General features: G+C 37.7%; 2 protein-coding genes across 2 annotated transcripts; both read right to left on the bottom strand.

Annotated features, from left to right (window-relative positions):
* Positions 1-588: 588 nt before the first annotated feature.
* LOC134658667 (uncharacterized) lies at positions 589-48,727 on the bottom strand. Its single transcript, XM_063514320.1, has 15 exons — positions 48,584-48,727; positions 21,493-21,605; positions 20,072-20,158; positions 19,264-19,278; positions 18,528-18,681; positions 17,100-17,293; positions 14,455-14,646; positions 13,712-13,864; positions 11,073-11,265; positions 10,808-10,977; positions 10,105-10,363; positions 9,539-9,690; positions 4,430-4,598; positions 2,740-2,843; positions 589-704 (listed from the first exon to the last, which is right to left on the bottom strand). The coding sequence occupies exons 1-15, from the start codon at positions 48,725-48,727 to the stop codon at positions 632-634; spliced, it is 2,172 nt and encodes a 723-aa protein (XP_063370390.1). The 3' UTR covers positions 589-631.
* Positions 30,476-101,586, bottom strand: LOC134658800 (uncharacterized). Its single transcript, XM_063514457.1, has 2 exons — positions 98,978-101,586; positions 30,476-30,489 (listed from the first exon to the last, which is right to left on the bottom strand). The coding sequence occupies exon 1, from the start codon at positions 101,520-101,522 to the stop codon at positions 99,201-99,203; it is 2,322 nt and encodes a 773-aa protein (XP_063370527.1). The 5' UTR covers positions 101,523-101,586; the 3' UTR covers positions 30,476-30,489; positions 98,978-99,200.
* Positions 101,587-121,896: the final 20,310 nt, after the last annotated feature.

Raw genomic sequence — 121,896 nt, 5'->3', positions numbered from 1 at the left:
TACGTCAAACCTTGCCAAGCAAAATGAGATTTTATTTTGTCAACACAAAGTTCAAATTAGAATGGAGACCTTTTTATAGGTCCCTGGGCTTATACTTACGAGTATATTACCTATAGCATACGAGTAGTTTGCAGATATTTCTGCTTGATACAAAATTTAAAAAAATATCTAAATAATGAAAAACTGTAAACTGGGACATAATAAAATGTAAGGAATAGGGGAAACCCGCGTCTTAATACATATTCTTGGTCAAGTAAATCTTGTCAGTAGAAAAAGGCGGCAAATTTGAAAAATCGTGGGTTAGCAACACTACGTTCGAATTGATCGAAAATCGAGCTCATCTGTGGAACTGTTTTGTTTACAATTCATCGTTGTTCGATGTACATTGCTGCTTTTTAGGGTTCCGTACCTCAACACGAAAAAACGGAACCCTTATAGGATCACTCGTGCGTCTATCTATCTGTCTGTCTATCTGTCACAGCCCATTATCTCCAAAAGTACTGGACTAATTATTTTTCGTTTCCTAGGGATGCCATACTTTAGTTTGCTTTACATTGCTACTGACATATCCGGCTTGACAGACTATATTTAGAGGCACAACTTTGCTTATAACATTACTTCAGTCCGTGTGTCAGCCTTTGCAGTAGCAGTACGGAGCGAGGTGTGGGTGAGAGTCGAGGATGCAATCCGATTCACCCCGGTAACTGTAAGACAAGATAATACGTTAATAAGGCCAATAGGTCGACCTGTGGGCGGGAGCTGCTGATTGGGAGAGGGTCTTTCGCCTACAAAAACGGGCAGTAAGAGCTATAGTGCGAATCCCTCAAACCGAAACTGCCAAGCCACACTTTAAGTCACTTGGCATTTTGACGATGCCATCTCTCTCTATTTTTCACATGGCAGTGGTTACACAAGAAGAAGTAGACGCAACGCCTAACCACAGATTATATAATAGTTCTTACGAACAGATACTTATCTCTCAAAGAAAACGCAAATACCTACCGTTTTCATACCTACACTAAAATACAATGGAATGACCTTCAACGCGCCGCCGCGCACCGGCGCAACGCTAGGGTTGCCGACGCTTAGAAATGATTTACTAATATAAGATACCTACCTACTTAGGTAGGTACAAATATAAGTTTTAATTGTCAAACTAACATTAGAACTGGTTATATAAAAGTATAGCGTAAAATAACCATGAGCAAGATAAGTTGCAATAAGTAATTACAATATTCCGTTTATGCGTTTGATTCCCACGAGTGACTGCGAGACATTTTAAAAGGTCATATCTCCCTGCAGTAAACGCAGTGTTTACGCCGTTTTATAAACCGCGCAATGAATCAATAATTCAATACCACCTAAGTAGCTTGTAGCTTGCAACCACAATTGAAACTATCGTAAAAATAAAACCAAAAGTACTTGTATTGAGAATGTCTACCTACTTTTCCTATCTATCGGAAGAGCAAAAACGGTATTTTTTATTAGTTTTGTTGTTTCTGCATTCATCCACACTACAAGTAGTGTTATTTGTTCATTGGTTCAAGACATTTCTTTCGCATACATTTTAGCATATTCGAGCGCGCGGCAACGCGACGTGCGTGCGTGAGCGCGAGTGGCAACCAACTGGCTTGCTTTTCTACCGTGAACGGGAACGGATTCGTAGGTATAAAACCGAGCTCGCGCGGAGAGTTCCATAGGCCTGGCCTAACTGTAACGTAGCCCCGCGCAGGTATGAGACACGCAGCGCGCGCGCTGGAAAGCTACCTTGCGTGTCACACCGACTCGCCAAGTCAGGAAAACTCATACACGTCATGGGTCGCAAGATCTATAACCACCTCCCGGGTGAAATTATCGCTACACATAGTTTAGCAACATTTAAAACAAAACTTAAGAAATGGCTTATAGAGCAGGCGTTCTATGATCATAAAGAATTATTCTTTAGCAATAAGAGTTAGTTCCTAGTCTTAAACTAGTAAATAACTAAATTTACAATTGTACTTGATTGACATGTAATTTATTTATTACCAATAAAATGATTATGATTATTATTATGATTATGATTATGGGTAAGTGTGGCAAGCGGGTTAAGGATGACTCATGACAGACCGGGCCGGGGCCTCGTTTTCTATGGCACCACGTGATCACCGATCAGCCGTCATAGAAAATTACATGTCGTATGCCTCGGCCCGGGCCCGGCCCGTCTAGCATGAGTCATCCTTTAGTCTTCACATGGGGCCTGTAAAGTACAAAAATTCCATGAAATGTTTTCAGTATTTTTCTACACAGCCTAGGATCGGGAAGACTGGAAAAAGTGGGGGAAGGCCTTTGCCCAGCAGTGGGACATTATAGGCTCCTAATCATCATCTTCCGCGCGTTGTCCCGGCATTTTGCTACGGCTCATGGGAGCCTGGGGTCTGCTTGGCAACTAATCCCAGTAATTGGCGTGGGCACTAGTTTTTACGAAAGCGACTGCCATCTGACCTTCCAACCCAGAGGGTAAACTAGGTCCGTATTGGGATTAGTCCGATTTCCTCACGATGTTTTCCTTCACCGAAAAGCGACTTGTAAATATCAAATGATATTTCGTACATAAGTTTCGAAAAACTCATTGGTACGAGCCGGGGTTCGAACCCGCGACCTCCGGATTGCAAGTCGCACGCTCTTACTGCTAGGTTACCAGCGCTTTTTTACATTATAGGCTCCTAATAATAAAATAAAATTATAATTCCCACTTACGCATTCACCCTTGAGATGTCTCTGGACTGTACTATGAACTTGTCATCTTTAACGCTGTAGGTCAGGGAGGCTTCGTACACCGCGCCTCCTGGGTTTGACTCGATCTGTAACCGCAATACTGGTCTTAATAATAATTTTAGGCCCTCACGGGACCCGATGTAGACCTGCCCGTGTCGGTGAACTGGCTACGATTCGGGGACCTATTCGGAAAAACCGAGGGTTTTGCCTGTGCAATTGCGGATGAGGTTATCATGACGAATAACTACCGTAGATATATCATGAACGGTAAGGTCAACATTTGTTCGGCCATGCCGCCGTCCCGGAGAATCGCTCAGGCATATTATCTCCGATTCTTTCTCATCTTGCTAGCGGCGACTACTTGCATAGACATAATCTCGTAGATAGAACTATTCACCAGCAGCTTGCTCTCCTATACGGCCTTATGGACCGCGAAGTGCCGTACTACAAGTACTCACCTGCGCTAGTTCTCGAAAATGGTCGTGCCACGCTCTATTGGGATCGATCTATCACCACTGACAGGACTATTGTAGCCAATAAGCCTGACATCGCTCTGATAGATCGATCGCAGCGCCGGGACGTGCTCGTCGACGTGACCATCTCTCATGATGAGAATCTCGTGAAGGCCGAGAAGGACAAGTCCAGCAAGTACCTAGACTTAGTTCACGAGATAACCGCCATGTGGGATGTTGACTCAACGATCATTGTCCCTATAGTCGTGTCAGCGTACGGTCTCATAGCCCAGAATCTCGACCAACATCTAGAGAGACACTCGCTGGGTGGTTGGATCAAGGGTCAGATGCAGAAGGCGGTAATTTTGCACACGGCGCGTATAGTACGTCTTCATGTATTATTTGTGTTTCCATGTACATTTATTCTGAGGTTGTGCAATAAAGAGGATTTGTATTGTATTGTGTACGTCGGTTCCGCACTCTGCGGCCCTGACACGGCGGCACTCTAGGTTAGGTTTTTTATAATGTGTGTATTTTTTTTGGTTTTGTATATTTTTGTAATGTTTTGTAAGTGTTTTGGTAATGTATTTTTATACTCAAATGGTAAAACCCTAACCTAAGACCCAAATGAAATAAAGGTAATTATTGTAGTATTAATGTAATAAGTGCCAATTCAGATGTTTTGCCATTTATCAGGTTTTTCAGTGGTTCAAGGGAATGTAAAACTACATTCAAGGAGCTAAAATGGTTCCTAAATGGTAAATTTCTAAGGGGCGACTACGCTTTTACCGGTAATGGTTATAAGCGTAATGTCGGCTCCAAACGTGTATATAAACTGCACTCGACACAGTTCTAGAAGTCCTGTAGGGCTAAGATGGCCGGCTCTTTATCATTTGTCACCATGACTGTCACGTTCTATCAAATATGTAAGTGTGAAAATGACGCCTGGTATGACAAGTGATAAAAATGCGACCATGATAGCTGATGGCCTGAGAACGTAATTTCAAATTCAATTTTCCAACGATTGTAATCTATTATGCGCGTAACTTGTAAGATAAAGATGGGATGTTGATAATAAATTGAAACATAATGTAACAGGAATAGGGTTTGCACGACAGATCCGAAATGTATGGGAAGATCCGCGGATCCCGATCCAGATCCGGATAATTTCCTACATTCCGGATCCGAATTGCAAACCCTAAACAGGAATAAATACTTACTCCAATCTGAAAATTCTCTATAGTGACATTAGTGACATTTGTTTTGGCGTTGAACCGTCCCAAGTAAGTGTCGTAATCTATAGCGGTATTGAAGGCCAGAAGTCGGTTGTTGACTCGCTGTCGGAGCACCCAATTTATAGACGCTACGGTGCGAGGGATGCACTTGGATCTGATGACAAAAAAACTTTATTTGAAGCTGAAAAAATATGGACGGTGTAATAGCATAAGACTTTGCACATAAGAAATATCAAGCCAGTTAAAAAAAAGTTAGCCAGTAAAAATTGATCCTTTGTATCCATAGACCAGTGTTTTTCAAACTTTATGGTGTCACGGCCCTTTATGACCACCACCTGCAACCTCAACAGACTTCGCACTGGCCATGGTCGCTGTGCTTACTACAAACACCGCTGTGGATGGGTGGAATCCCCGGCTTGCATTTGTGGCGAGACTGCACAAACAATTCAGCACATTATAGAGGATTGCCCCATAACGCGCTATGCCAACGGACCTCCGGAAGACCTGATCGTCCTTAACGACGAGGCCACCAAGTGGCTGATTGGACTTAATTTGAATTTATAACTGTTTGTTTTCTGTTTACTATACTACGCCATACGATTAAATAAATAAATGACCACTAATTTTTTTCGCGACCCCCAAACCCCGTTTCTACGTTTTTCTATCTATATAGAGTCTGTGCGGAAAGAGAACAGTCGTGAAATGTATGGGATCCCATACATTCTACGGCTCTTCTCTTTCCGCACAGTCCATCAATGGTCGATATCAAAACAAAAAACACCGGCCAAGTGCGAGTCGGACTGGCAAAAAAATCACGTTTGTTGTATGGGAGCCCCACTTAAATAATTATTAAGTATTTTCTGTTTTAGTATTTGTTGTTATAGCGGCAACAGAAATACATCATCTGTGAAAATTTCAACTGTTTAGCTATCACGGTTCATGAGATCCAAAAAAGCGTTTTGAGAAATTAATTCCCAGCATGCTGGAAATCATTTTAATACCTTCATTTGGTCCTAAATGCGAATAATCTGAGTTTGCTCCATCCCAGGAGGTGTGGATAAATATTGGAAGCAAGGCTTACAGAGATACATTTTACCTTGGATTGACAAAACCACTCGAAATAGAAGGAACCCACCGTCAAAATTAATGTCACTACCAGCAAGGTTGTTGTGGATCAGACACTGGTAAAAATAATTCGGATTTTAACACGACTTTACCAAAAAAAAAACAAAGCGGCGGCCATTTTTTACAATGTTTGACTAGGTACTAATTCATATTAAGGTGCTTTTCGGATCCTCAGAATAGATATCAATTTTTATCATGATTAGAGAAAATTTTCCGTTTTTGTTCTACAAGCAAAAAACTGAAAAAGAGCAGCAATTTTTCCACAACTCCTGGAATGGAGCAAACTCGGATTATACTAATTTATAACTTATAACCAAATGAAGGTATTAAGACGATTTCCAGCTTGCTGGGAATTAATTCCTGGAAAAAATCTAATTTGACTGGCCTAATAGATCTTAATTTATTTAACTATTTAATGTTAAATACCGATTACCTATCTAATAATGTTTTGTTTTATTGATATGTAACGTACATACGTAACGACCATTAAATTTTAAAGGATTGGATTATTTATAAGTTAAAAAAAATTAAATCTGCTTTCCATAAGTGTCTTTCAAAGCTGAGCTTCGCTACCCCCTTGGACAAGTGCCCCACGGGGGTCGCGACCCACACTTTGAAAAACACTGCCATAGACAAACTACTTATGCATTTGTCTGTTATGTCTTTGTACTTGTCTACCGTTCTTCTTCAATTATCATCTACTCAAAGGTTAACTGGAAGAAATCCCTTAAAGGGATAAGTTCGCCTTTGTACTGCCTATCCTGTGCCATATATTTGTGTTCTGTGTTTTGTACAATAAAGAGTTTATATATACATATACATAGAGTAAGACCAAAGAAAGTCTGCAGCGCAATAATTTGACAGCGAATTAAAAAACTATATATGGCAATGTTTTTTAGCAGTCAGTAAACGTCATTCACTATGGTATGCGTTTGTCAAAATCGTTTAAATATTCGTTGTGTTTTGTGGTGAACGAGAGAAACATGGTGAAACCTTACAAAACCAGCGTGCGGGAGTTACTTTTCCGCAGGACGAATATTTTTACACTTGTAAAAATCAGCACGAGGCGATTCAAGCTCAAAAACGACAATGTTTACAAAATTTGGAGTTGATGACGGGTTAGTCGAATGAAACATCTTAATACTTGCACCATATACAGTAGATAATATAATATTGGTTAAGTTAGACCAAGGTTTCACAGCAAATTGAACACACCTAATAGGTATGTATAGGCATACTTACCTTATGAACTTCCTCTAACATTTCGAGAAACTCATTGGTACTAGCCGGGTTTCGAGCTCGAACTATTCTATATATTATACTACTCTTTGGCTCGAACCCACAACCTCCATGCTTATGCTAACGGCATGGGTATACTGGGTCAACCAAATCTTGTAAATAGGAACAAAATAAACTATACTCATCCTTTTCTTATGGGTGCTAGTACTAGTGTTAGACAAAGATAGTATGATTCTCTCTGTCTATGTTTGAAATCAAACAGACCTTTGACACACTATACCTACTAGGTAAAGCTAAAATTTATTTTTAATATATTTTTATTGTATTATTGGTTTAATTTCATTTTTAAAAACCGAAGTTCGCAAATTGCGGGAATTTCTCTGTCAATCTAATTACGCCTTAATGGGAGTAAAAGAGAAAGATGCCCGCAATTTGCGAACTTCGGTGTTCGCGGTAGGCCCTCTGTCTGTACCTATTTACCACTAGGCCGTCGCGTCGCGCAAAAGCTCAATCATTTTGATGAAGCCAAATGTCACATTCTCCCAATATTATTTATCAATATTAGTATATGTATACGTATTACGAGGGGCGTTCAATATATAATGAGAATGAGATGCAAACTCTTTAAATATTAGGAAAGTAAATACTGGCCGGTAAAGCTAATCTACCTAGCTGATTGCCATGAAAAAAAAAACTAACTGTTTTTTTGTTTTAAAAAAATACGGCGTTATCAAATACTTGTGTTTGAAAAATTTTTCTACGGACCAAGTCAATTTAGATTTACGGGACACTTTAAGGTCTAATGCTCCTCCGTATTCGACAGTCACACGTTGGTGCGCCGAATTTAGACGTGGAAGAACATCGACCATGGATGACCCCCGCTCCGGACGCCCTACTACAGCAGTAACTGAAGAAATCGTGAAAAAAGACGAAAACTTAGTTTTGGCGGATCGTCGTGTCACGGTTCGTTTTATTGCTGAAAATGTAAAGATTTTAACGGGGAGCGTTCATAATATTTTACATGAACGCTTGGGTATGAAAAAGGTATCAGCGCGTTGGGTACCCAGAATGCTTACTGACACGCAAAAATAAACTAGAGTCGAGATTTGTCAAGAAGGTTTGGACCTGATACAGCAAGACCGGGAACTTTTTTTTGGCGCGATTAATAACAATGGACGAAACATGGCTCCATCATTACGACCCTGAAACGAAACTGCAGTCTATGACATGGAAAAGGCCATCATCTCCAACTCCGAAGAAATTCAAGGTGGGCCCATCTGCCGGTAAGGTCATGGGCTCTGTTTTTTGGGATGGTAAAGGGGTCGTAATGATTGAGTATCTCGAGCATAGAGCCACTATTACGGGCACTTTATATGCCAAACAAATAGCAACATTGCGCAATGAGATCCGTGAAAAACGGCGAGGTAAACTCTCGAAAATTGTGTTGTTCCATCAGGACAATGCACCGGCACACAAGTCCGCCGTTGCAATGGCTGCAATACGTGATGCTGGGTTCGATATACTTAAGCATCCTCCGTATTCACCAGACCTCGCCCCTAGTGATTTCTACCTATTTCAGAGATTGAAGGAATGCCTAAGAGGCAAGAAATTTGAAGACGACGACGCGGTAGTCGCTGCAGTACAAGATTTTTTAAGTACTCAAGATAAAACCTTTTTTAGAAATGGAATTTTAAGTTTAGAAAAAAGATATACTAAGTGTATTATGCTAAAAGGTGACTATGTCGAAAAATAAAATAATATTTTATAAAAGTTGTATATAACATACTCATTCTCACTTTTTATTGAACGCCCCTCGTATTAGTGACATCTATTGTTGGAATTAAATTTATTATACGTACCATAATGCACAGCTTAATTTTTTCATAGACGGTAAATACGGTAGAAATTTCACAAGTATCAAGACTATTTAATCCATTTTCTGTGGTGTTGTCACATACTGATTTATAAAAACTACTTTTAATCTAGCGCTGCAGACTTTCTTTGGTCTAACTCTACATGTATTTAATAACCCAGCATTTATTTGTGACAATTGTTGAAAATTTTGCAGGGACATCAGAATTAGAAACGTTATGTAGTATACGGACAGATCTCCAGCAGACACATCCGTGCCTAATTAGGCAAGGGAACTCCCTTGATATTACAGTCACCATTTAGGTGTATCGGAGCGCCAAGCACCTTGGTAGATCCCTTATTTATAAGGATATTATATATCTGAATATCTGTACCTACAATTGAATCTGAAGCTGTATCTGAGGCGCTGGTGGCCTAGCAGTAAGAGCGTGCGACTTGTAATCAGGACGTCGCGGTTTCAAACCCCGGCTTATACCAATGAGTTTATCGGAACTTATGTACGAATATTATTTGATATTTACCAGTCGCTGTTCGGTGAAGGAAAACATCGTGAGGAAACCGGACTAATCCCAGTAAGGCCTAGTTGACCCTCTGGGTTGAAAGGTCAGATGGCAATCGCTTAAAAACTAGTACCTATGCCAATTCCTGGGATTAGTTGCCAAGCGGACCCCATGCTCCCATGAGCCGTGGCAAAATGCAGGGACAACGCGAGGAAGATGATGAGCTGAGGGCCTACCGCGAATCACGTTCGACGTGTTGCCTCTCTGTCGCACTTGTAAATTCGTACGTAAGTGTGACAGGGAGACAACACGTCGAACATGGTTCGCGGTAGGCCCTCTGTACCTACAATAAACTTACCCAGCATCGTTTGTAAACTTATTGATGTAGTCTATCAGCGCATTAGCAGTCCTGATGTACATGGGATCGGAGACAGAAACGTTCTGCCAGACCAGGCAGGTGCACCAGTGCGTCTCAATGCCGGCCTCGCTGCAGGACCGGGTGCTGGGGATCTGAAAGATTACATAAAGTTGATGTGGAGAAACAGTCTATCAGGTAAGACCGTCTAAGGAAGGTACCCCCGCCAAAGAAGGCCCATCGTTGATAGGAAACGGCAATCGAAACGTCAATAATTTACGGAAATAGTCACGTGACATTTCCTAGCATCAGTCATCCCCATATATTTTTACTTTTCTTTCGGCACTTGTCGATGAGCAATTTTCATCTAAGCTAGGCCCCCTGATTATGAAAACCCAAGAAAGTCCATAGGAACTCTTTGATAAATAAAACAATGCAACCTCATTGTGTTTGGTTTTGTTAGAGTTGTCTCGATGAGTATTTAGTTGAATGTTGAACGAAAAGTACAGTCAGCGATAAATGCAATAAATGAAAATTTTTACTCAAAAAATGTAGCTAAACAAATTTACCGGCTCTAGCCAAGTCAGACCCCTCTTCAAATCCGCCCCCTCCACCTTATACGGGTTCCAGTGCTTCCGCAAACCCACCGCATCCAATATAGTCGCGTGTAAATCATGTGCAGTGGTCAATACGCGCGCGTTAGCTTGAAGCGCGCTTAACGCGTCGGGGCGTGCGCGCGTGAGGCGGTCCGGGAGGCGTATAGCCAGGAGTGGGAGGCGCTCGTCGAGTTTGCCGCGGAGGGAATGCTTCTTGCGGACCGCTGCGTATCTGTGGGAAGTTTTGTCTTAGAACACAGGTCGTGACTTGTAAAACAACTAGTTTTTAGTTAAAGTTATCTCTAGTTACAACTGGTTTTTCGCAGTAAACGCGTTTTTACTAGGTAAAACTAGTTTTCCGCAAGGCCTCGGTGAAAACTAGTTTTAACTGGAAGTTTTCAGCCAAAACTAGTTTTCGCAATGTGATATAATAGTGAAAACTAGTTTTTACTAATAGTTTAAAAATGAATTTCAGTGAAAACTATTTTTCACTAGACCATGCACATATTCTAAGTTGACAATGTTGACATTATAAAATATTTAAAGTCTGTTCTGGTGGTGATTGGTCACGGTTTCCCTGACACACTCCTCCTCGCTTCGCTCGTCGTCGCACATATTTTTCGACTTTGTCATAAAACCGTGATAACTAGTGAAAACGTGTTTTCCCATTCCATACCTGGGCCCGTGGTCTCCCATGACTATAATAAGCGTGTCCTCTGTCCGTTTGATCATATGCCTCAAAAAATCTGCCAAGTCTCCGTCAGCGTACTGTATGTAGTTTAAATTGTCGTGAGAAATGTCCCCGATGAATGTGAAGATGAATCGCTTCCCTCCGAGCTCCAGAAACTGTGGATGAACAGGTTTTCTTAAACTTATTATTATCAAGCAGTAACATCTACGCGCGATACTATTTCATTTATATTAAAGGTTTGCTAACTAACCTGCTCCGTCAAATTCATCATCATCTTAAACTGCGGAGTATCTCCGTAGCAAAAGTTCCAACCTTTGAAAAGTCTCTTGTTCGCGTTTCGGAACGCGCGATAGTAATGGTCGGCCGGTTGCTTCGTGAAGCCGTTGAAACGGAACGTGAATGTGTTGTCGAGGGGCATGTCCTCGATATATGCTGTGGCATACCTGAAAGATATATTGAAAAGTGAAAATAGAGCCTAAGATGAGCTCACCGGTTCAGTAATAGCCTATTCACTCTTGCTTTAAAGATACCGAGGTCATATTTCTCAGATCTCTCAGAATACAGATGATGGGAGCGCATTTATTCCATTCTAATGAATGAAGGCATTAGCCTTCCTTACCAAAAAAAAGCGGCCAAGTGCGAGTCGGACTCGCCCATGAAGGGTTCCGTATTTAGGCGATTTATGACGTATAAAAAAAAAACTACTTACTAGATCTCGTTCAAACCAATTTTCGGTGGAAGTTTACATGGTAATGTACATCATATATTTTTTTTAGTTTTATCATTCTCTTATTTTAGAAGTTACAGGGGGGGGGACACACATTTTACCACTTTGGAAGTGTCTCTCGCGCAAACTATTCAGTTTAGAAAAAAATGATATTAGAAACCTCAATATCATTTTTGAAGACCTATCCATAGATACCCCACACGTATGGGTTTGATGAAAAAAAAATTTTTGAGTTTCAGTTCGAAGTATGGGGAACCCCAAAAATTTATTGTTTTTTTTCTATTTTTGTGTGAAAATCTTAATGCGGTTCACAGAATACATCTACTTACCAAGTTTCAACAGTATAGTTCTTATAGTTTCGGAGAAAAGTGGCTGTGACATACGGACGGACAGACAGACGGACAGACGGACAGACGGACAGACAGACAGACAGACATGACGAATCTATAAGGGTTCCGTTTTTTACCCTTTGGGTACGGAACCCTAAAAAGACGAGGCAAATCGTTTTGTGCATTCGCTCTTCGCGCCTGGACGTCCGATGATGGAAAGGGGAAGGTGGGATCAGGTCATGCAGTTCTTGTACAGTCGACGTCAAAGATATATTTACAATTGAAAGTTACAAAAAAATCTTTACATTAAAATAAGTTGCCATGTAATGTGACAAGTACTTGTTTACGTGATATATTACAGTTTTATATTTTCACACAATGTGCCCAAAATATGTTTACACTATTTAATCCGTGTAGTTTGCCCCTTTTTATGACGTATGTTCGTTTACATGACAAGTTACAGAATAATATTTACTCTTAATGTACCAAATTAAATTGCATGTAAAGATCTAATGTAATATTTACAATCAACCATACATAAAAAGTTTTATACCTCCTGCTAAATAAATATCTTTACAAACATTTGAAAGCTGCATTCTAATTTCAAATAATGACGATCGTCGAAAAGAGTACCATACTGTCAAATGGTCTGTTTGTCTCGTTCGTTTAGATGACGTCAATGCTATGTCGAGTATGTAATTCCGATGTTTACATTTAAACCATTTTCAGTATTTTTGATTTTCGGGTTTCGTACCCAAAGGTTAAAACCGACCCAATTACTAAACCTCTACTGTCCGTTCGTCTGTCTGTCTGTCACCAGACTGCATCTATCTCACAAATAGTTAAAACTTCAGACGATGTATTTCTGTGCCGTTAAGTTTAATAACAAATACTAAAATCAGAATAAAATAAATATTTAAGTGGAGCTCCCATACAACAAACGTGATTTTTTGCCAATTGTACAGAACCCTTAATGGACGAATCCGACTCGCCCTTGGCCGGTTATTTTGTAAATGCATAGATACTGAAGAATTATAAGTTAACCCTTTTCGGCGCCATGTCAAACGCAAAAGCTAATATGAATATTCTTAATATGAATTAATAAAAATAAGTAAGAAGGTAAAGAAAATTATAGCAAGGAGGTTTCATAAATAAAAAGTAGGCCAGAATGAAATAGGTGAATTATAATGAAATTAGTAAATAAACAGGTGAATTGTGTAAATATGTTTTTGTAGCAGAATGCGTAAAATTTTTTATGCATCATGATTATCATGAAACGTAAAAACAGAAATGTTGCTCTTGACGTGTATCATGTTTGACACATTGGGTGTAAATATTATTCTGTAACTTGTCATGTAAATGAACATACGTCAGAAAAAGGGGCAAACTACATGGATTAAATAGTGTGAACATATTTTGGGCACATTGTGTGAAAATATAAAACTGTAATATATCACGTAAACAAGTACTTGTCACATTACATGGCAACTTATTTTAATGTAAAGATTTTTTGTAACTTTCAATTGTAAATATATCTTTGACGTCGACTGTACACACTCTTCAGAATGTATCCTATAGAACATCGATAGACATGCGAAGTATTACCTGTATTAGCGTAAGTAGACCCTAAATTTGATCCTCAAAACAAACCTGCAGGCGTATTATGGATGGATTTATCCACGTGACAAAATAACCGTCACTTTTTAACACCGCGCGAATGACAGTGACGGACGCCGTTTTATCACGCTGTCACGTGGACAAGAACGACCATCATATCCATGCTGATTAACTGTTATTAATAAAAACTTGTCATCTACCCTATAAATAACTCACCCTTCTTTCTTTACATGCTTGAATATGAAAGGGAAGTCATCCAACGTCCTGTTGTTCGTTTTAGTTCTCCTCACATCCGGATGTTCCAGCTCTGTCTTGCCAGTAAGAAACGGAAAGAGACAGGCAGGTGTTCCGTCACCTAATATATTGTACCTGAAAAGTGATAAAATATTTAGTCAGTGTGTGTTCTACCGCTTGATTGCGCTCCGCGATTGATGAGCCACATAGGGTCCTAGTTAAATTAATTGTTCAATACTTACGCTATTATGTCTAATTTAGAAAGAACCCTAAATGGCATAACAATCACGGAGCGTGACTGTACAATGGGCTATGCCCTGAAGAATTTTGTGGCATGATGCCAACTGTCGCTTTCTATCATACCTATCATCACACCGGTGTTCAAAAAAAGATGGTGTTCACCCAGGACACCCTCGAACCTAAATGATTAAGCACTGTGCGGCTTAAGAGGTATTTCCTCCCGCGGACGCTGCTGCTGTGAACTGAGGTCTCTTCCAGTTTTTCCCGAGGGGCTACAGAATGGGTTCTTCAAAAAAGGAGGAAAAGGTTTTAAATAGTATAGTGTTGTACTACTCTACATCGTTCTGTGGGACAAGAGCTGGGTGTATTGGGGATGGGGTGGGAAGAGGCTACCCAAGCTGCCGGACCGGAGTAAGCGGAAAAAATTCGAACCCTAGACAGGTAACAAAATGGAAAGAAGAGAAGAGATAGTGTTGTTCCGTTACCCTTCCATGACCGTAGCCTTCAACTCCTCGTTAATGACCTTCCAGCTCTCGGGCATGAGTCTGACGAAGCCGCTCCGGGGAGTGGAGTCGAACGCGAGGATCATCACGTTGATCTGGTCGTCCAGGGGTTTCGCCGGAGGGGAGAGTGGACGGAAACCGATCATGTTGCCTGACCATTTTTCAGTCTTACCCCTGGAACACAAAGCATGTTTTAGAGATCACTTTAAAACTCGTTGAAATTATTAGGAGGCGTCCATTAGTACACGAGGGTACGCGAGCCGAATCTCACAAAATCTCACGTGAGAAAGAGGGGCTTGGGAAAATATCACGTAATTTTGTTCGGGAAAAAATTGTGTAAAAATTTGGGTGTATCCGATTAATTTAATGTTTTGCTTAAAATTAATCGGATTTATATAGAGCACATCACATGGAGATTGAAACATAATATTACAGAAACATCTGATCTTCTTGATATGAAACAGACATGTGTAATTTTACAAATTAATGTTACAGTCATTTTAGATAACATTTTAAAATGCAGTCCAGAGTGTGTTTAGTTGTGATTCAACATCGCATATGGCCTCGTTAAATACGATATAAATAGGTACGATATCTAAATAGTACTATTTTACATTACGATACAAGTAGGGTTTGCACGAAAGATCCGAAATGTATGGGGAGATCCGCGGATCCGGATCCAGATCCGGATAATTGCATACATTTCGGATCCGGGTTGCAAACCCTAGATACAAGTGTGAAAAACAGGAAATTCGCACACGTATCGTACAACGTTTTATATATTAAATTTTCGTCATAGTTACGTAATGTGCTAATTATCGCACATGTGCAAATCTACTTCGTTTTTTTAGTAATAATAATAAGAAAAATGTAAACAAACTTGACGCGTCTTTTTATTGAAATGAAATAGTCATTTTACGAATAACACTCACATTTCATTATTTCGTATTGTACTCGAAGATAGGCACAGAAAGTTACAGATAATTATGTACTTACCACAACCTAAAACAAAATATAAATGATATTGTTTAATGTTCAATATCCGCTTATATTGTTTAAATTTTAATATCCTCGGACTTAATTTTTCATATAGGTATACCAAGCCTATTTTAAGTATTTAGTTCCAATAGGAACCATCTCTAACATAAATGGTAACATAAATGGGAATTTTAATTTTGTATGCACAAAGTAATAAATAACACTAGAAAAAAAAATAAAATAAAAATAAACGACAACTAACATACAAACAAAATAAACAACGAACGGACGAACGAATAGACAAACAAATAAGCGCATAAAACATAGGAACGGAGGTCGTTACGATGGGGGTAAAAATTAGTTCTTGTAATAAAATTGATTTTTTTATTTGTTGGGTATTAAAAAAATTCAAAATCGCTCTATTTCGTTACTTAAAATCTTTGTTGAAATTTTTAATTTAAAAATCACAAACTTTATATTTTACTAAAGAAAATAAATAAAGTAAGTTAGTGTAGTGTAGTAGATTTAGAAAGTTTTATTATGTTGTGTTTTTAGTTTTGTGTGTTAATAAAGATAGGCATAATTACACATAGTGATTGAACTTACCACGCCAACCTAAAAACAAATTAAAAAAATTGATTTGCAAGACCCATACAGTTAATATTTCTTGTGTTCAATTTTGTAATTGTAGAATATTTTCATATAGAACTAATAAACTACATTATTGTAAAAATATATATATATCTTTATGATGAGTTTAAATATTGCTGTTTTTTAACTAAAAAAATTTTGTACGAACCAGAGAAAATGAAAAAAGATCTGACTAGACAAGAACTTATCCATTGGGCTATTATACTTACACAAACACACAATCAAAAAAAAACACACAATCAAACCAAATCAAATCAAACACCCCAACAAACGAAATAAATTAACAAACAAACAAAGTGCATATACCGCCACCATTCCATGTCGTGGATTAAATTTAATTAGGGCCCAAAACCATTTTATTTGCAATTGAGGACCGGTGAAGTTATTTGAGTATTAAAAAAGTAACTGACACTATTTCGTTAGTACAGTAGTGAGAGTGACGTCATACGGAACTTAACAATTTTAACAAATGAAAACTGACACAAACGTTACAGATAATTCTACTCACCAGAAAAACCTAAAAACAAAATAGATTTTGTTTAATATATTGCATTCTATCTATATTCCTATATTTAATATACCTACTTTGGATCATGCGTAATTATAATTATTTATTATAGTTTTTCGACTCGAGGTATTACGACGAATATTCCAATTCGAATTTTCGATCGATCGATTCGGTCTGTTTCCGATATGATACAAATTTCTCAGTGTCAAGAGTGATGTTTTTGGTTGAAGAAATGTCACTTTTGACATTGACAGATTAGTATCATATTCGAATAACTAAAACTCGAATTAGCCTACAAGTATGTAGATGTACATTTCGTTTAAACCTCTTACTATATTTCTTTGTAACATGGCAACCAGACTCGGCCCTAATCTACTATGAAGCATCTTATAACGTAGAATGTTCAAGCGCGATGTAGAAAACTTCGTCAACAGAACACCGCCATCTACCGTCAAATGTTAAACTAAAACCATACATGATCACCACTTACATACTTGGCACAACTCCTGTACATTGTACGCTGACGTGATCACTGGCTGACAGATGGTATACGCCGCCATCTTTGACTACAGTAGGTTTCCCGAAGTCGTGGTGGAAATCATCTTTGTAGATAATGTCTTTGTACTCGCACTCGATGTTTGTGTGTGTGTCTCTTATTGAGTCTACGACGCGACATTCGGAATACTGAAAAGACAAGTAAACATATAGAGAGGCGCTCACAAATATCTAAACACGCCTCTTTTGTCACGGCGTTAGAGTGCGTGTTCAGATATTGTGAGCGCCATAGCCGCTCCGATATATCTGATGGCGACTATACACTAGGAACGCCTAGTGAACGCATAAGGAAATAAACTAATAAATAAGTAATTGTTAAGAACTTCCGATAAAAACATCATTTTGATGTCAACGTGTACGTTTGAATTGGTTTTTATTAGCAGTCGGCGGTAGCCGCGGTAGGTGAGCAAACTAAAGGTTCAGTCACACAGGCGCGTTTTCCGGTCGGGGCGTGAGCAGGGCGCGCCGCTTTAACATATAAAACGGTCACGTTCCGCCCGGAAAACGCACCTGTGTGACGGAACCTTAAAGAGATTCGACACACTTACGCAATGACATGTCCAAAGTATGGCGTAACAAGTAGAGTCCTTGCCAATTAGAGTCGGTGTGTGCAACGAAATTATTTATATTCAAGGTAGTTTACTGTTATGTAAATATTCTTTCAGTGTCTACGTGTCAAATTGAACGTGCACGACATTGCATCATATTGGAAGGGGTCCCTTTGTTTCCCATAAAGTTTTAAGTCATAATGTATTGTTCGTCATATTATCATTAGTCATAAAACTGAATCCGTTAACTTTTGAGGAATTTTGTAAGGTTTATCCTATAGATAGGTTAGGTTAGGTTAGGTTTGTTTTATCGCAATTCTGAAAAGTGACGCGTTACTGAACAAAATAAATTATGACTAACGAAAATGCGGGCAAAAAATACATTATGACTTAAAAAAATTTGGGAAACAATGGAGACCCAATTGGAATCATACTCGTATCGTATCGTAGCGGTAAGAGCGTGCGACTTGCAATCCGGTGGTCGCTGGTTCAAACCCCGGCTCGTACCAATGAGTTTTTTGGAACTTATGTCACAGGGCGGACACGCCATACATCAAAAATGATTTGGGTTTATATGTGTGCGCGGCACGTCTGTACACGCGTCATTGTGTATGTGTGCGTAAGTCGCTCTACTGAGAGCATGCCAGAAGTCCGTCAGATTCATGTCGCGGCCAGTCGCGGGGCGAGGTAATCCGAGTCGGGGCGGGGCGGTGCGTGGCCGTTCTGTATGATAATACTATTACTTATTCTGTGCTTATGTACGAACTTCGACTGTCACGTAATAAATGTGTGTGATCCACTAGTTTTATACTTACATAGCACTTCACCCAATCTTGTCCCTTGCATGTCAGGGGTCCCAGTTTCCGGTAAGACCAGGCCATATCGTTTGAGTAAGGGTCCAGCTTTGGGATCTTGCAGCCTGTCCCTTTGTCGTATTTTAGGGCTTTCTGTAACTTCTTTTCTAAGAATCTATCACAGAACAAAGCAAAGTTATAGAAAAAAAGGATTTATGTCAATTTAATACGGAAAGACGGTCTAAAACTTGGAGGATATAACCAAATAGAGACGCCTTGTTTGCAATTTTCTGTACAATAAAGTCTGCCGATTTTTGCGGGGGAGGGGCACGTAAAATGTATACGTAACGTAAAAATAGCCATGTCAGATAAACGACAGTGCATACATTGTATATGACCATTGGCCTCCTATTTTCGACAGAGGGGAACGCCTGTCAATGGCTACTCCATTTGGAAACTTAAAATCCCATACAAAATGACACTTAACGCAAATGCAAACGTTACGTCACGCTATCGAATGAAACTAGGGCTTAGGGCTAGGGCTTAGAGCATTTAATAACCAGAGTCACCTTTAAGGGCTTACCCCTCTGCCGACAACCTTGCACAATTGTGCAAACTTTTGTATGGACTGACGTTTATCTGACATGGCTATTTTTAAGTTAGGCTAGGGGTGCTGAGTCTAAGATGGAGCTCACCGGTTCAGTACTTAATAAATTATTCTTTCTTGATAATTGAATAAAATATATTTAATACTCACTCGATAATAGCAGTTCTGAAAAATAAAAAATAATAAATTAGGTAAATTATACTTAGTATTTGTCTAAGCTAATCCTATTTTTCATGTAAGTCCACACACTGGCTGCGTATGCGTAGACATGCGCTAAAATATTGGAGCCGTGTACGCACACGTCACGCAAGCGGTGTGCCATCTCGCATAAGGATCTGTATATTACAACGCGCACGTGAATGTCTACGCACACGTGTCCGGTGTGCCCTGAATGATATCTCACCGGTAGAAATTAACGGATTCAAAAAGCTTCGTAATGAGAATGATAGGTTATCTTTTTATTACAAACTTTTATTTAACTTGTTGCAATGTTTGTACGTATGTTCGAGTCAAATCTTTCAAGCTAAATTAGACCCATTTCCCATTATTCGATTGAGCTGAAACAGCTGTAATGTAAGGCGCCAGTGCATTATGGTACCATCGAGCCGTGATCGAGCATCTGTTATAGACCAGTACGGTTACCATCAGTTTGTCACTGACATAAACGCCGTCGAGAACGTAATTTACTTTCTATACATCTCGCTCGCACTCGCATATTAGCGCAAACGGGATGTATAGAAAGTAAATTACGTTCTCGACGGCGTTTATGTCAGTGACAAACTGATGGTAACCGTACAGGATAGAGGAGTCGACTATAAAAACTCTGTAAAACAACGCAACCTAATTGTGTTTGGGTTTGAGTATTGTCTCGAGTATAAGTTGCCTGTTGAAAGAAAAGTACAGTCAACGATAAAAGCTTGTATCAAAAATGACGCAAACAACTTATTAATACTATTACCTGTTCTTTATATCAGTACCCAATAGTTTATCGTCATCTTCTATAACATTGGAGAGTTGTACATTCGGGGCACCCGGGACGTCCGATCTATAAAAAAATACTATAAATGAAACCTGACCCCACAAGGTCTCGAATATTGTCCGGTCTACGACTGGAACTAAGAGATAAAAAGAGTGAGTAAAAGGAGAGCTATCCGAAAACTATTGCAAACTTTTATTGTCAATAAAGATATTGTTATTTTTATTAATTAATAGACGCGGGAAAATAATTGGACACTTAATACGACACGGCCACTTCTTGGAAACTATCTTGGAGGGGCGGATAGGACGCAAGCGGGGTAGAGGAAAACCCAGACGCAGCTTTTAGAGTAAATGAAAGAAAAAGTGGGGGCCGTGTCGTATCAAAAAGTCAAAGAGCTGGCGCAGGATAGGGAAAGCTGGAAGATACTAGACATGCGCAAAACCGTTCACTGAGTTGAAAAGAGTGATTCATATCTTTCGTTCGCGGTGATATATATCACTCATTTCGCTCAGTGGATCTGTAGACTATATTGTTCCCGAGTGAGTAGAGAGAGAAGTCAATCAATCAGATACATACAGCCATAAGTGCGACCAAGATGGCGAATCACGCGATACGATCCCGCCATGTTTTTCCGAAACCCTCCGAATTCTTCTGAACCGCTCCGAAACCTATTCGCAGTCTCACTCGCTCACTCGCTCCTCGCGCTCGGCCGACTCATTCGATTCATGAGTGGGAAAGAGCGCGCAAGGAGCTCTGAGCGACTGAGTTACTGAGCGAGTTAAATCATCAGTGAGTTGAAGAGTGAGCGAGTTGAATCAAATGATATAGCTCATTTAAATCACTCACTCGTGAACGACATGTCTAGAAGATACTCCACCGACAAGAGAATAACTCTTAAGTTGATGATGATGACGACTGGGACTGGAATAGCGACTGGGTTGGACTTCGACGAGGTCTGGAGCTGGTGTCTGGGAATGGGAGTAGGAATTAGAGTGGGAGTGGGTATAGGATCAAGAATGGGAATCGAAATGCGAACGCAAACGGGAATGGGCGATTCGAACTTTATGATCTTGTTATGAAACGGTTATGGATATGATCTGTCAGCTGTCAACAGCTATATTTCTTGACAGCTAAGTTCGAATCGCCCGGTCGGTTTTCTAATAGTCTGTAGGTATTAAGTGACCCTGCCTGGGACCCTGGCGGTCCTGGGTGCGGATCCCTGTTTCTAAACTATTGCAGTCAGCAGTGCAACGCGGCATTACTGCCGACAAATTGCTGTCGCAAATGGCAGAACCGATGTTGCCCAGATTTTTGACATTTGCGGCAGCAACAGACAATCGGCCAATACGCGCCGCATTGCTGTTAGTTGAACCCGAACGTCTCTATTTCCTCGTATTTACCTCCGATACCCCACGAACCGAGGCAGCGAGTTGTCCAACGAACAATAGAAATAGAGCGCACAGAGACCGGCGGCCACCAACGCGCACCACCGCTTTCTGAACATCTGTGTGCCCTGTAAAAAAAAAACACATGAAATTGCGTCAAATTATTACCCGCACGAGTTAACAAATTATATATAAACTTTCCTCTTGAATCACTCTATTTAAAAAAACCGCATCAAAATCCGTTGCGTAGGTTAAAGATCTAATACATAGGGACAGACAGCAGGAAGCGTCTTTGTTTTATACTATCTAGTGAAAGAACAAAAAAGCTAGCGCAGCGCCATAAAATGACCTTGAAACGAATACATATTATGTATTATTGGGATCAACTGTCTCGAGGCCTGTTTGGGTTTTAGAATCTCACCTAGATTCGGTACTAATATGATACGTATCAAACCCTGTCACAATGTTGCAATTCATTGAAAATTTGTGTTAACAAAACTTTCTATTGTAGGGAACACTAACTTCATCGTAGGTACCCAACTTCGCCCAAGTAAAATTAATTATGATCAATTAGAAAAAAACAAAATTATAAATAATAATTTTAACTTTTCAGTGAAATTTTAAATAGGTAATTATTTTACACAGTAATTAACTTATGTTACGGGACGAGTTTAGAACTTGCGAAGAAGTTTTTGGCTCTCCCATAGAAAACTTCGACATCTCAAAATGTGGCTAAGAGTTGATACCTAACTATTAAATAAAAAAAATCTACATTAATCAAACGATTTAAAACCACTTTATAATCCTGAAAAGTTATTTTAGTTTTAGGACAAATGATAATAATTATGACAAACAATACATTATGACCTAAAACTTTATGAGAAACAAAAGGGACACCTTAAAAAAGACTTCGAATTGGTGCGCCTGAACAATGCGAGTCTTAGTATGTTCGTATGTTGTCAATAACAAATCAAAACAGCTTTTAAATTTCGAATTGGCCCGGCAACGGAGCGATTCTTACTACTCAAAGGAATTTGAAGCTTATTAACATCAATTACAGTCCATATTCAAATGGCAACCGTCGCCGCCAAACCTTGAACTCTTTTTGTCTGCCAAAAACACGCATGGCCGTTTTTTCACAAACACTGGTGCTGTATCTCTTTCGCACATACTAATGTGACGCAACCATGTATCTGGTGTCTCTTTCTGGCGCAACCATAACATACGATCGGATTTGTTTCTCAATTTCTGTTAAGCAGTATAGTAAATAGGTAACCTATTTTGATGTGTTTATTTACTCGTACTAACTAACGTGATGTGAAATACTAGCAGAATAATTACTAACGAACTAGAATAACTATAGAAGTCTGACTAGAGCTGAAAAGCCGGCCAAGGGAGAGTCGGACTCGCGCACGAAGGGTTCCGTACCATTACCCAAAAAACTGCAAAAAAAACGTTTGTTGTATAGCACCACTTAAATGTCTATTTTAATCTGCTTTTAGTATTTGTTGTTATAGCGGCAACAGAAATACATCATCTGTGAAAATTTCAACTGTCTAACTGTCCGTCTATCACGGTTTATGAGATACAGCCTACCAGCGGTGACAGACAGACGGACGGACAGACGGACAGTGGAGTCTTAGTAATAGGGTCCTATTTTTATCCTTGGGGCACGGAACCCTAAAAATGACCCCACGGGAATTGTGTCGCGAGCGACTACTCAACTGCACAGTCACCATCAGATATATCGGAGCGGCCATGGTGTTCACAATATCTGAACGCGCACTACATCGCCTTGACAATAGAGGCTGTAATAATAGTAAATTGTTAACCAAGGGGTGAAAGGCACTCATTTCTGCCGAGGTAGTTTGGTGCTCGAACGCAGTGAGAGCGCCAAATAGTCTGAGGCTGAAATAATGCCTTTCATCCGAGTTAAATACTTAAATTTTCATTTCGAATACGAGGAAAGTAAAATGCATGTGATTTTAAAAAACATGACTGAGTAAGTATACATTTTTATCTCGAGGGTAATTTCAATTAACAATTTAGGTAAAAGAATCGTTATTTATTGAATGGAGAGTTAAAAATCAGAATGGAAATTGTATAACAAATCCATTTCCCAAACTTCAATTGCTTATCGTAAAAATTATTTATCTTAAAAAAATTAAAAAAATCGTACTTGGAAAGTTAAATGCGCTAGTGCAGAAACGTATCACTTTCTGAACGCCTTTTAGAACAACAGTGACTCTTTTTCAGAGCATGAGAAATCATAAAACTTCTCATATTAATAAAATATAAATTACCTTTCAGCATTAATGCACTAGAAACTGTTAGACAGTAAGCGTGACTACTTACTTAAAAACACAATTAAAAATAATATTTGTTCCCTAGTTGTATAAATGCACTAATTAAATATTTATCACTATCACTATTTTTATCACTTAACCACAAAGACATTTAAACCGATAAATAAAACATTTTACGAACTGCGCTTAGCAAGCGCCGCCGGCCGCGAAGGCGCGTCAAATACAAAAGTCGGTCATTTCATTGGTGGTTTCAGTGCTAACAAAAAATTTACCTTTCATGAACCTTACGCGGTTGCAATAAGGCTTATTGTCAGTTAATATTGTGGATCTAGACACACGGTAGCGTGTCAAGCCAAGTTCTAAATAAGAGATCTGTCGACGCAGCCGGCCGTTTGTAATAGGACCATTTGGAGCCACTTTTCATCCTTACGTTACTTAAAATCTACTAAACATGAACTAATGAAAATTGGTTTATTTATTAAGGCTCTTTAGACTAATAAGCTCAAATTTTATGAATAGATTTCTAGATTTTTTTAGATTTCTTTTAATTTAAGCTGCATGCCAATGTTGAATAATTTTGTAATCACCATGTATGTTGTGGAAATGAATAAAGTGTTTATCTATATATCTATCTATCTGTCTATCTATCTTTCTATCTAATATAACTTAAGCGGTTATTAAGATACAAACATCTAAAAACCGGGAATTTTCTCACTGTCGGACTGACCTAACATCAAAAACTTAACCCACTTCTAGATGACCTAGCAACATACAATTTGGCATCCAGCTGGGAAATTGTATGGTTACGAACCTAAGATAAAGAAACAGTGATATTTCAGGATAATCAATTTGTAATATTTCCCAAAAAACAATTTTTATTCACACACCAAGAACTTTATTTACATCCCAAGTTGACCAGAACTTGGCACACATATATAGTTGCTCAAACCAATTTGTCAGTAAATAAGAAACAAATAAACTATACTCCTTTTCTTTTGGGTGCTAGTACTAGTGAGGGACAAATATAGATAGTATAATATGATTCTCTCTGTCTATGTTTGAAATGAGACGGTCCTTTGACAAACTATTATATAGATCTCAGTTTGTTTGTCGGTGAAGTCAACAACGACGCATATTCCTAACATTGAACTTGGCTCTCATTTAACATTTATGTTTTTGCTGGGATAGTATTTACACTTACGTCATAGATGCCTATGTTATCAATTTCAGAAGTCTGGAATATACGCGTGGGCATAAGTACGTATTTTTGGCAAGAGCGCGATTTTTTGCGTACCTAGTTTAATTTTCACACTTGACGATTCTATTTTTAGTTCGATTATATTTTTGATTGGTTGTTATGGTGACAATTGGCTCTGTGAGCTATACATAGACCTAGCTTAAAACTGAATGAATGTATGGGGCTGTTCATAAATTACGTCATCTATTTTTGACGATTTTTGACCACCCCCCCTAAAATCATCCAAAAATCATGCTTCGAATGACCCCGTTTCCTCCTACGTCATGCTACCATTATCCGATGTCCAGCCCCCCCCCCCATTTGAAAATACGAGAATCGGTTGAAAATTGCAACCAAAACCCCGAGTGTAAAATAGCGATTTTGAACAGCGCACCAAGCGGGACATTTTGGAAACTCAATCTCCCATGCTCGTACAAAATGAGATTTAACGCCGACGTGTACGTCACGTCATGCTATCGAATGAAATTTACACGAGGCTACCATCAGTTTGGCACTGACATACCTAAACGCTATCGAGAACGTAATTTACTTTTCACCTCAGCAGCTCGAACAAGGGTACATTGCTACATAAAAACAGTGAGCAAAATCGCATTTTGCTCACTGAGTGAGACAAAATGAGCAAAATTCGATTTTGTTCACTGTTTTTAAGTAGCAAAGTACCCTTTCACCTTTTCACCAGCATCTCGAACTGGTGAAAAGGTGAAAATTTAATTGTTGATATATCTTAAGAAAACATGAGTGAATAGAGGTAAGTGATGAAGAAGGAATACATTTTTCGGGTTCTCTAATATGTTCTCACTGCTGAGGTGAAAAGTTTTGTGAACTACACGAGATCAAAGTTATTTACATCTCGTGCGCTTTTGAGTGCGTTACTACGCTCAAGATTCTAAATTAGATTCACGAGCGTAGCGAGTATTATAGAATCTTTCGCTTGCACGGGACTCAAAATAAGCACTCGAAGAAATATCAAACTTTGATCTCTTGTTGTACAAATAACTATTCTAACATCTCGTTCGTACTGGCATATTAGTGCGAGCGAGATGTATAGAAAGTAAATTACGTTCTCGATAGCGTATATGTCAGTTTTGACACTGTCAGTGACTCATGGTACGGGCTCAGGGATACTGGGGGGCGATCTTTGAATGTTGAGCACTTGATTTACATGTGGGTCCCTTCAATACTATCTACACTACTAGGCATTTAAATTCTAATTCTAGAAGTACTAGATAGACTTGCAAAAATAAGTACAGTCAGCAATAAAAATGTGTCAAAAAAAAAGTGACCTATTAAAGTTTATAGATATCGCTTGACAACAAACAGTACCAGAGGAGACTGTAGCTCCATCAGATATATCGGAGGGGCCGAGGTGCTCAAAAATATCTGAACACGCTCTAACGCGTTGGCAATAGAGGCGTGTTCGGATCTTTGTGAGTACCTAGGCCGTTCCGATTACTGGTACACAGTTCCGCGTTTGCTTCAAACATAAGAACTCAATAAGAAGAACGTCTGATTTAATTAATGTCAATTGACCAAATACATAAGTAGTAAAAGGTCGCAATAGATTTTTGGTGTAGTGATGTAAGTACCTAATCAGCTCAATCGGTTATATCAGGGGTTCTCAAAGTTTACTTTGCGACTACGAATTAACAAATTATTCTTGCCACTCCCTTCCCTTATAAAACATAGTTTAAATAGGAATATTTCCCAGAAAACCGACTCCCGTGCCAGCAAAATCCAATTGCCATGGACAGAAGAATTCCCGTGACCTGACCAAATTTTGAAATTGAAATATCTTTAAAAGTTTCATGAATATGTATACCTTGACTTTATTTTATATTTCTACGAATTATCACATTACATTATATTATATTAAATCAATATTTCAAAATTCCATGGGAATTTGACAAAAATGCTCGATTGTTGAAATCTACTTACGAATAATTTGAGAACCACTGGGGGATATGGTCCCGCAAAGAGATAACATGAAAACATTTTTATAACATTATCCTTCTGTTTTTAATTATTTATCCTGTTCATTATGTTTTACTGCGTACTTTATTTAGTTGAACAGGAGACTTAAATAGGTACCTAACTAATTAAATATTTCAGCTTCACTGTAAGAATTAAGGGTATTCATAGATATCCTAGTGATATGCTGTCATCGTCAATTACGGCCCAATTCGAACAAAGCTTATAAGATTACACCGATACGATGCTGATTGAAAAATATGTCACCTTTGACACTTGTCAGTGACATCTTTTTCAACCAAAAAACTACCCGATAATCAAGGTTTTGCCGTACCATATGTTCATTGTGAATGAACTATTTCATTCTTTCATTCATTCATCATATCCGCACTGTACTCACCTTTAGAAACATAACTCTATGTAGTAAGTAAGGACCAGTGCTTTGAATGTTATACTCTTTTATAGGGTACTTCCTATAGTCTTTTGTAGGGTACTTCCTATAGTCTTTGTAGGGTACTTCCTGTAGTCTTTTGTAGGGTATTTCCTCACGTGGGCAGATCCGAACGAGATGGCATTCCGCTGTAAAGAAAGAAAGAATTAAGATTTTATTGTAATAATTTATCAGGGGACATCTTACACAGATCAACCTACCCCCAAACTAAGCAAAGCTTGTACTATGGGTCCTAGGCGACGATATACATAGTTACATACTCGTACTTATATCGATAAATACAATGCTTATCCATATCCATACTATTATAAATGCGAAAGTGTGTCTATCTGTCTGTCTGTCTGTTACCTCTTCACGCTTAAACCGCTGAACAGATTTAGTAGAAAATTGGTATGGAGATAGTTTGAGTCCCGGGGAAGGACAAAGGGTAGTTTTTATCCCAAAAATCAGCCAAAGGGGGTGTACTAAAGGGGGGATGGAAGTTTGTATGGGGAATCGTTAAAAAGCAGATTACGTAAAAATAAGCTTCCCAAATTACTAACTCCACGCAGACGAAGTCGCGGGCAAAAGTAGTATATATATATTTCACCGCTAAACCCACACAGACATATGATTAGTATGCCTGTCATATAACTTTCTTTCTCTTTTTTTAACAAAGATGTAATTTAATGTAATACTGAATTAAGTCGGGTCGGTATTCATGTCTCGTCGCAGAAAAAGGTATTCTTGCAACCCGAATAGGTACCTATAGTGCGCGTCTAGATAATAAATTGACTGGAAGCGTCCTTTTTCCAGGATGTATCCTTTCTTCCTTTATTATAGTTACTTTCTTCCTTTATTAACTAAAAAAGTTCTTGGTTGAAAACCCATTGCACAATATAAAGGAGTATCTTAATTATAAGTCTTAATATTGTTAATTAAGTCCTAGTTTTTAAGTCCTAGAATAAGTCTTCATGTAGAACTCGTATTACTGTGCCCCAACGGGGTTTATGCTGGAACATACTTAAAAATCTTGTAAAACCCATAAAAGCAATAAATAAATTATGAATTATAGGTCATGTTGTCGAGAAACTTATATGGAATTTGACGTTCCCTGCAGTAATGCCGTCGACTGCAGCAATATTGCAGCGTGACAAATACTGCCCACTGCATATTCTTCCTCGCATTGTCCCGGCATTTTGCCACGGCTCATGGGAGCCTGGGGTCCGCTTGGCAACTAATCCCAGGAATTCGCGTGGGCACTAGTTACGAAAGCGACTGCCATCTGACCTTCCAACCCAGAGGGTAAACTAAGCCCTTATTGGGATTAGTCCGGTTTCCTCACGATGTTTTCCTTCACCGAAAAGCGACTGGTAAACATCAAATGACATTTCGTACCTACATAAGTTCCGAAAAATTCATTGGTACGAGCCGGGGTTTGAACCCGCGACCTCCGGATTGCAAGTCGCACGCTCTTACCGTTAGGCCACCAGACCTATGCCCACTGCATCACTGCCACAAATGTAAAAAACCTGGGCGGCGACATTTATTCTAATATTTGCAGCAGAAGTAGTGGTGCAGTCGAACGTCACCATTATACAGTGCTTAGTAACAAAGGAGGTATAAAAAAATAGCAGACGCCACTGGTGATCGTAGAGCTGGCAGCTTCCTCGCACAAAGATTAAGTATTGCGATACAGCGAGGAAATGCTGCCAGCATTTACGGCACCATGCTGCAGGGGTATATGTATTTAGTTTCTTTAGTTATTTATTTTAAGATTGGTTTTACTTATATTTAGATTTAGTTTTTAAGTTTTATTGGTTAATGTTTTTCTATGTTTACTTACAATAAGAGCATTAGTAATAAATTGCGAAATTCCCACATGTGATTATTTCGGAAAATTCACATACTTTTGCATATAGAACGATATTTCCCATTTACAAAATGTTAACTTACTTTATATATTGTTAAAAAATTCAAATTTTTGGAATTCAAGAATAAACTTTAAAGTTTATAAATAAAACGCCGCGGCACATTAAAAACGAAATAGAAAAACAACAGCTAACGAAATATATAAATAAGTATATAAAATTACTTCTCACGAAACATTATTACCTATTTTAATTACATATTTACTAACCATTAATACCTACAGATTGGATTTCATTTATTGCAAATTAGAAAATTCGCGCGGCGTCACGTCTTTTGCCAAAATGGTGTTTAGTTTTAAGTTTATAAACTTTATTATGTACCTATAAGTACAAAGTTTAACAAAAATAGTGGGGATCCTTTTAAGGAATTTAAGGGCATATTCGGAACCCCTGGTGTAAATTTCATTCGATAGCGTGACGAGCGTTCGCGTTTGTGTTATGTCTGTTTTTGTATGGGATTTTGAACATCGCGCCAAGCGGGACGTTATGGAAACTCAATATCCCATACAAAATGACACTTAACGCACGTCACGTGACGCTATCGAATGAAATTGTCAGGGGTACAGCCGGCCCGGCCAAGCTGACAATCGCTATCTCTTCGACAACGAAACGCTTTGTGTATCTCTATCACTCTTCCATATTAGTGCGACAGTGACAGTTGCGTTTCGATCGCTACGGAGCGTAAGCGATTGGCATGTTGGTTTCGCGGCCAGTAATAGGTACTTAGCTCCTGGGAATAGGCACACTGCCTTGGCACTAGACTATTAAACCTAACCTATATTAAAACGCACGTTAACTAATTAGTCAGAACAAAACATGATAATAGACCAAGAGCTAGCACCGGAAAATGGTGTTAATGTAAGTATACTAACATTAAAATAATTATTACGGTTTAGACTCACGTGTTTTATTAAAGTCGGGTAGGTATACTTATGATCATCAGTGAAACGGAACTATTACAGTCAGTTTGCTATATATACAGTCACCTGCACTAATATGTTACTCTTCGAAGGGCGCAAAAATTTGTGACACGCTCTTCCGGCTCTACAAATAAGATCGTGTCAGATATTTTTGCGGCCTTCGTTGAGTAACATTTACTGCAGGTGACTGTACTAGCTACTATATTCTGGCGTCTGACAACTGGTCATCGGTGGAGGTCAAAGGACAGGCCAGTAAAACTTTTTAGTTGGACAAAAGGAATGCCAAAAAACCATCCCGTTTGTCATTAGCATAAACAAAATTGCGGAAAACAAAAACTGTCCTCAAATATTCGCCCGTATTGGATTTACACACTGTATAGAATTTTTTGGGCCTAGCTCCTGGCCTATAACAGTGATATAAACGTAAATTAGCTTGATTAACGCTATCGCCATATGGTGGAGGCGGAACACGCGTTCTCTAATTAAATGGGTATTCGATGTTTGCGAAACTTGTAGCTAACTAAAACCGGCCAAGTGCGAGTCGTACTCGCGCACGGAGGGTTCCGTACCATCAACAAAAAATAGAGCAAAACAAGAAAAAAAAAACAAGCAAAAAAACGGTCACCCATCCAAGTACTGACTCCGCCCGACGTTGCTTAACTTCGGTCAAAAATCACGTTTGTTGTATGGGAGCCCCCCTTAAATCTTTATTTTATTCTGTTTTTAGTATTTGTTGTTATAGCAACAAAAATTTCAACTGTCTAGCTATCACGGTCCGTGAGATACAGCCTGGTGACAGACGGACGGACGGACCACGGAGTCTTAGTAATAGGGTCCCGTTTTTACCCTTTGGGTACGGAACCCTAAAAATCAGATGTATTATTATCGGAGCGGCCAAGGTGTTTACAAATATCTGAGCACGCCTTTATTGTCAAGGCGTTAGAGTCCGTGTTCACATGTTGTGAACACCTTGGCTGCTTCGATATACCTGATGGCGTCTGTACACGTACAGTCAAGTGTAAAAATATTGGTGCATATAACTTACTCAAAAATATGTCCCATATAATAGTTCTTAGTTCGCTGACATAAGAGCTATGCGACATATTTTCGAGTATGAAGTGTGCACCCATATTTTTACACTTGACTTACCTTCAAAAAGAGCGCTCTTTACGAATGAAGGAATAGGTGCCCCCAAGGTGCTCACAAATATATGAACACGCCTGATATTTTTGAGCACATCGGCCGCTCCGATATATCTGATGGCGACTGTAATGAGAGCTTCGTCTATTACAAAAATTCACTCATCTTCAAATGGGTATAATAAACTATTTGGAATATATTTGGATTCTTTTTGGATACGTTGCGCTTCAAAACAAGTATAGGCGATGTTGTGGTCAAAACCGCCAGGCTAAAGTGGGACTGGTTAGACCATGTACGACTTAGCCCACATAGGTGGGCTAACCTACCCACGGAGTGTGTGCCGCAACGTAAACGCCAGAGGGGTTACCGCAGGCATTTTTCTCTATCACTCTAATTACGCCTTCATTGGAGTAAAAGAGAAAGATACCCGCCATTTGCGGAATTCGGTTTTCGAGATGTCGGGGCGACGAAGGAGACCAAGACGGTTGCTCAAGACAGAATGGCGCGGAAGGATCTTGTGGAGGCCCTATGCCTCCGGGGTGCCCTAGGACAAACAATAACTAGTGGCTCTGTGAGCTGTAGACCTCGCGAGCATAGCTTATTGGAACCGTGCATGATGACAGCGCCACACAGCGGTTTGATCAATCAACAATAAAAAGATTTTAATCTATTAAAAAAAAAATAAGACGTTTAAGTGAAAAAAATAAATACAAAAAGTTATGTCTTACTGGGGATCGAACCCAGACTTTCTGTGTGCAAACAAAAAAGGCGATTGTTTACAAAATGCGCCATGATAGTTCTTAGCTAAGCTGACGAAATTCGGCTACTCATTCTCGAGTACAAACTAAATATCTGAATACCGCCTAAACCAGTAATACAATTTTTCTGCAACTTTTGCCATTTACTATGTAAATATGTCTCGAAAAGAAAATACTCTTATGATATCGATACGACTATTTGTTTAAGCGCGAGGTATCACAACTCCTCCATTTTTGAAAATTTCCAAAAACGGGATCGACAAAAAATTTTTTATTTACTCATAGAATCTGGTCACAAAATTTCACAAGAATCGGTTGAGAATTGTGACCTGTAGAGGAGAACATCCGGACATACAAAAGCAAAATGCCCGAGTCAAAACGTAGACCTTCGCTACGCTTCGGTCAATAAAATGGCACTTCCAGGGCACTTAGGGCAGAAGCACTCACACAAAAAGGTGTCTGTGTCAGGTGAACGTCGCCTGCAGCGTCTACGACTCACGTTCTAGAAGCTTGCCGACTATAGTATACTCTTCATGAATAAGGTTTGTGATTATCCAGATATGACTATAAGTAGTTCGTTTTTAGGGTTCCGTAGCCAAATGGCAAAAACGGAACTATAAGAACTATACTGTTGAAACTTGGTAAGTAGATGTATTCTGTAAACCGCATTAAGATTTTCACACAAAAAAAAAAAAAAAAAACAGTAAATTTTGGGGGTTCCCCATACTTAGAACTGAAACTCAAAAATTTTTTTTTCATCAAAACCATACGTGTGGGGTATCTATGGATAGGTCTTCAAAAATGATATTGTGGTTTCTAATATCATTTTTTTCTAAACTAAAATGTGTCCCCCCCCCCCTGTAACTTCTAAAATAAGAGAATAATAAAACTAAAAAAGATATACGACGTACATACCATGCAAACTTCCAAGTAGTTTTTTTTAATACGTCGTAAATCCCCTAAATACGGAACCCTTCTTGGGCGAGTCCGACTCGCACTTGGCCGCTTTTTTAGTATTAGAAAAAAGGTAAACAATCTTGACGTGTCTTTTTATTGAAAAACACTTTTGAAAAATAAGTCACGGCAAATATGTAACAATTATGAATCATATACTTACGATTATTTACAATATTTTGCTTTCATAAGTTACAATGCAATTGCGACGTAGGTACTAAAGATTTTTTTTTTAAATTGCAACGTTCTCATGAATTGTTCTGGGTATTTTGTTCATTGATTGCCAAACCTTACAGTTACGCCATATTCGAACTTTAAGATATGTATGTATATTAATTTTGTATTAAGCAGAAACGTCTGCGAACGATGCTATTAAGCTTCGAAATAAATTAAAAGTGGAAAAATTCACTGTCTTGGGTGGGACTTGAACCCACGACCATGTCAAAAACCGGCCAAGTGCGAGTCGGACTCGCGCACGGAGGGTTCCGCACCATCAACAAAAAATAGAGCAAAACAAGCAAAAAAACGGTCACCCATCCAAGTACTGACCCCGCCCGACGTTGCTTAACTTCGGTCAAAAATCACGTTTGTTGTATGGGAACCCTACTTAAATCTTTATTTTATTCTGTTTTTAGTATTTGTTGTTATAGCGGCAACAGAAATACATCATCTGTGAAAATTTCAACTATCTAGCTATCACGGTTCGTGAGATACAGCCTAGTGACAGACGGACGGACAGCGGAGTCTTAGTAATAGGGTCCCGTTTTTACCCTTTGGGTACGGAACCCTAAAAATGACGTCTCTTCAAAAAAAAAACGTGACTTTTGACACTTGTTTGACACTGACATATCCGATCCATATCGTTTCAATATGTAATGTTTGACGTATCTTAAAGTTCGAATATGGCTGTTGGTTTCGATTACTATGACATACCTATAGGTAATAGACGCCAACGAGTGACGCAAATATTGTCAACAGTTAATAACACTACATTTTCCCCTATTTTAATTTTACGGTGTTTCTAAAAGTACCTAAAAGCGCAAATAAAATGACTAAAGCAAAAAAAGCTTGTAAAAAAAAACAGGTATGGTATGCCGCGAAAACTAATACGTTTTTAGGGTTCCGTACCCAAAGGGTAAAAACGGGACCCTATTACTAAGACTCCGCTGTCCGTCCATCCGTCCGTCCGTCCGTCTGTCACCAGGCTGTATCTCACGAACCGTGATAGCTAGACAGTTGAAATTTTCACAGATGATGTATTTCTGTTGCCGCTATAACAACAAATACATACTAAAAACAGAATAAAATAAAGATTTAAGTGGGGCTCCCGTACAACAAACGTGATTTTTGACCGAAGTTAAGCAACGTCGGGCGGGGTCAATACTTGGATGGGTGACCGTTTTTTTCTTGTTTTGCTCTATTTTTTGTTGATGGTGCGGAACCCTCCGTGCGCGAGTCCGACTCACACTTGGCCGGTTTTTAAATCATATCTAGCACTTCATCTTTTAAAAACACAGCAAAAACCTTTTTTTTTGCCGACACTACTAACTTGTGTCGACGGTACCTGATAATTCGCGCCAGGCAGAGCGGTACTTTTAATCTCAATATTGAGATGAGGACAAAATGCTAGGGGTGTGACAGACGAAACGAGGATGAGTATGAGTAAGGGCTCATTTAGACGGTGCGAGAACTCGCATGCGAGTTCATTACATTGCTTCATTTGATCGGTCGGCTGAATTGCTGTAACCTCAATGGTCCGCAATGTTACTAAAATCATACATACGAGTCGCGCGCCGCCGTATGAGGGCCGTAAGCGTATCAACCGCGCTTTTTAAGATCTCACTAATATATTCCAAAATTATAATTGGTCAAACCAAATTTGTTAGTAAACAAGAACAAATAAACTATACTCATCTTTTTCTTTTGGGTGCTAGTAAATAGTATGATTCTCTCTGTCTAAGTTTAAAATGAGACAGTCCATTGACAAACTATAGAAAGATTAATATGTTTCGAAACAGGCATTTTTTCATAAAAAATATTAGGCATACCTACTGATCCTAAGGCCCACAGGCCTACTCATATTACGAGCTAATATTAAGTAATTTAAGTAAGTAAAATAAGTATGTAACTCTACTTCAATGTATATAATTTACCTATAACCATTTTTAATTGGAACATTAGTACCTAGTTACCTACCCCTAGTAGCAAATGGGTTAATAAATTTTTCTTGTCCCACGTTGCTATGGTTACGGTCTCCTGAGTCACTCTTAAAACTCTAGGTTTTTCTTATTTAAATGAACCAAACTTGCATTTTATGGTAGTTATAAGACCTTTCCATAATGGGACATCTACTGAGCATGTTAGTAGAACATGGTACAGCAGTTCTTCTAACCATCTATGCTACTATTGTCTCCTCGCTGATGGGACAGAATAACAACAAGAAATAGTTGATTGACCCAAATTTTATTTGATAGCGTGTCGTGACATAGGTAATTACGGGTTTGCGATAAGTCTCATTTTGTATGGGGTTTTGAACAGCGCGCCAAGCGGGACGTTTTAGAAACTCAAAATTCCATACGAAATGAGACTTAACGCAAACGCGTACGCGGCGTACGTCACGTCACGCTATCGAATGAAATTTACACTAGGGGTATTTACAGTAGGTACCTACTGAAAGTAAAAATAACCCAAGAAAATCTACAAACTCGTACAACTGTGGACAACCCTACTCTGTCTTCTCCCTCACTCCACATAGAACAAAGCAGCTATCTCTATCGCACTAAAGCCCTTTATGTCAGTTAGGAATTCGAAATATCCGAGTCATGTTGAAATCAGAGGACTTCGTATTGCATTCTGAATTTAGAGACAAACGGGACATTATTACTTGTAATAATAATTAAATACAACAATTTAGATTAATGCAAATTTATGTCTCAGAATTTATATAAATTTGATTTAGTTAAAATACAATATTAGACTTGATTTCTTTCGAAATTAATTTTAATGTCTTATATCATAACAAAAACCTAATAATACTTGACTATAAGAACAAAATGATGTAGTAGTATACGGATGTATTATTACCTATTTGATGGGTTTTTACACCAATTATATAAAAAAAACCATTTGCTTTTGACTGCTGAAACTAAAAGCAATCACTGCTATGTCGATGGATTTATCAATTTTGTTCGTTGTTCGAGAAAAACGCTAATGGACGGAATAGACCCTATGACGGCATTAGCCACATTGACCTTCCAAATATTGAAAGTTAAATATAAGAGGCCGTGAGTTCAAGTCTCACCCAAGATAGTATTTTGTCCACTTTTAAATTTATTCTAAGCTTAATAGCATCGTTCGCACTTAGCAGACGTTTCTGCTTGTTAAAAATAAAATAAAATAGAAGAGCTTGTAAAGAATAAAATATATCAATATGTTGATAATATATGTAAATTCCTAGGATTGAACCTGCAACCCTCGATCAGTACCTCTGTAATAGGGGTCGTGAGATGAAACCGACAGTCGAGAGGTCCCGCAGGGCACAGTCACACCTTTATATTGTGCTCATTGACGGCCAAACGGGTAGGCCGAGAGCTCGGCACCTAAAACACTAGCTTTTTTGGAGTTCATTCCTTTCATTTGGTTCATTAATTTTTTGGATTTAAGAATCGATTTTCATATAATAAGTCCGGGGTACGAAAATGTATGTAGAGTAATATCAAACGTAACGATATACAAGCCCTCATTTTCCTCTCTGGATATTGACACTATTGAAAATATTTTGACAACATTATTGAAAGCAATTTGTTTTACGAGTATAAGTATCAACAACAGCTATAATTACTATTAGTAAGTTAAGAGAAATAAAAAATTTGTATGAAATCTATTGTTCGCGCCTAGTTTTAACAATAATCAGAAAATCGAAAAAAGTCAAAACTAGGGGCATAGCTATGGTTAATATACATCATATTATGTGAAAATATTTTCAATAATATCAATATCCATAGAGGAAAATGGGGACTACGTTTGTATGGAGAATCAGCCGTCCCCTTTCCTCTTAAGTAGGAATTTTTGTTACCTATTGTTTAATTTGTGGTAAAATAACTAATATTGACTTTATTACGTAACAAAATCGTCTCAGTAAACAATACTATCTATTTTATCAGCATTATTATTTAATGTAAATATCTCAAGGTTTTTGCCCCAACGGTTATTTTACTATATGTGGCTTTCCATCAGAGAAGGGTCCTTATGCACATGAAACATAAGGACCCTTTAGAAATGGAACGCCACGTATTTATTTTATTATGTTTTTATGAACATACCTGTGAATTGCAGCTTGAACTAAATACTTTACTCGTGTGAGTAATAAAAATATTTGAATAAATAGGTTTAACATAAAATCGATAATAAACAGAAATACACAGTTAAAATGCGTGGAAAAAAGGCTATTGTTATATATAATTAATTTGTTAAACTTAATGCCTAAACTGTTCATAATGAGCTAGGTAATCATTTGACGTTAATGTTGGGTACTTTTCGGTACTTAAATATTACTGAATTTTACTGATTCTGAGTAAAAACTACAAAAAAAAAGTTAGACAAATTTTGGTGTCGCTGTGAATTTTTTTATACTACGTCGGTGGCAAACAAGCATACGGCCCGCCTGATGCTAAGCAGTCTCCGTAGCCTGTGAACGCCGGCAACTCCAGAGGTGTTACATGCGCGTTGCCGACCCTAACACTCCGCACCCTCGTTGAGCTCCGGGGGGCTATCGCAAAAACCGAAATTCGAAAATTTCGGAGATCTTTCTCTTTTACTCCAAAGAAGGCGTAATTAGAGAGACAGAGAGAGATGCCCGCCATTTGCGAACTTCGATTTTCGCGGTTGTAGCCCCTGGCAACCTTACTCACCAGTAGGAACAAACACAACACTAAAATGAATTGACCCTAAACGCTAAAATTTTAACGTATGTAATTTATTTTTCCTACTAGCGACCCGCCCCGGGTTAACAAATTATACATAAACCTTCCTCTTGAATCACTCTATCTATTAAAAAAACCCGCATCAAAATCCGTTGCGTAGTTTTAAAGATTTAAGCATATATACAGACAGACAGACAGCGAGAAGCGACTTTGTTTTATACTTTTTTTTTGTTTTATACTATGTAGTGATTTTCGAAGCCAGCTCATGTCCTATAAAGGTCTCGTATGATGCGTTCGCATTTTACCGAGTTATAAAAGAAGGGGTGCGTCGACAAAATCGTCAAATTGCCAGCCCTGGGACACGCTATGAAAATTTGATGACAACCCTAGCGATAATACTTGACCGTTTAGAATGCTTGCAAATTTCAAGGCTTACGTATTATAAGGTATGATTAAGATATTTCGATACAGTTCTTTAAAGACCTGGGTGCGTAACCAACGTGCCAATCGTAAATGCTCCGTAGCGTATCGTAGTCATCCCTCTCTGTCACTCTTCCCCACTAGTGCGACAGTTGCGTTTCGTTCGCTACGAAGCGTTAACGATTGCACCTTGGCTACGCACCCAGCAGGTATCTTTAATATAAGTGGCGTTAATTAAATAAAGCTAGGTAGACCGGCTCCAACCCTACACCTCTGCCCCGAGAAGATTTAAGTCCCCCCCTCAATTGGAGGAGGGTATCCCAATATGGCACCGGCAACAAAACTCGGCGGGACACATCTTTTCAAAAAAAAATTACATCTTATAATTAACATGCATTACGAGAAAATAAGTAAAAAAAAATACAAATTAAATTACTATAGAATTCATGTAACATAAGTACACATAAGGTGTAATACAATTTGTATGGAATCATACAAATACGTAGCTCTTTCAGAAAACATATCAAATTCTTACAAAAGGAAAAGAAAATAAAGATATTAAAATAAATGGGAAAACAATAAATCTGATTGATTGTTATGAATTACCAACATAACATGTTTGATGTGCTTTCTTAAGTGAGCTGTGTCACCTATAACTCTATACATAATACAATGTTTTTAATTGCTTTTAGTTTTTATTTGTTTCTGGTTTGGGCCATGCATGTTTGTCTGTCAGGTAGTTTAGTTCGAATGCAATGTGCCTGCCACGAGCAAGCTATACACAGCAACTAAAACGAAACCGGACAAGTGCGAGTCGGACTCACCCACTGTGGGTTCCGTACTTTTTAGTATTTGTTATTATAGCGGCAACAGAAATACATCATCTGTGGAAATGCTGCCTGCCTGGTGACAGACGGACGGACGGACGGACGGACAGACGGACAGACGGACAGACGGACAAACGGACAGATGGACAGTGGGACAGAAGAGTCTTAGAAATAGGGTCCGTCCCTTTGGGTACGGAACCCTAAAAACATAAATAATTATGTTTTTATACATTTGATTTAATATTTTTATATTGTATGTATGTATTTTATAATTTTTCGTAACGAGTAAACTCCAGTCGTGCGTCGGAGCTAACACACACACACACATACAAACACACACACGCACACACATACACACACACACACTTTGTTTCGTGTTAACGAGGAGTTCGCCTTATCGAGATTCGAGTTATCGAGGTTCCATTGTATATATTATTGTTAACTTATCATTATTGCCAGCTGTGATTCATAAATTTCATAATGCAAGGCCAAGGCCACTGTTATCAGTTGCTCTAATCTGTGGGGAATTAGAGGTTCAACGAACTGAATCACAGTGTTAACAGATAAATGCCTAAAAAAGTAAAAAATGCCTTATCATGTCTGTAAGCTAGACATTTTTAGGCATTTTTAGACGGGACACTGACAGATTTAGCTGAAACCCTTAGTATAAATTTCATTCGATAGCGTGACGGACGTACGCGTTTGCGTTAAGAGCCCATCAACGTGCTCACTAGCGCCACTGCTAAATAATCGTGATTATTTAAATTTAACGAAAGATATTTAAAAAGGGGCTCGCTACGTAGGTACTGTATTTTATATTTAAGTATCTTTTGAATACATCAAACTAGTTTTTATGTTGCTGGATTCGTGGATCTGTGAACTCAAAACAAAAACGACCGTTTTAACTTTGGACGCATAGATTGACGAATCCAGCAACATACAAACTAGTAAAACTAGTTTTATGTATTCAAAACGTACTTAAATACAAATACAGTAGGTACGTAGCGGCTCCCTTATTTAAACACCTGTCGTTAAAGTTAAATAATCACGATTATTTAGCAGTGGCGCTAGTGTGCACGTTGATGGGCTCTTAAGTCTAATTTTATATGGGAATTTGAACGGTGCGCCAAGCGGGACGTTTTGGAAACTCATAATCCCATACAAAATGACACAACGCAAACGCGTAGGTCACGCAAGCTATCAAATCAATTTTTTGGCCTTATTAGTTGCTTCCGTTAATATAGTGCGTCAAGCAAATCTTGTCAGTAGCAATGTACTGCAAATTAAAGTAGGGTAACACCAAACACTCAAAGAGCAGAATTGCGCTAAGAAAAGCAGCAATGTACATCGAACCAAAACGTGTTTATTTTTCCACCCTTTATACGTCAGTTCGAGTGAATTATCATAACCTCAAATATTAGTAAAGTTTACCGTCAACGAGCATGATTGTACATTGTAGGCACCTTAGCTTTGCTTGAGGTCATGCATAATCTTAGTATTTAATGGTGACAGCAGAAATTTCTCTTGAAATAGAAACGATTCAGAATGTAAACAATAAGATGATGGCTGTCATTCACGATCCACATTCCACAGAAAACACATAGATGACACGCGATTTTGGAATTATTCGAACACAGTGTTGCTAACCCGCGATTTTTCAAATTTGCCGCCTTTTACTACTGACAAGATTTGGTTGATCCAGTATAATAACATTAATAACAACTATTCATACGTTTATCAACTTAGGACATCCTGTAGTGAAGTAACACTTAACTCTGATAATGGACCTTTTTTATTTGCATTTAGGTTCATACACGGAACGGGCACGGACTTCGACGGGTTCGGACGGTTAGCACCGCCGGGGCTAAGAACACGGACGCACGGGTTGGCGGGTAGCACGGGTTGGCGGGTAGCACGGGTTGGCGGTAGCACGGATATCGGGAGCCCTAGTATAGACGAAGCTATTAAGTACCTACATTTTTTACTACAAGACTTACTTTTGAGTACCTACTAGTTCTGTGCGATATATTGTTACGGATGGAGAAGTTTCAGAACGATTTCAACAATATTAGGGTGTTTGACTGTATTTAATAGTAGTTTATGCAACAGTGATATAATAAGGGTTCTTAGTAAGAACCAATTATGAGCTGTTGCATACATTACTTTTTCTATGACAGCTGCAGCAAAAAAAAAAAAAGAGTTATTATTAAAAAAAAAAGAGTTATTATTTAAAAAAAAAAAGTTATTATTGTAAATGAAAACATACCTCTTTCAATCAAGATGATCGGAACTTGTATCTTTAAAAAAAATAAAGCAGTTGTATTATACTCATAAGATGACTGCTAGCAGTCATCTTATGAGCCTATAGACAAATCATTCAAATGACATTGCTTTAGATATCACTGTCAGTCATTTAATTGACACATTTAAGTGCTGGAGTAGAAAAAATATATTATTTTACACCATGCATGAAATAAAGCACCAGACGATTAATAGAGAAACTTAGACAGCAGTTATTTTTAGGCATAAGGTAAAACCCGTATAAAACTATAAAGAGCAGGTTATTTGATCGTGACGTCACATGCTAGTGTTTCAAATAAATTCCATAGAAGCAAAATCGTTTTGACAGCTCGAAAAAATAAACTGATTTGACTAGTAGTCAAATACCCTATTCAGCAATCTTAAATCAGAACTACTAACATTTTAACACACATCATTAGAATAATGTTAATGTTTGCTGTTGTTGTTTTAACTGTATTACGAATTGCAGATTTTTCCTGTTTTTTTTTGCGGTGGGAAAACCATCACTGTGTCGGAATGGGCTATTATTATCCTCATTTAGTTAATTAAAAACTGCATTATTATATTAGCTGTGGGTAATTCCAGCTATGAGATAACACTGAGCATTACCAATTTAATTTAAAATACATAATTATTGTCTTCGATTACCGCGATAGTTACAACTCATGAAATAAAACTATTACTTAAAATTAAAAAGAATTATATCGCGTATATATCTATCTATCCATCTAATCTAATACATTTAAACGAGCAATTCCTGTTTATTTATTTATATGTATATATTATTTTGGGGATCTCGGAAGCGGCTCTAATGATTTCGATGAAATTTGCTATTCGGGAGTTTTCGGGGGCGAAAAATCGATCTAGCTAAGTCTTATCTCTGGGAAAACGCTAATTTTTGAGTTTTTGTATGTTTTCCGAGCAAAGCTCGGTCTCCCAGATATTTCAGTTTATACTACATCCCGACGCGCGACGTTTCGAACCCTTTACAGCGTTCGTGGTCGACGGGTGACTGAGAAAAAAAGGGTTAATAGTTTTATTTCATTAAAATACATAGTTAAAAAAAAACTCACTTTCCTCGCCCGGGAATCGAACCGACTAAAAATAAAATATTGGATTTTATGGATATTTTGTACGACAGACGAGATTAAGACCTAATTAGTTTCTTGGAGAAATTTTGAGAACGTAACTTAGATAACGAGTTAGAAGCGACGAAAGAGCATGCAGACGGTCTTACCTGATAGCCGGTCTTTTTCACATTAATATTAAACGTACCTACTTACCTTTATTTGTATCGTTAAAGTTCAAACAATCCAACACTATGCATCAAAATTGTAAACACTAGGTATCACTAAATCTATGTGCAAATAAATATATTTAATATATACACCCGTCAGATATGAATGCACCCGACTAACTAAAATATTAACCATTTCAATATTTTATCATTAAAAACATATAGCAAAAATAACAGATCATTTCTACACTTTATCCTGTTGTATTACGGTTCACAATTGCTCAAAACTATAACAATCGTACGAACTTACCACGCGTAGCAAAAAAAAACTAACTATTATTGTAATTTAATAGCATAGCAATAAGACTCACTAATGCTCAAAATTAATAGTAGGGTACAGCGAGGTTAAAGTGGTATTAAGTGTATATCAAAATGAATGGGACATAGGACTTTTTACCTCTAAGTTGTACTTAGTGCATTTTATCCTGCTGTTTGAATTTCCTTATGACTTGTAATAAATCAACAGTAAGTAGGTAATTATTTTAGTTATGTATATGCTTTAAATTACATACATGGTTCACATATAACGAAATAGAATATCTACTTATAGAAGTCTGACTAGTACTTAGGTACTCAAAAACCGGCCAGGTGCGAGACGGACTCGCGCACGAAGGGTTCCTAGACTCTATCTAGACTCCTTCACTAAGAATTCTGATGTCCATAACTTTAACACTAGAAATAAAAATAAGCTTGCTATCAGAAAGTTTCGTGTCCGTAAAGTACAAAAGTCATTCGTTGGGCAATGCATTCATTTTTATAACAAGTTACCTGAGGATGCTTTAAGATTACCCTTTCCAGCTCTTAAGAATTACTTAATTAAAAAGTCATTGATGTTGAAAGCTTATTACAGAGTCGAGGACTACTTGACAGACAAACATGCATGGCCCAAACCAGAAACAAATAAAAACTAAAAGCAATTAAAAACATTGTATTATGTATAGAGTTATAGGTGACACAGCTCACTTAAGAAATCACATCAAACATGTTATGTTGGTAATTCATAAAAATCAATCAGATTTATTGTTTTCCCATTTATTTTAATAACTTTATTTTCTTTTCCTTTTGTAAGAATTTGATATGTTATCTGAAAGAGCTACGTATTTGTATGATTCCATACAAATTGTATTACACCTTATGTGTATAATTACATGAATTCTATAGTAATTTAATTTGTATTTTTTTTCTCGTAATGCATGTTAATTATAAGATGTAATTTTTTTTTTAAAAGATGTGTCCCGCCGAGTTTTGTTGCCGGTCCCATATTGGGATACCCTCCTCCAATTGAGGGGGGACTTAAATCTTCTCGGGGCAGAGGTGTAGGGTTGGAGCCGGTCTACCTAGCTTTATTTGACGTTCATATTAAGCGCATTGTAATTATGCCTACTTGAATAAACTATCTTTTATCTTATCTTATCTTATCTTCCGTACCATTACGCAAAAAACTGCATTAAATCACGTTTGTTGTATGAGAGCCCCACTTAAATATTTATTTTATTCTGTTTTTAGGGTTCCGTACCCAAAGGGTAAAAACGGGACCCTATTACTAAGACTCCGCTGTCCGTCCGTCCGTCCGTCCGTCCGTCCGTCCGTCCGTCCGTCTGTCACCAGGCTGTATCTCACGAACCGTAATAGCTAAACAGTTGAAATTTTCACAGATGATGTATTTCTGTTGCCGCTATAACAACAAATACTAAAAACAGAATAAAATAAAGATTTAAGTGGGGCTCCCATACAACAAACGTGATTTATGACCGAAGTTAAGCAACGTCGGGCGGGGTCAGTAGGTACTTGGATGGGTGACCGTGTTTTTGCTTGTTTTGCTCTATTTTTTGTTGATGGTACCGAACCCTCCGTGCGCGAGTCCGACTCGCACTTGGCCGGTTTTAGTGTTTGTTGTTATAGCAGGAACAGAAATACGTTACATCATGTATGAAAATTCAACTGTCTAGCTATCACGGTTCTGGTGACAGACAGACAGACGGACGGACGGACGGACAGCGGAGTCTTACTTAGTAATAGGGTCCCGTTTTTACCCTTTGGGTACGGAACCCTAAAAAGCGGCCAAGTGCGAGTCGGACTCGCCCATGAAGGGTTCCGTATTTAGGCGATTTATGACGTATAAAAAAAAAACTACTTACTAGATCTCGTTCAAACCAATTTTCGGTGGAAGTTTACATGGTAATGTACATCATATATTTTTTTTAGTTTTATCATTCTCTTATTTTAGAAGTTACAGGGGGGGGGACACACATTTTACCACTTTGGAAGTGTCTCTCGCGCAAACTATTCAGTTTAGAAAAAAATGATATTAGAAACCTCAATATCATTTTTGAAGACCTATCCATAGATACCCCACACGTATGGGTTTGATGAAAAAAATTTTTTTGAGATTCAGTTCGAAGTATGGGGAACCCCAAAAATTTATTGTTTTTTTTTCTATTTTTGTGTGAAAATCTTAATGCGGTTCACAGAATACATCTACTTACCAAGTTTCAACAGTATAGTTCTTATAGTTTCGGAGAAAAGTGGCTGTGACATACGGACGGACAGACAGACGGACAGACGGACAGACGGACAGACGGACAGACGGACAGACAGACAGACAGACAGACAGACATGACGAATCTATAAGGGTTCCGTTTTTTGCCATTTGGCTACGGAACCCTAAAAATGACACCATGGGTAATAGTGCCCCGAGCAAATCTACTGTGCGAGCGAGATGAATAGAAAGTAAATTACGTTCACAATAGCTTTTATGTCAGTGCTAAACTGGTGGTAGCCATACTCGACCCACTTTTAATTCAATGGTCAAATCTTGAGCCACACTTCAATAAAATTGTTTTCTGGTCACGTGTATAAAAATGTTTGCTCGCGTATTTTTATCAGGCGTTTTAAACACCTTGACTGCCGTGTGGATTTTAGTGGACATTTTTTATATGATGGTTGGAAACACAAGTATGTACCAGCTGACCATGTTTCGGAAGTCTGACTTCTATAGTTGTTCTAATGAATGAATGAAAAATAATTAATTAAAAATTAAAAAACACGACTGCAGTTTAAAAGCGAACTGAAAAGCTAAAAATAAATTTAGTTATGTTAGTTACTCAACTTAATGAATGTAAATTAGAATATATGTGTTCAGTCAGGGTCATAAACAGCAAATGCAAAAGTTTAGGCTCATTTAGGATCGTGACTGTACCTGTATATTTTATTTCAATTGCAGTCGGGGACCTTGATGAATTAAAATTTTTCCATTTAAAAGGTCCCCGACTGCAATCAAAATAAAATATACAGGTACAGTCACGATCCTAAATGAGCCTAAACTTTTGCACTTGCTGGTTATGACCCTGACTGAACACCTATATTCTAATTTACATTCATTAAGTTGAGTAACTAACATAACTAAATTTATTTTTAGCTTTTCAGTTCGCTTTTAAACTGCAGTCGTGTTTTTTAATTTTTAATTAATTATTTTTATTTTATACATTTTAGTGATCATACAAACTAACTATATTTTTATGATTTAAGGCAATGTAGTTCCTTCAAGGAGATTTCATCATGCTGATTTTTGATATGTTACCATGAAACGTGCTTGAAAACCTAAATAGGTCGAACCCAAAAACCAGACCTATTGAAAAGTGCTAGAGCTTACTATCTCTGCAACTACATTCCTATAATATCTTTAATACCGCTTAATTATAATACCGATATCTAATACCTTTAAACGAGCAATTCTTGTTTATTTATATATTTATTTATTTATATATATATATATATATTTCGGGGATCTCGGAAACGGCTCTAACGATTTCGATGAAATTTACTATATAGGGGTTTTCGGGGGCGAGAAATCGATCTAGCTAGGTCTTATCTCTGGGAAAACGCGCATTTTCGAGTTTTTATATGTTTTCCGAGCGAAGCTCGGTCACTCAGATATTGTAGATAATAATATATGTACATGGTAGCCATTACTCAGAATTGCATGTAGGTACCTAAATGCTGATACAGATGACGCTGATTTATTCGGATCTAAAGTAACACTCGTGGAGGTTTATTTACGTGATTACCTCCTCATCAGTTAATCAACGGATTTGAGCGAAAAATGTGGCATCTGATAGATATTACTGCGATTTAGGTTAATAGTACCAGCATAAAATATGTGGGCTTATAGCGAGCTGTAAAAGTTCCTTCGACCCTTTGTGGAGCTCCGTCTTCGACCTTTATCATTTAGATACTTGTAATATTTTTCTGTGTTTGAAGAACTAGTAAGCATGGACGCGAGCTTGCGTGGAAACGATCCTCTCTCGGTCGCTTCGAGCCGTCGGCCCCTAATTGGAGCTTTGGCCTTCGCTATTAAGAAACTTGGGGAAGTTCTAAAAAGCACGCACCTGCTTTACGCTCCGGGCCTTCGGCTCTACGCGGAACTCGGCCTTTGTAATTAAGATGCCTGGGAAAGTTGGAAGCACGCACCGAGCCTGGCTTCGGGCCTTCAGCCCGACTCGGAGCTCGGCCTTCGGCCTTTGCAATTAAGAAACTTGGGGTAGTTCCAAAGAGCACGCACCTGGCTCACGCTCCGGGCCTTACGGCCCTACGCGGAGCTCGTCCTTCGAAATTAAGATGCTTGGGGAAGTTGGAAGCGCGCACCGAGCCTGGCTAAGGGCCTTCGGCCCTACGCACGGTGGGCTGAAAATCGGCCTCCATAGAAATAGAAACCGAAGTCTTAAATTTGAACTTTTTTTTATTGGAATAGCTTTTGTTAGGTTTTATTATGTCCCAAAATAAGTCTTAGCTAATTTGGTTGGAAAAATAATTAATTATAATTTTTTTTTCAAAATCTTTGTATGGCGCGTATCAGAAAAAACGAGTTTTCTCCGAAAATAAAGAGGTAACCGTAATATCCTGACAGATGATTTTAAAACCAATTATTCTTGATTTTTCCACATAATTAGAATTTTCCTACGGGGTGCACTTTTTTTTTAAAAAATCGATATATATTTTTTATTTTTATTATTTTATTTTTTTATTTTTATACGGTTATACTCGTTATTTTGACTATAAAAAATGAATTTGAGTTTGATCGAACCAATAACTTACGCGTAGTGAATTTTTGTTCTAAGCAAATGTATGGAGCGTACGAGTAAAACGGATTTTTTTTCAAAAATTAAAGGTATACCGTAATGTTCTTGCAGATGATTTAAGTACCAATTATTAATGATATTTTGACATAACGCGAACTTTTCTACCGTATGCACTTATTTAACAAAAAATAAAAAACTTATTTTTTCATGCTGAAATAACTTTTTCTCATTGTTTTAATCAAATAAATAATAAACATACAACAGTTACAAGTAGAAAATTGAAAATAAAACCATTACATCCTTGACATTATTACCTTTGTATCCTCTTTATTACATTATCTTTGTACTTAATGAAACAATATTTAACAAATTTGACATATTGACAACTGATGAGTCTAAAATTAATGATCGTTAATAAGGTCCGGTTACAATCATTAGTAGATACTACGAATTTACTTAATTAAATAAATATCAGTAACATTATCAATAATTGGTTTACATAAAAACAGAAATAAGTATATGTAATGCTATCCTAATTAAAAGTATTCTAATGCTAATATTGGAATCCTGAAAGTTTAGTTTTCCTGGTCGCTTACTTCCGAATCCGTGTCCATTTCAGAATCAGGGTACACATTTGAGGTATCTGTCACTTCTTCTTCTTGAGGTTCCAGACAAATGAATAATTCTAAAGTTTCAGGGAAGAAAGCCTGTTTCTTTTTTCCACTTATTGTTGGCCTCATTGAAGAAAGGACAGGATCGGAAGACAAAAGTAACATATCAAAAACATCCCTGTTCGAATCTTGTCTCGTTTTTTTTTGTGAGTGATGCTCTCTGAACATTCTGAAGTCTTTGTTGCGTGCCTCGGATGCTTCTTCAGAGAGATGACCAATCGGTACAATATCATTTTGTGCAATGATATCTGTGCCATGGATCAGCAATTTATGCACTGTTGGGGGCATCTTATACCAACTGTAAAATTTAATATAGTCGTCCGCTGTATCTTTACAATAGGCTTTAAACTTTTCAGTGTCAATTACTTCACCTGATGTGACAGCTTGCAGAATTACAGCAAATACCGAATCAGTTGTTTGTCCAGTCCAGTGATATTAGCTGTTTTTTCGTGCTGTGTTTCCATCATTCGTTGTTCCAGAACCTTGTTTTACTACATCGACTAAAAGATTTAGTTCGTCTTTGAAGCGATCTTGAATAATCTTCTTCCGTAGTTCCATCTTCTGTTTAAGGCCCCTCTTTTCAGTTGCATAAAATTCTTTAAAGTCCAATCGATATGCTATATGAAGAAGGCATTCCATGGTATTGATCCGGGCATGTAAAGATGATAGTCCAAATTCATATAAGGTAGTATCAGGCACTATTTTTTTCAAAACTTTGTCTATATTGTTCATTTCATTAGGCTTAGCTAAACATAAAACGCATGTTGCACTTGACTTAGCCTGTGAAAGATATGTGCAGATTTTGCCATCTACCATCGTCATCTTCAGCTTATGTGTCACTTTGTTGTTCCTATGTTCTGTGGGCACTAGGTCTTTGATTTCATCGTCCATTTTTTTCTTTTGAGCTAGAACAAAGTTTTTGTTCTCTTTAGGAAATGTAAATTGCTTTGGACGACAATATGAAGCAGAACATGGTTTTGGATTTGTCCAAATTGTCTTGTCGCCAGAGATAAGCTTTAGTGGCACTAAAGTCGTCATAAAAATGCTTGAGTCATCTTGTTCACTGCCACCAATTTTCTGCTTGTACCGGCTTTGACTGGAAGCACCGTCAAATCCCCATTTAGAAATTAAACTTAACTGCATGTCTTCTACTTGTTCCTGTAAACTATTCAAAATTCGTGTAACTGTTAAATCCAGCAAAGCTTGCAATGTTATCTCACACGAAAAATCCGTTACAGTAACAGATTGCGTTGGTGGATAACAATCTAATTTAGCCTTCTGCACCTTATAATATGATGGGTATAAATTTGAAGCACCCTCTCTGATGGCTGTCTCTCGTAAAGTTATGTATTGCCATTTACTTAACTTCAAAGAAATCAGTAGACCTAATGCCTTCTCTGCTGTAAGTGACGCGGTAGAACCAGGCTTCTTGATGATTGCAGTGAATTTCTGGACTGCTTCTGGGTTCTTTAACATATACTCTATCAATGATGCAATTTCACCCCGACCATCTTCTATTAAAAGCTTTACAGCTGAAAACACCACTTCGTCTGTGTTTTCAACGCTTAGATCGCTGCATCTGTTTTTTTTCTGCTTCGTTCCGAGGTCTTCGAATGGTTTACGTTTCAATCGCGTCATGGTTCCAGTTGATCATGTGCTTAGTGTATGAGGAATGAGATCACTGCTGGTTGATGCGTGGGCTAACTGAAGATCCAACTGAAGATAAAAGCAACTTGGCCAGTCAATATTTGCTTCTAACCAAGATCCATACATTGTTCTAAATTTTTCTGTGTTCCGTTGGCTTTTCTTCCATCTGTCAGTAGCAGCTCTTGTAAATCTTCGGCAAAATTCTTTCAAGGTGTCACGATCTTCTTCTGATAGGTTAAGGTTTGATTTAGTTAGCACTATTTCAAACAAAGCTTCGTGATTTAAACTAGATCCTTGAGATTTTAGGATAACAAACAAGTCAAGTTCGTAATAAGACTGTCCATGGTTTATGGTCGTGTAAGTTAGCGGTTAAGAAGCTCAAGATGAACTAAAATATAAAATGTACCCCTTACCTATTTATTGCTAGTACTAATGAACACCACCATTCTACGAGTATATCATTGCTATTATAATTAGTTTTACGTCTAATTATAAGCATAATGATTAAAACCTTAATGATTAAACTGCATTCATAATATCTACTAACGATTGTAACCGGACCTCATTAATGATCATGAATTTTAGACTCAAGTTGTCAATGTGTCATTTGTTAAATACTGTTTCATTAAGTACAAAGATAATGTAATAAAGAGGATACAATGGTAATAATGTAAAGGATGTAATGGTTTTATTTTCAATTTTCTACTTGTAACTGTTGTATGTTTATTATTTATTTGATTAAAACAATGAGAAAAAGCTATTTCAGCATGAAAAAAAAAGTTTTTTATTTTTTATTAAATAAGTGCACACGGTAGAAAAGTTCGCGTTATGTCAAAATATCATTAATAATTGGTACTTAAATCATCTGCAAGGATATTACGGTATACCTTTAATTTTTGAAAAAAAAAATCCGTTTTACTCGTACGCTCCATACATTTGCTTAGAACAAAAATTCACTACGCGTAAGTTATTGGTTCGATGAAACTCAAATTCATTTTTTGTAGTCAAAATAACGAGTATAACCGTATTAAAATAAAAAAATAAGATAATAAAAAAAATATATATATCTATTTAAAAAAAAAAGTGCACCCCGTAGGAAAATTCTAATTATGTGGAAAAATCAAGAATAATTGGTTTTAAAATCATCTGTCAGGATATTACGGTTAACTTTTTATTTTCGGAGAAAACTCGTTTTTTCTGATACGCGCCATACAAAGATTTTGAAAAAAAAATTATAATTAATTATTTTTCCAACCAAATTAGCTAAGATTAATTTTGGGACATAATAAAACCTAACAAAAGCTATTCCAATAAAAAAAAGTTCAAATTTAAGACTTCGGTTTCTATTTCTATGGAGGCCGATTTTCAGCCCACCGTGCTACGCGGAGCTCGGCCTTCGGCCTTCGCAATTAAGAAACTTGGAGAAGATACAAAAAGCTCGCACCTGACTTACGCTCCGGGCCTTACGGCCCTACGCGGAGCTCGGCCTTCGGCCTTCGCAATAAGAAACTTGGGGATCTTACAAAAAGCACGCACCTGGCTTACGCTCCGGGCCTTACGTTACGGCCCTACACGGAGCTCGGCCTTCGGTTTTAAGATGCTTGGGGAAGTTAGAAGCGCGTACCGAGCCTGGCTCCGGGCCTTCGGCCCTACGCGGAGCTCGGCCTTCGGCCTTCGCAATTAAGAAACTTGGGGAACTTACAAAAAGCACGCACCTGGCTTACGCTCCGGGCCTTACGGCCCTACGCGGAGCTCGGCCTTCGGGATTGAGATGCTTGGGGAAGTTGGAAGCGCGCACTGAGCCTGGATAAGGGCCTTAGGCCCTACGCGGAGCTCGGCCTTCGGCCTTCGCAATTAAGAAACTTGGGGAAGATACAAAAAGCACGCACCTGCCTTATTACGCTCCAGTCCTTCGGCCCTGCGAGGAGCTTCGGCCTTTGCAATTAGAATACTTGGGGATGTTGTATAAAGCGCGCTCCGGGTCTGTCTTACGCCCCGGGCCTCGTGTAGGGTATGCATGTCGGCCTTTGGCCTTTGAACGCTGAAAAACAATACACTCTTTTTGTTTGGGCAGTCGTGTAAAAACTTTATTTTCAGGCATCTATTGGCCCTTGGCCCATATATAAAAACTCAAAGATGAGCGTTTTCCCAGAGATAAGACATAGCTAGATCAATTTTTCGCCCCCGAAAACCCCTAAATACCAAATTTCATCGAAATCGTTAGAGCCGATTCCGAGATCCCCGAAATATATATATAAATAAATAAATAAACAAGAATTGCTCGTTAAAGGTATTAGATAGATAAATTAGATAGAACCGAACCGCCGGAACTTGACACTCTTCGGCCAAAACTTCTCGGTGAAGGTCGCTAGTTGGTTCTAATGCGTCGGAAATACGTAAGTGCATTAGTAACCCCCCTTTTACGGTATCTGGTTGATTATAGTATAATACTCGGCAAATGGACCGCGTATAATACCTGGCGGTTTGCGTAATCGCCTGAAGCGTCTGTCGTCAAGTTGCGAGAGACAGCGATTTCTTCTTGAATAAAAAAGACAGTGATAAACTTTAAATAATTTATTTTCTAAACTGAAATAAATATGTCATGTTTCAAGAAAAAGTGACCAAAGCCTTGAACTTTGGGCACTGAAGGCATCATGAGATGCCAGTACTCGCACAACTCGCTCGCGAGACATAATTGTTACCAGAGGGGCTACCGCGAAAACCGAATTTCGCAAATTGCGGGGATCTTTCTCTTTTATTCCAATGAAGGCGTAATTAGAGTGACGGAGAAAAATGCCCGCATTCGCAATTCGGTTTTAGCGGTAGCCCCTCTGGCAGGAGCCACGGGCTTGATAAGCAAATTCGTATATTGGCGCCATACACATTAGGCCTGGCCCGAATGTATAATTAACAAAATCCATTTTAACCAAACATTTCATGTGCCAGGAAAGCCAATTTTCAGATTATCGCTGTTCACTTATACGCCGCGTAGGTACTAACGTAGGCCAACAACCACGCGAACGCGAAGCGAAGCGATGCGGCGCGGGATGAATCAATCCTTTGATACCTATAGAAGTGTCCCTAATACGTGGGCGATCTCGTTGCGAACGCGAACGCCGTGGGCCCGCCGCGCCGCTTCGCGTTCGCGAGTTGTTCGCTTATGCCAGGATCGCACGTACCTACCGAGTAGAGTGGCGAGACAGTAAAACGAAGTATGAAATTGTTACTCGGCCGAGTAAAAATTCCATACTTCGTTTTACTGTCTCGCCACTCTACTCGGTACGTACGACCCTGGCATTAGGGTCTCTATTGTTTCCCAAAAAGTTATAAGTCATAATGTATTGTTTGCCCGCATTTTCGTTAGTCATAATTCATTTGGTTCAGAAACGCGTCACTTTTCAGGATTGCCATAAAACAAACCTAACCTAACCTATAGCATAACCTTACGAGAATCCTGAAAAGTGAACGGTTTCAGTTTTATGACTAATGATAATATGACAAACAATACATTATGACTTAAAAGTTTATGGGAACCCTTTGTTTCCCATAATTATGACGCAGCGTTAATCTTATACCTTGCACCACACCCTAATGAGTATTTGAGTACAGAGGCTGTAACGCTCACAATACTAAGTGCTGCCTAATGAATATCTACATGTATTGTGTGCTCTTCTTTACTAGCCCTTACATCTGACTTTTATCTCCTAAGAGTGTGGATAAAAATATACGTACAGTTGTAATAACTGTTCTCCATCGTATTTTCTCGGAGACGTTCGTATTTGTCATGCTACTTCAGTCAACCTCAGTACTTTGTACCGAGACTGACTGAAATAGCAAGACACGTTTGTTCGTACGTTTCCGTGAAAATACGATGGAAAATAATTATGCACTGCAACTTTTCTGGTGTTATGTAGGAAATGTTTAGGCGCTATATTTGAAGATGATTTCTTGCGTTATTTATTACCCGACTGCGTTAGGAGAGTAATGTTTTTCGAGCGTATGTATGTATGTCCATTTCTTTGGCACGCCCTACAGCCCTAACGGCTGGGCGGTTTTTGACATACATATGCGGTGTCGTTGAATTCATCGGAATTGTGGTAGTCACAAAGGCTATATATATATAAATTTTGAAAATCCCTTTTCTGTTCAGTTTTACTAAGCAGTCGGGTGTTTTATTTTTACAGGTACTTAATCAAATTTTGATGCTTAATGCTCATGATTAAAATCCGTGAAATGGCTCGATATAATATTAAAATTTTCAATAAAATAGAGCCGACAGATATTAGAAATGCTAAAAACCTTCAAACCTTCAGAGCGTTCTCAGATCTTAAAGGCCGGCAACGCACTTACCGGTGTTGCGGGTGTCCATGGGCGATGGAAATTGCTTACCATGAGGCGATTCGTCTGCTCATTTGCCTTCTATAAAAAAGTCAATCTATTTTCAACCTAAATGAAAGTACTCAAAACATTATTTCTTATTCAGAATTGAGTGCTAAATTGAGTAACTTTAGCGTTCCAAAGCGATCCTTTTATTCCTGAACAAGTCGTGGGTTTTTTTAATTCGATTCTGGCGAGGATCCCATGGCGCTGTAATGGATAGGAATCTAATAAATCAGAGGGTAATGGCGCAGTGGCCATAATACAGCAGACTATGCCTGTCGCGTCGAATGGTGATCTGTATAATAATTCAAAATCATTATGGAATAATACTCGTATTAACATCAATAAGTACTAGAGATTCCAGTTTTTAACTTTATAACTTGGCTTCTCAGTGTTGCCACAAGAAGAAGGAATATGTCTAAAAGTATAATAAAATTACTCTTTCTTACGCAGCGTACTACGTAGGCGAACAGCACGCGAACGCGAAGCGAAGCGATGCGGCGCGGGGTGAATCAATCCTTTGATACCTATAGAAGTGTCCTACATGGGCGATCTCGTTGCGAACGCGAACGCCGTGGGCCCGCCGCGCCGCGCCGCGCCGCTTCGCTTCGCGTTCGCGAGTTGTTCGCTTACGTAAGACGCAGCGTTAGAGCAACCTGGGCCACAAAATCAAAGTGGTAACAGAAAACATTCACGTCCCTTCTGCCCCCTCAATCCCTTCTCACCGCATTTTACGGTACCGGATCGGACAATGTAAAAACGCTCATAGGCGTCAGACAGCTCTACTGTTATTGTGTCAACTGTAGCACAGAAGAGAGGTCCCTGTAATGGTGTTATACTGAGAACATTAAGGCCGCGCTCCACCGCTTTGGATCCCGGCTTTGGCTGAGGCGAATTTTATAGCTTTTAGATCCCATTTCTATCTGGATTCACTCTTAATCGAGCATTTATCTGTCTAATTAATTTACTAATCTTATTTTACTCGTATTTAAATGATGTTAAGATGTTACTTACTCTTTCTCCCAATAATTATTAAATCAATTTAACCTATCGAGTATCGATTAATCATTCACTATTATAATGAATAATATTAATATTAAGAGTATTATGCGGTTACCGATAATAACAGGGTAAAAATAAACAGCTTTAAATTCACATACTTTAAATAACAACTTACTTAAATTATTAATTATTATAATGAATAATATTAATATTAAGAGTATTATGCGGTTACCGATAATAACAGGGTAAAAATAATCAGCTCAAAATTTAAAAATAACAACTTACCAAAAATACTTTTAACAATTGAAATGTCTGTGAACGATGCATGATATTAAGCTTAGAATAAATTAAAAGTCGAAAAATTAGTGGAAAAGCGTTGGTCCGCTATTATCGCCTTAAGCTGTCTTATAAGCTAATGCTACAAATGTAACTTTTTACTCTTAAGATTCAAAATCCAAATCTAAAATTAGTCAAAGAGCTAGGCCAGTTAGTGGACGGTTGGCCTTAACCGAACGGAAGTGCGTGGTTTTAGTGAAATCTGGGGTAATTCCGGACCAGGACAGATTTAAAAGCGAAAAGCTGCCTAAGCTCTGGGTCACTTAGCCGAAAAATAGGGCTTGTTTAGATGCGCCGAAAACTTACGAGTATGACTAGAGTTGGGCCGAATGGATCTCTATTGTTTCCCAAATACTTTTAAGCCATAATGTATTGTTTGCCCGCATTTTCGTTAATCATAATTCATTTGGTTCAGAAACGCGTCACTTTACAGGATTGCCATAAAACAAACCTAACCTAACCTATCTATAGGATAACCTAACGAAAATCCTGAAATGTTAACGGTTTCAGTTTTATGACTAATGATAACAATAAACTATGACTTAAAACTTTATGGGAAACAACGGGAACCCCGGGCCGTATGGAGTTAGCAGAATATGAATATACGGCTGAATGTTCGGCTCAGATCTTACCGAACCAAATATCCGGCCGAATTATTAGGTTCATCGGTATCATTCTAAGAAACCATTTAAATATGCATGAATAACATTTAGCAGCTAAGGATAAATTGCTCCCTAGGTAATTCCCTAGAATCATAAGCGTATTGTAATATGCTTACTTGAATAAACTATCTTTTATCTTATCTTATCTTATCAAACTGATCAAAAGGCAAGGAATATGTAAAAAAAGTTTTAACACCCTCCAAATAACCAAAACATTCTATGATTCATCTTTTGGATATAGCGTTCATACTAACTTGTGTGTCGCTACTGTCGCTCTACAGACAGTTGCAGTTTATTTGCAGTCGGTAAGTAACCGGTGAGACGATGCAGCCGTTTTATTGCCGTTCCGGACGTGACTGTCCGAACAGCGTCAACTGTGGAGTCGATAGCGGTTATAAAATTGTTAGTGTTACTAGAAAACGAATGACTCACCACAACTCACAACAGCTCGTAGAGGCTCTCTTTCATCATTATCATCATCATCATATCAGCCTTTTATCGCCCACTGCTGAGCATAGGCCTCTCTTCTAGTACGCCACTTGTCCCGGTCCTGAGCTAATCTCATTCATTCATCTTCCGGATGTCGTCAACCCAACGAGCCAACGGACGCCAGGCGCTTCTTTCATACGAAAGCGGCCACCATTCCGTTAACATTTTAGTCCACCTGCATCACATCACTCTGCCTAGCAACATGGCTCTCTTTATTCCTCAAAGACTAATAAGAAATTTTCGTTTTATTTACAAGAGTGGCAAAGGAATGTGAGGCAAAATTGGAGTCGTTGCTCATGTCAGCTGGTAGAATTGACTTTGAGTAATAATCGCGATTAACAGGCCATGGCCATGTCTGTTTTTTGTGTGTCGTAGGCGTGTGTGTCGCCACTAACTCATAGTTTTAAGTCAGGTCCCCACTGAAAAGCAGCGCCACGGATTGCCGCGGCATTCTGGCGAGTGGTTCTATTTTAGCATCCAATGTTTTTTTATGCCTGTATGTATGGTCTTCTTTTCCATAATTATGTAACATATTGTGGCGTTAAATAAATGTATTTTTCTTTATGTCTTTCAAATGAAACATACACTGACATCAAAATTACCTCTAAATGTTTCGGTTCGAGCGCTATCTTGATGGTTAGCCTCGTGATTAATTCCTTTGTTTTTAATATCGATAGCTAGCTTATTATACAGTAAACTAATGTGGTGGTGTGCAGTGAATGAAGAATTAATCTTGAAGCGCGTTTTGAACCACCATGTTGGAGTCAACGGCCGGTAGTCCACGTGCTTCTTGTAAAGTCCAGTTATCGCTTTACAAGAGCTAATAAAATCACTGTACACTGTCTTGTACTAACCGTACAATTTTAGTCGTATTACCTTGCTCCCAATACCATGATACTGGCAAAATAGGGACTACTCCTATTGGGACAATGGACTGAAGACATAATTTTAAAAGAATGAAATAATGTGGTAATTTTGATGTCAGTAGACATTCGAATTGGCCTGTAAGTCCCGTGGTTGTAGATGATAATCGTGAAAGTTAAAATCATATTTTAAGCGCAATGTCTACTCCACAACTCTGTGCCAGCCCCTCGGCTTCTAGTGTAACTTATTGTCAATAACGTACGTCAACAGACCGGCTTACTGCCAGGTGCGTATCTTCCAGTTAACTATAGCGTTGTGTGGATAGGGTTAGGCCAAGATATGTATTTGAATAATGAGGGATCCCGACAATACATACACAAAATTTAGGTACTTATCACTACGTAGTATAAAACAAAGTCTGTACTCCCTATATGCTTATATTTAATACTACGCAACGGATTTTGATACGTTTTAAATAGATAGAGTAATTCAAGAGGAAGGTTTATGTACATATAATTTGCTAACCCGTGCGAAGCCGGGGCGGGTCGCTAAGTACTTAAAATTTGTGCCTAACTCGTTTTGATAGAAATTAATTTTGAATAACAAATTAGGTATATTTATGCTCAAAAATTTTACCGTCTAAAAACTCCGCTTAAACAAGCGAAAAAAAAATGGCGGCCATTTTACTTTCCGAGCATTAGTTACGCTCAAAATGCAGGTGTAAGAAGAATACTTATAATATCAAACTCCACTTAGAAATTCAGAGCTGTGGAAAGTTCTTAACAATATTCTTTGCATTACAGATTTTTTATACACCCGCGGGTTTTAACTTCTAACGCATGTATAATTTTGTACTCATTTTGGTTACATTTTTGGGTTCCGTACCTCAAAAGGAAAAACGGAAACATTATAGGATCACTTTGTTGTCCGTCCGTCCGTTCGTCCGTCCGTCTGTCTGTCTAACACTTTATCTCGGGAACGCGTGGAGGCATAGAGTTGAAATTTAAACCATATTACCAGGTTTACAGTCCCTTGAAGCTGTGAAAAATTCAAACTTCTAAGTTAACGTAAAAAAAAGATACGGCCGTTTATGCCGCAAAAAAACGTATATTTTGACACTCAAGGAAGTCAAAATTTATAGGGTAGGTACTTATCTTCCCGTTGACCTAGAACTATGAAATTTGGCAAGGATTGTCGTCTTATCTTACATACGTATAATACGTAGGTATAATACAGGGAAAAATCGGGAAACTGGAAATTTAACGCCTGCGTCCATAGGCTACGGTGACTGCTTACCATCAGGCGAGTCGTATGCTCGTTTGCCACAACGTGTGGTATAAATAACTGTAAAAAAATAATATTACAAAATAGTTAAATTGGTACGGAACCCTCGGTGGGCGAGTCCGACTCACACTTGTCCAGTTTTTTTAACTAACAAGAGGGCGCAAGTTGAAGCCTTTGCGTTGTTTCTTTTTTTTTTAAGTTCGTTAAGCTTGAGCCAATCAACTACAGCCTGGCTTGATTGTAAGTCTTTGCAAGTATTTTTCCTTTTTGTTTGTTTCACGGAGAGGCAAAGAGAATTAAGAAGACATAGAGTGCTCACTCCATATGTACATCAGTTTTGTTACCAATACGACTAAACTAAATCTAAAAATAAGTAAAACTAACTAATCTTAAAATAAATAACTAAAAACTACATATGTATACCCCTGCGGTATGGTACCGTAAATGCTGGCAGCATTTCCTCGCTGTATCGCAATACTTATTATTTGTGCGAGGAAGCTGCCAGCTTTGATTACCAGTAGCGTCTGCTATTTTTTTTATAACTCCTTAAATAGCGTAGACGCGCTCGGTCCCCACGGGCCATTAGACGACTATTATTTTCGTAGTGGACATCTAGCGTCAAGTAGCGGAATTATCAGTACTGCTACTCGAAAATAGATTTCGCGGCGAACGGAAAGTGTAATGCTCAACGATTTTCAGCTAATATTAAAACCGGATTAACCGGAACTCTATTTTCAACTCTTTCTGCTTATAATATTAGTTATAAATAGGTTTAATAAATTGTTTAGCAATAGGTACACTTTTCGTCAGTCGCGACACATGTGACATCTAGTGTCGAGTAGCAGTACTGATAGTTCCGCTACTTGACGCTAGATGTAGACTACGAAAATAATAGTCGTTTTGGTAACAAAACTGATGTATGGAGTGAGCACTCTATGTCTTCCTAATTCTCTTTGGCGGAGGTAGGAAATAGTAAAGTTTGGAAAGGATGCTCATCATTATTTCACCTCCGTAAAGTTTGGGAAGTTCAGTAATGAGATGTGAGTTTGAGTGTTTAGTTTGCAAATTATTTCGAGGGGTTAAACGGTACAGTTAAATATATAAATAAATAAATATAATAGGACTTTTTTACAGAAATTGACTAAGCCACACTCAAGGTAAACTCAAGAAAGCTTGTGTTGTAAGTACTTACTCAGACAACGATAGGTATAATATATTATCTTATACCTTTAACCCCTCATTTCCCAGGACCTCTCAAATCCATACAATTCCGACTCCTATTGGAGCCACTGGGATCTGAGAGGTTAAACGAGCAATTCTTGTATATTTATTTATTTATATGTATATATTTTGAGGATCTCGGAAACGGCTCTAACGATATCGATGAAAATTGCTATACTTATGGGGGTTTTCGGGGGCGAAAAGACGAGATCGTAGCTAGATAGCTAGGTCTTAGCTCTGGGAAAACGCGGACTTTTGAGTTTTTGTATGTTTTCCGAGCAAAGCTCGGTCTCCCAGATATTATTATTTATATAATTAAAACATAGAAAACCACCATGACTCAGGAACAAAATATCTGTGTCATCACACAAATCGGGATTCGAACCCGGGAACATCGGCTTCATAGGCAGGGTCACTTACCTACCCACTAGGCCAGACTGGTAGACAAGGCAAGGTACGCTTTTGCGTTAAGTGTCATTTTGACAATTTTGTATGAGATTTTGAGGTTCCAAAACGTCCTGGTTGCTGGCGCGCTGTTCAAAATCCCTTATAAAAATAGACATTACGCGAACGCTCATCATTCTATTGAATGAAATTTACACTAGGGGTTCTGATATCATTCCAATATCATTTTAATATCAGTTTGTGTAGTGCACGTTCGAATTAGCCTGTGAGTGTATTACAATTTACAAAGCACACCTAATTGTTACCTACATGTTTGTTTCAAACTTTAGATTACAAGCAGGAAGCTTGCTGCTAACTTGTACAGTGCTTCACTTTAAAGTAATTTATAATATTAACGCTGTTAAAGCATAGGTACTTAGCCTTTAGTTTCCCCATTACTAGACCTAGATCTTTTTCTAGTACTTATACTTCTGTCTTACGTTACCTAGTTTTTACTTAACCTTAGCATTTAGTAGGTAACTGGCTGGAGACGCCTTGTAAGTTGTAAGTACCTATGTCATATTCTGTACAAAAAAGTCTGCCGATTTTCGCGGGGGAGGGGCACGTCAAATGTATGGCTATTTGTACTTAACGTAGGTACGGACATTGTTTTTAATAAATAAATTCTTATTCTTATTCTCTTCTTAAAACAAGATTGACATAATGAAATATCGACATAACTCTTATCGTCACGTAGGTATATAACTACTTCAACTCTATAGGCCTCCAGTGCCCAGGGCTGGAAACGAACCAGCGTCCTCTGTGTACGCGACAGATGCCTCGACCGCTCGGCCACCTGGCCGCGGTGGCAGGAGGTGCCCTAGGACCCTCAAGAAATTGCATACCTATAGGTACCTCGACTCACGCCACCATGCCGAGCGGTCTAGGCATCTGTGGGGTCGTTCAGAAATAATGTGATAGTTTAGGGAGAAGGGGGGGGGGGGGGGTAAGAAAAATATCGCGTAAGATCACGAGAAAGGGGGGGGGGGTCAGAGAAGATATCAGGTTAAAATCACCAAGGGCGGTGGCGGGAGTTGAAGCAAAAATAGGCCAAATATGATCACATGATTTCTGGACGCTGGTTTGCATCCAGCCCTGGGTAATGGGGGCCTAGAATAAGGAAGGAATATAATAATATTCCTTCGTATATTAATTTATTTCGGTTTAGCATAAGACAAAAGTAGATACCTATTCTTCTTCTTTCTTTACAGAAGCTCAAACTTTCATCCGGCGTTCGTTAAATTTCCCTTCCAGCGAAACACTCCAAACGAAGTAAACTCGTGTTCTAAATTTGAATGGCGGAATTCAAATGGCGCCAAACTTTCTGGTTTTGTTGGGAACTTTTTAAACAGATGTTTCGGCATCAACTCTTTACAAGTTCCCGTGACCTTTGGAGTCTTTGTTATTTTTCACTCGGGTTGTTAAAAAGCGGTGTTTATCTTTTGTAAAACATTTTGTAAATTATATTTTCATCATCGGAGGGGATCAAAGAGATTCAATATTAATTTGTGCAACAGGTACAGTCATAGGGTTCTTAAAATAGGGCTGAAGTTACAAAACGGAACGAGAATCTATGTCACCATAGATACGAGAAACGGGGTGGGAACAATTGTACACGTATCGTCATGTGGCAACGTTTCCAATGTTCACCGTCATTTAAGATATTATGTGTTTTGATACCTACAGTTGGACACGATTATAGATATAGTACATAATTATTTTCCATCGTATTTTCACGGAAACGTACGAACGTGTCTTGCTATTTCGGCCAGTCTCGGTACAAAAACTACTGAGGTAAATAGAGGTAATAAAATAAATTTCGCGATAGACCCGTCTATAAATGTGAGTTAGTAGTGTTCAAAACGCGAAAGTTTATCATACATCGCATTTGAAATGTAGGTAATAGTACAGAATAAGTAATAAAAGGTAAACCGTTCGTATTTTTACTGCAGCAGTATTGCAGCACGACGTTACTGCCGACTACATTGCTAAAGCAAATGTCAAAAACCCGATTAGAAACATCGATTTTGACATTTTCGGCAGTACGAGTAAATAACGTCGTAAATTACGGGGTCAAAGAAATTCTGGCCAAGATGGGACACTCTGACAACACCGATTGTCGTATGTGTGGCGAAGAGGAAGAGACAGTGAAACACTTAATGTGTGAATGTCACGCCCTCGCCAGACAAAGAATGAAGGACTTTGGAGCAGGATATCTGGAACCAAAGGACTTTAAAACGCTACCCATGAGCTCCATCATCCGACACATGGTTAAGGTGGGGAAAGCTCTTGAGTAGTTGACGGATCTTCTCTAGGGGGTAATTGCACAAAAGATCCCTATGGGTCGAAGTGTATCCGCAAGGGCCCCCGAAAACAATAAGATAAGATAAGATAAATAACGTCGCAATACTGCTGCAGTAATGAAGCTGACTGCATTGCTGCAGGAACTGTTGATAAGGTCATTTAGTTGACCCATTTATACACAAATTGATGTTTCCTGCAGTAAAGAAATATCAGTAGGTACCTAAATAAAATATCGCGTGAACAATGGAAACGCACGCTTGCCACAACCTCGACTTAGGTTTCTATTAACGACCCGATATGTCGCCTGAGTGTAGATATGACGAACAACACGCTAAACTGCCATAACAGCGATTGAACACGTTTGAAAATTGAATCTATTGCATGAGGATACGGTAGATATTTGAATGAGTTTAGCAATGGCTGTTACGCTATTGTGTGTAGTGGGGCATCATTTTCACACTGGCCAGTTTGTAGTTGATTATGTTTTGAGCTTGTATGATTCTGCCATGTTGTTAGACAAGCTATCATCATTTCATCATCATCATGCGAATCAAGCGAATGATTTCGTATATTAGTAACTTTGTTTATTGTAAAATATCAAACTATAAATTAAGAATAGGTATCCTGAAGAAAGGCCAGGCCAAGAACACCCTAAATGAAACTGAAGGAAGCAAAAGAGGTACCTATATCAGGATCGTACCAAGTGGAAATCCGTGGTCTCTGCCCATAGACTAGGAATACTCTAGACGGAGTTTAGAGCAATTATTTCATGAAACCGATGCTGCCAAAAATACTGGGGTGCGGGGACGAGGTGAGCGAGTCCCGTGCCGTGATTAGTCCGTTCAAAGACACGGACGTCACACAAAGACACTTTGACTCGAAGATGGAGTAAAACTACCGTATATTTGTGGCAGAGGGGGTAGCGCTACTAATATGCTCAGTCTAGAGGATGTCTTGTCTGTGTCTCTGTCTACCCCTCCGGGAAATAGGCGTGATTATGGGGGGTATGTATGTAGAGTTAAGTGTCTTGAGAGAACGGAGGTCTTCTTATAAAACACCGATGAGGAGGTATTTACTTTATTTTGATTTTACAATTACGAGTTTAATTCAATATAGTTTAGAAGCGCGAGGGTGTACCGGTACACCGAGCGATTCGGAGCTCACGTGTAGCCTGGTCGCTGGATGCGAACTAGATGAGGACTCGATGAGAACTCGGTGAGAACTGTCTTCCGCTGGTCGAGATGGCCGCTTATATTCATCCCGAAACCGTGGGGATGCGTTGTCTGGAGTCACGTAGGCCATGAGAAGTTTCTGGAGCGTTTATGCTGTCGCTGCCATTAAGATAATGAAGAGTCGATCCCGTGGGAGCGGCATTAATTGACAACCGCCATAAAATAGGTGATGCATTACATACGCCTGTACTTGTATCAAAGGGTGCGTTTGTTTATCCCATTAGGTGCGTCTGCATTCCTTCTATCGACGTTGAAGATAATCTTTAATGTCTTGCCGTCGGTGTGTTGCTGGAGGTCGGGGATACGTGGGAAGCGTTCCTTAACTCCTCCCCCCTTAAGAGAGAACTAAGGGTGTAGCTTGTTACGCCCGTGTTCTCGATGCTGCTGCGGCGTTGGGTGCACTTGAGGTATATGGCGCACCCGATGAGGCACATAAATATGCTTATGCTCCACACGCTGGGTATCCAAATATGTTGATGTATGTTTGATTTGATTGTTGATTCTAATGGCTTCAGGTGTATTTGTAAATCTTCATCCGTATATTGGATCTTATCTGTTTTTTGTTCTAAGTGCATCTGTATCTGCTGGACTTCTTCTTTGAATAGATTGTTGGTTTTCGAGATCACTTTAGTATATAGGTTTGCCATCTGTAGTTCACAGCCGGGATTAAGGTGTAGTTTATATGGCCCTTGGATGACTTCGTAAAACGTTTCATTACAATTGATGGTTACTCGTTGTGGTCCTCTTGAGTATAACAGGAAATTGCCGTCGTTTATTGTTGTGATAGCTTCCTCTTCTTCTAGTTTCGTCGTAAGGCACGTGTGGTTGTTTTTGAGAAGCAGAGCTTGATGGATGCAGTCAGGTGTTTTATTGGAGTCCTTCCACCAAACGTGTTTGCAGACCATCATGGTTTTCTTAGCTTTGCATTGTTCAGCACTTGGGTAGGCGTACCATGAGTTTTTAATGAGGATTGAAGGTTTTTGGATTTCGAGGATTAGACCATCATGAGTCGGGAAAGGGATGAGGTTGTATGCATTACCACTTTTAGCTTTAATTTCCGCTATTTTTGCAACAAAGTGTATGACATTACTAACAGTGTAAACCATAATACGATCGACTTCTACATTGTTTGCCTCCTCAAAAATGTCTTTACAAGGTATTCCTGGCTTAGCTAATGTTATGCCTAACTCTAAGATATTAATTATATCTTCCATTAATATAAAAGTAGTTAAAATATCAATATTTGCCTTATTAGTAAAACTTATGTTGTACATAGTGTTTAAACGCTTTGTAATGCTTTTAAGCCTTAAGTCAACTTTGTTAATAGTTTCGTTTAAGTTGTTAAGTAATGTTTCTTGGTTATTTGTAAGGGTTTGAATGTTGTTATTAATTTCTTTTAAATCATTCGCATCAGGGTTTCCAGCTATAAATTTAACTATTGTTCCAAGACCATCAATAAGGCCGCGTTTGGATCGACCAACGTTTTGGTTCATTAATCCTTTTAATCTTCCTAATAAATGGGTATAAAGACTGTTAATGTGGTAATTATCAGTTTGAACTCTATTAGACATTAATTTGTTAAGGATGTTAAGGATTTCGGTTAGATTACATCTTTTGGTTAGATATCTGTAGCCTTCTATTTCTGCAATTGGTCCTATTTTTTCGAGGTATATGCCATTGGGATTTTCTAACTTCTTGATTTGGTAGGGTTGACTACCCTGGACTTGGAGGAACCTGTAACAACAACAGGCCTCAATTTATTTGCTGCTCGTCGTTTACCTCGACTATCCAAATATATTTTTGGGGCTTTTGTGTCGCGAATGTAGGTTTTTCGGCGAGTACAAAATACGTTAGCTTGTTTATTAGTGGTTGGGAGTTTTTCGTGAGTTTCGACTATTGGGGCTGGTAATTCGGTATTCTTATTATATTCGTCTGTTCTTTTTATTTGAGCATCCCGTTTTATTTTGTATATATAATCGTAAACCGTTTTTAAATGTTCTCTATGTTTTTCCAATAGAGTATTTAACAACTGTGAATTATGGAGAAAGTTAAACAAAGGTTCCGTTTCAATATGTCCAAATAAGATTTCATGTGGAGTTAATTTTGTGTCTGATTGTATCGAGCTGTTGTATGCTATTAATGCGAGTTTCATTTTGTCATCGTGCGGTAGTTTATTTTTATATTGTTCACTAAGCAATCGACAATGTTCTCTCAACGTTGAGTGGAATCTTTCGACGATCCCGTGTGATGCTGGATTATAAGGCGTAGTGAAATTAATCTTAATGTGATATAAATTAACTAATTCCTTAAGTAGTGCGAATTCTTTTCCTGCGTCAGTCGTTATTTCTGCAGGGACACCATAGTGTGCAAAGTAAGAAAGATGTTTTGACATAACTGTTGAGCTATTTTTATCTTTTAATCTTTTAACTACTGCGAAACGAGAGAATCCGTCTACTATAGATAAGTAAAGCTTGCCTTCAATATCAACAACATCGCAAAAAATATGATTAAGTGGTCGCAAAGCTATTGGTGGCAATAACATTGGTGGACGCATTGGATGCCGTTCGTATTTGCCTGCCTTACAAATAGAGCAGTTATTAATATATTCGCGGATATCGGACATAATATTTTTCCACCAATATTTCCTACTAATATGCATTAAAGTTTCGGTAATACCGCGATGATTCGTTTTTCCTTCGTGATAACTTTTTATGATATCGATTCGCTTTTCCTTTTCAACTACGGTTTCCACTATTTCAGTACAACGAGTTATACGAATTTGAGGATTATGTTCTTTAGTGAGGATCTTTACCATTTCTTGATATAATTCATCTACGTAAAAGAAAGCGTAATAGTGAATACCTGGTTTTAAATACTCGCGTGCAAGTTTCCTGAGTGCTTCTCCTGGTCGTTTAGATGTATACAGGCTAACTTCTATGATTTCGTTACCGTCTTCCTTTCGCACGTTTATATTATCTAATTTATTGTGTAGTTTAAAATAAATTTGATGTGGCTTTTTATTTATGACATCATTCATAATAGGAATTCCCTGGTGTATGTTGTCATCTTGTGAGTGCTGTGTTTGGATTTCTTCGCGGTTATCATTGTAGTTAATTTGTTCATCCATGTCGCTACCGTTCTGAGCTAATATTGATTCATTATCGTTAAAATTAATTTTTACCCGTGACAAAGCATCTGCGTTCGAGTTAATAGAGCCTTGTTTGTATTTTATTTCGAAGTCGAATTCAGCTAGTCGAAGTCTCCACCTAGTTAACCTAGAATTGGGGTCTTTTAAAGACATTAACCAAGTTAAAGGTTTATGATCGGTGTAAATGATGAACTTACGACCATATAAGTACGGTCTAAAGTGTTTGCAAGCCCAAACTATCGCAAGTAGCTCTTTTTCAGTTGTAGAATATTTAGATTCTGTATCAGATAAAGTTCTAGATGCATAAGCGATTGGTTTTTCGACATTATCTTCTTTCTGAGACAAAACCGCTCCTAACGCTATGTCACTAGCGTCTGTGGTAACAATAAATTGTTGATCAAAATCTGGATACTTTAAAATAGGTTCGTTGGTAATTAATTCTTTTAGCTTCTGTACTGACTTTAAAAACTCATCATCTATTATAATCTTGGCGCGTTTTTTTAAGCATTTAGTCAATGGTTTTGTTATTTGAGCATAGTTATTAATGAATCTCCTATAATAGCCTGTCAATCCCAAAAAGGATCGTATTTCTTTTTCGGTTTTTGGTACTGGGAAATTAACTATGTCTTGTACTTTGCGTTGGTTAGGTGTTAGACCGTTAGGTGTTAACTCGTGTCCTAAGTACTCTACATGTTTTTGAAGAAACTCAGATTTATCTGGTTGTATTTTTAAATTATGTTGTCGCAAGCGTTCAAATACTTTTCGTAATTTTTGTATGTGCTCGTCCAACGAAGTTGAGTAAATGATTATATCGTCTAGATATACGAGGCATGTATTATATAAGAGGTCGCGTAATATTAAATCCATTAATCGTTGAAATGTAGCCGGAGCGTTTTTTAAACCAAAAGGCATGCGTAAAAATTCCCAATGTCCGTGATTAGTTGAAAACGCAGTTTTTTCGATATCTTCCTCGTGCATTTCTATCTGATGGTACCCACTCGCGAGGTCTAGCGTAGTGAAGTACTGAGCTCTACCTAATTTATCCAATATTTCCTCTATATTTGGCAGAGGATATTTATCTTCGATTGTTTTTGCATTTAATTGCCTATAGTCTATGACCATGCGCCATTTAACCTTACCGGATGCGTCAGGTTTTTTAGGTACAATGTGAACAGGACAACTCCAAGGGGAATTAGACTCACGGATAATGCCATTTTTAAGTAACTCGTTAACTTGTTTGTCTATTTCCTCTTGTTGTTTTGGTGGTTTCCTGTAATTGCGCACATAAATGGGTGTATCATCTGTCAAACGTAATTTATGTTTAACTGTATGGGTAAAGGTAAGTGGCTCTTGACCCGTATGAAACACGTCTTTAAATTCGTGTACTAACTTGGTAATTTTAGCTTTTTCTTCCATATTCATGTGATCCGTTCGAATCATTAATTTGCTAGCTTCCGTTTTGTTTATTTTAACATTGTCTAATACTTCCGATACAGATTTTAATCCATTCGGTATTGGTTGTAAGAAATTATCAAAATTATTTTTGAATTTTTGGGGCCTAGGACTTAGGTTTGTGACACCTAATCTATATTTGCCATCTATCACTGACACTAATGCACAATTAATGAGGACGGTGTTTGTCCCGATTTCAGGGATAAGGTATTCGCCGTCCGGTTTGTTAGATACACATGTAATTAGATTATCCGAGAGCGGATCGATTTTTGAGATTTTCTCCGGATAGTCTATGCTAATTGGAATTATTTTGTTTGGCATGATAAGTTCACACTTTTTTGGATGAATTATTGCGTTAAGCTTTAAAATCAGGTCCCATCCTATCATTCCCGCATATTTGGGGTCAAAGTCATAGATCAAAAATTCATGTTCTATGTCTTCGCCTAACGGGTATAATTTTAAATTAATAGCTCCTCGATGTTTTGTTTTACTATGAGCAGTCGTAATTGTAAACTCTTTATCGATAACTTTATTATTAAAATTCCTATTAGACTTCAATATTGATGATCCAATAAGGCACCTATTACTACCAGAATCTATTAAGATTTTTCCTCCCCATTCATCTATAGTGATATATGGGAGATGATCTTTATCTAAATAATTTAATTTTACGTCAATTCGTTTTGTGGTCCTGTTTCTTGAAAAAAATCATCGCCATCATACGTGTTGGGGTCATAATTATGTTCGTAATTACCATTATGTTCATTGGTATTTATTTGTGTATTAAAAACTTCTACCGGTCGCGGTCTTGGCGGACGATTTACAGGTCGCCTACTAGTCGCGGTTCTCATTGAAATATCACTATCTAAATGGTCAGTTAATCTTTGAGGTTGGTGTTTTGGCGGGTATGTTTGTCGCCATTGTTCCGGAGTTGGTCGCGGTTGGTTGGCCCAATGCATTTGATTGTTGTTGTTATTTAACTGCAGATTAGGATAAGATATTTGTGCGAATTGGTTAGATTGGTGTTGATTTACGCGGTTTTGATTGATATTCGGTTTTAGTATAGTATGTTGATTATAGTTTTTATTATTATAGTTAAATCTTGGATTAGATTTAAATGATTTTTCTTGTTTTCTCTGGAAGTACTCGGGGTGGACTTCTAACTCGTGTTTTAATTGATTATACGCGTCATCAAAAGTGGTGTGTTGCGCGGAACGGATTAATCGATCAGTCGCGATATCCAAGTGTTTACATAATTGGTCGATGCAAACGTTCTCCAAAATGGCTGTTGCTTGCGGTGAATCCGCTTTATTTTTCGCTGCGTACAAAAGTTCTTTTATTTTATCAGCAAATCCTAGAGCACTTTCGTTAGGGAACCGTTTAATGCGAGTGATTTCAGAAAGAATTTGTTCTATACTTCTAGTGTCACCAAATTTAGACCTTAAGGAATTTACAATTTCTTCTACCGTGTTGTTTGGCATGTGAGCAATTGCTTTAATTGCTTCCCCGCGTAACTTGCTTTTTAATATAATTGGAAACAGGGCCCTTGCGTCAGCGTCTGCTGCTCTAGCTAACATAGTAACTTGATTTAAAAAGAAATCTAACGTTTGTCTATCACCTTCATATTTGGGCAAATATTTTTCGATCGTAGTATGATTCAGAGCCATTTTGATATTAAATTAATTAAATCCTATCACAGAATAGAACTGTCTCTTTTTTTTTTTTAAAGAGAAAAAAATGGTGGAAATGCGTACAAAATAATTAGGAAAATGAAAGGAAAATGTAGGAAAACTCACAGGGTAGCCGCCAGTGCGATGAGTACTGTGGTCTTCATAAGGCAGTGGTCGAGTCTCTTCAGGTTGAAACCTTCCAGTTCGCGCCGACGATGTGTAGCCGCTGCTCGCTGGGAGACTCGCCCGTCGCTGTCACCAGTTAAGTGTCTTGAGAGAACGGAGGTCTTCTTATAAAACACCGATGAGGAGGTATTTACTTTATTTTGATTTTACAATTACGAGTTTAATTCAATATAGTTTAGAAGCGCGAGGGTGTACCGGTACACCGAGCGATTCGGAGCTCACGTGTAGCCTGGTCGCTGGATGCGAACTAGATGAGGACTCGATGAGAACTCGGTGAGAACTGTCTTCCGCTGGTCGAGATGGCCGCTTATATTCATCCCGAAACCGTGGGGATGCGTTGTCTGGAGTCACGTAGGCCATGAGAAGTTTCTGGAGCGTTTATGCTGTCGCTGCCATTAAGATAATGAAGAGTCGATCCCGTGGGAGCGGCATTAATTGACAACCGCCATAAAATAGGTGATGCATTACATACGCCTGTACTTGTATCAAAGGGTGCGTTTGTTTATCCCATTAGGTGCGTCTGCATTCCTTCTATCGACGTTGAAGATAATCTTTAATGTCTTGCCGTCGGTGTGTTGCTGGAGGTCGGGGATACGTGGGAAGCGTTCCTTAACTGTAGTAATTTCTGTACTTAAATATAAACTAGTTGCGGTTATTACAGTTCATACCAATTTTTGGTTAGTGTAAAATATTTGACATTCCCGCACCAGAAACCATCATCATCATCATAGCCCGGTTTGACGGGTGCTGTTTGCAATATTGCGGCAGTAATGCTGCAGTAATGTCGCTGCAATACTGCTGAGTAATGCAGGTGTAGTTTGAATCAATTGTAGTTAATTATGTTTTGAGTTTGCATGACCCTGCCATGTTGTTTAACAAGCTATCATCATACCCCAGTGTGATCAGTCCAATTTGATAACTATAAAAGATGACGTTCATAAAACATGTACGAACATGTACAGACAACGACAGCAAGAACAGAAGAGAACAATAAGTGTGCATCACGAAATGGACCCAACTCAGCATAATGCTAGCTATAAAGCCAGCGCTGGTCTTCCGTAGGGCCCATTCGGTGATGCCACGACAGATAACACAAAAAGATACATATTAAAACATTTGCAAAAGATACACAGAAGAAGTAATTAAGAAAACAGAGAATGCAAAATTTATACATGAAAACGAATTAACAATACAAACAAAATAAAAAGAAAAGAAAAACATAAACATAGACAAAAAATTATAATAGACATAAAATTATGACGTAAAATGATTTGGTTTCCAAAGTGATTTTTTCAAAACTACATACCCAATAAAAACTTTAATTGACAATTGAAAACCACGATCCCTATTTTATTAATACCGAAACAAGAAATAAAACAGTTTTTTCCCAAGGATCCGGGCCGGTGGAACCAGTGAATAATTCAGTGGCTAACCGACCGTCGGTAATTAATGGTACAACCGGGCGGCGGCCGGGAAAATTGCACGGGTAATGGGAGAAACAATGAATAGAAATAGGGGAGGCTGATAGACATATCTAAATAAAAGGAAAGGAATAAGTAAACATAATTAAATAAGAATTAATAGGTAAAAAGAAGAAGGAATAATAAACGATAGGGTCTGTTAGGAAAGACAAGAGTCATAAGTTTTCAGTTTTTCAGCGCGCTCAAAACTTATAATAGGTACTATTTCCCCATACTATTATGCCGTAACACAAAACTAAATCAACATATTCGAGATATGCAATGAGTATAAGCTGTAAAACATGAAACAAATGAAAATGTACACTGTTTGCAAACCTATCGTATTCATTATGAATGCAACTCTTCCCGACGAGATGTCATACCGTACAGTATCGAGATTAAAGCAACGCCTGGCTTCACACGGGTTATAGTGCAAGTCACATACTTTTTAACCTTCCAGACAATTCTATGGATAAATTATTATCTGAAATAAAGAATTAATAATAATAATAAAATTCTGTTTAATTTCTGTCATTTTGAGGCCCTTTACACAGGTAGCCCATATCACACACTATATTTAGCTTAACTGATTCATTTTTGATTTCCGAAGACCTTGATAACTTAGATACATTTTCCCCATACTATTACCCTATAATGGAAAACTGAATTTACATATCCGAAGTATGCACCAAGGGTGATTTGGTATTGGATTTTGTGGAATGAATATTCATAAGAAAATAATTTAACCGTAATTATATGTTTTTATTTATATTACACACTTATTTAAGTAGTAGTAGGTACCATCCTCAACTTTTCTAATCCACTGCACTTAGAAATTTTATTAAATATGATACCTTTAATATTAACATTATCAGCTATTAAATGAAAATACCTCAATAAAGTTGACGAAATACGATTTGCACATAATCACCACACAGGTTGTTCGTATAGTATTTTTTAAACAGTTGACAGATGTCATCTCCATACAATTTATAACCTTGAAACACAAAATCTCGTAAAATTGTATTAAGATAGCTTTCAATGCGCCCAAGCTGGTTGAAAAATACTATAGCACATATACACTTTGGTGTAGCCATGTTGTCAAATAAAAAAAAACCGGCCAAGTGCGAGTCGGACTCGCGCACGGAGGGTTCCGCACCATCAACAAAAAATAGAGCAAAACAAGCAAAAAAAAACAAGCAAAAAAACGGTCACCCATCCAAGTACTGACCCCGCCCGACGTTGCTTAACTTCGGTCAAAAATCACGTTTGTTGTATGGGAGCCCCACTTAAATCTTTATTTTATTCTGTTTTTAGTATTTGTTGTTATAGCGGCAACAGAAATACATCATGTGCGAAAATTTCAACTGTCTAGCTATCACGGTTCGTGAGATACAGCCTGGTGACAGACGGACGGACGGACGGACGGACGGACAGCGGAGTCTTAGTAATAGGGTCCCGTTTTTACCCTTTGGGTACGGAACCCTAAAAAAGTGTTGTACAAATCGAAATCGCTTCCTGTTTTGACTTAACACCCTTGAACAGGGGACGGGGCGTACTTACAAACAGATTTTCACATAAAATCATTGATTAACTTCTGACCTGGCTTCAGCCTTATAAATAATGTGGATATATAATAAGATATTAATATACATATGCATGTACGGTAATCCCGTAAAGGATATAATACATACAAAAATAATTTGCGTTTATATGTGTGCGCGGCACGTCTGTACACGCGTCATTGAGTTTCTGACGGAATCCTGACATGCTCTCAGTAGAGCGACTTACGCACACATTCATGTCGCGGCCTGTCGCGGGCGAGGTAATCCGAATCGGGGCGGGGCGGTGCGTGTCCGTTCTGTATGATAATACTATTACTTATTCTGTGGTGTGGGTAAGTCGCTCTACTCAGAGGACGCCAGAAGTCCGCCAGATTCATGTCGCGGCCAGTCGCGGGGCGAGGTAACGCGAGTCGGGGCGGGGCGGTGCGTGGCCGTTCTGTATGATAATACTATTACTTATTCTGTGACATGGTGCTGTCCATGGAAAACGAAGAGCCGGATGCTCCGGCCCGGCCCCGGCCTGGTCTAGCGTGAGTCATCCTTAAGGGTACCGTTCGATTTCAGACTGTACCAGCATTACTGCTGCAGTAATACGGCGCGAAATTACAGCATGCTGCCGCAAATGTCAAAATGGATGTTTTTATCCATCCTGCTGCGGTCCTGAGTTCGAATCCCGGTAAAGGCATTTATTTGTGTGATGAGCACAGATATTTCTGAGCGTCTTGAGCGTCGTGAGAGTCTTGGGTGTTTTCTATGTATTTTTATATTATATATATGTCGTAGTCAGATCGTATAATCCGCCGTATTACATTACGGCTAGCCGTTTTACAAAACAGGGGTGTTTTGAAATGCGGCGGTTCGACGATTAGCCGGATTGTCATTACGATACGTTCTTCAATAAGGCGGCCTACGTTTAGCCGCATCGTATCTACTATTTGGGTTTCCCTCATCTGGCATAATATTGTTTGTCAGAAATACATTTAGCATAACATGTATCGCAGAAACACTTTTAGTCGAATGATAATTTCGCATAACTATTACTTGGCATTACTATTTACTACGCATACAATACATTTTGCAGCATATCATTAAGCAGAAGATTACTGTTGCCGACTTTCATTTAGCATAATTTTATGTACCATAACCATCCTGCAGCATACTCTTAACCAAATTGGACGTGTGCCAGGAAAGAAGGTTAGGTTATGTTAGAATTGCGACCTCCTACAAAAACGAATGGCTGTCAGAAAAATAGGTTAGGTTAGGTTAAAGTTGCGACCTCCTACAAAAACGAACGGCTACTAGAAAAGTAGGATCAACTGCCATAAAAACAGATTATGTTAGAGCATACTAGGTACTGCAGCGCATTGGTAAGTCAATTAAAACCATTTATAACATCACCTTTAATTAAACTTGGTAGCTTTATGCCACCAAAATAGTATGCAATACATTTATACGCGAAATCAATATTCGTTTAAAATACTATTATGATCATCAACAGTATGCTAAAATATGGTTCTGGATTATAAAACTCTGCGAAGTGATTGTATGCTAAATGATACTATGCGAAAGGTAATTCTGCCAAACGACATTTCTGCCAAGTAACATTATGCAATACAAATATATGTCAAAAAACTTTCTGCAACACATTAGTAACTCCTACTATTTAGATTGTAGAGTGACCAGTTCTTTCGGTCCCCTACGTAACCGGAGTTTGACAATGTTTGCAATTTAATTTATTTTTACCATGGTCCCACCGCACTACATGTGTTTCTTTTCCAAAACATTTCCTTCACAACTTAAATAGACGGAGCCCCGCAAGCGGGGCTCCTATTTCTGGGTGGTTTGCCTTTCGGGCATCTGAAGCTACCTAACGAACCTAACCTACTTACCTACCTACGCTTTTTTCCCCAAAGTGTAATTAATGTTTTCACGGACGTCTCACTAAATCAATAGGTAATATAGGTTAGGTTCGTTAGGTACCTTCAGATGCCCGAAGGGCAAACCGCTCAGAAATAGGAGCCCCGCGAAGCGGGGCTCCGTCTAGTTAGGTTGCGTGGGAAAAGTTTTTTGAAAAGAAACAGTCCGACGAATTCCAGATTTGATGGACACCCCAGCGTTTTTCATAGTTTGTTGTTGTTATGTCAAGCAGCGCCACGAGTGTTAAAAACTAAAAACTGTCAAAGCGGCGGCTAATGACTCGCTGTATTACATTACGGCTAGCCGTGTTGAAGAACGTAAGGCGCCGAATACATTCCGGCGGATTTTCATTCAGCCGCATTCAATCCGGCTAATCGTCGAACCGCCGCATTTCAAAACGCCTCTGTTTTGTAAAACGGCTAGCCGTAATGTGATACGGCGGATTATACGATCCGACTGCGATTGATTGATTGACTAAGTCCCACAGTAAGCTCAAGAAGGCTTGTGTTGTGGGTATTCAGACAACGATATATATATCGACATATGTGTAAGAATGTCTTATAATATTTATTTATTTTATTTACAGTACCTACATATGATGCTACTTTCCGCACTAGTGCGGGAATTAGCACTTTCCGTGTCTATGTCGAAATTTTAAAGGGCTAATATATAAATATGTACTGTAAAACGTTGTACGATAGGTACACGTGCGAATAGGTAATTCGTAACTCGTGTCGATTTAAAACTTTTAATTTATAGCCACTAGTTTCGAATTTCCTCTTTCCCGCACTTATATCGTAAATAACCATTTATTTATTTATCCAGATTGTTTCTTCATTTTAGGCTCATTTCGACGGTGCGAGAACTCGCATGCGAGTTTCATTACATTGCGTCGTTTGATCGGTCGGCTGAATTGATGTAACCTCAATGGTCCGCAATGTAACTAAAATCGCATGCGAGTTCGCGCGCCGTCTAAATCAGCCCTTATTGTGGGTAAGGAAAGTAAACGAATAATAATGAGAGAATAGAGAGGGAAAATTAGACTCAAGCGGTGAAGCCTATATTTAATTTTAGATGGTTAAGGAAAGTTGGGCCAATTGATCTAATTCAATTACGCGGATGAATATTACAGGATGAGCTGTTTTACTAAAGACTCGAATCAGCTCTTGATCCTGATATCAGAACGATCTTTAACATTTTAATTTTATTTTGTTTATTTATTTTGGAAATATACAGAATATAATAACACAAGAGGGTTAAATATATAGTTAGAAGATAAGCCAAAACAGTTTCCACTTGTAGTTATTACAAAATTCCACCATGCAGGCCTATCTAGGTACCTACGGACAAATATAGCTAAAAATGCTTTCATGTACAATTTTGAACTCTGGTTTCGAAGGGAAAGCTTCAATCAAACACCTCGTTTTTATAAACAGTATTATGTTTAATTTGGCTGAACTAAAATCCACACAAATCATCGAGACTTAATTTTTTTTTTATTAGTCATATGCCAATTTCCACATTTTGAAAAACCCTAAAAACTGGATCGACAAAAAAAATCTATAAAATATAATCATAGAATCTATCTGGGCTATAACCGCGAAAATCGAAGATTGCAAATTCCGGGCATCTTTGTCACTCTAATTACGCCTCCATTGGAGTAAAAGAGAATGATCAATACAATACAATGCAATACAAATACTCCTTAATGCACACCTCATTACAGAAAACAATACAAAGAATACAGAAAAGAAGAGGTTAAACAACAGGCGATATTATCCCCGCAAATTGCGAATTTCGATTTTCGCAGTAGGTAAGTAAGCCTTGGTCACAGAATTTCAAGAGAATCGGTTAGGAACTGCGACCTGTAGAGGAGAACATCTGGAACCGGATATATCCTCGTAAGGCCCAAGGTCCTACATATATGACTTATTCAGTACAATGAAATTTAAATCATATTCAATTGGAATAGAGTTGCGTTTGTTTAGTTTCGTTCAATTTTCAAACAAAATAAAATCAACTGTATTCCCTGCACTACATATAGGTTCAATTTCAGTGGCAAATTTTGGATTTTTCATTTGTATGGCTGGGCCTTTGTAAGGCCTGAGTGGACGCTCGAGTTGGGCGTGCAGCGGGGCGGGGCGTGCGGCGTGCATGTTAAACAAATGCAAACGTAGGAGCGGCCTTAGTGCACGCTGCTCAAATCACTTGTGAGCCCGACGCCACGCTGCATGCCCGCCCAACGCTCCGCTCCGAGCGTCCACTCAGGCCTTATACTTAGGAGGATATAAGAAAGCAAATAATTGCCAAAATTAAAACGGAGACCTTCGCTGACGTGGGTCAATAACGTGAAACCTGAATATATTAAAGTTTCTTCAGGTCACGCCGTACACGGTTATTTATATTCGGATACACGTTTGCTTCTGTTGGTTCTCGTTGATTGTGTGCGCGTTCGGGCGTGCGCGACGCAGTAAACACTGTGAAAACAGTATGGCAAGCTTTCTACGTCCGGGAGGCTTGTCCGGATGGCCCCTTAGACCATAAAAATATATATTTGACATTAAAAAAATACAAATAAAAATGTATTTATTTCATTACTTTTTTACAGCTGTTCTTAGTTGTAATTTTTACAAAAATTGACTATATGCCGCAGTAAGTTCGAGAAGGCTTGTTTTGAGGGTACTCAGACATAGACAAATTACTATAATAATATTCTACTAGCGACCCGCCCCGGCTTAGCACGGGTAGTAAAGCGTAACCGAGTCGAGTCACTTAAAGTTATTTCGCGCGAAAATTTTAATTTACGGTAACTAATAAGATAATTATTTAAGTTGTATGGTGTAAAGGGCCATCCATACAGACAGATTATAATTCCCATTCCAGCGTGAGTCATCCTTAAGGGCGTCCGCTAGCTGGCGCGGTTGCACAGAGAGCGAGTGAGCGGGTCAAACTAAAAATAGTACGAGCAACGCTAAATGCGCGGACGCGACGCATAGTGGACGCCTTTAGGCTGGTTTTAGAAGTCCGGTGTTTTCGCCGGACAACTGTCCGGGTTCGGCGATGATGTCTTGTTTTCTTGGGTGTAGCTGTCGGTGTAGCCAGTAGCCACATACAAAACTGTACGTAGTCGCGTAAAGGACGACTTACGCCAGACCGGGCCGGGGCCGGGCCGGAGCTTCCGGCGCTTCGTTTTCTATGGAAAGCACCACGTGATCACCTGTCATCTGTTATAGAAAAGTAAGCGCTGGAAGCTCCGGCCCGGTCCTTAAAACGGTCAGATTTCCGGCGAAACACCGGACGTCTATCTTACTGTTTTTAACACGTAGACTGTGCCCAAACGCAATATGCGGGCGACGTGAAGGTACTACGGGATTTTTTGCTTTGTGTTTTTTTACGGTAACTCGACAATGGGGGCGGATACAAATACGTGTTGATATAAGCCTGTTTAAACCAATTATGGGAGGGGAAATTCTGTTTTTGTTTTTAAATCAAGGGTATGGATATGTCGTAGCCGAGATTATGATCATTTCATGGAATGCCATTTTAGAACTTATCACTTCATGATATGATTATTGATTAGGTTAGGTTTGACTAGGGTTAGGGGATTAAGTGAGCCTTTACTTTTGATTTGGTTTTGACGAAAATGCGTAACGTCACGAATGAAAACACTAGGCTAGGGGTACAGTAGGTACACAAGGTTCGCCGCCGAGTCTGTGTCTGTATGTTTGCGATAAACCCAAAAACTACTGAACGGATTTTCGTGCGGTTTTCACCTATCGATAGAGTGATTCTTGATAAAGGCTTAGGTGTTTGTTTGAGGCTTGTGTAACCCGTGAGAAACCGGGGCGGATCGCTACTATAGTTGCTAGTAATACCTAAAACTCAAATTACCTACATGAATTACTGCCATATTATTCAATATTATCCTGTATTGTGCAGCACCGACATCCTAACTTATTATTAATAATTTATAACACAGTAATTACAGAGATCTCGTGAATTAATAATAACGTATTATCAGGAATTCGTTGTTCACATCGCTTATTTTGTAGTTCAAATTAATGTCAGTTCGGTCAATATATTATCGGAGGTCTGAAAATACTAAAACCGCATACTGTATTAGGTACATTAATAATATTTTACATATAACACACAAGTTCAGTTATATTTGAAAGTTCATGGAAAACGTAAATGATTTTTTGGTCGTGTGCGATTTATTAGAAAGTGAAGTTCGCATTCAGATTGCACCAGCATTACTGCTGCAGTATTGCTGCCGATGCCGACGGCATTGCTTTAAAATGGGGTCCCTTTATTTCACATAAAGTTGTAAGTCATAATGTATTGTTTGTCATATTATCATTAGTCCTAAAACTGAAACCGTTAACTTTTCAGGTTTTTCGTAATGTTATTTTATGGATAGGTTAGTTTTATTTTATGGCAATCCTGAAAAGTGACGCGTTGCTGAATCAAAAACATTATGACTAAAGAATATGCGGGTAAACAATACATTATGACTTAAAACTTTTTGGGAAACAATAGAGACCCCTTTAAAATCCGTCTAAAATCTGGAATTAAACAAATTTTGACGCTTGCGGCAGTAATGTCGCACTGCAATACTGTAGGATACTTAAAATTTTATTATTGCCGCAAATATCGTTGGTGCGGGTTTTCAGAAAAAAAACCGGCCAAGTGCGAGTCGGACTCGCGCACGGAGGGTTCCGCACCATCAACAAAAAATAGAACAAAACAAGCAAAAAAAGACAAGCAAAAAAACGGTCACCCATCCAAGTACTGACCCCGCCCGACGTTGCTTAACTTCGATCAAAAATCACGTTTGTTGTATGAGAGCCCCACTTAAATCTTTATTTTATTCTGTTTGTTTTTAGTATTTGTTGTTAATATAGCGGCAACAGAAATACATCATCTGTGAAAATTTCAACTGTCTAGCTATCACGGTTCGTGAGATACAGCCTGGTGACAGACGGACGGACGGACGGCCGGTGGGACGGACGGACGGACGGACGGACGGACAGCGGAGTCTTAGTAATTGGGTCCCGTTTTTACCCTTTGGGTACGGAACCCTAAAAATGGTGCCGACCATTTACTTTTTTTCGAAAAACCATCTACTTTTGAGTGACTCAGAATCACGAGTACTATTTGAATGAGACAAAGAAAAAAAGTGTCCCCAGTTTTTCATACAAATTTTGGGTGTCCGTTTTGTAACGGTCCATACAAAATGTATGTGAAAATGCGACATTTTTTTGGGACACATTTTCTTCTTTTTAAATCGATAGTCCTCGTGATTCTGAGTAGAAGTAATCCAAATTTGATGGATTTTCGAAAATAATAAATGGTACACTGTCTTTTAAGTGAAAATGCCCTGATACCCGATTTTATCCCCGATTTTTGACGTTTAAGTAAGTTTGAACAGACCTCTCTTTATCGCCCCGGGCCGTTTTTAGACGTAGAGTAATCGTCCACTATTTTTTTTATATAAAGGGGCTTAAATGTAAGGGGCGAAGAAAAAATAGTGTACGATACTGTTATCTATTGTACGCGTTTTGGGTACTTTTATGTGCACATCAAATGTGTGTATTTTAACATGTTTATGCTTCGGTTTCATGGTTCCGTAGATAAATGACCTTCGAAAACTTCTTGGTACAATGCTAACCCCCAATGCCTTTCCAGGTCACAATATGTTATTAAACTTTACGGAAACGCACTGCGTACGACGATATTTTATCGTTTTTTTTAAGAGTGCGTCGTAAAATTCGAGAGATAAAAAATATATTATTTTGTAATCGTACTTATCCTTTCATGCGTGGAGATTAACTGTCATTAAAAATGTTAAAACTGGTGTACTTAGACATGTTTTTACCGTTTAACTTCATGGTGCCAGGTTCAGCTAGCAGTTATTGAAATAACGTACCTAGTGCTTTTTTTAGACCATAATACGATTGCCTAAAAATATTTGTCAACCTGATTAAACAACATTCACATCTAAAAAATCACGAACATAATGATAGGTCTAAAAAGCGGCATTAAACATTTGTAACAATTTTTCCAAACAATCTCTATCAAACACTTACACTAAGCTGAACATTTGAATACTTAAAATAAATCGACAAATCGACGAAAATATTTAATCCCTATATTTATATAGAAATACTTGGGCAAATCCCTTAATACCCCATAACTGAACGTTTACGCTTCAAAAAACTAGGATCACCTTCAAAATCGGTTTATTGAAACCCCCCACCACCCCACCCCATGCCTTGGGGAAGGGGGGAGGGGGTACAGGTGAGAACTAATATCGCAGGCACGGATTTTAATTACGTGCACTCCAAACAATGGAACAAAGGTGGGTTGGAGACGATTAAAGTTTGTAAGTAATATGAAATGCTTTACGAAGTGACGGTTGTACGGTCGCCATCAGATATATCGGAGCGACCAAGGCGCTCAAAAATATCTGAACAAGCGCTCTAGCGCGTTGACAATAGAGACGTGTTCAGATATTTGTGAGCACCTTGGCCGCTCCGATATATCTGATGGCGACTGTACGTCTGCGAGCGAGAGGTACTACAATTTTTAATATTGAAGAAATAATTGAATAAATCACCGTTACGGTAGAGATTCTAACTTGCGACCTTTCGGAACACCGGTCCGATTGCTCTTAACTGAGCTACCGAAGCTTATTAGAATATTTCCCTTATTTTCGTTTGAGAATGTTCTTCTATCATGGTCACACTTACCGATTTTCAAAACATTTTCGTTAACTGAAAACCACATTATAATATTTAAAACTTTCGCGTTTTGAACACATATTAACTCACATTTAAAGACTGGTCTATTGCAAAATTTATTTTATTACCTTTATTTACCGACGTTTCGACACAGGTTTCACTGGTCGCGATCGCGGCTAACTGATGTTCCAGCAAAATGTCAAAACAGAGATTTGTGCAGATACCCGACGAAAATGTCTATAAATGTGAGTTAATATGAAAACCACATTGTTAAGAATAATTTTCCACCAATCTTTATTGAAGTGAAAACTTCTTTAGCGGCGCTGTGTACTTTTTGTGATGGGGAAAAATTTTTAAACTCGCGATTGGTCACGTGACCGTAAGATTCGTAAGACGTAAGACGGACACGTGACCTGATCGAAAAACTGTTACAATGTCATTGAGTTTTCACTTCTGCCGGCACTCCCGGGGTGCAACCCGTTGTTTTTTTTACGTCTATCTTTTCACAAGCTACTCCACAGCCGGCCCTGTCCCGAACAGATATCTCCTATTGAGTGCTATAATTCCGCTAAAATTCAACCGTTCCAATAAAACTCTTATTGGCTCCCAGCCAAGATTTTACATAGCTTCTAATAGCCCATTGTCATCGGCTAATGAGTTCGCACAAAGGTTTTCGTTCGATAATGGGTGCTGATATATGGGTGTCTTTTCCAACTTCATTATTAGGGTCTTGGGGTCTTTGTTTGGAAGGGTTTTTGGATTCGGGTTAGCTATGTGCAAGTTGCAGAGCATTCTGAAAATTTCTGTTTCCACTTTGGAAACTTCCGGTTCAGATAAGGGATTATTAGGTATCTATACTCAATATGTTATTAACTGTACGGCTACCATCGGTTTAGAACTGACATAAACGCCGTCGAGAACGTAATTTACTTTCTATACATCTCGCTCGTACTCGCATATTTGTGCAAACGAGATGTATAGAAAGTAAATTACGTTCTCGATAGCGTAAATGTCAGTTTTGACACTGTCAGTGACTCATGGTACGGGCTCTGTACGGCTACCATCAGTTTGGCACTGACATAAACGCCGTCGAGAACATAATTTACTTTCTATACATCTCGCTCGTACTCGCATATTTGTGCAAACGAGATGTATAGAAAGTAAATTACGTTCTCGATAGCGTAAATGTCAGTTTTGACACTGTCAGTGACTCATGGTACGGGCTCTGTTTCATTTAACATTTAACGTAACTCATTGGCGTTTATTTCATACCTGGTGTTGCCTGCATACGAGCAAAAAATCAATAGTAATCCTCATACTGACCAACATTTGTACAGCGACTTTAAAAAATAACTTGTGTTTTGATTTAAAAAAAAACCTTAAATGTTTATTTCTAAGATGAAATTGCGAATTTTCTTACGTTTAACGCATGACAAGAAACGTCAATTACACTAATGAATAACACGAATCTAAAAGTCTTCTTAATTTTTAAAAGTCGCTGTACAAATGTTGGTCAGTATGAGGAGTACAGCCTACCTACAGTTTAATTTTTGGCTTATATTACAGGCCACATCATCCGGTATATTATGTCATAGAAATCTAAATAAACTATGTGAAGGTTTAGCAATAAACGTTCAGATAAAAATACCGGGAACATTTTATGGGAACTTACATTTTTGGAAATTCTCTTTGGCACATTGCTACCTTGTACACTTGACACCAAAAGTGGGACAGCACTCGTCCGCGAAGCATTATCAGAGGCACTTACCCCACCAAACCATGTCCGAAACAACAGTATTGTTCTCATCGCTTAGTGTAGGCGAGATGGCTCGGCAGAACCAAAATTACAGAAGAGTTGCCTATGTACAGCGAGCTGCAAAATTACATCACCCATTCACCGCATACGGCTCCTGTGCCTAATGTGGCCAATTCAAACTTCACTGGGCGACTGACATCAAAATGATCGGTGCCCATCTCGTCGCATAATAAATTGATTGTCCTAATATAAAGCTACGCATAAAACTATTTACGCATATTTTTTCTCCAGACGAAACAGAAAGTATTTTCGAAAAAAAATTGCATGGGTTGTGTAGAATAGGGTACTTAGGTTAGGTTAGGTTTGTTTTATGATTTTTATGTATAGTTTTATGACTATAATAATAATATAAGGCACTCTACTTAACACTAATATGAAGTCAAATTAATCCTCAATCTTTGCCAATCAAAACTTAAATAATGTATGGGAATAGTCACGTGACTTTTCGTAGCATCTGTCATCCCAATAGATTTTTCCTTTTGTTTGGCGTTGAGTACTATTGTCAATATTGTCGGCCCTCTGGTCACATTTCAGCGGTTATTACTCGCCCGCAAGCGCGCCAGCAATGTGAATTCCTGGCCTACGAACTGTTTTAACGACTTGCATTAGAGGCTGCAACTTGTTAATAGCGGCGGAACAAGCTCAAACATGCCCGTTCTACAACTTGTTTCATTTTGAGTTAGAATTGCTAATGCGTCAGCTGAATCTGTAGCTACAGGCCAATTCGACCGTACACTTGATATGAATCCAACATCATTCTAATTTTTATTTTTTATTTTTTATTTAGAAATTTAATTCAGGCAACAAGGCCCATATTACAAATACCTTACAAACTATCATACATATGTATTTTATAAACTTAAAACTAAACACTAATGTCGATTTGATGTCAGTGCACGTTCAAATCGGCCTGTTTGTCTTTGTCTTATTTCATGAGTAACTATCGCGGTAACCGAAGAAGAACCGAACCGAATTTGTTTTTTTCCTTAGTTGTAGAAAACTATAGTTCTTTACATGAAGACGTAGGTATTCAAAAAACTATAGCGAGAATCTCCTCGTAAACCCGCGGAGAGCACATATCAAATTCTGTCAGGTCGCGGAACGTTCGCATTGTTGGCCGGGACGGGAATATACATTTCAGGAGAGTAAAAAATTATACATTCAGATTAATTAATTACACAAAAGTAATATACATAATTGCATTACAGTCAAAATTATAATAATAGATTGCCAAGATGATCGTTAAAGTACTGGTAGTCGTATATACCATGATTTTTCCAGTATGTAGCGAAAATACTTCGTAATAGAGGTTAGAGGAGTAACGAAAATTAAAATTACCATGAATTAAATCTATGATAAAAATGTAGACGTAAAAAACCGTCTGTTTTTTAACCCTTAGCCAATGTTGTGAGAGATGATTACTTACGATGACTGATTAAGTTCAAAAACGTAAAAAATCCGTTTCAGATGTCGATATTTTTTACTACAGAACCACAAAAATTTCGAAAATTTGTGCTTTAGTGGAAATTTGTTCAGTACATTAGGTACTTAGTTAGTAGCAGAAAAGAGCAAGGGCACCCTGTATTTTATAAACTGAAATAGATGTCATATATTAAAGAAAAAGTGACGAAGCCCTCCAGTGGTGAAGGCTGGATTCGAACTTCTTTAGCAATCCGGGCTAACGCCTTGAACCCCTTGGCCACCCCAATAAACACAAATATTTAACAAAATAATTTGATTTGTTCCCAAAGTTGTGCACCCTGTATTTGAGAATTATACATTTAGACAAGAGAAAACAAACAGTGGAAACAAGTCGCACCCTTGCCGAAAATAAAAAGGGCACCGTAGTTTTTATGTAAAGTTTTACTCTAAGCCATCAGCGGACGTACTAAAACGGGGCTTCCCTATGATTTCACGACAGAGGATATGGAAGGATACCTTCACAGACAAGACATCCTCTAGACTGAGCATAGTAGCGCTACCCGCTCTGCCACAAATATACGGTAGTTTTACTCCATTTTCAAGTCAAAGTGTCTTTGTGTGACGTCCGTGTCTTTGAACGGACCAATCACGGCACGGGACTCGCTCACCTCGTCCCCCGCACCCCAGTATTTTTGGCAGCATCGGTTTCATGAAATAATTGCTCTAAACTCCGTCTAGAGAATCCTCTAGACTAGACTAGGAATCCCTAGTCTATGGATACCTTAACCTCCTGAGGACCAGTGACGTCATCTTTTGCAGACAAATTTTAACTTTAGCACTGTATGTAGATAGAGTTCAAACTCCATGTAATAGATTTATGACAGGAGGTTATATAGTACTGTTCGGATTTTGACTACAACAGCATTACTGCCGCAAATGTCAAAAGCCGGGCAGCAACATCGATTTAGTTGTTGTTATAATCGATGTTTCTTCATCGGTATTGGAAAGATGCGCAAGCTTCTGGTAATTTGCGGTAGCTTAGTTGGTTAAAAGCGATCGAACCGGTGTTCAGAAAGGTCGCAAGTTCGAGTCTTGTCCGTAGCGTTTAATTTTCCATTTTTTTTTGTAGTAGTAAATTTTGCTAGCAGACGTATATATGGCCCCGTAGACAACATGCCAATCGCTAATGCTCCGTAGCGAACGAAACGCAACTGTCACTGTCGCACTAATGTGAAAGAGTGAAAGAGACACAAAGCGATTCTATGGAGAAGCGCAAGCGATCGTCACCTTGGCTAGACCCCCTGCCTGATAAAAAAAGTTTACAAAAAACCAAATATTTCCGATTGAATACAACCTCTTTGTTTTTCACTCTAGTTTTCCCCTTTAACCATTTCCCTCCGCCCATCTTAAACAACATAGCATTTGTTGTAGCATTTTGACTGATTACTCAAAACTTATCTTATGATAGATGACCGTTGCAATTAAGGACGTTTTAAAAGTTTAAAAAATCCCGCGACAGGGATCGTTAATCATACATCCAGCATCAGTTAAACAAGGGGATTTGTTTCGTTTACATTGCTCCTTCATTTAAATTTGTTTTCTCGACTTTCAGGCGAATTAAAATGAACTCTCATATCAGAATGATATGTAAATGGAGTTATATAGTTATCGTGCGTCTCGTTCGCGCCAATATACTATGTACTAACTTACCTACAGCACAGGGCGGACACGCCATACATCAAAAATGATTTGCGTTTATATGTGTGCGCGGCACGTCTGTACACGCGTCATTGAGTTTCTGACGGAATCCTGACACGCTCTCAGTAGAGCGACTTACGCACACATTCATGTCGCGGCCTGTCGCGGGCGAGGTAATCCGAATCGGGGCGGGGCGGTGCGTATCCGTTCTGTATGATAATACTATTACTTATTCTGTGCCTACAGACAAGTTGATACCTGAATGAAATTATTTAAATAGGTGTGATTCTGATATCAATGTACCGCGAATTTGCCTATTTGATACTACAACATTTGGTAAATAGTTAAGCAGCTTCTAAAGTGTCATTCAATTGAACTTGCTAACTACCTATGTAAACAAAAGTTACTAGTAAATTGACATTCAGTGTCAATTTTCGTATGGCGGTTTGTTTACATAGTTAGCAAGTTCTATTGACTGACACTAATTTATTTACCTATACAAGTTTTTATTTTACTTCCATTAATTTCACGAGAGGAAAGTTTTCTTAATCGTACCCCCTAATAAGAGAAAATGCTAATTATCTGGAAATATAAAAGGAAAAGAATATTCAGTTGATGTTTCATGAATTTTTATCTATTCAATACCTAATCAACAAAAATAATACATTATAAGTACGTAAACATAAATAACTTCTGAGATTTTTTTATTTCTAAGTGGAAACGGTACCTATATAATTTAGGCTTAAGTAAGTATTCCTAAAACGTAGGTACTGATATATATTCCTATATCGTAAATGTTAACCCATACTTTGAGTATTCTTAAATATCTTTCCTAAATTTCGGATCAAGCAGAAATATCTGCGAACGATGATATTAAGCATAGAAATAAATTAAAAGTGAGTAAATTCAGTGTCTGTTCTGTCTGAATTGACTGTACGAGTAATCCAGTGGTTGTGGGTTCAAGTCCCAACCAAGACAGTGAATTTTTCCACTTATAATCTATAAATTTAATTTGTCTTTTCTTGTTGAGTGTGTTTTGTTACTAAGCCTTTAGTAAAAGGCAAATAATGTATATCTTACCTAGCTTGCGATAAATGGTCTTCACTAGAATCGAGACACAGGAAATATCCAAGAAATGGAACAATTGCTGATCCTCCAGTTTGGTATTTTAAAATAAATAATGTAACGTTCAATGTATATAATCCATTCACTCCATTCATTCCGGACTACAACGGACCTTTTGTGTAGTTCTTAAAAGGAACGCTTTCCGATACAAAGAGTATTCGTATCGGTTTACGAGCACGGGCGAATTAATTCCTTAAAGAAACGGCCAAGTATGAGTCGGACTCGACCACCGAGGGTTCCGTACAATTTTTTTTTGTTTTATTTTATTATGATTGATTTACGTGATAAGTAGGTAATCCTGGAACCAAAATTGTGACATTTGCGGCAGTAATGCAGTCAGCAGTAATGTCGTGCTGCAATACAGCGGCAGTAATGCTGGTGCAGTCTATATCCGAGCAGTACCTTTATTGTCGCCTGGCTGACGGCACAGAACAACAACAAGAATTTTTATTCACTTACGGCCATATTCGAACTTTAAGATACGTCAAATATTAGGTAGATATCTAAATTAATCAAATAAGTGTCAAAAGTGAAGTTTTTGTTTGGAGAAACGTCACTTTTGACACTCGTTTGACACTGACATATCCGATCCATATCGTTTAGATAGCTAATATTTGACGTATCTTAAAGTTCGAATATGGCTGTTACTGTGCGTGCTTAGTTCGTGTCGTGTTCATATATCTTTGAGCACCTCGGCCGCTCCGATATATCTGATGGCGACTGTACCTACATCAAATACACCTGACCTTTAACATATTCACATTTAAACCCAACGTGTCCATATTCTTAATCACGAAACCGCATCTACCAATATCCGTGTTACATCCGGGTCCGATACCCGGTCAAGCCGGGCATGTATTGATAAAGGTCAGAGTTCGGGCAAACACCGATTTATAAGGACTGGAACTGCCTGTCGGCCGATCGTATATCCACAGCAGGCGTATTATGGATCAATTTATCCACGTGATAAAATAACTGTCACTTTTTAACTCCGCGGGATAGAAAGTGACGGACACCAAACAGATCCATATAACGTTGAAATATCGCGGATATACAGGGTGGTCTCATTTAAATCGGTCAGTTTGGGAAAGTCTGAAACTATAAGACACGAAGATCTGTTCTTAGGAACCATGTCATCAATTTTAATAACATGAAAAACTGCATTCATACTTTAAAAAAAACCTGTACTCAGCTCGGGAATCGAGCCCGGACATTTTGAAAAATAAAACTAAAACTATTTTTATTTGGATATCGATTGTGTAGGTCTTAAGCAGTACATTTTACTATGAAACATGATGTCTAAAATGAAAAAAATGCATTGTTTTCATATTCTTTAATTTATTTTAGCAAGTGTTCGAAATGAGCACCGCCTTTTTATTATTTTGAGTACAGGTTTTTTTTAAATGTATGAATGCAGTTTTTCTTATTAAAATCGATGACATGGTACCGAAGAACAGATCTTCGTATGTCTTATCTTATAGTTTCAGACTTTACCATACTGACCGATTTAAATGAGACACCCTGTATATCCTAATAGTGATAACCGTTACCGAAATACACATGATATACCATCCAATAGCTGTACAACTGTGGCCTTTTTCCAGTGATAGAAACGTTTATATCACGTATATGCGACTCCTTATACCTACCACTAATATATAACTAAATCTGCCCTAGTAGCACGGTCGCATTTTTATCGTTTATCACCATGTCTGTCACGTTCTAACAAGTATGTAAGTGCGAAAGTGACGGGCATAGTGATAGTCGATAAAAATGGAACCGTGCGATTTTGCTAGTAGGGGTTTTATCACGCTGTCATGTAGACAAAAACGACCATATGAAATTCCTAATAGGCATATCGTGAAACGTGTAAATCAAAGCGGGGCTCCTATTTCTAGACAATTTGCCCTTCGGGCATCTGAAGCAACCTAACGAACCTAGGTATCCTACCTATCTATTGGTTTAAAGATATCGTTTTACTTGAAAGTTGGATGGAAAGGACAAATGTTGGCCGCTTTAATGGTTTTGTCGAAAAAAGATAGCAAATTTTATCAAAAAAACCGGCCAAGTGCGAATTTTATCAAAAAAACCGGCCAAGTGCGAGTCAGACTCGCGCACGGAGGGTTCCGCACCATCAACAAAAAAAAACAAGCAAAAAAACGGTCACCCATCCAAGTACTGACCCCGCCCGACATTGCTTAACTACGGTCAAAAATCACGTTTGTTGTATGGGAGCCCCACTTAAATCTTTATTTTATTCTGTTTTTAGTATTTGTTGTTATAGCGGCAACAGAAATACATCATCTGTGAAAATTTCAACTGTCTAGCTATCACGGTTCGTGAGATACAGCCTGGTGACAGACGGACGGACGGACGGACGGACGGACAGCGGAGTCTTAGTAATAGGGTCCCATTTTTAACCTTTGGGTACGGAACCCTATAAAACTGTTCTAAAAGAGAAAATAAAAGTTTTTAATTTTTCTTTTTTTTTCACGCTTTAAAAAAGGATAAATAAAGGTTGCCTATAAAATTGGTGATAATGCGCTTTCCAGTTATCCGTAACATTTAATCCGTGGTCAAAGGTCGGGTGTTCGTTGAATACGCTGTTTTTACATAATTTTCTGCACCATTTTTGTGACAATGTTTCGGGTTTCAAATCCAATTTGGATATCGTTTCATCGTTATGGAAAATATTCTTCGCATTCGCTCGTTCTGTAAAATATATCACGTGCGGGATAGTAGGTATATTTATATTTCAGCACTATTCAGCAATAGGGTGGTCTAAAAATATAAAGTTATAAATTAGATTACGGTTAGTTTTAGTTTAGTTATATTTTAGAATAGTTTTTAGTTTGTATTTAGTTTAATTGTAATTTTAAGTTGTTTTTATTTGTTGATTTTTTTTTCTAGTTTTGTTCAATAAATATTATAAGTTATAAATATTCCTTTCTACAAGGTTCTTTTTTAAGGAACGGACTAAAAGGCAAAGGTGGCACTCTTATTATCGTATACCTTTAAACGAGCAATTCTTGTTTGCATTTATATATTTCGATGATGTTGGAAACGGGTCTAACGATTTTGAAGAAATTTGCTATATGGGGGTTTTCGGGGGCGAAAAATCGATACTCAATATGAACTCTTTACGGCTACCATCAGTTTGGCACTGACATAAACGCCGTCGAGAACGTAATTTACTTTCTATACATCTCGCTCGTACTCGCATATTAGTGCAAACGAGATGTATAGAAAGTAAATTACGTTCTCGACAGCGTAAATGTCAGTTTTGATACTGTCAGTGACTCATGGTACGGGATCTTATCTCTGGCAAAACGCGGATTTTTGAGTTTTTTTATGTTTTCCGATTTTCCTCTGAACGTGCACGAATGTATTAGGTATCGCTTTTAGTACACTGTATTGTACGACTTATTTAAATTATGTATTTATTAAAATGCCAATCAATAATCCGAGTCTGAAACATAATATACTACGTTCGACATGTGTAATCCGGTATACGGGTAAAATCTGGGTATCATTACTAATGCAGTACACTTTTCTGGAGCCTTATTCTGAATGCGCATAAATTGAAAATGTATTAGTTTTGTGCTCTCATAGCAATGCCTCATAATGTGACAGCACCGGGCACAGGTACAGTCAGTCAAAAGTTGCTAAGCGGGCGAGGTGTTCAAAATCACCTTGACGCGCTCTTATTCTCTTAACAATAAAGTCACGACAAGATCATTTTGAACACCTCGACCGCTTAGCAATCATTGCTACTGACTGTATTTACATATAGCGCAGTACAGATACGGTTTTGCGTAAAATATTCAATTAATATAACACGTTAAACTCTCGCGTTTTGTACACATATTTAATTACACAAACGGGTAATAATTTTAAAAGCCTTAAAAAAAACTAAAGTTTCTAATATATCCTTTATGATACAATCAAGCGTTTATCGATTAAAGTATGTTTCCATATTAATGTTTAGTATTTATAACGTACCAAAAATCAAAATCAGCCCAAATACAGTATATTTTAAACCCCTGTAATCCGATACCCGGATGAAAACCGGGTATAACATTACTAATTCAATACACTATACTGATTACTTGCGTACATTATATCCGGATATACAGGGTGTATGTCGGCTAATATACATTTTATATGCCATGGCGTGAGAGCAATCTACCCCGGTTTATCCGCCTAAGTATAAACAATTGGTGCAAGTCATAGGCGGATAAAAATATGGACCAAAAGGTTCAGTTTATTTGACGATAAAAAATAGTATCTGGGAGACCGAGCTTTGCTCGGAAAACATAACAGACAAAACTAAAAAATGCACGTTTTTCCAGAGATTAGACCTAGTTACATCGATTTTTCGCCTCCAAACCAGACTACCCTCCCCCACCCTTATAGCAAATTACATCGAAATCGTTACAGAAGTTTCCGAGATCCCCGAAATATATAAATACTTATACAAGAATTGCTCGTAAGGTATAAAATATATTGAAGCTTGACCTAAAGGCTGAAAAACATCCACCCAGCCCACACCGGCCCAGCGCCTACAGCTTTATAAGGCGCAGGTTCGCCCACACATGGAATACTGCTCTCATCTATGGGCAGGGGCACCCCAATACCAGCTTCTCCCTCTGGACCGCATCCAACGAAGAGCGGCTCGAATTGTCGACTGCCAGCGTCTTTCGGAACGGCTTGACTCCTTGGCACTGCGTAGAGATGTGGCCTCGCTCTGCATTTTCTATCGCATGTATAACGGGGAGTGCTCCGAGGAATTGTTCGGATTAATCCCTGCCGCTTCTTTTCGCCATCGCCCTACGCGACAACATTACCATCTTCACCACTTAGATGGTTGGCAGTCCTCAACTGTGCGTTTCTCCAGAAACTTCCTGCCTCGCACAGCCAAACTGTGGAATGAACTGTCGCCTGCGGTATTTCCGGACCGATACGACCTTCAAACCTTCAAGAAAAGAGCGTACTCTCATCTTAAAGGCCGGCAACGCGCTTGCAACCCTTCTGGTGTTGCGGGTGTCCATGGGCGGCGGTAATCGCTTACCATCAGGTGATCCGTCTGCTCGTTTGCCTCCTATATCATAAAAAAAAAAAAACCATTTTGCTATGCTTAGAATAAAAATAAAGAAAAAGTGGAAAAACTCGCTGTCTCGGTCGAGAGTCGAACACACGAGTCTGGGATACAAGCCCATCGCTCTGCCATCTGACTTTTCATTTATTTCTAAGCAAAACTTACTAACATTTTCAGATATCGTATCATAATTTAGTAAGGGGTTCTTCCTCACGTTATCCTGGCATTTTGCCATGGCTCATGGGAGCCTGGGGTCCGCTTGACAACTAATTCCAAGAATTGACGGAGGCACTAGCATTTACGAAAGCGACTGCCATCTGACCTTCCAACCCACAGAGGGGAAACTAGGCCTTATTGGGATTAGTACGGTTTCCTCACGATGATTTTCACCGAAAAGCAACTGGTAAATATCAAATGATATTTCGTACACAAGTTCCGAAATCCATAATTGTAGTAACCCAAATTTAAAAACATCGAACCGCTCGTTCGTAACTTGCAGCCCGCAAAGAGTTGACCCCGCCGACCCAGATGAGCAGCCTTCTTATTAAAACTTGTGCTCTTTCGCTTTAGATATTCCAACAAACGAACATGCGTTGTTCCGGCGATATTGAGAGTTTGCTGGAGCCGCATTTTGCTGGAGCCGCAATTTGCTGGAGATTTTATAGGAACAAGAAACTTTTGCTTAGCGTGATAAGCGCTTTAAATGCATTTTACTAAAGTAAAAATTTTACAACGTGATAGTATGGAGAGTCAAAATTTAACGGAATCGAATTAGGTAAGATCTATTGCAAATCACTACATAATATAAAACAAAGTCGCTTCCCGCTGTCTGTCCGTATGCTTAGATCTTTTAAACTTCGCAACAGATTTAGATGTGTTTTTTTAGTAGATAGAGTGATTCAAGAGGAAGGTTTATGTATTGTTGTTAACCCGTGCGACATCGGGGCGGGTCGTTGCAACAAAAACAACAAAACGGTAAATAGAAGTTATTCTTTAACTTTAACAGCTTTTGAAAAGCACTTGTAGTCAAGGACCGGAACCGGTTACCTTAACCGGGGTTTTTCATAGGGTTATTTTAGAAGTGGTTATAAAAACCCCTACCATAACGGTAACCGTCTGATAAGGTAACACTTTGATTCGGTAACCGTATCAGATCGAGTTAACCCCTGTTACCGGTAACCGAAATAAAAACCCCGTCTATGCTGTTACCTCATAATAAGGTTTTGAACCAGTTCAAACGATTGTAAACTTTACGCAGACTTAAATTCAACTTATTATTGAATAACCGTGGTTGGCATGGGCGGTCTATGAAGCCTCCAGCACAAACAAGTTTTTTTGCCGGTAACTTCGCTTATTGACAATTCAAACAATATTGCACTTTGAGTCCTTAAGCTAAAATTGAAAACAAGTGAGCAATTACAGTATTATTTTTAGAGCGAAGCCGCGGCGCAGCGCGGCCATTCCTTTGTTTATCTTTATACCTGTGTGTTCCTATTGTTTTTGTCAATTCTAGTTTAGAAATTTTTAGAAAAGGGGTTGCAAGTAAACAACATCCTATCCTAGTAATATCTGCTATTATTTAGATATATTTTATGCTACTTAGATTATTATTTTTATTTTCGGGTTCACACTTGATATGTACCTACAGATTAAAGACTGATTTAAAGAAAAAATTTCACCTAACTAGTAATTTTACTGGTACCTAGTTAGGTATAATTTATCTTAAGTGATTTAAAAAAAAAACACTTTGTGATAAAGATACATGCGCTAGCGGATTGTGGTAGATATTTTACCATTGTTAACAAATGACATATGTACTAGTTATTATGAGCTTATTTTATAATAAGCAATTAAAGTCTATTTTTTTATTCGGTAGACTAAAATGACATTTCATAGTATGAAATGAAATGACACATGATGTTCATACTACGAAATGTCATTTTAGTCTACCGAATAAAAAATAGACTTTAGTTTAAAATGTTTTCAGATGCGGTGAGTTGTATGAGCTAAGTCGTAATTTACCTTGTACCGCTTAATGCAGCGATCAGAAAATATCTATAGCAGTTATAAACTTATTTTAATACTACAAATCTTTCATTAATACCAGGGGGCTCAGCACGGTTCCATTTTTATCGACTATCACTATGCCCGTCACTTTCGCACTTACATACTTGTTAGAACGTGACAGGCATGGTGATAAACGATAAAAATGCGACCGTGCTACTAGGGCAGAATTCATTATACATATTCATTGGGTATCTATAACATTGGTAGGTGAAATAGTTTTGATTAAATTAAATAGATACATAATTACATACATACTTAGTAAGCAGTGTTGGGCATTCAAGAATAAAATCATTATTTAAATAAGAATTCCTAAGAATAAAATCATGTTGATTTTATTCCCGTCAAAATTATTCAAATAATTTTGATCGGAAATAAATCGTATGTGAAAAAATTGAATAAGAATAATCTCATTCTTAATCAAATAAATATAATCATGATTTTATATTCTAAATAATATTCCTGGATTAAACATGTAGTATGGGTGCCGTATAGGCGTTACGTATAGATGGAAGTAAATTAGACAAGAAACTATTATGTTTCTTGACTAATTTATACCTGATTTTATGCAATAAAATCTTACAAATTTAATTTACTGCCGCATAGTCTTGGTATTGGACGATACCCGTATTTATTTTAATGTGATAACTAAATCATCAGGTACAATTCAGCTGCTCTGAACGGATGGTGGATAGCGAAACTCTTCAATGGCTGTGCCTAAATTAATGTAAAAAATAAAAAACCGGCCAAGTGCGAGTCTGACTCGCGCAGGAAGGGTTCCGCACCATTACGCAAAAACCAGCAAATAAATCACGTTTGTTGTATGGGAGCCCCACTTAGATATTTATTATATGCTGTTTTTAGTATTTGTTGTAATAGCAGCAACATAAATTAATTATTTGTGAAAATTTCAACTGCCTAGCTATCACGGTTCATGAGATACAGCCTGGTGGCAGACAGACGGATAGAGGAGTCTTAGTAATAGGGTCCCGTTTATACCCTTTGGGTACGGAACCCTGAAAAAAGATGTTTTTAAAGGTAGGATAAGGAATGGCTTGATATGGTGTATTCCTATTTCTCCCCGCCGGGCACAGATGGGAATAGGCGCTTCATTTAAATCATTCCCATATGTCCCCGCCTCATGTATCGCGGCGATCACGTTGGGCAGGAACAAATGGGGAAAATACTCATGATTTTTTTCTGTTTTCGAATTATGTTTATAATTCGTTTTTTTTTAGCATTAGAAAGAACTTGAAAGAAGGTAAGCGACTTTTTAAAAACCATAACTATTACTTATGAAAGCAGAAGACTATAAAAGATCGTATTAGATTCATAATTGTTACATATTTACCGTAACTTATTTTTAAAATGTGCTTTTCAATTAAAAGAGACATCAAGATTGTTTACCTTATTTCTAATGCTAAAAAAAACGAACTATAGTATGTGGTTTCAGTATCCGAGTTACTACCAAGACTTATGGTGTTTTTAAAAGCTCTTCTGATATTTAAAATTTGCATTTATTATTTAGACGGAAATTAACAGGTATATCGTTTGACACAACGCTTGCCGCACGTGTTTAGCAAATGCTGACAAAGAATTCACCACGCCACGACTTAATCCTATTGTTATTGCCAATGAGTAATAAATGACGGTCTCAAGTGCAAACACGCCTGCAACTTTCTGCAAATCTATTTAATTATAGTGATAAGCGTAGGACTCTTTTCTTACCTGCAGTAATTTACTATCTCATTCACTTTCCGTAGGTGTGAAAGAGATAGCATACGTAAGACCTCAAGGCTGGTAGGAATAATAAACAAAATACATACTTAATACGCAAAGAAATATACATTGAACCATCATAATTATAATTTCGCAGTTTACTTTCTATGTAGCTTCATTATAAAATTATCATCACCGTTTCGAAGGCTTCAAAAAATTCAAATCAATCCGACCATTGAAAAGAGGGGTGAAATTCATTTTACTATCTATATACATTGTACTACATATAATATGACGTATAATATGACCAAATAAATGCCATTTAACCTTGTTACCACTAACTCATGTATCTACAATTACATCAATTAGTCATGACACGGCAGAGTACTGATAACAATACTGTAGTGTAGTACAATAATAAGGCTTTATTGTTGTCACTATGACTCTCACCGCATTCTGCTTAATCCTAAATATCCTAATACAATAGAAAATACCACGACCTTTAAACATTCGGTGCACTTGCGTTGTAGCGCGTGCCAGCGGAGCGCAGCGTTTCGATTTAAATACGCATGTTGCTTCGCCTGTGTAGGTATATTTATTATCTTCATGTTATTAGGTACTAGGAAGTGCAAATAATTGACTTCATACATGAAAGATATTTTCCAGATTTTGTTCAATAGTCACCTTCAACAACACGAGAGTAATCTAGAGCAGAGTTGGGCAAAAAATAACTTGAATAAGAATAAGAATAAAAACAGAAATTTCATTCTTATTCCAATCGATTTGAATAAGAATAATTCTTGCACTCGTTATTTTAGAATAAATAGAAAAAGATAAATCATGACACTTTTATTTTAAATGAAAAAGACAAAACGGAATATTTATTCCAGATGTAGGATTATACTAAATAACGTTTTATTCAATTAGAATGTTATTCTGAATTAATTTAACTTTTGTAGTTACATACTACTACTTTTAATTTTGTAAGTTTCTAAAATAAATAAAACAAATAAAATAGATAAAACATGTTCCTTCGGTTAAAGCTCATTTTTGAATGTAAGGGTAGGTTACACAGTAAAAGACATGTTTCTTCGATGCAGGTGTAATTGCAACTGAGGTAATGATTTACTATGGCTACATTTATATGTATAGATACGTTTAGACATACCGGCCGCCAAAACTAACAGTTTTCAATAAATTTAAACAATTCAAAGAGCATGCACAGTTATTTAAAAAAAAGGATGAAAATTTTAAGATACCAATGTATAATAATTATATAAAACTTTAGTAAACTATTCACTTCAGTACATGCAAAATCATTTCACTCACTTCACCATATACTTCACTGTACTTGATTAGGTATAGAACTACTAGTATAGGTCTACTCATTCAATGTTTTAGGGAGTAATATTAATTTTGACAAAGGTCTTTTAAGCTCGTGGTCTCCCTTGCACTGTACAGTTACCACTCTCACCAGGTTATCTGCTCCGGGATGAAGATACTTGACCCTCCCTAGTAACCATTTAGTAGGTGGCGTAATTTCATCCTTTATGATTACTAAATCTCCAATGCAGGGTGCTGGTACGGCAACTTGCTACTTATATCTTTGTTGCAGTGTGTTAAGGTAATCGTTCTGCCATTGGCGCCAAAAGTTCTGTGTCATCTTCTGTACTAACTGCCATCTGGTAAGTATATTTACTTTTTTATGCTCGTAATTTAAGTCTGGAACACTGACCAACGGCTCACCCACTAAGAAATGTCCTGGCGTCAGTGGGACTCCTGTGGTACTGTCTATTTCACAAAGAGGACGACTATTTAGACAGGCCTCGACCTGAGTCAACAGAGTCGCTAATTCTTCATAAGTCAGTTTAGTATCCTTATTTACCCTAGCTAAATGTCGTTTGGCAGACTGAACTCCCGCTTCCCACAGGCCTCCGTATGAAGGCATTCTTGGGGGTATGAAGTGCCACGTTGTCCCTTCAGTAGCTAGCAGTTCTGCCACCTCGCTGGCTAAATTGTTTTTCCCAGGTTCGAACATGCCTTTTAACTCTTTAGCAGAACCAATAAAATTGGTACCATTATCGCTCCAAATATCTTTACAATGGCCTCTGCGCGCGACAAATCTTCTAAAAGCAGCTATAAAAGCTTGGGAAGTCAGATCCGATACAGCCTCAAGATGAATAGCTTTAGTGGCCATGCATACGAACAAACAAATGTATCCCTTGATCGCATGATGTCCTCGGCCTTTAGAGGTTCTCATTAAAATGGGTCCAGCATAGTCCACGCCACTATTTAAAAAGGGTCGATTTTGGTTAACTCTGACTGTTGGCAGCTGGCCCATGAACTGATTCTTTACTTTAGCTTTGTCTATGACACAGTTTTTGCAATTGTAAATGCATTTTCGAATGGATGACTTTAAGCCGATAACCCAGTATTTGGTTTTCACGTAAGTCATCATTAACTGGTTCCAACCATGAAGTGTTCTAGTGTGGGCCTCATTAACAATTAATTTGGTAATATGTTGGTTGCGTGGAATAATAATTGGATGCTTTGTCTCTTCAGACATTGAGGCATTTTGAAGACGTCCTCCCACTCTTAGCAAACCTTTCTCGTCTAAGAATGGTGCAAGTGTGATTAGGGTACTTCTTTTCTTAACTCTTCCATCTTTCTTCAAATCGTCTATATCTGTTCCATATACTAAATTTTGATAGAACTTTATACATTCTTCTTCCACTTTTTCCATTTCTTTAACTGTTAAGTGTTTACTCTCTTCTAGCTCTCTTTTTCTTTCGGTTAACATTCTTCTACAATAAGCTAGCACTCTCTTCATTCGTGACATTGTTGAAAATCTCTCCCATATAGGCTTTTCATCTACAAGTACATGACATGTCGTTTTTGATTCTAATTCTGTTTGTGCAATTTCTCTTTTTTCATATTCTACTTGGTCTCTCTTAAGCCATTCTGGCCCACTCCACCACAGATCTTGTGTAGCTAATTCTTGCGCTTTGACTCCTCTTGTCGCGATGTCCGCAGGATTATCCGCAGATTGCACATGTCTCCAACGATCATTATCTATCAATCGTGTAATATCAGCTGTCCTATTCGCTACAAATGTTTTCCAGCGACTAGGTTGAGATTGCAGCCAAGCCAGTACGACCATTGAGTCCGTCCAAACAAATATTTTATTTTTAGGAATCTTCAGAAGCTCTGTGACATCACTGATCAATTCTGCTAATAAGGCTGCAGCACAAAGCTCTAATTTAGGAACAGAAAGTTGCTTCAGGGGTGCGACTTTAGTTCTTGACGCGATCATAGAGACGTATACTACACCACCTCTAACAACCTTCAGGTAAGTCACGGCTGCATAAGCTTGAGTGGATGCATCTGAAAATCCGTGCAGCTCAATGTGATCATCTTCTCGTGTCATGTTTAACCAACGCTGAACCTTGACGTTTTGTAAATTTATCAGTTCTTCTCTATACCGAAGCCACTCGTCTGTCAAGTCCGATGGCAACTCATCATCCCAACCCAGATGACTCAACCATAACTTCTGAATTAATACTTTAGCAGTTATTATTACAGGTGCTAGCCACCCAAAAGGGTCGAACAGGCGAGCAACATCAGAAAGTATAGACCTCTTTGTTATAGGACTTCTCATTTCAGGTAAGTTTACTGTAATTTCAAACGTATCGTCTTGTCTATTCCAGGTCAAGCCAAGAATCTTTATTATTTTGTCCATTTTGATTTCTAGCGTGTCTCTTGTACTATTGTCTTCTTTCAAATATTCTAAAACTTCATCTGAATTGCTAGACCATTTTTGCATTTGAAATCCTCCTCTTCTCATTATTTCTTTAATTTCTTGGCACATTTTCTTCGTTTCTTCTATGTTTTCATTTCCTACCATTAGATCATCCATGTAAAACGACTTCTTTATTACTGGCGCAGTTTCAGGAAATTCGTGAGCTTCATCGTCGGCCAATTGGTTTAATGTACGGACTGCTAAGAATGGCGCTGCAGCGATCCCAAATGTCACAGTTGTTAACTCATAGCTCTCGAACTCATCCTCCGGTCTATCTCGCCAGACAATACGTTGCAGGTTTATGTGTTCTTTTGTCATATTTATCATCCTATACATTTTTACGATATCTCCTACGACGCAAATCTTGTGTTTTCGCCAAGCTACTACTAGGCTCCGAAGATCGGGTTGTAAAACCGGTCCTACCATCATGGTGTCATTGAGAGAATGACCGTGTGAGCCCTTAGCAGAAGCATCATAGACTACGCGCACTTTGCTAGTGTCTTTGTCCTCTCGAATTACAGCCAAATGAGCAAGATACAGTGCATTGTCATCGTCTTGTTTTTCTGATCTTCGCAAGTGTCCCATGTCCTTGTACTCATTTATAACTTTTGTGTATTCCTTCTTTAACTTGTGGTCTTTTCCAAATTTTCTTTCCAGACTCCTAAATCTATTGACAGCCTGTTGTTTCGTATCACCACATAGATCAACTGTTTCTTTAACGTTTTGTTTTAATGGTAAGTGTACCGTATATCTTCCGCTTTCATCTCTTTTAGTTGTGTTTTTGTATATCTCTTCGCATTGTTCTTCTTCTTTTGTCAGTATTTTCTTTTTCTTGTACACATCAGTTTCTATCTCCCAGAACCTCCGTAGTAAATCGTTGTCTTCAGCCACCATTCTTGTTATGTGTAATGTTGTAACGTTGTGTTCGTCGCTCTGTGCTTCTATTTGTTTTCGACCTGTTAGTATCCACCCTAAAGTAGTTTTTTGAGCGACTATCCCATCATTCATTTTTACTAAGCCTTCTTGAATAATTTGACAGTAGATTTCTGCGCCGAGCAACATATCCACCTTGCTGGGAGTGTCATAGGTTGGATCAGCCAATTTTAATGTTTCAATGGCCTGAGAATCTATCGAAATATGTTTCGAAGGCAAATATGTGGATACCGACTTTAAAACGTAAGCTGAAACTAGCACAGTCTTCTTGTTTTCATACCTTGATGCAATTGTAACATCGACCATATGCTTGACATTTATTTGTGTACTTTCTTCAAGTCCAGAAACGACTCCACTGATGTTGGTTCTTGACAAACCTAGTAATTGTACTACTCGTTCTGATACAAATGAAGCCTCTGAGCACGGGTCGATTAGAGCTCGAAGTATGTGTGTATCACCATCGCTTGACTTTACTGCTACTTGTGCTGTGGCCAGTAACATTTTACGACTCTGTTGTTGTTTGGAAACGTGCAAGGTTGTAAGTTTTGTGTCAGGTTCCGGTTGTGATGGTGGTTGTGTAGCAGCTACTTCTTCATTAGATTCTCTCGTTTGATGCAGAAGAGAATGATGCCTTTTTCTGCAGACCCTGCACGACGTCTTTTGTCTGCATCGAAAGACATTATGGTATGGAACAAGGCAGTTGTAGCACAATCGGTTCTTTCTCACGAAATCCTGTCTGTCTTCCACTGACTTTTGAGTAAATTCCTTGCAGTTGAATATGTAGTGTTCACCTTTACAATAGGTACAAGTAGGCTGTGAAGCTACGCTTGCATGTGCACATTGAAACAAACTCTCGTCTTCTTCTTCGTGTTCAGCGACGTGAAATGTCTTGGGAGTTTGTGACTTATCACGTGTAGGCACTGAAACTGCTGCGGCCATCTCCAATGTGCGAAACTTAGCCACCAGAAACTTCTGTAACTCTTCCCACTTAGGCATGTCTTCTGAACTGTCCTTATGCACAGATTGTTCCCAGTCTTTAACGGATTCGGCGTCCAACTTCTGCCCAACGAGAAAGATAATTATCGGATCCCAAGAGTCCGTGCTTACGTTTAAATTGTTTAAACTGTTGATGCATTCCATAGTGGTATCAAGTAACTGTTTTATTTGATTAGCAGATTGGGTTTGAATCTTCTTCTGACCAAATAACTTCTTTAATACAGAATTAACAATCATCTTTTTATTACCGAAACGGTTTTTAAGTAACTCCCATGCTTGTGTGTAATTATTTTCTGTTATTTGTACATGCCGCAATAATGTCTCTGCTTCACCAGAGACACTTGTTTTTAAATAGTGTAACTTTTGTACACTTGTCAATTTTGTGTTGTGCACGAGGGCTGTGAATAAATCTTGGTATGTGGGCCAATCCTCATATTTCCCTGAGAAGGTCGGCAATTGGATTTTTGGCAGATTTACGAACGGTAATTGCCCATCATGGAACGACGTTGACATAGTAGATAACTCCATTGACTTTTTATCTGACTCCCACTTACTCAATAAATCTGTTAAGTCGGCTTGCAAACAGAGGTAAAGGTCTTCCACAGTATAGTAATCTTCATTAAGAAAATACTTGATATCTCCTCGTTGTTCACGCGGTGTGCAATGCATGAGACTATTGTGTGCTTGTTTAAACATAATCCAATAATCCTCAAGCATTTTCATCCTTTGTTTAACATAACCCTCGGTTAGCCGTTGTTTTGGACACTTCTTTATGTTTGATTGCGTTTTTTGTATCATAATGGCCACATCTTCTAACTTGGTAATTAACTGAGTTTGTTCGGGCGTTATTGGAGCCATTTTAGTAATTTATTCACTTATTTATTATCTTTATAGTCAATCCGATAATTGTCACTACGTATCAAAGTCAATAGTTCCAACCCACGAAGTTTTTTCACGCCAAATAGTTTGTAAATCACACTTGCAATCACTTTCCTGTTCGTTATAAATCAATAATTATTTAACATAACTAAATCTTCACTAAACGACGTAAACAACTCCGCTTATCTCTTAAGGAATGCGCTCCCTATTGTATTCGCCGGCCGGCCGCCTGCATCACTCCCGTACTTGATCCGGTTCGATTTTGGACCATATGTTCCTTCGGTTAAAGCTCATTTTTGAATGTAAGGGTAGGTTACACAGTAAAAGACATGTTTCTTCGATGCAGGTGTAATTGCAACTGAGGTAATGATTTACTATGGCTACATTTATATGTATAGATACGTTTAGACAAAACAAATAAAATAAATGAAATAAATAAATAAAAACAAATAAATTATATTATTTACATCTATTTTATTAGTATTGCATTTTAGTTTTTATATAATATTATAAGTATTAGTTTAATTTTTAAGTAGGTTTATTTTAATTTTAGTTTAGGTTTTAAATTTTTAATTCATACTATTCATAGTTAGTTGTAATGTTTTTTTATTATTACCTTTTAAGTTAAATAAATGAACTTTATCCTAATAAAATAAATAAGATAAATAAAATAAACGAAATAAATAAAATATATAAAATAAACAAAATCAATAAAATAAATAAAATAAATAAAGTAAATAAAGTAAATAAAGTAAATAAAGTAAATAAAGTAAATAAAGTAAATAAAGTAAATAAAGTAAATAAAGTAAATAAAGTAAATAAAGTAAATAAAGTAAATAAAGTAAATAAAGTAAATAAAGTAAATAAAGTAAATAAAGTAAATAAAGTAAATAAAGTAAATAAAGTAAATAAAGTAAATAAAGTAAATAAAGTAAATAAATTAAATAAAGTAAATAAAGTAAATAAAGTAAATAAAGTAAATAAAGTAAATAAAGTAAATAAAGTAAATAAAGTAAATAAAGTGAATAAAGTAAATAAAGTAAATAAAGTAAATAAAGTGAATAAAGTAAATAAAGTAAATATGGTAAATAAAGTAAATAAAGTAAATAAAGTAAATATGGTAAATAAAGTAAATAAAGTAAATAAAGTAAATAAAGTAAATAAAGTAAATAAAGTAAATAAAGTAAATAAAGTAAATAAAGTAAATAAAGTAAATAAAGTAAATAAAGTAAATAAAGTAAATAAAGTAAATAAAGTAAATAAAGTAAATAAAGTAAATAAAGTAACTAAAGTAACTAAAGTAAATAAAGTAAATAAAGTAAATAAAGTAACTAAAGTAACTAAAGTAAATAAAGTAAATAAAGTAAATAAAGTAAATAAAGTAAATAACGTAAATAACATAACTAAAGTAAATAAAGTAAATAAAGTAAATAAAGTAAATAAAGTAAATAAAGTAAATAAAGTAAATAAAGTAAATAAAGTAAATAAAGTAAATAAAGTAAATAAAGTAAATAAAGTAAATAAAGTAAATAAAGTAAATAAAGTAAATAAAGTAAATAGAGTAAATAAAGTAAATAAAGTAAATAAAGTAAATAAAGTAAATAAAGTAAATAAAGTAAATAAAGTAAATAAAGTAAATCAAATACATAAAAAAAAAAAAAAAAAAAAAATCAAAATAAATTATATAAATAAAATTAACAAAATTAATGACAAATAAAATAAATGAAATAAGTAAAATAAACAAAATAAAAAAATAGACAAAATAAGTAAAATAAACAAAAACATTAAAATAAACAAAAACATTAAAATAAGCAAAATTAAAAAAAATACAAAAATAACAAAATAAACTATTAGTTCTATTAATAAATTAACTTTTTCTTTTAGTAGGTATTTGACTGACGGCACATCACTAAATACGAATGTAGCAAACCAATAAGCAACCGATAATAAAGGTTACCATAACTGAATAAAAACCGGTTAAAAACCCCTAACAAAAACCCTAACGCGATGGGGTTTTGAGATTAACTCGGTTAAAGGTTAAGGTTACCGTTTCAATAAGCTTACCGTTACAATCAGGTAACAGTATGATAGGGTTACCGAATGATACGGTAACCGAATTGATTGGGTTACCGAATGGATAGGATTAAGCGTAAAGAGGGGTTTTCCGGTCCTTGCTTGTAGTAGGTACCTGTTTCCAACGTGTGGTAATATTATAAACAGGTATAAGTATGTATATGTAAGTATTTTACAACGCTACGAATCCGCTTCATGTATTGTGCAGAACATTGGATTCTGCGTGGCCAATTGGAACGTAGGTACACTTTGACATCAAATTAAAACGATATCTAAATGATGTCAGTTAGTTATCATATGATCTGTGGTTATCATTATCATTCGCTCGTGCGTCTCGCTCCCGCTAATACGAACTTATACATACAATACGAAGTGAAATGAACGCGCAAATTATAACTAACACACATTCAGATATCGTTTCTGTGAGGCAGGGTCGCCATGTGAGGTGGGACGTTGAATGAAACAAGTAGGTTCGAGTAAAGACGTATAATGGCTTAAATAACACGTACATTCACTTATATATGTTAAGGCTATGCTTGTGTGTGGGTGAGGTATTATATAGCGTGCACTACATTTTGATGACAGGTTCGAATTGACCTTTATCTGTTAATCTCCATATAGAACCATTTTCCAACAATACTCGTTAAAAATGGCAAATAAATAATCTTAAACATGTTAGAAATCCACTCCCACTATTCTCTTTAAACCCCAACGCCACAAAGCACCCACCCGGGTAACCGGTTGCGCGAACCGGATCATACCGCTCTAAACCGGATTAGCTGGGCCGGCGGGCGGTTAAGCCGATGTGTTTTTAAAGGTTTCGTTCTCATATAGTTTGGTATATTATGCTCTCATTTGGATATGTGATTTTTAGGGTTCCGTACCCAAAAGGTAAAACGGGACCCTATTACTAAAACTCCGCTGTCCGTCCGTCCGTCCGTCCGTCCGTCTGTTACCAGGCTGTATCTCACGAACCGTGATAACGTTGCCGCTATAACAACAAATACTAAAAACAGAATAAAATAAAGATTTAAGTGGGGCTCCCATACAATAAACGTGATTTTTGACCGAAGTTAAGCAACGTCGGGCGGGGTCAGTACTTGGATGGGTGACCGTTTTTTTGCTTGTTTTGCTCTATTTTTTATTGATGGTGCGGAACCCTCCGTGCGCGAGTCCGACTCGCACTTGGCCGGTTTTTTTAATATAAATTTCATTTTAAGAATAGACAGCTATTCAGCGTGGGAATGTAGCCAGCCTTATGGGCACCCTTCCGCAGGGGACAGATCTGAGGGACCTAAGATAGGTGGGTAAGTTTTATTTATTTATTTTATTAGTTTTAATTTATTTAGTTTATACTTAATTTTAATAATAGTTTATAAGTTTTGTTATTTGATGAAGGTTTTCTTAGTATATGATATGACATATAATATGTATTCAAATACATGGCTATGTATGATTTCTTTTGGGTAATGCGTGCGCAAAAGTATCTTGCTTCCAAATAGTTTCATCGAGTATAACATAATTCGAAATATATGGTTACTCGAAGTTTTTGCAAAAAACCGATTCCGATCCTTGTAAGTGTGAATAATCCCAAAAATCTGCCACCAATCCATCATGTCATAAACATACCAAAGACAATGGCCCAAGTAAAATTCAAGACAAGTCCCTATTAACTGACTACATAAATAACAGACCCACAAAAGACCCAAACAATGGGAGGATCACACGATTATCGACCTTATGACGTTAATGATAAGGCGCCGCTGCAAATGACTGGTTTGGAGAAATATGGGCGCTGTAGAAAGCAAGGATGGAGGAATATTTTTGGAGGAGGTAATTATGAATTGTCGTGTGCAGTCAGCAGCAATAGTTGTTAAGCGGGCGAGGTGTTCAAAATGATCTTGACGAGACTTTATTGTTAAGAGAATAAGAGCGCGTCAAGGTAATTTTTTGAACACCTCACCCGCTTTAACTTCTGCTGCAGACTGTACGAATCCTCAAAGCTTAGAAATAAATGAAAAGTGGAATTCACTATCTCAGGCGAGACTGGAACTTGCGACTCAGGTTCACTAGCCCATCGCTCTGCCAACTGAGCTATCGAGACTTCACTCGATGGCAGCGAATATTTCCACAATGTCATGTGAATTTTATAGGACGATATCTTCATACCTATTATTTTACAGCTGTCAAGTGTCAGATAACTAATATGTGTCCCCCATAGGTGATGATGATGATGGTGATGAATGGATGATGAATTGACGAGAATCACAACGAGGATTCCAATATGACTTGGAACTCCGGGACCTGTTTAAGAAGCTCTTACAGTAGGTGCCTTCTTAACGCGCTGGCCACGACATTGCGCGACTGGCATCGGCTAAGGCGAAAACCATAGGTGGGAACGAAAGGTCCGATCGCTGTGTCTCGCTCCAACCTATGGTTGTCACCTTAGTCGAAGCCAGTCGCGCAATGTCGTGGCCAGTGGAAATATTCACTGTCTTCGAGTCTGGGTAGCTCAGTTGGCAGTGCGCTGGGCTAGTGATACAGAGTCGCAAGTTCGATCCTCCCCGAGTACATTCTTCCATTTTTAATTTAGTAATAATTGTGTGAAAATTTCGAAAAATACCTCGAGTTTAAAAATTGATTACCTCATCCAAATCTCGCACATCTCGCACGCGGGGCGAGTAATTGCTCGTTTCTCGCCCCCTAATTGTGGATCGCGAACCACCATAAATCGGTACACAGATTTTTGGCGCCTTCAATTTACAGGCTTTACACTGTTAGCGGAATGGAAACAAAAGCGGCCAAGTGCGAGCCGGACTCGCCCATGAAGGGTTCCGTATTTAGGGGTTTTATGACGATTAAAAAAAAACTACTTACTAGATTTCGTTCAAACCAATTTTCGGTGGAAATTTGTATGGTAATGTACATCATATATTTTTTTTAGTTTTATCATTCTCTTATTTTAGAAGTTACAGGGGGGGGGGGACAAATTTTACCACTTTGGAAGTGTCTCTCGCGCAAACTATTCAGTTTAGAAAAAAATGATATTAGAAACCTCAATATCATTTTTGAAGACCTATCCATAGATACCCCACACTTATGGGTTTGATGAAAAAAAAAATGATCGAGTTTCAGTTCTAAGTATGGGGAACCCCCAAAATTTATTGTTTCTTTTCTATTTTTGTGTGAAAATCTTAATGCGGTTCACAGAATACATCTGCTTACCAAGTTTCAACAGTATAGTTCTTATAGTTTCGGAAAAAAGTGGCTGTGACATACTCGGAGAGACGGACGGACAGACAGACAGACATGACGAATCCATAAGGGTTCCGTTTTTTGCCATTTGGCTACGGAACCCTAAAAACCCACTGGGAAACTGAGAACTGGGAAATCTTTTCAAAGAACTATGGAAAAAGCTCGTCGATACAACTGGTGACCAAAGAGCTGGCAGCTTTCTCTCGCAGCGCATAATTAATGCCGCGGGGGCCTTCTTTAAATGTTTTTTAATTTAGATTAGTTTCGTTTTTAATTTTATTTTAAGCATTTGTTTTTTACCTTTGTCTTGAAAAAAAACGTCTTTTTTTGACAGGCATGGACACTTTACAAATCATATACTTACTGCCAGTGCCACCCAACCTTAACTCGGTTAATTGATAAAAGGATTCATATCAATACCTAATAATATGTAGGTAGGTACTCCCTAGGTAGGTACTCACAATAGTGATAAACAATTTACGGTAAAAATAAAAATAAAGTTATAAAAATGCACATATAACGACTTTAGTTACATATATTAAGAACTTAAGTTATTTTAAGATAGATATAATATATAATGTTATTTTCATGAACTCCCCATCGGCATACAAACCTCCTCAAGTAAGCCCACGATGGGTCTTGCAATAATATTCACTCTACTGTAACTTGTTAATTCAATTAATTTAAAAAAAAGTCACAAAACTGGTTTTACAATGTCAGTTTAGCTACCGTGCTAAAATGACGTTGTATGTGTAACACGGCCCCAAACAGGTTAAAATCATCAACGCAGCGATATTGGAATTGGCGACGAATCCGCTTATGCGTCGGTCTATTGCAGCGGGACACATGGGAGCGAATTGGGAACCGTTTTTAAATTCAAATCAGTTCTTTAATAGTGGTTTATGTGACTGTTACACAATGAAAGGCATTAAAGTACGAGTGTGGATTTTACACTTGTTGTTTCTTCCACACACATAATTACTATCTCTATTTTGTGTTCGGGAATCGTATCTTACTATAGTCATTGCGGCAATTAAATGCAACGTTAATCCAAACGCCACAGACTAACGTAGGTACTCGACTATAATTCTGATGTTTTAATCTTCTAATTCCAGACAAACTTGGCAGTATACAGGGTGTGGCCTATAACACGAGAAAAAGTTAAACTGTAGGCTGTACTCCTCAAACAAACCCACATTGGTTCAGCGATCATTAAAAATTATGACGTCTAGACTTCCTACTTTACAAGCTTTTATTTAACTTGCAATGTAAGTATGTATGTAACTACTAGCTGTTGCCAGCGACTTCGTCCGCGTGGATTTGTATGTTGGTGGTAATATATTCTACATGAGCATAGAGCATTAATGCGGCAAAATATAGTAGTCTTCTTCTTTTTCTTTAATTACCATGCCCTAACGGATGTCGGCGACCACCTAAAGAAGATAGCAGTAGGGACTTTTAATAATTATACAAAGCATGAAATTTGTCTGTCACAAACTACTCATGAAGTTTCAAGCTCCCTAACTGAAAAAAAAATTCTCGATAGTATCCCTCTTGCGTGGCCCTTAGAAGATTTTCAACTCCACTATTTAAAAAAAAAACGCGCCCGATGCATACTTTCAACCCTTTTTCACCACATTGAGGGATGAATTTTCAAAAACGCTGAAATGAGTTTTCTTCTCTTTTAATAAAATACATTTTTACGAAGTTTCAAGTTCCTGGCTAAATTTGAACCCCATACAAACTTTTAACCCCTTTTTAACCCTTTTAACTCATGACCCGCACCGCACTCACAAAAATGTTTGATCTCCATACAAATTTTCAACCCCTTTTTCACCACCTTGAGAGATGAATTTTCAAAAACGCTGAAATTAGTTTTCTTCTCTTTTAATTAAATACCTTTATACGAAGTTTCAAGTTCCTAGCTTAAAAAAAAATTTGAACCCCATACAAACTTTCAACCCCTTTTTAATCCTTTTATAGGATTATTTATATAAAACGCTGAAATTACTTTTCTTGTATTCTAATAATATGCTTTTGTACAAAGATTCAAGCCCCGCACTCACAAAAATGTTTGTTCTCCATACAAAGTTTCAACCTCTTTTTCACCACCTTGTGAGATAAATTTTCAAAAACGCTGAAATTGCTTTTCTTGTATTCTAATAATATGCTTTTGTACAAAGATTCAAGCCCCGCACTCACAAAACTGTTTGTTCTCCATACAAAGTTTCAACCTCTTTTTCACCACCTTGAGAGATGAATTTTCAAAAACGCTGAAATTACTTTTCTTGTATTCTAATAATATGCCTTCATACAAAGATTCAAGTCCCGCACTCAAAAATCTCCATACAAATTTTCAACCCCTTTTTAACCCATTTAAGGGATGAAGTTTTAAAAACGCTGAAATTACTTTTCCTGTCTTTTAATAATATCCCCAAATACAAAGATTCAAGTCCCGCGCTCGAAAAAATGTTTGATATCCATACAAACTTTCAACTCTTTTTTCACCACCTTAGGAGATGAATTTTCAAAAACGCTGAAATTAGTTTTCTTGTATTTTAATTTAATACCTTTTTGCAAAGTTTCGGACTCCTAGCTTAAAATAAAATTTGCACCCCAAGACGAACTTTCATCCCCTTTTTAACCCCCTCAGGGGTTGAATTCCCGAAAACCTTGCAATAACTTTTTTTTCTAATCGGCTATTATGCCTTTCTAAGAAGTTTCAAAGCATTTGTAATGGATTCAAACTTTCAACCCCTTTTTATCCCTGTTAGGGGATGAATTTTCTAAAACGCTGAAATTACTTTTCCTGTCTTATAATAATATCCCCATATACAAAGTTTCAAGTCCTGCGCTCGAAATTTTTTTTAATTTCCATACAATCTTTCAACCCCTTTTTCTCCACCTTAGGGGATGAATTTTCCAAAACGCTGAAATTAGTATTCTTGTATTTTAATAATATATCTTTTTACGAACTTTTAAATTCCTAGCTCAAAATAAAACTTGTACCCCATACAACCTTTCATCCCCTTTTTAACCCCCTTAGGGGTTGAATTTTTCAAAATCGCTTCTTATCTCTTGTACACTTTATAAATGCAACCTGGTGTGCAAAATTCAACTTTCTAGCTTTTGTAGTTTCGGCTGTGCGTTGATGAATCAGTCAGTCAGTCAGGACACTTGCATTTATATATATAGATTATGTTTGTACGGGTCAAATCTTGCAAGTTAAAGACCCATTTCCCGACTTCCAATGAAGCTGAAAATTTGAATACATATGATGTAAGTCGGGTGACAATGCAATGTTATGGTACCGTCGAACTGATCTGATGATGGAGACAGGAGGTGGCCATAGGAACTCTGTGATAAAACAACGCAACCTAATAAAGCTTGTACCAAAAATTAAATTTTTGCCAAAAACTTATTTCATATAAATTAAATATTTCCTTGAATGTATGCTGTCATCAGTGTAAGTTTACCGTCCAAAGTAAAGTTCACTCATCTCGCCATTTCCCCTAAATGCCCAGTTGCCCATATTGTTAGAATCAAAAAACGCAGCGTTTTCTTCCAAAGCGTCACCCGTATGTTTTACCAGAATGACGTATCGTGTGGCCGGCAACCCGTAAATTTGGCCGACGCCCCCGCCGAATGAGCCGTAACTGTAATTTACGATACACGCTCACCTCGGTGTGTTAGCGCGTAACTAGGACTAGGACAAATGAAGATCGTGTCTTAGGCCCAAAATACACTTGTAAGTTTTACTTACGTAAGGACAAAGCTATTTGTTAGAATGAGATGACGATATTCATCTCTCATTCTGTAGTTCTGTAGTTACAAAGTTACGTAACTCAACTACGTAATGTTTGTCAAACACGTAAAAAAAAACTGCATAAACATAAGGAAAATATTTAATCTCAAGCCAAAACATTAAGCCCAAGCTTAACTCATATTTAAAAACAGAGCGCGGTTTTTAAAAGTCGTTAAAACTGTTTGAAATTCGAAACTCTGGATTCGAATTACAAATCGCCGCCACAAAGGCTCGCAAAAATTAAAACTGTAAGTTTTTTTTTTAAGTTTTTTTTAGAGGGTTCCGCTGATGGGAAAATAAATGGCAAATGGTTGTTTAGTTTTTAGGTACGTAAGGGCAGTTAGGGATATAGCAATAAAAGCACCTTTGCATACAAATTTCTGGGGGTAACTTTTCCTGCAGCTGACTCACACACACACATTCAACTCACACACATACCCGCTGCCAAGCTTTAAGTTACTGAAACTTAACATGAACGTTAACGTAACATACATATTAGTTAGTCAAAGGACCGTCATTTCAAACATAGACAGAGAGAATCATGCTATATTTGTCTTACACTAGTACTAACACCCAAAAGAAAAGGATGAGTATAGATTTTCTGGTTGGACAAATTGGTTTGACCAACTATAATCTATCTGGTAAAAGTTTTTGTTGCTAAGAAAATTTATAGGTAGGTACATACAAATAAAGTTTTTGTACTTGCTCTAATTTCTTTGTATTACAATTTTCAAGTTCAATTTTTCAGTTTTAATGCAGCTCTATTATTGATTTAAAAAAAAAAACAAGCATTTCTGAAAACAAAATCTGTATATCAATATCGAAGTATATCAAATCTTTCAGTAAATACGAGATACCCCCTTCATATAAATTTACGAGAAATTTACACATTTTTCTGTCGAACCCTAAATTATTCAAAAATGGAATTTAAAAGCAGTCTTACACCTGTGTAAGAGTTGTAAAATAACATTTTTCGTTTGAATTGCAAATTATTGCTGCTGAAAAGTATTAAAGTATTATGCGACCATGATGAATGCAGGCAGTCCCACAAGAAAGAAAAACTGCCCGATTCGAACTTTTACATACGAATTAGATGTGTGAGATGTGTCTAATCCATATCGTTTCTAGATTTTTGCAAACTGTGATTTCATCGTTAATTTAACTTAAGCGCGAGATTTTACAACTGAAATTTTTACTTGCAGGTAAAATCCGCTTAAACAGTATTGGCATGGAGTGATGACTTGCACAGGTTTTCATGAAAACTACAAGCATCTTACCTTCTAACACGGAAGGGAAACTGGACCTCATTTGGCATTGAAAAATTTTTGAAGTGAAAACTTCTTTAGCGGCGCTGGGCACTTGAGGTGGGGAAAAAATGTTAAACTCGAGACAGTGTAAGGCGATCACGTGACCGTAAGGGGCGTAAGGCGATCACGTGACCGTAAGGGGCGTAAGGTTTAGATGGCCACTCGTAATTTAGATGGCATTTAAATCAAAAAAGAAAAACTCAATGTTATTTGAAATTTATGTTGCGGACTCCTTTTCAAGACTCTTTACCTATGTTCAAATAATTTGACGTTGTCATGGCAGTATATGGAAATAAACATGTCAAGTAAAAAGTGTGATCTTATTTGAGAATGATAATAATATATAATAAATAAATAGAATACCTCCGCTAAACGTATGTATCGTGTTACCGGGCGTCGGTAACATAGTGAGGTGAGTTTTCACTTCTATCGGCACTCCCGGAGTGCAACCGTTGTTGCTTGTTTTAACCATGAACCAAAATAACGCACTAAGAGAAAACTAAGCCATAGTACATTACATACCTAGGGAGGTGAATTCGTGAATGCTCCAGACCGCAGGTGTTTGTGGCCCTCACCTTCGGTTCGGGCCATAAATATGCGATCTGGGGCTTTACGAATTACCGCCCGTGGTTTGTCTAAAGTTTTACGTCTTGCCTTGGCCAGGAAGTGAGATTTTCTCTTCGCATAGCGGGGAGAAAATCCCACTTACGGGCCTAGGGTGACGTAAAAGTAATTAGCTAGAATGAATTCGAGTAAAAAACTTATTAGAATATACGTATTAACGTCTTTCAAATCTTGGCAAACTTTTCAATAGTTCAAAAACCCCAAACTCAAACTCAAACTCAAACAAAACCTAGACAATTAAATTGATTGACACAACCAATTTCAAGTACAAAACAAATTTCATTATAAAGTTTTTTAGGAATCCTTTTAAAACGCATCTTAAAGCCACTGGAAACTCCATTTTACATTCACAAATTGGACGCCGCAAAATAGAGTTATTTTGACAAAGTCCTACTAAACACTCACTTAGAATTGAAAAGCAACCTTGCTTTACAAGACATAAAGTGGCTTTTACAGTAAAGATTAATGTTAAAGTGGAACTTAAGGGGTAAGCAGTAAATGTAACCTGTCCTGACAAAACGAGACAGTTTAAGGGACGTGAAAAGGTGTATTTTAGAATTATTCGCAGAAATCTCGAGAGAGCGGAAGAAAACGAGAATCCATTTTTACATAATGGCTATTAAATCTCGTTTGTGTGAACATGTCTTATATCTAAGAGAAGACGAATGAAGTATTTTAATGGGGGATAGGAATGATACCTACATGACAATAAGAATTAAGTTTTTTATAATGATACATGATCCAAACGAGCCGTGAAGAGGTCTCAAGGGGAAGGGGCCGACCCCTGACAATATGGGCTTCGACCATCAAAAACGACCTACGGACGCAAGGCTTGACGCCGGATATCACAAAAGACCGCCAAAAATGGCGCCAGAGTGTTAAATGTGACGACCCCAAGTAAATGAGATAAGGCAAGGATAGGTTAGGTTTAAAGATATTTATTCTCATAAAAGACATACAAGTCACTTACACGAGAACAGAGTTATAAAGTAAAAGTAATTATATCTACGGTTAATGATGATGATGATACAAATGAAAATTTATTGAAGGTTTGAAAGTCGTATCGGTTCGGAAATACCGTAGGCGGCAGTTTCATTCCAGAATGTAGCTGTGCGGCAGATAGTTTCTGCAGAAACGCACAGTTGAAGACTGCCAACCATCTAAGTGGTGAAGATGGAAATAATTGCGTAGAGCGATGGCGGAAGAAGCGGCATTGATTAATCCCAACAATTCCTCGGAGTACTCCTGGTTATAAATGTGATAGAAAATGCAAAGCGAGGCCACATCTTTACGCAGCGACAAGGAGTCAAGCTGATCTGAAATACGCAGCCGACAATTCGAGTCGCTCAGCGTTGGATGCGGTCCACAGGAAGAAACTGGTACTGTGGTGGCCCTGCCTACATTTGAGAACAGTATTCCATTTGAGAACAGTATTGTGTGGACAGACCAGTGTCCTATACGCCTTGTAAAACTATAAGCGGTGGGCCGGCGACAAAATACTGTCTCGATCTGATCACATCGAGCTTTTTCGAAGGTAATTTGGCCTATTGTTACCTTATGTATAACTTAGTTTTAACAATGTCTTTGATCTTTTATCTCCACAGAAACTAAAATGGGACCCGATTTTTGTCACCAAAGGTTCAACGCAAAAACGGTTAGATATCCTTTAGACCACTATTTAGAGCTTAAATAAACGAATGGAAACGGCATGGATACCTATAAGTAGAATTAAAAAGAAATATTGATCACTGCAAAATAAACGAAATTCCTCTGTTAATTTAAAAGCAGATATATTAAAAATCCCCCCATTTTAGAGCAACCACCGAATAAATCAGGACACTCCGCGTCTAATATATTCGGCATCGGACGGCAATAAATCCTGCTAAATTATCACTCCTAGGATAAGCGCTGTAGGCCGAATGGGGACTAGAACGTGGTAAATAGTATTTTATACAATCGTGATAAAATAGAGAGCAGGTTCAAGTCCTGCCGGAAGCGTAAATATTTTTTTTTTGCCTTATATATAAACATTTGTAGTATCGCTTGCAGACGTAGTTATCTGATTGTAAAAACTTGGTTGAATTGGTTTAGCATTTCAACAAATTAGCTTCTGTCCGCGATGTCCTCTGCTTGGGATGATGAATTGATGATGGTCATCTGTCATAGAAAAGTAAGCGCCGGAAGGTCCGGCCCGGACACGGCCCGGTCTAACGTGATTCATCCTTTAAGCGTGAAGAAGTAACAGATAGAAAAGCTTTAGTATTTATCTATATATATAAATGCACGTGTCCTGACTGATTGACTGACTGACTGACTGACTGACTGACTGACTCATCAACGTAGAGCCGAAACTACAAATGCTAGAAAGTTGAAATTTGGACACTAGGTTGCATTTATAAAATGTATACGAGCTAAGGAGCGATTTTGAGAAATTCAACCCCTAAGGGGGTTAAAAAGGGGATGAAAGTTTGTATGGGGTTCAAGTTTTATTTTGAGCTAGGAAATTGAAACTTTGTAAAAATGTACTATATTAAAAAACAAAAAAACTAATTTCTGCGTTTTCGAAAATTCATCCCCCAAGGTGGTGAAAAAGGGGTTGAAAGTTTATATGGAGATCAAATATTTTTGTAAGTGTTGAATCAGAATCAGAATCAGAATCAGAATCAGAATCTTTTTATTTGTGAAAACATAGGTACAATTATGGTGTTAAATTATGTACAGGTTTCTCTATGTCTTACCCACGGATGCAGGTATACAAATATTTGATCGCATGCAGCATGCATCTTAACTATAGGGTAGCAATTTATATACAGCATAAATTACACCAAGTTAAAAATAAGTAATGATATTTAGGACAGGACAGGAGTCACGTCACAAAATAATTTTACAATTTATGGAAAGCGTTTCAAAAATTTACCTAGTTATTAATTTCCTTTAGTAATACCACCCACTGTATATATCTTGTTTGTAAATAAATTATTTCACCTAGTGAATTATTATTATTACAAAAATGTCCGTATCAATTTATGAATAAAGTTAAAAATTATAGTGATGTCAACTGTGAAAATATTAAGAGTAAGTAATTAATAAAATAAATATAATTAAATTATAGCATTTGATCGTTTAGGTAATCTTTAATTGAATAGTAACACTTTTGCAACAATAGTTTAATTAATTTTCTCTTAAATAATTTCAAATTTAGTTGTAGGATGTCATTCGGCAATCTGTTATAAATGATTGTGGCCATTTTTAACACACTCTTGTTAAAAAGAGCGGTGTTTCCAGCTGGTATTCGCAGTTTGTAAGTATGTTGCGGCCGCACAGGACGCGGTCGACCATGAGATGCTAGATTAAACAAATTTAAATTATTTTTAACAAATAAGGCCATTTCTAAAATATACAATGAAGGGAATGTCAACAATTTTAGTGAATTGAATGCGGGCACACAGCTTTCATCAGTATTTAAGTTTGTCATAGCACGAATACAGGTTTTTTGAGCTTTAAATACGTCATAAGTATAGCTAGAGACGCCCCAGAAAATGACTCCATACCTTAATGTTGAGTCCACTAAGCCGTAGTATGCACTAATTAGAGCTTTGCGATTTACAAGTTTGGACAGATTGCGAAGTGCGTACGCTGCTTTGTTGACTTTTTTACATATTTCGATACTTTGTGCTTTCCACTTCAAGTTACTATCCATTATGATGCCTAAGAATTTACATTCATGGACGTCATCTATCTTGATACCTCTATAATTTATATTTAGGCAATCTGGCGTTATCTTTTGGTAAAAGTGCATTATATTAGTCTTACTTAAATTAATAATTAGGTTATTATTACTAAGCCATGTTACAATATCTTTAAGGGCAGTATTTATATCATTTTCGTAATTTCTCATGTCATTACATTGTATTATTGCGGTACTGTCATCAGCAAAAAGTATCATTGGGTGGGTTATGACTTTGGGCAGGTCGTTTATGTAAATTAAGAAAAGTAAGGGTCCTAAAAGGGTTGGACTTGAAACTTTGTATATGGGGATATTATTATAAGACGGGAAAAGTAATTTCAGCGTTTTTGAAAATTCATCCCCTAACAGGGTTAAAAAGGGGTTGAAAGTTTGAATCCATTACAAATGCTTTGAAACTTCTTAGAAAGGCATAATAGCCGATGACAAAAAAAGTAATTGCGACGTTTTAGGTAATTCAACCTCTAAGGGGGTAAAAAAGGGGATGAAACTTTGTCCTGGGGTGCAAATTTTATTTTAAGCTAGGACCTTGAAACTTCGTAAGAAGGTATTAAATTAAAAAACAAGAAAATTAATTTCTGCGTTTTTAAAAATTCATCCCCCAAGGTGGTAAAAAATGGGTTGAAAATTTGTACGGAGATCAAATATTTTTGAGAGTGCGGGACTTGAATCTTTGTATTTGGGGATATTATTAAAATACAGGAAAAGTAATTTCAGCGTTTTGTAAAATTCATCCCCTAACAGGGTTAAACAGGGGTTGAAAGATTGAATCCATTACAAATGCTTTGAAACTTCTTAGAAAGGCATAATAGCCGATGACAAAAAAAAGTAATTGCGACGTTTTAGGTAATTCAACCTCTAAGGGGGTAAAAAAGGGGATGAAACTTTGTCCTGGGGTGCAAATTTTATTTTAAGCTAGGACCTTGAAACTTCGTAAAAAGGTATTAAATTAAAAAACAAGAAAATTAATTTCTGCGTTTTCGAAAATTCATCCCCCAAGGTGGTGAAAAAGGGGTTGAAAGTTTGTATGGAGATCAAATATTTTTGTGAGTGTTGGACTTGAAACTTTGTATATGGGGATATTATTATAAGACAGGAAAAGTAATTTCAGCGTTTTTGAAAATTCATCCCCTAACAGGGTTAAAAAGGGGTTGAAAGTTTGAATCCATTACAAATGCTTTGAAACTTCTTAGAAAGGCATAATAGCCGATGACAAAAAAAAAGTAATTGCGACGTTTTAGTTAATTCAACCTCTAAGGGGGTAAAAAAGGGGATGAAACTTTGTCCTGTGGTGCAAATTTATTTTAAACTAGGACCTTGAAACTTCGTAAAAAGGTATTAAATTAAAAAACAAGAAAACTAATTTCAGCGATTTTAAAAATTCATCCCCCAAGGTGGTAAAAAGGGGTTGAAAATTTGTACGGAGATCAAATATTTTTGAGAGTGCGGGACTTGAATCTTTGTATTTGGGGATATTATTAAAATACAGGAAAAGTAATTTCAGCGTTTTGTAAAATTCATCCCCTAACAGGGTTAAACAGGGGTTGAAAGTTTGAATCCATTACAAATGCTTTGAAACTTCTTAGAAAGGCATAATAGCCGATGACAAAAAAAAAGTAATTGCGACATTTTAGGTAATTCAACCCCTAAGGGGATAAAAAAGGGGATGAAACTTTGTCCTGGGGTGCAAATTTTATTTTAAGCTAGGACCTTGAAACTTCGTAAAAAGGTATTAAATTAAAAAACAAGAAAACTAATTTCAGCGTTTTTATAAATTCATCCCCCAAGGTGGTAAAAAAGGGGTTGAAAAGTTGTACGGAGATCAAATATTTTTGAGAGTGCGGGACTTGAATCTTTGTATTTGGGGATATTATTAAAATACAGGAAAAGTAATTTCAGCGTTTTGTAAAATTCATCCCCTAACAGGGTTAAACAGGGGTTGAAAGTTTGAATCCATTACAAATGCTTTGAAACTTCTTAGAAAGGCATAATAGCCGATGACAAAAAAAAGTAATTGCGACGTTTTAGGTAATTCAACCTCTAAGGGGGTAAAAAAGGGGATGAAACTTTGTCCTGGGGTGCAAATTTTATTTTAAGCTAGGACCTTGAAACTTCGTAAAAAGGTATTAAATTAAAAAACAAGAAAATTAATTTCTGCGTTTTCGAAAATTCATCCCCCAAGGTGGTGAAAAAGGGGTTGAAAGTTTGTATGGAGATCAAATATTTTTGTGAGTGTTGGACTTGAAACTTTGTATATGGGGATATTATTATAAGACAGGAAAAGTAATTTCAGCGTTTTTGAAAATTCATCCCCTAACAGGGTTAAAAAGGGGTTGAAAGTTTGAATCCATTACAAATGCTTTGAAACTTCTTAGAAAGGCATAATAGCCGATGACAAAAAAAAAGTAATTGCGACGTTTTAGTTAATTCAACCTCTAAGGGGGTAAAAAAGGGGATGAAACTTTGTCCTGTGGTGCAAATTTTATTTTAAACTAGGACCTTGAAACTTCGTAAAAAGGTATTAAATTAAAAAACAAGAAAACTAATTTCAGCGATTTTAAAAATTCATCCCCCAAGGTGGTAAAAAGGGGTTGAAAATTTGTACGGAGATCAAATATTTTTGAGAGTGCGGGACTTGAATCTTTGTATTTGGGGATATTATTAAAATACAGGAAAAGTAATTTCAGCGTTTTGTAAAATTCATCCCCTAACAGGGTTAAACAGGGGTTGAAAGTTTGAATCCATTACAAATGCTTTGAAACTTCTTAGAAAGGCATAATAGCCGATGACAAAAAAAAAGTAATTGCGACATTTTAGGTAATTCAACCCCTAAGGGGATAAAAAAGGGGATGAAACTTTGTCCTGGGGTGCAAA

This window comes from Cydia amplana, chromosome 23 (genome assembly GCF_948474715.1).
Source record: "Cydia amplana chromosome 23, ilCydAmpl1.1, whole genome shotgun sequence".
Classification (NCBI taxonomy): domain Eukaryota; kingdom Metazoa; phylum Arthropoda; class Insecta; order Lepidoptera; family Tortricidae; genus Cydia; species Cydia amplana.
This window is presented reverse-complemented; position numbering and strand designations above follow the sequence as displayed.

Excerpts from the sequence above, each read along its gene's own strand:
- LOC134658667 (XM_063514320.1), bottom strand. The coding sequence starts at position 48,727 with ATGAGGCCAACAATAAGTGGAAAAAAGAAACAGGCTTTCTTCCCTGAA. Across the intron at positions 20,159-21,492 it reads CGGTTCGTGGGGTATCGGAG|ATCGGACGTCCCGGGTGCCC; the intron begins GTAAATACGAGG and ends ATTTTTTTATAG. Across the intron at positions 705-2,739 it reads GACATCTCAAGGGTGAATGC|TTACCGGGGTGAATCGGATT; the intron begins GTAAGTGGGAAT and ends CTTGTCTTACAG.
- LOC134658800 (XM_063514457.1), bottom strand. The coding sequence starts at position 101,522 with ATGGATGATCTAATGGTAGGAAATGAAAACATAGAAGAAACGAAGAAA.